Source organism: Mustela erminea, chromosome X (assembly GCF_009829155.1).
Source record: "Mustela erminea isolate mMusErm1 chromosome X, mMusErm1.Pri, whole genome shotgun sequence".
Lineage (NCBI taxonomy): Eukaryota > Metazoa > Chordata > Mammalia > Carnivora > Mustelidae > Mustela > Mustela erminea.
In genome coordinates, this window is record NC_045635.1 from 38369964 (window position 1) to 38511050 (window position 141087).

At 42.4% G+C, this 141087-nt stretch overlaps 1 protein-coding gene and 1 non-coding gene across 2 annotated transcripts; one reads left to right on the forward strand and one right to left on the reverse strand.

Moving 5' to 3' along the window:
- Positions 1 to 2309: 2309 nt before the first annotated feature.
- MAOB (monoamine oxidase B) lies at positions 2310 to 105786 on the reverse strand. Its single transcript, XM_032331026.1, has 15 exons — positions 105587 to 105786; positions 66607 to 66701; positions 65507 to 65644; positions 29946 to 30050; positions 29114 to 29205; positions 23059 to 23200; positions 21676 to 21825; positions 20191 to 20350; positions 16212 to 16308; positions 15197 to 15250; positions 12985 to 13042; positions 9639 to 9736; positions 5405 to 5516; positions 4763 to 4825; positions 2310 to 3289 (listed from the first exon to the last, which is right to left on the reverse strand). Exons 1-15 carry the CDS (start codon positions 105630 to 105632, stop codon positions 3137 to 3139), a joined length of 1563 nt encoding a protein of 520 aa, XP_032186917.1. The 5' UTR covers positions 105633 to 105786; the 3' UTR covers positions 2310 to 3136.
- Positions 76077 to 76182, forward strand: LOC116583784. Its single transcript, XR_004282893.1, has one exon. It is a non-coding gene; the product is annotated as a U6 spliceosomal RNA (small nuclear RNA).
- Positions 105787 to 141087: the final 35301 nt, after the last annotated feature.

Here is a 141087-nt window from a genome sequence, read left to right on the forward strand (position 1 = left end):
GGAAACTGGATCCAAACATTATCAGTGCTATGCCGACTCGCATACAATCGAGAAGATAGTACTTTCACAACGAGTCTGAGAAAAAATAAAAATGAGCTCTCTGCAAAAGAAGGCAAGGGAACATCCTCTTTACAAAGTGTAAGCAGGTGTAACCAGATGGTCAGAATTATAAAAAGCAGAACTACAATGAAAATTACAGGAATCCATTTTGAGACACTATGGTGGCTTAGGCACCATAAGAGATACAAAGGCTGAAAAGATGAATAGAAAAACAGTCTCTGCTCTAAAGAATAGATGTTAAGGACACCAATACATGAAATGGGTTGTGAAGAAATTACAACTTTCTTTCTCTTCCACTGAGCACAGGGAGAGATGTTCCTCCCCTTCTTGCATTCAAACACTCTAGCAGTCTGTGACTCTACCAGTCACTCTTAAATTAGAGGCAGTCCTGAGGCTTAAGTCACAAACCAGTTTCAATTCAATAATTTGAATGTCCAGTATTATAGAAAAACTAAATCTCTGAACTTGGTTTTTTATTTTTTTTTAATTTTACTTTGAGCTTGATTTAGAGTTTGATTTTCTTTTCTCTTCCAGTTAGGACCCATTTCAGGGCCTGTCATGCCAACTCACAGAAGCCTATGGCTAACTTTGCCTTTCCTTCTGTATACCTTGATTAGCTTGCCCAGTGTACATTCTGGGACTTTAGAGGTATGTGTGGAGAAGGATGAGGCAAGGGGGCTCAGTGAACCCTCCTACTTGACTGGCCCTCTTGTATGATGGATTTATACGCTTTGGGGCTGTCATGAGAACCAACTATTGTGGGGACACTTGTGAGGTTTTATTTATTTTTATTTTATTTTATTTTTATTTGACAGAGAGAGACACAGTGAGAGAGGGAACACAAGCAGGGGAAGTGGGGGAGGGAGAAGCAGCCTTCCCATGGAGCAGAGAGCCCGATACAGGGCTCGATCCCAGGACCCTGGGAGCATGACCTGAGCTGAAGGTAGATTCTTAACAACTGAGCCACCCAGGCGACCCACATATGTTACATTTTTCTTTATTCCTAGTAGTGGCAGGGTGGGGGGAGGTAGAGGGAGATAGTCTCAAGCAGATTCCACACTCAGTGCAGAGCCTGATGTGGGGCTCCATTCCAAGCCCTTGAGATCATGATCTGAGCTGGAATCAAGAGCTGGACACTTAACCAATCGAGGCATCCAGGCATGCCATCTCTTGTCTTTTTTATGGTAAGTCATTCTAACAAACATGAGATGGTATCTCACTGTGGTTTTGATTTGCATTCCCCTATTTGACTCTTTCTTAATGGATGTGTTGGGAGTTATTAATGTGACAAATTTGGGGGGAAATTTTTTTTGAAGGGAAACATGCTCAAGAAGACATCTCTAGCCCAAGTACATTACATTTTTAGAGATTCAAAAAATCACACTGTTTACATACAAAGTCTTAGTGGGTTCTTTTTTTTTTTTTTTAAAGATTTTATTTATTTGACAGAGAGACAGTGAGAGAGGGAACACAAGCACGGGGAGTGGGAGAGGGAGAAGTAGGCTTTCCACTGACCAGGGACCCCCATGTGGGGCTTGATCCCAGGACCCTGGGATCATGAACTGAGCTGAAGGCAGACACTTAATGACTGAGCCGCCCAGGTGCCCCATAGTCTCAGTGGGTTCTTTAACTTCCTCATTTAGTCTCTAAAGTTATTATAAATTTATGAATGTAAATGTCACTGTAAAATCAGCAAATCTACGCTATTATTGGTTAATCGTGGAGATTTCTCACACTGCATTTATGCTAAGAATAATAAATTTCATTTTCTAAAGGAGAGTAGGAAAATGGTCATTTATGGATTTAAAATCTATTCTGACAAAAGGTGACCTTGGGAGTTGAGAGGTATGAATACTTTGAAATGATAGCATTTAAAAAGTAGTTTAAATAGGATTTAATGGACTGTGAAACTGTAGTTTTAAATTAATGAGTGTACCTAGTAAAAAGCTTTGCACTGATAAAGAATATGAAAGGGTAACTGAAATATTATAATTATCTTAATAGTTAATGGATCTTATTAATATGTCAATTACTTTGACAGGTCTTTTGAGGGGGGTGAAAGGAAGGAGTGCTGTCTTTTCGCATTCTTATCTTATCATTATAAATCATTTACCAAGTGCTCCCACACACACATCATCATCTGGGCTTCAAGGAAATTTTGGCCAAAGGGTTTAAAGCCACAATTATATGCCTAATACTGGGTCTTGATCTGATCTGTCAAAACCCTGAAAGTCATTACCCAAAAAGAAAAGACAACAGACATCTGGTCAATCAAGTTTATTTCAATTGAACAAATACATACTGACCTTTGTATCTAGACATAATAGGAGGATACAAAAGGAAGAAAAAGCAATATTCCTATCCTCAAAGAAATTTAAATCAGCTGAAGACACACTGCACAAGACAGTAATACTTTAAAGATGTATACTGAGTAGCACTGAGGAGCGCCTAACAACTTAGTATGGCATAAACCCACACAAAGGGACACCATCCATGACCATGGCAGGGAGTGGAAGAGGGTGATTGGGGCATACACCTGGGGGGATGGGAGAAGCAATGGACTTGTGTTCTAGTCTCCCAGATACAAGTGGCTTATTGTGAAACTTGGGCAATTTAAGTTCCACCTCTCCTGGCCTTGGCTTGATCAACACTACAAAGAAAGTGAAGACTAGATATTCTCTAAGGCCAGGCTATAACAATACAGGATTCAAAGGACAAGTGCAGAGAATTCGGACAAAAAGGATGTTACACCTAAGAGAAAGGACCAGCACAAAGCCACAGAGATGGGGAAAAAAGTAGGTTTTTTTGTGCATGGGCAAGGTGCGTCGTGGCACAGTGAGGATTTTAAGAAGGCTGTTTAACTACTAGAAAGATTCTGAGCGCAGTAAACTTGGAAATGGGCAAGAAAGAGCATAAAGCCAGGTAAGGGAGTATATGCAGGGGTCAACTGGAAATGGACATACCGTGTTTCTTATGGTCAGAAGTCTGACTTATCTTCATGCTCCCCACGTCATTCTACAGTCTTTATGTCTTTTTGGAACCTCATTACAACCCCTGCCCCAAACCCACACACTGGTTAGACCCGCAGCAGTAGACCCCTTTTGTGGGCCAGGAAGCCAAGGGCGGTTGCTGAAAAGATGGCGGTCAACCCAATGAGCTTCAGCAGGCCTGGCACGGAGGGCAAATTTCTCTCCAAGAAGGTCGTGGTGATGGGCTGCGCAGGGACATCCTGGGTTCAGAGAACATTCAGTGTCAGCACAGGGCGTATACACTTTGCTTCAGAAATTCTTTGTTTCCTCCAGTTCTTTGAACATGACCCACTCCTGCCCACCTCTACGCCAGGAAATACAATGTTCCTGCTGCTCATGGCACTCGTCCCCATTTCCCACTAGGCCCTTTACTTGGCTAATTCGGACTCATCCTTCAAGTCTTACTTTACAGGCTCCTGGCGGAGCCTTTCCTGGGACTCCAGGCTAAAATGGCCTCCACTTTTTACACCCTTGAGAAGTCTGCTCCATGACATTTATACTTTCTGGTTATCATCTATTTTCCCCACATGTTGTTGCTCCGTGAAAGCACTGCTCTACCCTTAGCATGGTAGCTGATGCCGAGTCGGTACATGATAACTATTTGTTGAGTTGAATGGATCTGTGGTCCACTCAGACCCCAGTCCCATCTTTGACAAAAGCATGGAGGCAATGACTCGGACAGGCATGGCTGTTCTTTTGGACTTCACACTGATCAAGGAGTAACTTTGACCTTTTTGACCCTTGTCCTCTGTAATGCATTTCACTCTATCCTCTGTGTCCTTCCTTCCAGTCAGGAAAACTTCCTGGGGCTTTATTACAAAAATTACAGTGCATATATTGAAAATACTTTTCTAATCTACATCTGCTCTTTTTCATTCCACTCCTTGGTCCCTAGACAGTGGATGCTGACTTATTTTCCTTTTATTTCCTACCCACTGTTAGAGATTTATTCAGGAGGCATTTATTGAGTTCTTAAAATGTTCAAGAACTCTGACCAAAAGAAACTGTATTTTTTCCTAATAATCTGCAATGGATGTGGCAGGCTATAAGTTTATCAATTTCTATTAAATCTCTCATCTACCCTAGCTCATGGTATCTTTTTAAATTCTTCCCTTTTTTGGCGGTGTGGGGGGTATAGAGAGAGGGAGAAAGAGAATCTTAAGCAGACTCCATACCCAGCATGAACTCCACCCAGGGCTCGATCTCACAATCCTGAGATCTTTTTTTTTTTTTTTTATAAAATTGTTAATGAAATTAAGTTAAATTTAAATATAGATTGATTAAAAATAATTTTGGTGGTTTCCATAAATTTTGAGAAGACCCCTTTTACCCCTTTAATACATTTATACAAAAATCTATAAACAATTTGGGGAGTTCGTGGATCCCTTCAGTTTTCTTTTTAATGTACTTTTTATTTTTTAAATTTTTTTAAATGTCTTAATTTTATCTTATTTTTTTCAGGGCTCCAAGATTCATCTTGACCTGAGCCAAAATCAAGAGTCAGAGGCTCAACTGACTGAGCCACCCAAGCACCCCTTTATGGTATCTTTTCAAACATGCATGGGTTAAATCACTTAGGGAAAGGTATATGACCATTGTAAGTGGTTCTTTTGGTAAATAATTGCTTTTAGAGAAAAGGGATTTAAAAATTCATGAAATAAAAAATAACCTACCACCGACTCTGGTTCTGACTGCCAGATTTCATCCTCAGGGATCTTTCCCATGGCATGCAGGATCTGAAAAGAGGATTTTGGTGAGTAACAGAGCTGACACCACCTTTCTGCTGCTAATCTCCTCTTTAAATAAAAGACTAACTGATTGTCTCTCAGGATATCCATCCAAAACACCAGGATAAAAGCCAACATAGTCCATTCAATCTTTGAAAGGCTCTGAAAGGTCTTTCAGCTATGACATAAGAAGCCCCAACCATGGGGCTTACCATAGATTTGAGTAGTTATGAACATTCCTTGATAGGAATGAGACATAGGGATTGTCAGGAAATATATAAATGAATTCTGAGTCATCATAAAAAACATTTTGAGTTCTGTAACATTAGTCCTGGGTGATTTCTCAAGTATAACCATTGGGATCTTTTGTCCCATGGGGTCTTTTCACTTTGGGCGACGTGATCGATATTTTCATTACTTTTGGGTTAAGGTGTTCGTTGCACTTGAGGATACTGTTAAAATGGTGTTTTGTGGGTCTTCAGATGGAGGTCACTGGGGAATTGGCCTCCAGGATCTCAGACATCTTTGACCTGCTTATAAGACCCATGCATTACCCCCTTTCTCACAGTCCATGACCCAAGGCCCTACCTCCCGGGCTGCTCTCTCCCCAGCCTCCACGGCCCCCTCCATGTAACCACTCCAGTGCGTGGCTGTCTCAGTGCCAGCAAAATAAATCTTGCCCACGGGCTGTCGTAGAACCCTTGAAACAAAAGCAAAGAGGTAAAAGTGGTCAGTCTCAGAAAGACAGAGAAGAACCCTCCCACAAAGACCAAATCCGGATGCTTTCCTCTGATACTAAGCATTGGAAGTTCATGGGTAATTCTGGGATGACGTTCACAGGTGCCTCTGGCTGCTGCATGATCCTTGTCATAGACAAGGAGTAAAAGCTGAAGGCTGCTCCTGCACCAAGAGCCTACAGGTATAGGGGATGATGTCAATGGAGTATGTATTTGCTTCACCTACATGAAATGGGGGACTATTAGGGCCCAATGCTTTTATGACTCACCAGGTCCAAGCAAGGTGACACCTGCCTCAGTTCCCTACTGGTTGGGGAGTCCACCAATGGACTTGGCAAATCAATTCCTCTCATTAAGCTCTGGATTCCCCATCACTTAGAGGACACAGAACAATGATCTCCATTAGTGACAGGTAACAAATCTGTGAGCCTGACTATGGCCATAAACTACCACTCACTAGGGTCGTCTGGGTGGTTCAGTCGGTTAAGCATCTGACTCTTGGTTTTGGCTCAGGTCATGATCTCAGGGTCATGAGATCAAGCCCTGTGCTGGGCTCTGCACTCAGCAGGGAACCTTCTTGTTTCCCTCTCCCTCTGCTCCCTCCCCCTGTTCACTCTCTCTCTCTCAATATATCTTGAAAACAAAAACAAACAAACCAACCAACCCTCTCAATGACTCACTGAGAGCTTACTGCTACCTGTGTTAATAACAGTTAAGATTTATTGGGTGCCAAGCCCTCTTCAAAGTGCATTAATCCTCACCACAGCATTAAGATTAAGTGTTAAGATTATCCCCATTTTGCAGATGAGAATACTAAGTTACACGGACTGTGACACTGTGATACACTACCAAGATCACCCCCCGCGCTTCAGGAACGAAGGATTTATTCCCAGCTGCTGGGAGTGCTGCCAGAAGATGTCTTCGGATGTCAATCCTCTCCAGGGATTGGCTCTGCTGAAGAGAACTGCATCACCTCAAGGTCATGCTTCTTCCAGAACCAGGAGCATCCAATGACTAAGCACCATGGGGCGATAAGGACTTCTCTACCCCTTCGCTCCAACTTGAAACAACTCTTAAGGGCCATCCTAGCTCCAGAGCATCCTATGGGCTCAGCTCAGGCCTTCACCACTGTACAACTTCTCCCTCTGCCCACTCTTGCTTCCTTCCTCTCACTTCTGCAAGTACTGACCTCAAGGGCTGTCTCGAGAATATATCCTGGATGTGAATCTGTGTTTCAGAGTCTGCCTCGTGGGGAATCTAATCAGCAACAAAGACAGTCATTCACTCTAGGTCATGGCTAGTAAGGCTCTAGGTTATGGCTAGTTGGTGGCAGAGCTGATATCTGAACCCAGGCCGTTTGACTCCAGCCCCCACGGTCATTTTTTTTTTTTAAGTTTTAATTATTTATCTGAGAGAGAGAGTAGAGGGGCAGAGGGATAGAATCCTCAAGCAGACTTCCAGCTGAGTGCAGAACCCTACATGGGGCTCGACCCCACAACCCATGAAATCAGGACCTGAGCCAAAACCAAGAGTTGGATGCTTAACTGACTGTGCCACCCAGGGACCCTGAGCACCCACAGTCTTAGTCACCTAGTTACATTTTCTCCCTCTATTGAATTATTTAATCTTTTTAAAGAGTTCCGTGACATACCTACTATTATCATTATCCCATTTTACACATGAGAAATAGGCTTGAAGAAATATGCACTAATTTGCCAAGAGTCAAAGTGCTAGAAAATAGCAGACTTAGTATTGGAACTAGGTCTACCAGATGTCAAGGTCTCTGGTGTCAGTTTTTTTTTAATTTTATTTATTCCTTTGACAGAGACAGATCAGAAGTAGGCAGAGAGGAAGGCAGAGAGAGGAGGAAGCAGGCTCCCTGCCGAGCAGAGAGCCCGATGCGGGACTCGATCCCAGGACCCTGAGATCATGACCCGAGCTGAAGGCAGAGGCCCTAACCCACTGAGCCACCCAGGCGCCCTGGTGTCAGTTTTTTTTCCCCCTCTGTGCTTTGCCTTGTGTATCATCAACACCAGTTAGCAAAGAGAGGCCATATGCTATACAAAGGGACAGAAGTGTACCGAACTTGGCTTCTAAGAGGGGTGCTTTGTTGTTACCCTAACAAAAATACCATAAGGGACATGGACACTGTTGCCCCATCATTATTCATCCTATCTCAGGTTTCCTTTATATCAAGGAAGGGATGTGGCTGGCCAGAGTGGACACCCAAGCTCTATCCTGGTCAACACTGTATACCATCAAGCTTTTATCAGAAAACCAAATGGGCTTTCTTGAATTGGTGGGTTTTCCTTCACTGTTCCTCGCTGAAGCCATTAAGAATAAAAAAGGGGAGACTGATTTAGGTGGACAGATGGATCGTCTGTTCACATTCACTCTTACCCTCTTTTTACTGCATACTGCCAACAGGCTTTTCCTCACACTACCCTACATTTCTTATCTTTTTGAGATTGAGCTCTTGACTTTAAATTATTGTTTTGCTTAGTATTACTATAATGGTCATAAAAGTTACTGGTAGATTATCAATCCATACCATGTCATTGTCATCAAACACAATTATCTAAACACCAGTGAGTCCTACTTGGATGCACGCACTGTTAATGCTAAAAGTCACTGAATTGTGTGCTTTGGGTAAATTGTATGGTATGTGCATTATATCTCAGAAGATGTGTTAACAAAAAGTAACTCTTGGGGCACCCAACTGGCTCAATGGTTAAATGTCTGACTCCTGCTTTTGGTTCAGGTCATGATTTCTGGGTGGTGAGATTGAACTCCGTGTCAGGCTCTGAGCTTAGCTGGAGGCCGCTTGGGATTCCCCCTCTCCCTCTGCCCCTTTTGCCAAATCACGCTCTATAAATAAATAAATAAATAAATAAGTAAAATCTGTCTTTAAAAAAAAAATCTCTTATGTTGTCATTAACATACTGATTATTATTCCTTGTATGCTATCTTTCTCATACACCTGCCAAGGGAAGCAAGGTCCAGAGAGAAGTGACCTGTCCAGGATGACAAAGTTAGTTATGGGCAGAGTCAGGACTGTACCCTGCACTTCCAGTCTAGAATTCATATCGAAGAACCCGTATAGGTCAGAAGTAGAGCCTTACTATCCTGATATGTTCAGAGATATGTCTTTGGGCAGGTCAGTGTCCTTCGTGATAAACTTCTAAGAAATTCCGACTTGATGATTGCTTTTATGAATGCTGTACCCATGCAAGTACTTCTACAGTTCCATTTTCTTAAAGACTTATTTATTTATTGGAGAGACAGAGTGAGAGAAAGAGAGAGAGAGCATGCGCACACTCACATGAGTTGGGGGAGGGGCAGAGGGAGAGAGAGAATCTCAAGCTGACTCTGCACTGAGCTTGGAGACGAATGGGGAGCTCGATCCCACCACCCATGAGATCATGACCTGAGCCCAAAACAAGAGTCCAGTGCTTCACAGACTGAACCACCCAAGCTCCCCGACAGTTCCATTTGAAGGAAATTTTACTGAGCTCTAACCTCAGTATAAAGACAATTCTTCTAACAATGTAAGCGAACCTGCTGAATATCTAAACTCCCATTCTTATGTGGCCACCTTCATTGGCCACCTTCATTGTATTGATTGGGACGGCTCTTCCGAAGACTCCAGAAATGCAAGGCACCTCCATGGGGCAGAGTTGTAATGACTTTACCCAGGAGATTCACAAGATGCAAAGGAACCTGGGAATCCCTTCCTTCCTTCCTCCCTCTCTCCCTCCCTTCTTTTTTAGCATCTACAAGATCAAAAGGGTGAAGGGGGGGGCGCCTGGGTGGCTCAGTGGGTTAAGCCGCTGCCTTCGGCTCAGGTCATGATCTCGGGGTCCTGGGATCGAGTCCCGCATCGGGCTCTCTGCTCAGCAGGGAGCCTGCTTCCTCCTCTCTCTCTCTCTCTGCCTGCCTCTCTGCCTACTTGTGATCTCTCTGTCAAATAAATAAATAAAATCTTTTAAAAAAAAGAGGGTGGGGGAAGGGGTCCATAAACCCATTTAGAGTTTGGATTCAGGCTCAGGGAATTTCAGTGAGAGCTTAGCACACTTTTACTCTACCTTCCATATTGAGTCATGATCCCAGGGGGGAAATAGGTGGTGTAGCAGCCCCCGGAGTACTGTTCCTCACACCAGTTCTTCTCTTCATAGTGCACGGGCTGCAAGAGAGAAAGACAAAGGTTCAGAAGAGACTCAGACAAAATTATCTACTCTAGAATAAATCGAACACAGCCTGGTGGGCATCATACTGAAGAACCAATATTCGTCTGAAAGACAGCCTTATTACTAGCCTGATGTTCTCAAGAGATATGTCTTCGGGCAGGTAAATGCCCTTGGTAATAAACTTGGAAGACATTCTGACCGGAGAAAGTTCATTCATGTCTCAGGAAACATTCATGAACTGCTATGGTCTCATTCCACGTTTCAGTTGGTCTTACCTTTCAAAAAGTTGTTAGTGCCTAATGGTTTCAAGACAAGTTTAAATAAGGATTTATGCTGGGCGCCTGGGTGGCTCAGTGGGTTAAGCCGCTGCCTTCGGCTCAGGTCATGGTCTCAGGATCCTGGGATCGAGTCCCGCATCAGGCTCTCTGCTCAGCAGGGGGCCTGCTTCCCTCTCTCTCTCTCTGCCTGCCTCTCTGCCTACTTGTGATCTCTGTCTGTCAAATAAATAAATAAAATCTTAAAAAAAAAAAGGATTTATGCTTACTGGAGTGGTTGGAGCAGAGAGAACAGCAGAAAAACACGTCTGTCGAAGAAAAAGGAGGACCAGACTCATGACTTTGGTGGAAGTGAGCTTTTGCGAGGGGAAGCTAGGTGGACAAAAATGAGTGTTTTTCACAAGCTGGAGACACGTCTATGGATCTGGGCTCTTGCAAACAACTATTGGCCTGAAGAACATGTTTTGCCACAAACAGACAAAACAGTAGCGAAGATTCCGCAAAGCTCGAGCTCTTTATTAAAATAACTAAAATAAGCTTTATCATTAAGTGTTATTTTGACATGAAAATCACCACAGCAAGTTTTAAGAGAAAAATGTCAGCTTGAAAGTAAATTTTGAAAAAATGTTTTGCCTAAGAAATATGCAGTCACCTAGGGCACGTTGGATAGTCGTGTGTAATGTATCTTGTTTACAGAACACAAGGCCGCCGGTGAGGGCTGTCCCTGGGTCCAGGTCACTAGTGGTCTTGCCACATCCCGTGCCCTCTCTACATCTGAGGGCAAGCACCACCTCAGGAGCACTCTTCTCTGCTGTTTCCAGCCACTCAGGAGAGAGTGTGGACTTTCTCTTTCCCCTTTCCCTGCTCCCGGGGCTTGTTTCCTTCCACACAATGAACACCAACGCAAGACAAAAGCAAGTGCTCCTCTTTGTGCCAAGAGCAAACAAGGACAGGACCAGCTCACTTTTATCAGCCACAATGAATCATCCACACTCTTCTTTGAAAAAAGAGACTTCCCCACATTAAACTTGGGAACAACTGCTTTCCCTTCGAACTGGGGTTCCCCAAACAACCATCTCACAGGTCATTAGAGGGATTTCTCAGTGACACACCACCTCCGCCTGAGCACATCTCAGAACGTTAACCTCAAGAAAGCTTGAGGATCTACCCAGGGGAAGTATCTGGAACAGCATTTTAAAACGGAAAAAACAGTCGTTTTTCAACAGACATGAAATGACTTTTTTCTAGTGTGTGTATATTGATGGTTTTGCTATTACATTCGCACTACCCTTGAGCCTAGAGGCTACGGTTATATTTAAACTTTTTAGGGCTGCCTGGGTGGCTCAGTCGGTCAAGTGTCTGCCTTCGGCTCAGGTCATGATCTTGGGGACCAGAGATCGAGCCTCACATTGGACTCCTTGCTCAGTGAGGAGTCTGCTTCTCCCCTCCCTCGTGCTCTCTCTCTCAAATAAATAAAATAAACTTAAGTGGCCTATGGAAGCACACACACAAAAAAAGAAACAGAACACATTCTTCGTTATTATTATGTTTCTCTTCAAATCAATCAATCAATCAGTCTCGTTCAAAGGAACTCCCCAAATCCTCAAGAGCATGAGTTTCACCTACATCATGTGTGTGGGAGCGGGGGGTACGGATGTAAAAAATTGTGCTTTAAAAGAATGAACAAAAATGACAGATTGGAAAGCTACACCAGCCTGAGTGGAGGGAACCAGTCGCCTTGAAGTTGAGCAAGATGAGTGTGGAAGTAATAAGATTAAGCCATGTAGCTACTCAACTGAGTCGCGGTGAGCGCTGCAGAGACTTGGATTTAAGAGGCTTAGCAAGGTAAACATTCTTAGCCTCCTCATTAGATTTTTCTCATGCTTTAACTGCTCATTTGTACATGGGTCTCCATTGTCTTCAAATGCTTCATGGATAACCATATTTAATAATCACTTTTTAAAAAAGATTTTATTTATTTGACAGACAGACATCACAGTAGGCAGAGAGGCAGGCAGAGAGAGAGGGGGGAAGCAGGCTTCCTGCCGAGCAGAGAGCCCATGCGGGGCTCGATCCCAGGACCCTGAGATCATGACCTGAGCTGAAGGCAGAGGCTTTAACCCACTGAGCCACCCAGGCACCCCCTAATAATCACTTTCAAAAGGTGATTTAATCCATGTTCAAACGTTAAAAACCCCCACGGTCTGGTGCATGTCACGAGAACACCAATTCATTGCTTTAAATATGAATGAGGGAGGTGACTGTATCTACTGGTTAGGGGCGCAGTGTGCCCTCTGGAGGTCACCAAATGCCCCTATCACACCGGTGGCCTTGTGATCACACCCTATCCAGCCTGGGCTGGGTAGGGCTAGTCTTTGTGTAACTTGAAGATCGAAAGGTCCTCATTCTCAGACTACTTCCAAAGGGGTCTGTGAAACTTGGCCGGCAGGGTTCACCCTAAGTCAATTGGCATATTTTCTCTGCACCCCTAATATTCAAGGGTAAAGCAAGAGTAAAGGGGATATGCAGGAAAGGGACAGGCCATCCGATTTGTACCTCTGAGACAGAGAAGGGTGGGGGGGGCACGTTAGGGAATGCTTATATGCTAGTTCATGCAAACAAATGAGAACCCCATCTTTTTGTAGGATCGGAGAGAGAGAAAGAAACTGTTTGCATTCCCACCCCAGCTGCTAGGACCCTAGATCTCCCGAGGAGTAGCAGAAGCTCTGATCTTCTAACCTTCTGACAGAGGTGGGAGTGGTGTAGCCCAGTGTTCCACTCCAGGAAGAGCACTGAACTCCGGGACAAGTGTGGCATCGCCCACAACACAACAGTGCTGTGGGATTCTTGAACTATCAGAGAACACAGGAGCCCTCTAGAACCCTACTTGCATGAGCCAATTCCTGGTAGCCCCCTGAGGACAAAATCAGGGATCTCTCTCTGAGGAAAGTGATGAAACATGGTCTTACTTGCAAAGCTTCTTGGGAGTCCAGAACTTCCGCATAGAGCTCACACAGTTTCTTCAACCTATGGGTGGGGGAGAGAAAAAGACAAAAGGGCAAATGAAGAAAGAAAGGAAGGAAAAGAGACACCCATCCCTTCATGCAAAGACCCCAAGAGCTATTCCTTCAGTTTGCCAATTCATTTTAATTTTTCGACAGGATACTTTGTTCTTTTTCAAACGTCTAAAGTCTACGTGGTCACCAACAATATTAAGGAAGAGAAAGTCATATATGGCTCACATCGCCAGGGGCACACAACAATTTGGTCATTCTTTCAAGATGACCTTGTGTACCTCTTAAGTGTCAGTGTGCAAAGTGCCAGAGATTCTGGGAGCGGGTGGGGATCGGGACACGATCCTTGCTTCCCTTCTTCCTCCTACTGCCCCGCCGCCAGGCAATGGGCTGAGTGGAAAGAGGAAGGGGCAGGAATAGCCTTGAATTCTGCTTCTGCCCCTCAAAGACTACGAGATCTTGAACAGGTCACTTAAGCTATCTGAGCTTTAGTTCCCTGAACAAACGGGCATGGTTTTGTTTTTCTTCCGTGGTATAAAACAGTGTGGTCCTCAGACCACCAACAGCAGCAGCATCTCCTGTAGAACTGGTTAGGAATGCAGATTCTCAGGCCCCACCCCAGACCTGCTGACTCAGAAAGCTTCTGAATGATTCTCAGGTTTGAGAACCACTGGTACGTGGCATAGGAAGTTATGCTTTGTAGTAACTGGGACATAACAGAGGCTCAGTGAAGAAGTGGGACATAATAGCTGTTCAATAAATGGTAGCCCTTGAGAAATTTAGTTTTATGGGAGACTGGGGACATTAGCCAATAGTTATTAGTCAGGTAAGGTGTGAGAGTACAGTTATTTCAAGTCTGATGTTTACAGAATGCTAAAGGGAATCTTAGAGATGATCTAGAGTCATGCAATGATTTTCCAAAAGTATTATTAAAACCTACGAAGGAAAGACAGATTATTCAATAAAATAGCACTGGGACAAAGAGCTCCCCATGAAGGAAATAAAGTTCACCTCCTCTGTGACTTCTTACACCAACATGTATTTCTGAGGATCAAAGGTCTTCAATGTAACAGATGAAATCCGAAAAATAATCCGAAAGTGAGCGGTTTTTAACATAATCTTGGAATGGCAAAGTCTTTTCAATGTATGCGAGGCCATTCTGAAGGCATGATTTTAAAAACTGATAAATTGGGGGCGCCTGGGTGGCTCAGTGGGTTAAGCCGCTGCCTTCGGCTCAGGTCATGATCTCAGGGGGTCCTGGGATCGAGTCCCACATCGGGCTCTCAGCTCAGCAGGGAGCCTGCTTCCCCTCTCTCTCTCTCTCTGCCTACCTCTTTGCCTACTTGTGATCTCTGTCAAATAAATAAATAAAAGCTTTAAAAAAATAAAAAAAATAAAAACTGATAAATTTAACTTCATAAAAAGTCAACGTTTTCTTATAAACCATAAATACGGTCAAAGGATAAACTGGGAAAAGATTTGCTGCAGACACTGTTCCAGGCGCTGGAGACCCAGCAGTAGACTAGCCAGACAAAACCTCCTACGTTGATGGATATTAATATTCCAGTGGTGACTTTTTTTTTTTTTTAGGTGAATGGTCCCATCCATACCCCCGGCCAAGAGCAGCGGTGTCCATTGTCACAGAGAAGCAGGATAATGCAGGGAAGGAATGTGCCATAAAGTAATTCAGAGGCTCATAGTTGGTAAATATGCATTAGGGAGGGAATAAATAATTGGGTGAATATTAACTTGTGGAAGAAATTGTCACCTCCAGAGAAACGTGTCCCTCTGCACTTATAATCTAATTGTTACACATCACTCATGCAAGCTATGGAGGGCCGGCCGGCCTTGCGGTTACTTGTCTACCTGGTTATCTCCTTCCCCAGTACGTTCTCAGCCCCTGGGCTATGTCCATTTTTGTATTCCAGCTAGCTCCTTGCATGGTATCTTATGTACAATAAACTCAATAAATATTAATTTGAACACTTAGTTCTTAAGTCATTGGCCCTGTGCCTTCTTACAAGACCTTCGTAATTAATATCACAGACACGTAGCATTAGCACTACACACGGTATGAGGCAGTCTTCAAATTTAAAGTTAGCAAAATGGAAAGGCAGGAGAGTAGGCAGAAAAGAAAGAAAGAGAGAAGAGGCACTTGGTTTCATACCTTTCTTCTTTGGTAAGACGTGCCAGTTTTCTGGCTTTGTGGGCAAGGATAAATCTAAAACATACAAATAGAGAAAAGGGGAAATTAATGGCTGCTTTTACCCTGCACCCCCCCCCCCCACTCCATCTCTAGGACTACACACATGCCTAGAGAACAAATGAAAAGTCAACCAGCGGAAACAAATTATATTCTAGTTTATTCTGTTTTTTCTTGACACCGACAAGCACCTTCAGCTTCAGGGATTTGAGGGACAAAACGCACATGACTGTCTATAATTTCTGCCTAAGATAATACAATGATTGGCTACCTCCGCCCACGTGGGTGATGGCCAACAAGAATGAGCCTTTGGTCTCAAATGTTCACCCAAGTTCATCCAGCCCTTGCTCTAGCATCCAGCCTTCTAAAATCTGCCTCCGTTTCTAGTTCTTTGATTGCCTTCAACTTGACAACTGATTTTTAACTCACCCAGGGGCTCTCTTGGAAATAAGTCTGTATATATCTTAGGGCCCATCTCAATTTTGGCTGCTTTTCGTAACCACCCATCTGGGCCAGGTTCTGATCCCCAAGACATCCCCAGTCTATGCTGGTTTTCCCTGCCTAGCTGAGGACCCGGCTGGCTTTGGCGCCTCTCTAGTGGGACTCAGATAATCTCAGCACCCCACACAATGACTACTGATGTCCACACAGGATCCACAAGAAGCCCTTTTAGTAGAACACCCTAAGTCATCACAAAAGATAGTTACCAAAATAGATCTACCCCAAGCACTAAATATGAAGCAGAAAATGGATATAACAAACTTCAAAATGTTATCGGTATTCTACGTCTTTGCTAAGTAATTATCCATTGGAACACAACACATTTTTAAAGGCATTAAGAATTTTTCTACTGTCAGTTTTGGAGATGTTTATCCATTAGGTAAAAAATGTCTTAACAAACCTTGTGGCACATTTATTAATAGCACGCAATATTTTGTCAACACCAAATAGCGCCCGCATCACTATCAGTGTGCCTTACCCCATTATGGCGGCATAGCTGCCATCGGGTTTGGTATCATCCAACGTGTAGGCAATTGGAGCTTCCTCTCCTTCAATAATCATGGTTCCACAGTAATCTTGGAAAACAGCAAAATGGAAAAAGATATTCATCACTGTATCAAACTACCCATAATAGTTACTGTGAAGCACATGTTTTCAACGTAGGAAGCGCAGAGGCCAAATACAAGATGATACACTCTAAATAACGAAGGCAGACCAAACTGATGTCAAAAGAAAGGCTGAGTAGCCAACATTTTGTGAAAAAATCAAACTGTAGAGGCCTCTTGGTACAGAATAAAGCAACGTGATGTTATGAATTAATCCAGGCCACGATTCAATAAAATCTTGTCTTCTCTGTCATTAAGACTTGTGTCCCAGGACACCTGGGTGGCACAAATGGTTAGGCATCTGCCTTCAGCTCAGGTGATCCCCAGGGTCCTGGGATCGAGCCGAGCCCCGCATCGGGCTCTCTGCTCATCAGGGAGCCTGCTTCCCCTTGTCTCTCCGCCTGCCTCTCTGCCTGCTTGTGATCTCTCTCTGTCAGATAAATACATGAAATCTTTTTTAAAAAATCAGATAAAACCAAAGATGTGTAAAAAAAAAAATACTAGTCCATTATTGTAAAACGGAAGGGACTGAATGTTCACTATTTATGAGGAATCACTTAGACTAAGCCAACTAGTTCTCGGTTTTCAGGAGACAGGGCAGAGAGGACAGGGATGACTAGCCTCCACAGACTCCCAAACCCTCATTTGTTACATGATTTCTAGAGCAACTCTGGAAACAACATCAGCTCATTCTGGTCCCAAGTGCTTCTCTCATTCCCCTCCATCATTTTCAGGCAAATTTGAGGTTGTATGAACAAAGTTATGATGCAGGACTCTGGAACAAATGTTGTCTAGAAAATCCGATGAGAAGGTTTCAAAAGGAGGAAGAAAGAACAGGGAACTTTGAGGGTGTTTCTCCCCCTTCAAACTGTGTGTGAGCAGACACACTTGAAGGGTATTTTGTTTTGTTTTGTTTTACTTGACCTTGCTTCTCTCTCTCTCTCTTCCACATTCCCTCACTGTACACCCATAGGAATCAATGTCCCAGTCAGCCACTGCATTGAGGGGGGTTTGCATGCCCCCCAAGTGTGCAGGGACAGGAGAAATGTTGAGAGAAACTGAAGTATGGGAAGAAGAAAGGTCTTAAGTCCATCAAAGAACTCGAGAACACTTAAGGATATAAGAGAAATAGCCAAGGAATCATCTGTTATAAGAAGACACGAAAGACGAGATGAAAAGAGAGCATGAGCACTGATGGTGTGGGGTCAGCTAGACTGGACAGAGAGCTAGTGGAGGACACCAGGCTGTCCTCAATGGAGGCCTTGCTTTCTGGATGGAGTGGCTCCTTAGACACTTCCTTCCCAGAACAAAGCTGGCCTTGGAGCCATGCAGTCACACTGGGCAGCAGTGAAGGAAAAAGGAGCAGAGAGAGAAGTCACGTTCGTGCTGGGACAAACTATGTGGCATCGGGAACATTTCTATCACTTGTAGTCCGACCACTCAGGAGTCCCGCCCATGCAGACCTGACTTCCGGTTGGCTTGGTCAGGCCTCATTCTTAAAAGAAAGGGACAGTCAAGGACAGCTAGACATTTAACAAAGTCCTTTAACAAGAGACACAGTGACAAAAGCAGAAATAAACTGACAACAGTTAAGGACTGCAACACATACAGAAAATACTTGCAAAACATTTCCAACACATACAGAAAAAAATGAACAAGTGAAGGATAAATAGGTGATTTACAAAATAATTTAATATAGTCTCAAGGCCTCTTAATGGTTAAAATTAGCACATTCCAGATAAGTCAGATATTTTCCTCTGCTGATTGGTAAAGTTTAAAATATTAGTAGTAAAATATTATTAGTTGGCAAGGATGTTGGGAGGATAGGAATGCTAACAAAAATTTCAAACATCTAGGGGCACCTGTGTGGCTCAGTGGGTTAAGCCTCCGCCTTCAGCCCAGGTCATAATCTCAGGGTCCTGGGATCAAGCCCCACATCAGGCTCTCTGCTCAGTAGGGAGCCTGCTTCCCCCTCTCTCTCTCTGCTGCTTCTGCTTACTTGTGATCTTTCTCTCTGTCAAATAAAATTTTAAAATTTCCAAACATCTACCCATGTCAATTGCTTTCAAAACTCCACTTTTGATTTGATTTTTGATTTTGATTTTTGATTACATGGATTTGCCAAGCTATATGAAGAATGCCATTTACTGCAGCATTGTGTGTAATGGCCAAAGCTTGGAAATAATCGAAATGCCTATTAACAGCAGACCTATGTGGTAAATTTTGATGGAGGCACACAGTGAAATATTCTTTATTCTCTTGCTGAAATGAGGAACATTTAAATTCACTGATGTGGAGACATGTCTATCGTGCATGGTTAACCAAAACAAAGTGAATTTCAGTATAGTATGTATCTTTTTTTAAATGTTTTTAGAAAAATACATATTTACTTAAAATTATATTTGCATATAAATGTTACACACATTCTTTAATTTATATTCAAAGTGTATATATATTTCAACATATACATATGTTTAAATATTACCTATGTATATGATAAAATTCTTTTTTTTTTAAGGTTTATTTATTTGAGAAAGAGGGGAGGGCCGGAGGGAGGAAGAGAGAATCTCAAGCAGACTCTCTGTTGAGCGCGGAGCCCAACATGGGCTTGATTCCAGAACCCTGAGATCATGACCTGAACTGAAACCAAGAGTCAGACACTTAATGGACTGAGCCACCCAGGTGCCCTGTATATGATCAATCTCTAAAGAAAAACAACTTAAATTTTTAGTAGTTGTTCCCTAAGGGGAGAACATGCCAGGACACTCTCCAAACGGAGAGGGATAATTTTCACTTTTTTTCTTGTATATTTTACAGGGAATACATTTACTTTTGTAATTTTTTTTAAAGCAGGTATTTCTTTGGTCTTTTTAATTTTTATTTTTTTCCTTATTTAAAAAAACTTTAAAGATTTTATTTATTTGAGAGGGAGAGTACAAGTAAGGGGATTGGCAGGCAGAGGGAGAAGCAGGCTCTCCACCGAGCAGGGAGCCTGATGCGGGGCTCGATCACAGGACCCTGGGACCATGACCTGAGCCAAAGGTAGCCGCTAAACGACTGAGCCACCCAGGTGCCCCTGCTAGCCACGCTGAAGTTTTTCGATACCCACATGTGGCTAGTGGCTGCTGTGTGGACAGAGTATCTCTAGAACACTTTCACTGTTGTGGAATCTAGCACTTTCATGGGCATCCTTATAGCTATCCACCAGGCACAACAGCATGCCTGTTGAATATACATGAATGAAAGAATCAACTTAACTTAATATAGTACAATCTCAACACGAATGAGAGATTGCTGGAAAATTTTCAGAATCCCTACTTTCATGAATGGCTTTATAAACTCATGCTTCAAAAAATGGTTTTAGAGAGTGACGATAACTTTATTTTATTTTTTTAAAAGATTTTATTTATTTATTTGACAGAGATCACGAGTAGGCAGAGAGGCAGGCAGAGAGAAAAGGGGGGGGAAGCAGGCTCCCTGCTGAGCAGAGAGCCCGATGTGGGGCTCGATCCCAGGACCCTGGGATCATGACCTGAGCCAAAGGCAGAGAGGCTTTAACCCACTGAGCCACCCAGGCGCCCCGTGACGATAACTTTAAAAAGAAAGTGACAATGACTATTTTTACAAGATTTTGTGGCACAATAAAACAAGACTCTATAGTAGATTATGAAAAGAGTCATAGTTCAAGGGAAGTTAGTTCCATGAATTTGTGCCAATATATGTAATTGGCTAGAATGGTACTCAGTACCTGGCTGGACTGGGAAGGTTTTATGTCTAGCATTCTAATAAAACCAGTTACACGCAAATACATGTCTTTGCACCAAGTTTCTTGGACCTTCTGATCATACTCACCCTTCTTCCTCCAGAAGGGCTCCTTATAATAAACCATACACTTGATGACTGAACCCAAAGGCACACGAGTGATCAGCTGGTTTCTCATCATTGGCAGGGGGGGATCGAAATGAATCTTCATGCCCAGAATAGGAGGAACAGCGCTAATCACATACTTAGCCTGGAAGAAAAACAACAGGCTTAAACATTGCTCGTGGGCTGTTTTTGTTTCTGTTTCTCCCTAATGTTTCTCCTTCATTTTACCCTTGGCCCTCTAGAATGTCTTTTTTGTTGTTGTTGTTAAAGATTTTATTTTAAGATTTTTTATTTATTTATTTATTTGACAGAGAGAGAAATCACAAGTAGGCGGAGAGTCAGGCGGAGAGAGAGAGAGAAGCAGGCCCCCGCTGAGCAAAGAGCCCGATGCGGGGCTCGATCCCAGGACACTGAGATCATGACCTGAGCCGAAGGCAGCGGCTTAATCCACTGAGCCACCCAGGCGCCCCAAAGATTTTATTTTTAAGTAATCTCTACACCCAACATGGGTCTCGAACCCACAACCCCGAGGTCAAGGGTCACACACTCCACTAACTAAGCCGGCCAGGTGCCCCTCGGGTGTCTTCTTAACAGAAAAACTGAAAGAATCATGTTAAAACCAAAATTAGCCCTTATTGATCCCTGGTTCAAACCCTCCTATGACTTTTCATCACATTGGAGTCAAAGCCAAGTTCCTTACACTTACCTTCAAGGCCACATATAGAAATGGACCCTTGCTACAGCTCTGATCTCATCTTCTGGTACTCTACCCCTCACTCCTTTAATTCTGCCATTTGACCACCTTGCTGTTTCTTCATCGTGCTGGACCTGCTTCTACTACAGGGCCTTTGCATTGGCTATTCTACTCGGAATGTTCTTTCCTGGAAGGACCACATGGCTCAACCCCTCATCTTTTTGGGTTCTGTGCAAAAATCCCCCCTTCTGAGTGAGGCCATCCCCCACGACCTTATTTAAAATCACATGACTGATCCCCTCACCCCCCTCTTCTGGCACACCCTCTCCCCCTTTCCTGATTGATTTTTCCTACAGTACTTATCACCATCTGGGATACTTTATATCTTAACCACATATTTGATTATGGCCTTTCTCCTTCACTAGAATGTAAGCCAAATGAAGGCTAACAATTTTATCTGCTTTGTTCCCTGCTGTGTTCCCAACTCCTAGAATAATGCCAGACACACAGAGAGCACTTGATATTTATCAAATAAATATTTTCTTTGGTATCTAATTACATAGGAGCCCAATACAAAGGGTTGATACCGTATGATTTTATAAATCTGCCCTCTCCCCAAATATTCCGGTTCTCTTTTCCCTTCTTTCAGACAGAGGTAGCTTTTTCTTCTTCGGCAAAGGGATTGTCTATGAAGTCTGGGAAATTTTTGGCTTTATTTAAGCTTTGGTTATCTACGGGATTCAGGCCCCTTCCTCTAGTTTAAGACTCTTGGTTACCTCATACACCTCATGGTTGAGGGTCTCCACAAGGACATTTTCTCCAGTCTGGTCAATGTGCGTCACGGGCCTCTCCAGCTTCACTTGGTCTCCAAGGAGGTCCATTATTCGCTCACTTACTTGTCCAGATCCGCCCACAAATTTCCTCTCCTGGAAGGAAAAGAGGACTCAAGAGATGGGTAGACAATATAGGAATGGGTTTCAAAGATTCAGCTGTGAGTTTTTCTCACATATCTCTCTGTGAGATGTGTAAATTGCATTTTGCTGTTGCGAATCGTGTCTTCAACCCTTGTTCTCTGACTAGTGATTGCTGGCTTTTGACAAAATTAGGGACTTTGTAACCAAATGACTGTTATGCCATGCTCTTATGGATTCCCACACTCCACCCTCGGCTGGATGTCCTCAGCCTGACCCCCATGTCCCAGCTGCCTGGCCACTACACCTGTTCCGTGTCCCATCTAGATTCCTCTGTTGGGCTGCTGGGTCCGGTGAAGTCCCACCCGCCGCTAAACCACCATTTGCCTGAACGCACCTAAGTCTGTTTTTCCATCCCTTGCTACTCAGGCTGAGAACCTCCCTGGCCTACCCACCCCCAGGCGACCCTAGTCTGTTGCAGGCTGACTGTCTAAACCTGGGTCACATGCCTGTTGCTTCTGAATGTTCTGCATGGTTGGGCACATGGTTGTGCTGACTGCCTTCTCTTAAATTTTCAGTCCAGGTAATTTTGTAAAAGATATTTCAATTAGGTCTGAGAAGAAGGAGAAGGAGAGAGAAACAAAGAGGAGAAAGACAAGGAGAAAGAGGGGGACAGGGAAGAGGAGTGGAGAGGGAAATGAGAAAGGCGAAAGGAAAGAAAATGACCAGCAAGCAGATTATTTAAGATCTCAACTTCAATTCCTATTAGGCCTACCACAGAGCTTTATACAATGCTGGGGCTCAGGAAACAGGGAATGAATGAATGAATGAATAAATGAATGAATGAGAGAATTGATTTTGTGTGGTATGTGTGTGTTTGACACTGAAAGTGCGTTTGTTTCTGACTTTCCATTCTGAGCTTCCTAAGAAATGCTCAAGCTATGTTCATCGGATGGTCTCCTACAAATTTTCTGAAAAATAATCAGATGCATATCCAAATGGAAAATTGCAAAAGAGTGTAGCAAGGTAGCGAGGTAATTGTAAAGCCCCATTGGCTGCCTGGTTCTCACGTTGCGTCCCTAACAACTGACTGCCCCTCACACAAGCCCCTTGAAGCTGCCATCATAAAGTTCTGAAGTCCACACGCCTGCCTCTTGCTTCATCTGTTCACGGCTGAAGGAGGATGGCAATCTTTTTATTTAGACATGGTGGTCCTCTGTTGGAACAGTGGGGAGAATGCGAGAGTACCTGCCCTCCGTTGGTTGTGGAGATGATCCTGGTTGTGCCCCCACACTGCTTCACATACCACAGGAACCAGAGTGCAGAGACCTCATGAGTCTCTGCAGTGACACACAGGTTCACAAAGAGAGTGGCCAGCTGCTTGGCAGATCTGCTCAGGAAGAAACGAGAGCACAATGAGCAAATCGGGGAGGACATCTTCTTCATACTCTGGATGTTGTTCTAGAAATACATTTCCTTGGCTAACTTGAGCACAGTTTGTCAGGTGGCAGCAAACTGTCCCTAGAATCCAGTATTAGACTACGTGACATCAGAGCCTGTGAGAAGAAGATTTATGTTCCACTTCACCCAAACAGCTTATTCAGGATCAGCCTGTATTCTGTATTCTGTGGTATCATGATTTCTCTCCACAGACCTGCTCCTCCTCCTGTGATCCCCGCCTCAGTAAAAGGCATCACCATTCTCCCGACTGCTAAGGCCAACACTCTGGAAATCATTTCTCTCTTTCCCTCACTCTCCCCCCAGCCCAATCCACCAGGAAGTCCCACTGTCTCTCACCACATCACGCCAACACTACCATCACCAACATAGCATCATCTTTTGTTAGGAGTATTGCAACTATTTCTTCCAGACTGGTCTCTCTACCTCCACTCTTCATTCCTTGGTGTCCATTCACTGTGCTCAAAGCCAGAAGCTTCTTAAGCCCTCCCCACTGTGGTGCTTTTTCTATAGTATAAATCAAGTCATGCCATTCTCTTGCTTTAAACCCACCAGAGGCATCCTACCGAAACCAGAATGGGATTTGGATCTTACACTTTTGCCTGCAAAGCCCCAAGTGATCTAGCCAAGGCCCACTTTTTCTACCTCATTCTGTACATTCTCTTCTTCTGATGTCTCCTCAGAAAGACAAACTCTTCTATCTCTTGAAAATGAACACCAGCTTCCATTTACCCAGTACCCTGGAATTCGCTATCATCTTACCATAGTATAGTATCTTTAAAACTCTTCTTGTTGTCTTAAATTATCTTTATTGCTGGTTCACTATTTTCTACTCCGGTCTCCCCTACTACAATATTAACCAATGAGAACAGGAATCTTTAACCTTCTTGTTCACCTGTGTCCCCTTTAATAAACTAGTGTCTGGCACATAGTAAGCACTCAATAATTACTTGTTGGATGACTGAACGCATACATGGTTATCAGTTAAACATTATTTTTAAATTATCCACAATGGGGGCACCTGGGTGGCTCTGTCGGTTAAGCGTCTGCCTTTGGCCCAGGTCATGATCCTGGGATCCTGGGTTGGAGTCCCTCATTGGGCTCCCAGCTGTCCTGGGAGCTTCTCCTTCTCCATCTGTCCTTCCTTTCCACTTGTGTTTGTTCTCTCTCTCTCTTTCAAATAAATAAAATCATTTGAAAAATTAAATAAATTATCCATAATGTGCAAAGGATATGCTAGGTGTTGTCCCCAGTACAGAATTAGCCCCAGTTATTTTTTAAAAGATTTTATTTATTTATTTTAGAGAAAGAGAGAGCAGGGGTGGGTAGCAGAGGCAGAGAGGCAAGCAGGATCTGCGCTGAGTGCAAAGTCTGACACAGGGAGAGAGGTCATGATCTAAGCTGAAATCAAGAGCTAGACACTCAAATGACTGAGCCACCCAGGCAACCGCAGTCCCAGTAGCTTATTCTGTTATTTTATTGTCTAAGGTAAGTCAAGCTCAAAGGATGGATAAGGGGGAAAGCAATTAATAGAGCATAGATAGGTCAACTTTTATTTGGGGCTGGCAGATCAACAGCAAAAAGTTATAACCTATCTTGAGGCATATCACAAAGTGAGTGATCTCTTACAATTCCAACAATTCAGTTATATCTAACACCTTTTTGTTTAAGATTTTATTTTTAAGTCATCTCTACACCCAACCTGGGGCTCAAACCCACATCCCTGAGATCAAGATTCCATGTTCTACCAACTGAGCCAGCCAGGCGCCCCTACCTAACATTTCTGAAATTCACCAGTAGGATTGTGTACTCTGGGACATATTTACTAAGAGCCAATCCCCCCCTTTTGACTTCAACATAAATTTTGTTAATTGGCTTATATCTGACACAGAATTTACCGTCTAGTCATGCTGACAGTGGGTGGGAGGGTAGGATAAATGATACTGCCTTCCGTTATTGAATTTCATTCTCTGTGGTTAGTAAACCTACTCTATTGAAATGTCACAACAGCTCTATAAAACAGCAATTTCCCCCCAGCTCACAAGCCTGAAAACTGCATCTCAGGGAAGTTAGTATGTCGTGCACAGTCTACTAAATGGTACAATTTCAAACCAGATCATACCTGATTCAAATCTCATGCCTTTACTACCCAGAAATGTTTTCTTATTAGGCAGCTGAGAAGCTCAAAAGTACAAATAGTCACCAAGGACCACATCTCTATGCTAGAGTACCTTGACTCTGGAAGTTTCCAGAATCAGGCCCAACACACATACCAGGTCCTGTCAATGTTTGCAGCCCTAACAACTTGATAGTGTGTTTGTAACAGTCCCATCATTTAGCCTGAAACTAGTGCAATACATATGTTGAAGAGACTTAGAGTGAGTTTTGTAAGATTCTTCACGGTAACCTAAGGGCGGGAAAGTGCTGACTCACGTTTTCTTCGCAAAGGCCGTTTGCGGCATCACTCTAAAGCAAACACCCAGACATGAATTCAAAACATTACTTCAAAGTGGAAAACATCCTTTGTTGTTTCCCAATGTCCTATTCCTTTTTTCCTTAATTCGTAAGGGAATTTGGGGGTAATAAGGTCAAGTAATCAACGACTAAAATTTAACACTGGCCCAGCTAAGACAGCCAAGATTAAGCACAAAAATACTGCTGTGATTCTAGTTGTTATTGTTGCCAACTGGGTGGGGAAGAAATCACCCTGGCTTGAAATAGAGGGAGATCTCAAAGCAATTCTCTCTGGAGGGCCAGGCCCTTCCTAATCCTTTATTTGACTTGCTCTGGGAGCTTTAGTGAGAAAAGAAATGAGAAGAACAACATTTGATGGATGGAAGGTCAAGGAAGCTAGCGCAATAATATTTTCATGTTCTTTGCCCTGTTGACTTTTTAAAAGATAAATGTTATTATCTTTTTCTACATGAAAAATACATACACATTATATAAAAGTTAGAAAATTCATAAAGTAAAAAGGTGACAGGATGAGTATCTTCCATTTTCCTGCCCCACCCCCACCCCAAAGATAATCACTGGTTTCTTTTTGGGACTTTTCTTTTTTCGTTATAGGTTTTGAAAAGTGTATTTACATAGCCTTGACCACACTGTAAATGTATCCTGTTTCTGAGAAACATGTTTTATTTGTCATTTGTTTTATTTTATTGTATTTTGAAAAACACTTTTTCAATGATGGTAACTGAAAGACTGGTCAACATTGTTCTTTGAATATATGATTGTGCTTCAGTTTCAGTAGGTTGGATATTTTCTTTAAAACCAGAAAATGAGAGCATGTAGATCTTGCATAGGGAAAGTTAAAAATTAACCTTGTGTTCATATAACCTTAATATCTCAGAATGTTTTATTTTGTCAGCCAACAACCTAGAATATTCACTAAGGGCGCGGGGGTGCGGGTGGGCCTAGGCCAAGAACTATGGTAGAAAAATTCAGATCTCTATAAACCCCGAAGTAATATAATTAGTCCTAGCTTCAAGGGGCTTCAAAACTCTCTGAAGAGAAAAGAGTTCCCTGAATTTATGAAAAGCTTTTCATAATGGAAGTTCTAAAACAAATGCCGATAATTAAATACTTACTATGTTTATAAAATCTAATGTATAGAATTTAAAATACTGAAATTGTATTATAATAAAATAAGTTATAATTACAAACTGCACTCTCAAAAAAGGTGGTAAATAGCTAAAGTATTTAAAAAGATATAATTAATAGCATGCATTAATTTTATAATAGTAATATGGTTTTACTCTTCCAGAATAGGTTGCTTTCAAAAGTTGAAGTCCTAGGAAAAGCACAAAGATGTTTATCACAGAGTATTATATAATAATGATAATTACAAAACCAGGAAGTAACCAGAATGTCCACACAGTAGTCACTTCCTATGGAATGTCCTGCAACTATAAAATAATAATATTTGATGATGCATTTTTGATGATATGAATAAATGTTTGCATTGTAATATTAAGTGTTAAAAAACATTGTGATGAATGTCCATTGTTTTTGCACTGCATATACAGTTTCCTTTTTAAAAAGGAGATCGTGTATCATCCTGTATATACTCAATGACAGCCTGCTTTTCTATGTGTTAAACATTATGAATTTTTTAAACTATTAAATATTCCTCTACAACATGATTTTTCAAAAATTTTATTTATTTATTTGAGAGGAAGAGAGAAAGAAAGCATGAATGGGTGAGAGACAGGGGGAGAGGAAGAAGCACACTTCCCGCTGAACAGGGAACCTGATGTGGGGCTCGATCCTAGGACACCAGGATCATGACCTGAGCCAAAGGCAGATGCTTAACCAACTGAGCCACCCAGACACCCTTTATAACATGATTTTATTTTTTTAATTTTAATTTTTATTTTTTAAAAAGATATTTATTTATTTATTTATTTGACAGACAGATCTCAAGTAGGCAGAGAGGCAGGCAGAGAGAGAGGAGGAAGCAGGCTCCCTGCTGAGCAGAGAGCCCGATGTGGAACTCGATCCCAGGACCCCGAGATCATGACCTGAGCCGAAGGCAGAGGCTTTAACCCACTGAGCCACCCAGGCGCCCTATAACATGATTTTAAAAACCTGTAGAGCATTCCATTTTTTGGTGCCTCATTATTTAGTCTATCTTTTAATTTTGGACATTTAGATTTTCCTTTTTAAAAAGAATGCTTTGAATTTCCTTCTTTCTTTTTCTCTCCCTCCCCTCTCCCTGGTTGCCTTTCTTTCTCTTCCTTTCTTTCTCCTTCTTAAGCTAAGTTCTAAAAATTTGAATTTATATATCATGAAGTATGTAAATTTCATGTTTTTAAGATTTATTTATCTTAGAGAGAGAGTGAGCAGGGAGAGAGGCAGTGGGAAATGGAGAGAGAATCTCAAGCAGACTCTCTGCTAAGCATGGAGCCTGACACGGGGCTCCTTCTCAACACCCTGAGATTGTGACTTGAGTCGAAACCTAAGAGTCAGACTCTTAACCGACTGTGCCACCGGGACACCCTGTAAATATTGTGTCTTTTGACTGTTTCCATTATCTCAAATTCAGAGATTCCTAAAAACTTATTCTTATTCTTAGTTCTCAGTGTCCACCTTCCCTCCCTAATGCCTAAAGAATGAATTCATCAATCCCAGAGCTAGACATATTCTCAACTAATGCTATTTAGCATCATAGGACCATCTCCTTGAACTTGGCTTCCATTTCTCTTACTCTGTTTACCACAAATTCCCTATGCGCTGGGACCCTTACAATCCTTTCCTTTTTTCCTGCTGTCCAAGAGCAGTGAAGCCTCTCTATGTCATCTTGTCTCTGTCTCCTCCACAATTTGTAGCCAGTTCCCAGCTCTGCCAACCAGAATTTAATGCATGACTCATGAACACCTGCTCTCAAAGCTACATGTTTTTCGCCAAAGGGGAGCGGTTAGTCCAGCCATGTGTGTTTCCTCTACAACTGTGAATTATCAAGAGAACTTCTCTAGAAGTTCCTGTTCAAGCCCTTGAAGAGTTACCCACCATCCCATAACATGTTTCAAATGCATACACTAATGCACCTTCTCTACACTTGACCACTGGGGAGGCTGGCAATCTTTAAGTTGTTCTACATAAGATGATCGCACGTTCGGGTTTGTTTTGAGGACTTGATGGGGCAATACTACCTTTGTGATGCATCGCTCTTCCACAGATGTATAGACATCATTGGGACAGAATACGGTTTCAATTGTTTTTAGTATTCCACCTGGCCAAATGGTATGGTTTTAGACACAAGCAGTTCTGAACCCACTGAATGGCATCGCTAAATAAACCTGAGAGATCGTCACAGTAAATGCCTGTGCTTAGTGGGTCTTACTCTGTCCAGCAGATCTTGTCCAACAGCTCCTTCATTGTCATGTGGTCCCACTCCTCCGCAAGGGGTGCCTTCCACGGGGCATCACTGGGTATCTACAGTCCGACAGGGATTCAGAGAAGAAAAATGAATGTAATTTTCCATTTCAAATAACTATTTCAAGAGTACCAGAAACTCCAGTTGAAGAAGGAAAATGTAAGCTTTCCAAATTCCCCCATTCATGATTTTCACAACACAATGTTGTCGGTGTAGTTTTCCCATTATAGATGTTTATCACTGCATCCATATTGAATTTACGGTAGTACTTCCTGCACAATAAATGGAGGCTATGATGAAATGGGGCTATTTCCAAATATCGATCACTAAGTTACTCATTTAGAGAGAACATTCATAAATTCAGCTCTTTAACACGGGTCAGACAGCTGCACCAAATGCTGCCTAAATGGGTCTTTCAGGTCAAGTTCTGTGTGTGCTTACTTATGGGTTGCAGGGTTGAGCAAGATGGCGACACAAAGACCTTAGAAGTCTTATTCTGCTCTGTTGTGAGGATTTTCTAAATTAGAAACATCATTCCAGGAAGGCTGAGTGATATGTGATCTTCTCCCCACCCCGCTATCCCACCACCAGTGGTGTAAGACTAGTGGTCTGCTGGACATCTCATTCCTTGAGCAGTTAAAAACCGGTTCATTTGCTCATTTCCTAAATCTTTACTAAGAGATATGATGTACCAGACAACATGCTAGGCATTGCTGATACCCTGTCCCTTCTTTCTCTGAAGGATTAAACTTATTATGAAAAACACAAATGTAGTCAAAGAAGCATTATTAAGCTTTACCTCTCGCCCCATGGCATCCATTGTCCTCCAGAGGTTGTTATGATCCAGGTACACAATTGGGTTCCACACAGGTGGGAAGGGGCCGCTGAAGGGGTATGATTTGCCCTGTGAAATACAAGGTATTTTCATTTGTTTATTTATGTACTTATTAAGATTTTATTTATTTGAGAGAGAGAGAGAGAACTTGAGTGAAGGGGCAGAGGGAAGAAAGAGAGAATCTCAAGGAGACTCGCTGCTGAGGGTAGAGCCTGACCTGGGGCTCAAGCCCATGACCCCAAGACCACGATCCAAGCCAAAACCCAGAGTTGGATGATCAACCAACTGAGCCACGCAGGTGCCCCAACACAAGAGTATTTTTTAAAAGGTGACACTTACTACAATGTAAAAATAGTTAAATGTCTGCAAGCAAAATGATGTTACTCTTTAATATAGGATATACACTTACATGTTTTATTTATTTATCATTTATTAAAGATTTACATTTATTTGTGAGAGAAAATTTATTTATTTGCAAGAGAAATTCTTAATTTCAATCTCTAAGGTGGCAAATACAGATAAAGTCACATGAGCAAAGGCTACTTGAGGTTCTCAATAATTTTTTGAAGAATGTGAAAGCGCTTTTATACATAGCAAACAGGACGTGCTCATTAAATAGACATTGCTAACGGTTTGGTGATCATGATAAATGTCCTTTTATTTACACAACTACTTCTTACCTATAAATCCACATCCACATTTTCAATTAATTATCTTTGGATAAATTCTCAGAATCAAAATTCTTGGCCTGAAGATTTATGTTTGATTTTTTGTTTTCATTTATATTTTTAAAAATTAAAAAAAATTCATGGCTCTAAAAGATATATAATAAAACATCCTATCCAAGAAAAATAAAACACACATTTTCCTCAAATACACACAGAAGAATCCCCTGGTTAAATCACATTAAAAAAGACAAGACAGGTACTACAAATGAAAGAAGTCGGAAATTCAACCAAGTATATTGTCCAACCACAATGATACAAAACTAAAGCCCAACACTGAAACAGAACTGGAAAACCTACAACGTAAATATTAAGTATTTAATATGTAAATATTAAACAGCACACTACTGCCCAAGCAATGGGCCAAATAAGAAATCAAAGAGGTAATCAAAATATGTCTCAGAGCAAAAGATAAAGAACACATGATATTCCCAAAAAACCTATGGGATGCAGCAAAAGCAGATGTTTGAGTGAAATCTATGCTACGTATGCTCTTTTTTAAAGGAAAAGAGTTCAAATAAACACCTTAACATGACACCACAAGGAACTAGAAAAAGAAGAAACTTAGCTGAAATTTCAGAGGAAGGAAATAACAAAGAAAGATCAGAAGTAAATAAAATAGAGAGCAGAATAAACAGTAGCATAACATTGAAAGTCATGACCAGTTTTTCAAAAAATAAATAAATAAGTAAACAAAAAATGGCAATGCTTTAACTACTAAGCAAAAAAAAAAAAATTCGATAATAAGATTACTAGCAACAATTATATGCTCAAAAATCAGATCACTTAGAAAACCAGATCATTCCTAAAACTGCACAAGGTCCTAAGACTGAATCATCATCAATTTTGAATCCAAAAATAGGAAATCTTAGACTGGTAATGAGAATGAAAGTTGAATGAGGATTCAAAATCTTCCAGCCCAGAAAAGCCCAAGACCCCATGGTTTTATTGGTGAATTCCACCAAACATTTAAAAAAAACTTATAATGACAATCTTTACCAGCATCTTACAGATAATGGAATAGAGGGAACACATTCAGAATCATTCTAGGAGGCCCGTATTACCCTGATACCAAAGCCAGATAAAAACAAAGATAAGAAAGTCTAGTTTGTCCCATGTTAAGTATTGCTACTTGGATAGTCTTTTGACCTCCTTCTGCATGATGAATGTTTCTCCACCCCCTCACTTTCAATCTGCAGGAGGCTTTGTGTCCAAAATGAGTCTCTTGTAGGCAGCTTATGTTTGGCTACATAAAGCAGACTTGTTGAACACCAGCGACGGACCCGATGGTCACATGACCTCATTTTGTAGCCCATGAGCCTCGGCGGACTCAGTAAAGACATCGGAAATCTGCCTGCTGGATGCCGCAGTTAGTGAGCAGGTGAGCGGCTCTCAGAAGCCGGCTGGCTGGGGGACGCCCCCTTACTCCCATCACCTCCAATGCTCCAGATGGCCTGCTCTCCTCCTGACTCTGGTTCTCTGGAGGCAGAGACTCCACATCCTGATCTCTGTCCCATCTAGGAAGTCCCTTTGGCATTTTATTCCTGCTGTCTGCCAGGAGACAGGTGGCGTGGCCCTTCTTAGATTCAGCTCCTCGAGAGCGACCTTTCCCTCTCAGGAGGTCTTCTCTGCTGTTCATGGGAATCTTGCCCTTCCTCCCTGTGGGGAGTCAGAGCAGACCACCCAGCCCTCCAGAACTCAGTCATTTTTATGGCTATTGACAAGGACGATGCTTAGGGCATAAACAAATTTGTTTAGGACCAAGCTTTACTTTCAATCTCTATTTTCAGTTTGGAAGAAAACATAAAATCTCGCCCATGGGGGAGAAAGGAAGGAAGTCCTGTCAACTATGAAGCAAAGGGCTTTCTTCCTCTGTTCATGTGTTCACTTTTTTTTGTTTTGTTTTGTTTTGACAGGGAGAGAGCAGTGTAGGGGAAGGCAGAGAGAATCGTAAGCAGGCTCCACGCCCAGCAGAGCCCGATGCTCGGCTCAATGTCATGACCTTGAGATCACGACCTGAGCAGAAATTCATAAGTCAGATGCTTAGCCGACTGAGCCACCCGGAGCGGGGGGCCCATTCACATTTCTAAGCACCATGAGTCGGCATGGACACAGTCTTCTGACTGCATTGCCGCATGGTGAAGCTGGAGGGAGGGGCAGACAGTGGCAAAGGTTTTGGAACCAGCCTCCTGCCCAGGAGCACAGGAAAGGCTTGGAATTGTCCATGTAGGGAGAAATGGGGAAGATGGGGGCGGTGACGGCCAAGATATTAGGCAAAGCCCCACAGGAATAATAATAACAAACAAGGCGACAGCTAACACAGAATGTGTACTCTGTTTAGGATTTGTTTGGTGCACTTTACATGTGTGGATTCCTTGATCTGCACAACGACCCTTTCAGCTGGTGAAACTGAGGCAGATGAAATAACGATCATCTGCTTAAGGTCTCATAACGTAAGACTTAATTAGGTCTCATAATAAGTGGCAGCAGGATTTAAATTCAGGCACACAAAGGCCAGTACTCTGGATCAGGAAGCTTCCCAGCCTCTTTTCCTTTTTTAAGTTTTACTTATTTCACAGAGACCACAAGTAGGCAGAGAGGCAGGCAGAGAGAAAGGGGGAAACAGGCTCCCCACTGAGCAGAGAGCCCGATGTGGGGCCCCATACCAGGACCCTGAGATCATGACCCGAGCCAAAGGCAGAGACTTTAACCTACTGAGCCACCCAGGCGCCCCCAGCCTCTTAACAGTAACTATGAAACATCATGGGGCTAAGAGTTTTCATGAAGTTATTTAATTTAATTCTCACAACAATCCAGTGAGTAAACTGCTAATTATAGGTTTCATTTTACCAATGAGTTCTGAAGCATAGAGAAGTTGAGTAACTTGTTCAACATCACACAGCTTGTATGCAGTGGGAAGAGAATTTAACCTCAGGTTTGTGTATTTGGGGCTCAAGCTCTTACTTAGGTCTCTGCTCTAGGAGCCACAGCCCAGTTGATTTAAAGAAGGTCTCCAGGGGTGCCTGGGCGGGTGAGTCAGTTAAGCATTTGCCTTTGGCTCAGGTCATGATCCCAGGGTCCTGGGATGGAGCTCCGCATCAGGCTCCCTGCTCAGCGGGGAGTCTGCTTCTCCCTCTGCCTGCCTGTCTCCCTGCTTGTGCTCTCTCTCTGTCTCTCTGACAAATAAATAAATGAAATCTATAAAAAAATAAAAAAGGTCTCTGGAAGGCCATTTCGATCTGGAAACTACTTGAGATTCTCAAACCACATAGAAGCTAATGATGCACTCAATGATCAGCCAGATCTTTCCTGTGGCTGTCCCTCCCGTTCCCAGGCAAGGAGCAGGCCAGCCCATCCGCAAATGGCTGCCATGTCAGCCCATTCCCTCATTCATTCAAGTAGTCCCTGAGCACCTCCCATGGGCCTGTCACTCTTTTCCCCCTCCTGGGGCAGATTTGTGAGCCAAGTGAGCCACAACAGACAACATTGTCTGCTCTCCTGGGAACTTACTTTCTAATAGGTGAAAGCAAAGTAAACTAACAAAAAAGCCAGGCATTAAACAAAAGAAAGAAGACAATCACATAGTGTATTAGAAGGTGATAAGAGCTATGAAGAAAGAGAGCTGGAAAGACAAAGAGGAAGTGTTGGTGGTTTGGGGTTGATTTTTTAAAAAGACTTTATTTATTTATTTGAGAGAGAAAGAGACAACATGAGCTGGGGGTGGGAGGAGGCGAGGGAGAGAGAGAAGCACACTCCTGATTAAGCAGGGGGCCCAATGCCGGGCTTGATCCCAGGATCCTGGGATCACGGCCTGAGCCAAAGGCAGATGCTTAACCCACTGAGCAATCCAGGCACTGCTGGGATTGACTGCAATTTTAAATAAGGCAGTCAAAGAAGGCCTCCCTGAGAAGGTGACATTTGAGGGAAAGGATAAGAAAGGACAGAGAGGGAACCATGAGATTGTCTAGGCGGGGGATGGTGCTTCCAGCAGAGGCCCCAGCAAGCATCCTGGGGTGGTGTATGAATGAACTTCACAAGGAACAGGAAGGAGGCCAGCTCCGTCCTCTCCCTTCTACAGGTGTGCACCCTTGCTCACTGGATGAAACTCGGGCTCCTGAGCCCGTTTCTCAAGGTGGCTGCCAAGGAGATGGCCTCTGTGCTCTGGTCAGGGGGACAAGTTACCCTGATCTCAGCGGCCCTTCGGTCACCACTGCATTATTGCTACTGCTTCCCTTGAAGGTCCTTTCCCTTCAGATCTCCATCAGTGCAAAGCTTAATGCCCAGCTCCAGTCACTTGTTTTGAGAAGCCTTCCAAGATTCACCCCACTCCCAATCAGTGCACTAAATATAAAATTCACTCCATTTTGAGCCTCTGCCATATTAGCTTGGACCTGCCCATATTATCTTGATAGCATTCTCTAAGTGTTCCACATGAGTATCTCTTCTCTTTCCAGCCCCTTTGGGGAAGGAATCAATCATTTCCATCCTCCCACAATGTGTAAGAGTATAATCTATTCGATCAGTATTTGACAAGCTTTGAAGGATTGGATGGATGAACAGACCAGACCAGACGAACAGAGCTGTAGACTGAATGTTTGTGTGCCCCCCCATGCCCCCCCAAGATTCATAGGTTGGAACCTACCCTCCCATGTGTGATGGTACGAGGAGATGGGGCCTTTGGGAAGTCATGGGGCCAGGTGGGTTCTGCCCTCATGGGTGAGCACAAGGCCCTTATAAAAGAGACTCTGGAGAGCTTGAGACATATGGAATCTGCTGGCACCTTGATCTTGGACTTTCCAGCCTTTAGAACTGTAAGAAATAAGCTTCTGTTGCTTATAAGCCACACAGTCTCTGGTATTCTGTGATAGCAGCCTGACCTAAGGCAAATCATGTAAAAATAAGAGGACTTCTTTAGGGTCTGAGACAGAAGCCTGTTTTTAAAAAAACTGATGGCTGATGTAACTTCTGAATTCAGGGTGAAGAAGGAGATCTGGAAGGTCTTTTTTTTGTTTGTTTTTTTAAGCTTTGATATAGTTATTTAGCAGAGAGAGAAAGCATAAGCAGGGGGAGCAGCTGAGGGAGAGGGAGAAGCAGGCTCCCCACTGAGCAGAGAACCTGACGTAGGGTTCGATCCCAGGACTGGAAGGCAAACACTTAACTGACTGAGCCACCCAGCCCCGGAAGGTCTTAAGAAACATAAATTCATTGACTACTTGAGTAGAAAGGAACTTCAGGTTTTAATCTCGGCCCAGTCAGCACGGACCTACTATCACAGAGAGAAGCTTCCTGCCCAAGCTGCTGCATGGAGGTGACCTCCAGATCACTATCTAAGGTCCCTTCCTTGGAAAGAAGTGTTCAGTATCTGTACTGATGGTAGCTGACTGACTTCTGCAGGGAGCGAAACAAAAGGAAGTAGTTTCAAAAGCGAGTTCCTTTTCTGGAGTCCAGTTGTGTTGCGTTCAGTGTGGTCGGCATCATCTGTAACCTAGACCTTGCCGACGTCCTGTGTCAGGCGGACAGTTGCTAGTCCTCCCCGAAGATGGGAATTCATGGTGCTCGGAGTGCAGAGTGGCTGAGCCCATGTTCAATGTCTCCCAACGGAAGGTCCATCTTTCTTCAGCACATGGGCTTCCAGAGCCTCCCGTGCTGTCTCCAATGGTCTTCACCAAGAGCCTGAGATCCTCCACAGACAGCACGACTATCCTCTTGTACAATATCGTTGTTTGCTACATTTCTGTGTTTTCACTACTGGCTGAAATAGCCCTTCAGGGAGTCCAGTGAAATTTCCTGATTCATTCCATTGTTTTTCTCTGCCTGCCTCCCCATCATTGCTAGTGGTCAGAGACCAATAATCCATTCATCTGTGAAACCACAGAGTGCCTAAAGTCAGTTGCTTAGAGTAAATATCACCCTCGACTCCTCTTTTTCTCCCAGCCATAGAGAATCAGTCATCAACACTTCCAGTTATACATTAAGATGTATCTAAAATCCGACCATGTCTCACCTCCTTCACTGTTACCTCCCTGGTCCAAGCTGCTATCAGCCCTGGCCCTGATTACTGCATTATCTTACCGAATTCTCTCCCTGCTTTCCACTTTTGGCCCCCAGGGTCTCCTAGCAGCAAGAATGAGCTTTAAAACATATAACTAGAGCATGTCCCTCCTGACCGAATTCTTCCAATGGCTTTCCATCATGCTTACCAGAAAGCCAAGGTCCTTACCGTGGTCAACAAGAATTACATACTTCTATTTCCTCATCTACCACCTTCCTCCCTTTATTCAGATCACACTGGCCTCTTTGCTGGTCTTTAAACACACAAAGCTTTCTGTCAGATACTCACATGTCTCCTCCCTCATTGTGTTCAAATCACAACTCAAATGTTCCTTCCTCAGAGATGTTTTTCTCAGCACCCTTTCTTTATTAGTCTTCCTAGCAAATGAGATTGATAGAATTATTCATATATGTGTTTAATGCCTCTACCTCTGGAATGCAGACCCTGCAAGGTAGAAATTTTGTCTTTTTCACTGGTGTATTCCTGGTACCTATAATGTTACTCATTCAATAAACAGCTGATGAACAAATAAATAAAAATTTGATGCTAGGTTCATCTGAAGCCACTTTTAGAGGCTAGAGGAGAGTCACAGCAAATGGTGATGGTGCTGAGAGGGTAGCTGTGCCTTGATCCTGTGTCTGGAAGTTGTTTGTGATGAGTTCTTCATTGATGAAGTCAGACCAAGGCCCATGGTGATTGCCACCCAGTCTGTCTTGATAGCGATCACCACTGACCACAGGAAGGTTCAGGGTAGTACAGGGAAGGGGCAGGTGTAAACCACTGCTCCTTATTATGTTAGGATGGGGTGAGGTACAGTGGGGAAGCAGAAGTGCTTTGGGAAAGAACAGCTCTCACCCAAGTGTAGGTGTGGGTCATTATTAGAGAAGACTCCTACATCATCTCCAGGCCCAAGAAAGAGCCATACACCCTTCTCCTTAAGCACAGTGCCTTTTACAATCATGCGCTCCTTTGCATGAAGCAACTGCTTGATTTAATTAGACATGCCCAGGAACAACTCCCTTTTGGTGAGCACTCACCACGTGTGTGGTATTTCATGTATCTCATTCTTAATCCTTACAAATATTTTGTGAGATAGGTACTGTTATTAACTTTATTTATTTATTTATTTATTTGTGGGGGGGAGAGAGAGAGAGAGAGAGAGTACATGTGAACTGAGGGGAGGGTCAGAGAGAGAGGGAGAGAGAGAATCTTAAGCAGGCTCCACGCTCAACACGGAGCCTGAGGTGGGGCTGAATTTTGTGACCCTGTGATCATGACCTGTTCCAGAAATCAAGTCGGGTGCTCTACCAACTGAGCCACCCAGGCACCACAGCCCTATTTTTGAATAACAGCTTTCATTCACCTATCCTAAAATTAATCTTTTTTATTGTGGTAAAATATATGTAACACAAAATTATAATTTTAACTTTCTTTCTTTTTTTTTAAAGATTTTATTTATTTGACAGAGAGAGATCACAAGTAGGCAGAGAGGCAGGCAGAGAGAGAGAGAGAGGAGGAAGCAGGCTCCCCACTGAGCAGAGAGCCCGATGCGGGACTCGATCCCAGGACCCCGAGATCATGACCTGAGCCAAAGGCAGCGGCTTAACCCAGTGAGCCACCCAGGTGCCCCTTTAACTTTCTTTAAGCGTACAGTTCAGTGCCGTTAAGGACACTCACAGTGTTATGCAACCAACCCCACTACCCATTTTCAGAACATTTTCTCCATCCCAAACAGAAACTTCATACCCACTGAATACTAACTCTTCATTTTCCCCTCCCATTAGGTTCTAGTAGCCTCTATTCCACTTTCTGTTTTTATGAATGTGCCTATTCTAGATAACTCCATAAGTGGATTTTGTGTCTTAATTTATTTTAGGTAGCACAGTGTCTTCCAGTTTCATCCATGTTGTAGCATGTATCAGAATTTCCTTCCTTTTTAAGGCTCTTTTTAAAGAGCCACTTCTGTGAGTCAGGTGGCAAGGTTCTATACCAGCCCATTGTATGGACAGACCACGTCTTATTTATCCATTCACCTGCTGATGGACATTTGGGTTGTTTTCACTTTTTGGCTATTAGAGGAATGCTCTAGGAACATTTGTGTATTGATCCATTTTAGAGATAAGGAGAGTGAGTCTTAGGATAAATGACCTTCCCAGGATCACAGAGCTAATGAGGTTTGCTTAAAGTCAAGCTAGTTCCCCTGCTCATGCTACCGCTCATGCAACAGGAGATCCAAGGTCCGGATGGTCCCCAGTGCACAGGCAATGGCAGGCACCAACATGGCCCACCTCATCGCCATTCCACTCTGCTAGCTTACACGTAATTTAACTTTAAAAGCCCTAGGAAATGAGACAAAGCAAAGGATAACTACCAAATTAGAACTAACATTATATTTAGCCAAATGATGAAGAGAATCAAAATCGTCTTACTGATAGGCTTGGACGGGTCCAAGAAAAATCTCTAAGCATCATAATTTTAAGGGCTACTGACACTTGGGCAATTTCTTCTTTTATTCGGTAAAAATGTATTCACTACAAGGTATGAAACAGCCACTGCGTAGTGCTCTGAAGAGAAAGAAATGAAATAAGACACAGTCTCAGGGAGTTCCAAAGTCTAGTTGGAGAGGCAGGGTCACGGAAGCAGAGAATTACTGCACGATGATTATAATGTGGCATGTGGCTAGCCTCATGGTGTCACTTGGCTAAATGGCTGCATCTGGCAAAGGCCACTGATGGAACCCTGAGTCTCTGCCCAGGTTCATTCTGTTAGCCAAATGGCAAGGTCTACAGAAGTCCCAATAAGTGAAGCTTGGCCTAGAATTACTGAAGATAAGAGTGCTCTACCCAGTAGCTCATGGGGTGGATGTTGTGATAAGCTTGCCCATATCCTCATTCAGAAGCAAGGGAGTTATTTCTTCAGCTGCTAGCATTATTACTGGCAGGCAGCCCTTGGTTCTTAGCCCCCTTCAGGGACTACCCCAGCTGCGAAAACCCCACTTCATCCAAGGTTACACCACCTTTGCTGGGGAATTCACTTCCAACAACTGAATGATATGAGCGTATCAAGTTCTTGTCCTTCTGCCCCACTCAGGACAGCTCTGGAGGGTTGTTCCATCTTTGGAATTCCTTGCAGGGTTGTCTGAGGCTTCCATTGAGAGAGAGAGAGAGCGAGAGAGAGAGAGAGAGAGAGCAAAGCAAGGACATGCTGAGCTGGGAGCTCAATGGGGCACTCAATCCCAGGACCCTGGGATCATGACCTGAGCCAAAAGCAGATGCTTAACTGACTGAGCCACCCAGGCGTCCCTTGCGGCTTCCACTGAAACTACATTACAGTCTGACTTCTTCAGTGGCTCTTGCCCTCCTATCTAAGCTGTTGATCCCCAAGGCACTCCCTTATATTACTTCCTGCCAGCTAATCTCATGAAAAATGTCTAGAACTGAGCACAGTGGGACCTCATTTGAGAACAGGGGTTTTCTAGAAGTAGGATTAGTAGGGAGGCCTCAATCTTTTCCCCCATGATCCTCACCAGTGACTTGTTGCAGGAAATGGGAAATATAGCAATAGTGGCCACAAATGTACTCAGACAGGTTTACGGACCGAAAGGGAGAAACCGGGAGCAGAAAGTTTGTAACAAAGCAAAGCTCACTTCTACATCGTAGGTCATAGTTTAAAAATCCCATTAATGTTTATGTGAAGTTTTATGCTGGGAGCCAGAGTTAATTTGCCATCTTAAAAATGTTTGTAAGGAATTAAAAAAAGACAAACTAAGAAAGCTCCTATGACATGTTTTGAGTTATTAAGAAAGAACCTTGGAGTTAAAATCCACATGACCTCCAAATTCCAATGAATCTTAAGTCTTGATATTGAGATTTTCTCTATATATTTTTAACATGCTCTGCTAACTGCATTAGCTTACCCGTAATCTTAGACAAAAGATCACTTAGTCTCACTGAAAGACTTCATAGATCCTCCATAAGTCATTTACATAAAAGGTAGTTTTCCCAACCCTAATATTCTAGTTTAACTAAGAAATCTAATGTGTTTTTTTTTTTTCACAGACAAAAACATAAAATGCTTGTAAAAATAGCCAACATTCAAGAGTTGTAAAATTCCATGCCTGGATAGCTATGTTATGGTTTGGAAAATTTTACTACAAAAGTATGGTACTGTGATAATATATATTTGGTCTTTGTCCTTAATGTCTGGCCTATAAGACCTTTGGAATTTCCTGAGTGATACGGGTGAGAAAAGGGTTATTTATAAAAGTCCCTTTTAAAGCATATCTGAGGTTATGCTAAGGAAGTGACTCTTGGTGGGCTCCTAGAGCTTCTGGAAGGGAGCTCATTGCCAGAGGAACCAACCATGTCATTAGATACATGGAACTTTGTGTCCCTGGACCTCTGGGGAGTGGAAAGAGTCTGCAGATTGATCTAGTCACCATTGGTCAACAATTGAGTCTATCGTGCCTATGTAATGAAGCCTCGATAAAAATCCCTAAACAATGGAGTTCAGAGAGCTTCCAGTTTGGTGACCAAAGGCACATCCATGTACTGGGAGGCTGGCCCACCCCAAACTCCATGGGGACGGAAGCTCCAGTACTCGCAAACCTTCCGGACCTTGACTGATGTACCAGAAGGCCTGGGACTTAACCACTGGCCTCTGAAGTGGGGGCGATTTTATGGGGTTGAGCCCTTAATTTGGAGTTCTATGCCACCTCGGGGTAATTAGTGTTAGAATTAAATTGAATTGTAGTACACCCAGTTGGTTTCTGGAGAGTTAAAGAATTGGTAGGTGTGTGAAAAAAGGAAAAATCCCCACATATCTGGTGTCAGAAGCGTCATGAGTAAAAATTAACTCATAGTAGGAGGTAACATGATTTTTCAGTAATTGAATTATAGGGCAGTAAAGAAATAAAACCAAATACAAAAGCCTTAGCAAAAAGGGATAGTGGGGGCATATATTGGGTGGCTCAGTGGGTTAAGCTGCTGTCTTCAGCTCAGGTCATTATCTTAGGGTCCTGGGATCGAGTCCCCCATCGGGCTCTCTGCTCAGCAGGGAGCCTGCTTCTCTCTCTCTCTCTCTCTCTCTCTCTGCCTACTTGTGATCTCTCTCTGTCAAATAAATAAATAAATTCTTTTTTTTTTCAAAAAAGGGGATATTTGGCTTAACCATGATAACTACAAAGCCTTATTTTATAATTTTCAAACACCAGAAATCACTTGAGAAATATCCATTGCTGTCCCTACATACGTGTCCTTAGAGGTAAGAGCACAGCCTGGGATGTTCACCAGGCCACGAGGTAACCACATGAATTCAGACAAGTGACTTCAATCATACTCACCTGGGGGGGCCAAGGGCGGGCCATGCTGAGATGGGCCACTTTGGCATGAACATTATTTTGAGTTAAAAGCAATCCAGGGGCACCTGGGTGGCTCAGTGGGTTAAAGCCTCTGCCTTCAGCTCAGGTCATGATCTCAGGGTCCTGGGATCGAGCCCCACATTGGGCTCTCTGCTCCACGGGGAGCCTGCTTTCTCTTCTCTCTCTCTCTCTGCCTGCCTCTCTGCCTACTTGTGATCTCTGTCTCTCAAATAAATAAATAAAATCTTTAAAAAAAAAAAAGCAATCCAAACCCAGCTGATTCAGGAAAAGCTATTTACCTCCCCCCTCAGCTGCCTGCCTTACCAGAGGCAGGGAACTATTAACAGAGACTAGCTTTTACCTAAGAAACTTAGCTGCATCATAGGGCAACCTTGTTTTTCCAAACATCTCTTTCACCTTCTTCCTAATGGTCTTTCTCCCGTGTGTATGCTCAGACCATTACCCCTCTCTTTAGCTCACAGAAGCTTCATGCTGCCTTGCTGGTTTTGGAATTTCCACGTCTGTGTGCATTCCCCATAAGTACATATGCTATCAACTTTGATTTTCTGCTGTTAATCTGTCTCATGTCAATTTGATTCTTAGTTCAGCTAAAAGGACCGTGAAGGGCAGAGGAAATTCTTCGTTGCCAACACATCTTTAAAAAAAAAAAAAAAACCATTCAATTTATTTATTTGACAGAGATCACAAGTAGGCAGAGACACAGGCAGAGAGAGAGAGAGGATGCAGTCTCCCTGCCGAGCAGAGAGCCCAATGCGGGGCTCGATCCCAGGACCCTGAGTCCATGAACTGAGCCGAAGGCAGAAGCTTTAACCCACTGAGCCACCCACGCACCCTCCAACACATCCTTCTATAATGTGGATGTAAAGAGAGCCAATGTCATGGTGTCATGGTCAGCAATGAGTGAGACGATACGTATGCATCTCTTACCTGAGTGCCCTGCACACAGTAAATGTGGAAATACGAATGAATATCATCACTACTGTCCCTACACTTTCATTCCACAAAAGGTATTGCCAGCTATTGTTATCTTGAACCTCCCATGAAGGGAGGCTCTCCAGACCCTCCACAGGAATCCCACTGTGAGAGTGGCAGATGACCTTGGAGGAGGAAGCACAAAGCTTCCTACCCTTACAGCATCACTCAGCAGAAAAATCAGGCTCTGACTGCTCATCCCAGCACCCTCCTGTCAGGGAAGGTGCTCATCCAGTCACCTTCTCTGTCAAGCCCTCTCTGAACCTCCAGGACTGGCTCCTGAACCCCAGCCTCAGAGAGCAGCTCCGCCAATCCCCAACAACTGCATCGCTTTCCTAGCCCAACTATAGCTTTCCTGGGGTCACAGGTGTTAGACGACGGGTGCACCCCTGGTCTTTCAAAGACATTATCCAAATGCTTTTGATGTCCCTAAACTGTATAGAGTAATGAGAAGATGAAAAAGCTTTTTGTAACCTGGTACAGACACAGTACAATAGAAAAAGAGAGAGAAAGAGGGAGGGAGGGAGGGAGGAAGGGTTGAGGGGGGAGGGAAAGAGAGAGAGAGAAGGAAGGAAGGGAAGGAAGAAGAAAGAGAAATTAGGGCTTTAAAACAAACGCTTTTTCTCAAAATGGGTTGGTTATTTCTCAGAAGTCAAATATCATCTTTGGGTTACTAGACTATCATTTTGTAATCTGAAGATATGTGATGATCTAAGTCTGGAAAAATTGTGTCTAAAAAGCAAATTAGATATAAAAAAAAATCCCCTCCTAAAGAGTTTCTCTGCCACATAAGACACACACACACACACACACACACACACACACACACACACACATGGAGGTAGGAGGTAGGAGGAGTTCCTACCTCCTAATGTGGTCATGAAAAGTGAATATGATAATATATAAAATGACTTCCTATATATATGACTTTCTATACACACATACACGTGTGTGTGTGTGTGTGTGTGTGTGTATAGAAAGTCATATATATAGGAAGTCATTTGTATGTGTGTATAGAAAGTCATATATATAGGAAGTCATTTTATATATTATCATATTCACTTTTCATGACCACATTAGGAGGTAGGAACTAATTGTTCCACATTATACGCTAAGAACTGAGGTTTTTAGGAAGCAGTAAACTACACATGGCGAGGGTCCATGGTGAATTTCCTAAAAGCCCAGAACTCTGACAGAGGCCTGTGACTCCAGACTTAGTCTGTATTTCTCTACGGAGAGGTTCTTACAAGATGGAACTTCAGATCCTTGACTGTCTCTACAATCTGCTCTGTCCTCTCCAATGCGTAACTCACACAGTTACAAAGTCAGCCTCTGATCAATACTGGCACACATACCAGCCTTTCACTCCATACATTATTTGAGGAAAATGTTTACTTTCTCTAATGGTACAAACCAAAATGATGATTCGCTTAGATGAGTCAGAAAATTCCCCCAAAAGAAATTCAACGCTTTGAAGGAAGAACTCCATTTTGAAATACATTGAAAGAGACTCCATGCACAGATAGAAGGGTTTCCTTGGTCCCCAGAGGAGTTTTGCCTCCATGAACATTAATCCCTTGCAGTGAAACTGTGTTGATTTAAGGGAGAATCCCTTATTGAGACAGTGAGGAGGACGCTGGGCAGATCTGTTAGAGGACATTTGAGGTCTAGTAAAGAGAAGATGCGGCAGGAGAAATCTGGAGTGAGATTCAGATAAAGGAAGAGACAAGTCTGGCAAAGGGGCAGCTTGTGAGCTGTATGTGGAAGACACGCTAGAGACCATTGAGGAATTCAAACGTGATGAACTGTACTGAGATGAAAGGATTATCCCAGAAGCATCTGCTTATTTGAGACTATTATTTTCAGGAAGAAAGCATTTTCAAAGAAATTCACTGAAATGGTACTTTTGATTGACTTCCATATTCTTTTTTAAAAAGATTTATTTATTTTATATATTATATTATTTTTTAAAAGATTTTATTTTCTTATTTGACAGAGAGATAAAGACAGCCAGAGAGTGCAGGTGTCGGCGGCAGTGGGGGAGGGCAGAGGGAGAGAGAGAAGAAGGCTCCCTGATGAACAGGGAGCCCAAAGCACGGCTCAGTCCCAGGACCCTGGGATCATGACCCGAGCTTAAGGCAGATGCTTAAGCAACTGAGGCACCCAGGTGCTCCATTATATTTTATATTCTTAAAAAAAGATCATTGCAAAAGATAAGTCATGAGCTAGAAGAAAGTGAGTAAAAAAAATAAGGATTGTGATAGGGAAGCTCTGTAATCACCCCCACTATCCCCATCATCACCATGGCTAACACTTTCTGAATACTTGCAAGGTACTGGGGAATCTTTCAAGATTTTACAAATTTAACTCATTTCTCTCTCTCAATGACTGTACGAAGACGGTGTCACTATTATTATCTTCATTTTTTTTAGATTAAGAAGCAAAAAGGTACAGTTTAAGAAACTTGCCTCCAATCACACAGTTAATAAAGTAGTGAGTCGGAAATTTCAATCCAGGCCTCTGGGTTCTAAGCCTATGATCTCAATCTCTATACTATTACAGATGGACTAGTAGTTTTGCCTTTCGATTGCACCCCAAAATACACTTGATAACATATATATATGTATAAATATATATATGTATAAAATATATATATATATATTTTTTTAAGGCTATGAGAAGCTTTGATGCTTTGATATGATCATTCCAACATATGTTGGCACTGCTGGAAGATATCAGCAAACACTACTGGAACAAAGGCTATCTCTTTCATAGCTGGGAGAAATGCTCTTTAAGATATATTATAATTCAAGGCTTCTGTTAAATTTGTAAGCACTTACCTCTTTCTCCTTCCTGACATTCTTTTCAACTATCTCGCCTTTTCCATATGCAACCCTATGTATTTATGCTCAGGAAGTCTGTCACTGTACCTGTATTTTGTTTTTCTTTGATCTGTATCGTTTAAACTTTCTCAAATTAAGCAATTAACTTAGAAGTTTCCTAATTTTGGCCATTCTAACTGGTGTAAGGTGATATCTCAATGTGGTTTTAATTTGAATCTCCCTGATGGCTAGTGATGATGAACATTTTTTCATGTGTCTGATTTGTATGTCTTCATTGGAGAAGCGTCTGTTCATATCTTCCGCCCATTTTTTGATATGATTGTCTGTTTTGTGTGTGTTGAGTTTGAGGAGTTCTTGATAGATCCTGGATATCAACCTTCTGTCTGTACTGTCATTCGCAAATATCTTCTCCCATTCTGTGGGTTGCCTCTTTGTTTTCTTGCCTGTTTCCTTTGCTGTGCAGAAGCTTTTGATTTTGATGAAGTCCCAAAAGTTCATTTTCGCTTTTGTTTCCTTTGCCTTTGGAGACGTATCTTGAAAGAAGTTACTGTGGCTGATATAGAAGAGATTACTATGTTCTCCTCTAGGATTCTGATGGATTCCTGTCTCACGTTGAGGTCTTTTATCCATTTTGAGTTTATCTTTGTGTATGGTGTAAGAGAATGGTCGAGTTTCATTCTTCTACATATAGCTGCCCAGTTTTCCCAGCACCATTTATTGAATAGACTGTCTTTTTTCCACTGTATATTTTTTCCTGTTTTGTCAAAGATTATTTCACCATAGAGTTGAGGGGTCCATATCTGGGCTCTCTACTCTGTTCCACTGGTCTATGTGTCTGTTTTTATGCCAGTACCATGCTGTCTTGGTGATCACAGCTTTGTAGTAAAGCTTGAAATCAGGTAACGTGATGCCCCCCGTTTTATTTTTGTTTTTCAACATTTCCTTAGCGATTCGGTTGGAGGGGATGTGGAGAAAGGGGAGCTCTCTTACACTGTTGGTGGGAATGCAAGTTGGTGCAGCCTCTTTGGAGAACAGTGTGGAGATTCCTCAAGAAATTAAAAATAGAACTTCCCTATGACCCTGCCATTGCACTACTGGGTATTTACCCCAAAGATACAGATGAAGTGAAAAGAAGGGCCATCTGTACCCCAGTGTTTATAGCAGCAATGGCCACAGTCGCCAAACTGTGGAAAGAACCAAGATGCCCTTCAACGGACGAATGGATAAGGAAGATGTGGTCCATATACACTATGGAGTATTATGCCTCCATCAGAAAGGACAAATACCCAACTTTTGTAGCAACATGGACGGGACTGGAAGATATTATGCTGAGTGAAAGAAGTCAAGCAGAGAGAGTCAATTATCATATGGTTTCACTTATTTGTGGAGCATAACAAATAGCATGGAGGACATGGGGAGATAGAGAGGAGAAGGGAGTTGGGGGAAATTGGAAAGGGTGGTGAACCATGAGAGACTATGGACTCTGAAAAACAGTCTGAGGGTTTCGAAGGGGCGGGGGGTGGGAGGTCAGGGTACCGGTGGTGGGTATTATAGAGTACACGGATTGCATGGAGCACTGGGTGTGGTGCAAAAATAATGAATACTGTTATGCTGAAAATAAAAAATAAACTTAAAAAAAAAAGAAGTTTCCTAAAAGAACCCCAACACCATGCTAATGCACAACTTCAATTTTAAAATTTTGTTCAGGGATACTGTATCATATGATCCTTTCAAATTCCAGGGTAGGCCACAGGGTGCTAGTTACCTTACGGTGACTTACACTTGGTTTAAATGCTGACCATGGCAATGAAAAATACAGCACAGCATAGTTTCAAAATGTTCCTCTTCAAAATTACTATCTGTTGAAAACCCTAAAGTTTCCTAAATGCATACACATCAGTTTGAATAGAATGTTATGAGCTTCAGAGAAGGATCCTAAGAATACTTCTATCACCAGCTAATGAGGTGAAGTATTATATACGAACTGTGATGACAATGTAAGCCTTCCCAACATGTGCTGAACCTCACTTTTATAAAAAGCTCCAAGTTGAATAAGCCACAGAGTCTTAAAAACCATGATTACATATGGCATTTTTATTTTAGTGGGTTCTTAGAGAAAGGCATGAATGAAGAAAGAGGATCAGCTCTTCAAACGGAAGGATGTACATTCTTCTTTGGTGTCTACCCCTCAAAAAGAGCAGAACGGTGGCTGGAGTGAAGTGAAACACTGAAGACGAAATACACACATATTTCCATGTGTGTGCAGGCATGTGCATGTGTGCATGCACGCACACACACCCCCATATTTATTTGCTCCTGAGCAAACTTAATACCTTCCAATGGCTTCTCCTATCACTTAGCGTGTAAGCCAATGTTCTCGTAATTGTCTACACACCCTCTACCATTTAGTGTTGGATGCCAACTACCTGACCGTCCTGTGTTGTGTTGAGGCCTGTGCATTCTGGCTCAGGAGAACCAACTGTGCTTATCCCTCAGCTTTCCGTCCAGTGACAGGAAGTTGGTGTGTACACCAAGCAAACCCCACCGAAGAGAGTTTTTTGTTGAGATGTCACCTCTTCTCTGACTACTCTATTTGAAACAGGATCCCACTTTCTCACACCACTCCCAAAGCCCCCCCATTCGCCAAAGCACACATGACCTTCTGGTTTTATATAATGATGTGGGGGTTACGGTGCCAACCACCACATAACTGAAAATCTGCATATAACTTTTGACTCCAAAAACTTAACTACTAATGGCCTACTGTCTCCTGGAAGTAGATAATGTAAACAGTTGATGAACACATATTTTGTATGTCCTATGTATTATATACTATGTTCTTACAATAAAATAAGCTAGGGAAAAGAAAATGTTATTAAGAAAATCATACATGTGGGTGCCTGGGTGGCTCAGTGGGTTAAAGCCTCTGCCTTCGAATCAGGTCACGATCTCAGGGTCCTGGGATGGAGCCCCACATTGGGTTCTCTGCTCAGCAGGGAGCCTGCTTCCCTCTCTCTCTCTGCCTGCCTCTCTGCCTACTTGTGATCTGTCTCTGTCAAATAAATAAAATCTTAACAACAACAAAAAGAAAATCTTAAATGGCTCAATCAGTTAAGTGTCTGACTCTTTTTTTTAAAAGATTTTGTTAATTATTTATTTATTTGTCAGAGAGAGAGAGAGAGAGCACAAGCAGGCAGAGTGATAGGCAGAGGTGGAGAGAGAAGCAGGCTCCCCGCTGAGCAAGGACCCCGATGGGGGACTCGATCCCAGGACCCTGGGATCATGACCTGACCCGAAGGCAGCGGCTTAACCAACTGAGCCACCAGGGTGTCCCTAAGTGTTCAACTCTTGATTTTGGCTCAGGTCATGATCTCAGGATTGTGAGATCAAGCCCCATGCTGAATATATTTATCTTAAGCCTGCTTAAGATTTTCTACCCCCCAACCTTGTAAACTCTCTCTCTTAAAGGAAGAACAAAAATCATAAGGAAAAGAAATACATTTGCAGTACTGCACTGTAAAAAATCCACATATAAGTGGACCCACGTGGTTCATTCAAGCCTGTGTTATTCAAGGGTCAACTGTATATATTTTTTTTCAAAAGTGGCTGAGTGGATGTTTTACTGCACATTTTTAATGTATATGAGGGATTTAACAGATCTGGCTAAAAAGTTTCAACCCCTTGTAGAAATTATTAAATCCTGACATGGGAAAAGTAACAGACTTTAAGACCCAAAGCTTTTTGCATAATTCTGGTTAACTGAATTTCAACTCTAAAATACATTTGAAAGTCAACTCATATACCTATTAGAGTTGAGAGGGTAAAACAAAAACATTTTAAAAGTTTCAGAGAAAGCATTATGAATTTTTGGTACATCTGAATTAACTTCATTTTAAGCATCCATTTTTTAATTTCGCACTTTACCATCTTTCTTCATTGTATCTGTTAGTGGAAGTGAAAAGCAATATAAAATCAAACATGGTTAATTCTAATTCTATCTTAGGTATAAAAATTGTTTTTTCTGTGTATTTCATTTGTTTGTTTATTGCCTGTCCTCTCCAGCTAACATGTAAGTTACATGAGGACGAGGATTTTTCTGTGTTGTTTGCCTCTGTATTTGTAAGTTTGTCATTTAACCTTGTGGACAAAGAAAGTAATCGTCAGCTGTGGAATTTTGGCGGGAGCTGGTGGTGGGTGTATTGAGATGGGAGGTACTCCAGGTTTCTTGACATCGTAGGCATTTATTTTTCCTTTTTCTTTTCTTTTCCTTTCTTTTCTTTTCTTCCTTCCTTTCCTCTCCTCTCCTTTCCTCCCTCCCTTTCTTTTCCCTTCCTTCCTGCCTTCCCCCCCTCCTTCCTTCGTTTCTTTCTTTCTTTCCTTCTTTCTTTCTCAGAGAGAGAGAGAGCACAAGCAGGGGAAGCAGCAGACAGAGGGAGAAGCAGGCTCCCTGCCAAGCAAGGAAACCTACATAGGACTCAATCCCAGGACCTGAGGATCACAACCGGAGCCATAGGCAGGCCCCAAACAACTGAGGCACCCAGGCATCCCAGGCACTTATTTTTCTATAGGACTAGTACAGTCCTTACTTTTGCCTTAAAAGCAACACCAGATCTAGGTCTGCTCAATTGTGCTCTAAAAGGGACAGGCTCACATAGGGGCAAAGACCCATTCTTTCAATACTGTATGCTGGGTCCCAATCCAAGTGCCAGAGATACAGCAGTGGACAAAATAGAAAAAAAAATTTCTGCCCATATGGAGCTTGCAACCTACCAGGAGAAAGCAGGTAAAACAAAATAAAACAAAACAAAACAAAAAAAACATACACATGTATGATGTGACGTCAAGCATTTGTAAGTGCTGTGAGAGAACAATGAAGCACGGAGGGGACAAATTCATGATAGAGAACACAAGTTCGAGGGGTGGGGGGGCGGGAGGGGAGAGGTTACTCCTTAAGATAGAGTAATCAGGGAAGGCGTCCCTGAGGAGGAAGTGTCTGAGTTGAGACCAGAGAAAGAGCATCCCAAATGGAGGAAATAGCACGTGTGTTTTGGTTATTTTTAGCTGCAGAAAGACATAACCCCACAATTTCACGGCTTAAAACATTAATCTCATCTCATCTCTCATAGTTCTGTGGGTTGACCGGGCTCAGCTGGGCAGTGCTTGCTGGAGGTCACTCGTGCAGCAGCTGGGGCTGGAGTCATTTGAAGGCTGGACTATGCTGAATTAGAGAGAGCTCTGCTCCCTAGTTTAGAGCCTTGGGAGGGATGGCCTGAAGGCTGGAATCAGCTGGGCCAGGTAACAAGTGGGCTTCTCTGTGTCCTCTCCAGCAGGGTGCTCTCAGGGTCTCTGAACTTACTCCACAGTGTCACTCAAGTTTCCAATGGTGAGTTTTCCAGGAAAGAAGTGGAGCATGAGAGCTTCTTAAGGCCTGACCTCCCAGGCTGGAAGAGCATCACTTCAATCATGCTCTGCTGGTCAAAGCAATGATAGGGCCCTCCTAGATTCAAAGGGAAGCACAGAACCCACTTCTGCCTCTTCATGGAAGGAACATCAGAGAATTTGTGGCCATCTTTAATCTGTCTCCATGTGCAAAAGCCCTGGGGTAGAAATGTACTGGACATACTAGAATCCTGAATGGCGGAACTAAAGTGTTGCTTGATGAGGGTGGTAGGGGTAGATCATATAGGTGCTTGGAGGCTGTGATAAAACATTAGTTATTCCTTCTCTCAATTACTTTTTGTTGCCTTTTTAAAAATTTTTGGTCCTATGATTCTACAGTCAAGAAACCTTGGCTCCAGCCTGGATACGTAGACAAGAGGTCATCAGTGATCTGGGAGAAATGCCTGGAACCAGGAAGGGAAGATACAAGTCCCCTAAAATAGCAGTGGCACAACAGCAGTGGCACAACCAGCCCAGCCTCAGAAAGAGCAGTAGTAGCTTAAAACAACCTGTTGACTTTAGAGAGACTCCATCCTTTTTAATCCAAAGGATCAACGTCATCAAGTATCATAAGAATATCACTCGACCGCCAGACAACTACTCTACGTAGGTCACCCTTAAATATAGAGTTTTCTCTTTCCTGCCTAAGGTTGAAGCTGTATAGAAAGCAATGCTTCTTAAAACCTTACTATGATTACACTTTGCAATGGAAAAATGAAATGAACCCGAGACATATGTATGGCTGTCTACTCTCATATTTATTTCGTATGGCACAGAGTTCTAGCAGTTTCCCCAGAATGAGCACCTTTAATACACTTTAAGATGTTTGGATTAAGAATGAACTAGGATGACTCAATGTCTCCCAATAGCTCTTGATTTAACCAAAAGGACAGTTCACGTCAGTGGCCTCCATGAGCTCCTAATACCACTAGGATATCAGGTAGGTCCCAGGAGGTCAAAAGAGGATTAAATGAACATCAGCAGTGGGGCACAAGACTGAAGAGGGCAGCAGGAGGGAGCAAGAACCTGAACACAAAGGAGAGGAGAGTTCAGTTCTTGGCACCCTTACCCTCTTCTTTTCTTTGGCCGTTCCCCACCCTTCTGTAGGATTTCTGCCCATGTCAGCACCTTGGCTATGACTCTGGAGTGAGATGGATCAGGGTTGCAGACCCCACACTCCATCACCTGCCACCTGGGGGACCTTGAGCAAATCACCCAGAGGCTTTGTGCTTCCATGACTTCATTTGTAAATAAGGGAGAATCATAACCATCAGGCTTCTCTGAGTTATCAGTGAGATAACCCATAGCAGATGCTTAGGGTAGTGCTTGGTACATCGAGAAATCTCAAAAGATGTTGGCTATTGTCATTATTAAATTCATTCTTTAACTGAACCACCAAAGGCCACAAGGCCCATGTGTGTCTGGTTCAACGTGAGAGCCTAAACTATCGGGGACTATGAATTACGATTTTTTCTTGGTTTGCACATGACCAGACACTGTCTGGCAGCAGCCCTTAATATATGCCAACTTAAAAACAGAGGAAACAGGGGCGCCTGGGTGGCTCAGTGAGTTAAGCCTCTGCCTTTGGCTCAGGTCATGATCTCAGGGTCCTGGGATGGAGCCCTGCATCAGGCTCTCTGCTCAGCGGGGAGCCTGCTTCCACCCCTCTCTCTGCCTGCCTCTCTGCGTACTTGTGATCTCTGTCAAATAAATAAAATATTTAAAAAAAACACACACACACACAAAAAAGAGGAAACAGTAAATGTCAGCAGTAAAAAGCGCCAGGCCACTTGGCAGCGTCTCTGCTCCGAGTTTTGCGAGGAGCCTTTGTACTCAAAGCTGAAACACGTAGATAAGTAAGTTGTCCCACCAAACTGCAGGATTACCTTCTCCAGAGCTCCGAGCTTGTGGGAATCTTCTCTAAATGTGTTTGAAGACAATAATCACTTCTAGGACTATGGGCCAGTTCCATGGTTGCTCCAGAATTAGTCAGAGTTAGGGATCATCTGACAATTTTACTGTAATAATGACGCTCTACAAAAAGGCTTTACACGCTCCATGAAGTTATTCCCTTGAATTTATTCAGCGATGTCCTTCAAGGTTTTGAGAAGCGTTCAAAAAGTTTTCTGTGGCAGCATCTCTGACCACCTTGACCTCACTGAGTTCCAATTTGCTTACTGCCTCACACATAAAAACATCAGACACGCGGCACCTCCCTGTGCTCCTAAGAGAATTTTTATTTTTATTTTTTAAAGATTTCATTGATTTATTTGAAAGCAAGTGAGAGAGAAAGAAAGAGAACACAAGAGATGGGGAGGCAAAGGGAGAGAAAAGAGAGGGAGAAGGAGACTTCCTGCTGAGCAGGGAGCCCGATGCGGGACTCAATCCCAGGACCCTGGGATCATGACCTGAGCCAAAGGCAGACGCTTAACGGACTGGTCCACCCAGGCATCCCCAGTAGAAGTTTTTCCAACATGATTCATAGCTGGTTTGCCATGAGGAAGCAGAATGCATAGAGGGAATATCATTCTGTTTTACTTCCGAGTTTTTTGTGATGCCAGATATTTGAAGTTGCATAAGGGAAGGTAACCTGTTGCATGATAAAGGATTGACACTGTAGGATCCAGGCGTACGTTTGGTACAGGTTTTTTTTTTTTTTAATTGAAGATGTCTGAGAAATGGCAGCACATATACATGGACCCTGTTAACCTATGAGGTCTGTGCTGCCCAGTACGGTAGCCACGAGCTGTACGTGGCTATTGAGCATTTCGTATGTGGCGAGCCTGAGTTGAGATGAGCTACAAGTACAAGATACACACCAGATGTCAGAGCCTCGGTACAAAGAACATAAAACACCACATTTATCATGTTTTATACTGACTACATGCTGAGAGGACACTATTTTGAATATATTGGGTTAAGTAAAATATATTATTAAAATTGATTTCAGCTCTTTCTTGTTACTTTTTGATATGGTTACTAGAAAATTTATTTTCTTAAATTTTTTTTTAAAGATTTTATCTATTTATTTGTCAGAGAGAGAGAGAGCACAAGCGGGGGGCGGGCAGCAGGCAGAGGGAGAAGCAGGGTCTCCGCAGAGCATGAAGCCCGATGCAGGACTGGATCCCAGGACCCTGGGATCATAACCTGAGCCGAAGGCACATGCTTAACCAAACAACTGAGGCGCCAAGGTGTCCCTAGTTACTAGAAAGTTTAAATGACATATGTGGCACATCTATTTCTATTGTGCAGTGCTGTTTTAAGCTATTTTGGTGAGTATTCCCAGATTTCACATACATGTCAAAAAAAAGACAAAAAAAATTAATGTATTTTGGTTCTCTGACCTTGGGTTATTTAAAGGTTAGTAAACTCTGACATGCCTACTATCTCCTGACAATTCTAGAAGAATACTAGCATTGTCACTCGGTAACCTGAAGCAAGGGCCTCGCTGCGTCTAGCAATAACATTGTCGCGTATGGACATTGTCGCAGAAGAGAGCTGAAGGAAACGTAGAAGGTAAACAGAACCAGGAAAGAAGATTTTATTTTCTCTCTTCTATTATCTATTTTCTCTTGTTGGTCTGGGCATGTAAGTTTAGCTGTAGCCAAATGCTGATGGCCTAGCCTATTAATAATATGGGACACAAATAAAGAAGGGGAGGGAGACAAACCATCAGAGACTCTAAATCTCAGGAAACAAACTGAGGGCTGCTGGGGGGGGTTGGGGGGAGGGATGGGGTGACTGGGTTATGGACATTAGGGAGGATATGTGCTATGGTGAGTGCTGTGAATTGTGTAAGCATGATGATTCACAGACCTGTACCCCTGAAACAAATAATATATTATATGTTAATGTTAATAAAAATAAAATAAAATATTAAAAATTAAAATAAATTTTTAAAAAGAGAAAAGCCTGGGTTTAAAAGAAAGAGTTACAGTTCAATGTATAAGGAGCCTGTAAAAATATTTTCAGGATGAGTATACTGGCCTGGTTCTCTTTAGGTAAGAATCTGTACAGCTTCAGGGTGCCTGGGTGGCTCAGTGGGTTAAGCCTCTGCCTTCGGCTCAGGTCACGATCCCAGGGTACTGGGATCGAGCAACCACACATCAGGCTCTCTGCTCAGCAGGGAGCCTACTTCCCCTTTCCCCTCTGTCTGCCTCTCTGCCTACTTGTGATCTCTGTCTGTCAAATAAATAAATTAAAATCTTTAAAAAAAGAAGACGAAGAAGCTTCACCCTCCCTGGTGCCCTTGCCATTCAAAAGCTTACTTAGTATTACGAATCCACACAATCGATCGAGAAGTTTTTCAAAAGCAAAGTCAATGGACTCTCGCCTTCCTATCAAAACATTTCTTAGTAACTTCAGTTTATCAGAGCAGCCTCAATGGCAAAGATAAGGTTAACCAGTATCTTCTGTTAGCCTCTTTTCTCTTTCAAAGCTCAAAGCACTAAGCAAGACAAATACCTTTCTTTTGCAAATGGAGACATCAGGGCACAAAAGCATAAAGACCACGGCCAAGGTGGCACAAAGGGTCAACAATGAAGTGTGTGTGTGTGTGTGTGTGTGTGTGTGTGTGTGTGTGTATCAGACACTGGGAAAACTCTACAACCCACTGATAATAGGATAAGAGGCTTTGACATTCTGCATTCTCTGACAGTTGCTTTGGATCTAGACTGTCTAAACTCAAATGGCTGAAGCTCAGTCACTAAGCCCAACTGTTAGCAGTTTGGTCTTTGTTAACGGATATATAACCCAGGAGATCGCTGCTGGGCAGGTGTGAGTTACAGAGTCGAACCTCTTCTCATGGCCCATGAGTTCCCAAAAGGTAGAGTTTGAGTCTAATTATATTTTTAAAAATAAAAATAAGAGGAGCTCTTTACAAAAAAGTTCTGGCAGTATTAAAAAATTCAAAGAAGCAGGAAGCAAATTATCTCAAATTACACCATTCAGGTTAAAAAACAGCTATAGCATTTGGTGCCTGACATTCCAGACCCCTTTATAAGCATCTGCAAGATAGAAAGATGGATGGATGGGTGGGTGGGTGGGCAGGTGGATGGATGGATGGATGGATGAATGGACAGATGCACAATAGAGGACTGACAGAGGGAGAAAGGAAAGAAAAAAGAAAGTAAGGAGGAGGGAAGGAAAGGGGAAGGCAGGGAGGAAAGAAGGGGCAAAGAAAAGAAATGCAAGTATCTGAGACTCAAATCACACTATATTTGCTATTTTTAATGACCTAAATTTACTTGAATTTAATGGAAGAAACACACACTCAAGTGAACTGGAGGTTTAAATTACAAATGAATGTTGCATGACCCCAAGAAATATTGGTTCCTGAAAGACCCCTGTAGCAAAAATAGTGAAAAAATTCATAAAACCATTAAGTAATCTGAGTCTGTGGTTTTTTTTATTGGCTACAAGTCTAATCTTGGTATAGAATGCTTCCATGCTATGAAAGAAGATGTCACTAGCACTCAATTTGCTTACCTCTCTTACTCTTCTCACCTTCCTCCCACTCTGATTTTATAGATTACATTCTTTCTTTTCTTCTCTTTTTCTTTTTGTTTTTTAACCCTATAAAGGTTGTTTTAAAAATATAGTCCGGGGACGCCTGAGGGGCAAAGTCGGTTAAACGTCTGACTCCTGTTTTCAGCTCAGGTCGTGATCTTGGGGTCATAAGACTGCCTCCCGCATGGGGTTCTGTGTTCTGCACAGATGCTGCTTATGATTCTCTGCCTCTGGGGTGCCTGGGTGGTTCAGTGGGTTAAAGCCTCTGCCTTCGGCTCGGGTCATGATCCCGGGGTCTTGGGATCGAGCCCCACATCGGGCTCTCTGCTCAGCGGGGAGCCTGCTTCCTCCTCTCTCTCAGCCTGCCTTTCTGCCTCCCTGTGATCTGTCTGTCAAATAAATAAATAAAATCTTTAAAAAAAAAAAAAAAAGATTCTCTGCCTCTACCCCTTCCCCACTCGCACTCGCGAGCTCTCTCTTCCAAATAAGTAAGTAAAAATTTAAAAAAAAATACATTCTGTAGTTGATTCTGTAGTACCAAACATAATTCTTCCTATTCTTTACATTTAAATCTTTATTTAAATGTGTTTACTGTTTAAAAACAGTTTTACCAAGGCTTCTCGATTCCTGAGTTCTTGGGAGTCCCCATATGACGACACTCTGAAGTGGAGTGCTGTTATGACCAAATTTTACACTGGGTGCCATTGGGTGAAACAGGGGATGGGGATTAAAGAAGGCCCTTGTGATGAGCACTGGGTGATAAACGGAAGTGTTGAATCACTCTGTTGTACACCTGAAGCTAATATAACACTGCATGTTAACTAACCAGAATGAAAATAAAAACTTAAATAAATAGGGTGCCACTGGCTTAGTGGACAGTGTGCAGGTAGCCAGGAAGGAGATGTCACAGGATTAAGAGGCAGAGAAAGTAGGAATGTATTGGCCAGACTGCTGTCTGGATAATCTGAAAGGCACACCGAGTGCTTACCAGCCTTGGCACGCTGAGGGAAATTGAAGAGTTCGTGATCACTGGCTTTCATGTGTAATACGTCTGCTTTCAGCAACAGTTGAGCTCTGGGTTTGAGCAGCCGGTATTAGAAATCTAAAAGGTTTTGCTTGCCATCAATTCTCAAATTTTATGATCGGAGGCTGCTATCTTTTCTGGTTTGATTGGGGCGTGGAAATCTTTGTTTTGCTTTTTTGTTTGCTGGATTTTACTTAGACATTTTTTCTTTTTTGGGTGGGGGGGTTAATCTCCTTTTATACTGACAAGGGAAACTTTGATCTCACAAATCTGACCCTGGCTAGAGCCCAAACTGTCTCAAATTCAATTATGTAGCCCACCACCTTGTATGCTAGTAACATATGTTAGATGCTTAATAAATGTCAGACTGTTTGAACAGAGTATAGATACCTTATTGAAAGTAACTGATTGGCAAAATGTCCTCTATATTATGGAGTGTTCTCACAACAGAATATTATATACCTGTTTAAAATGGGATCTATAAAGAACTTTTCTTTTAAAACAAAGTACTTTTAACGACACTGGAGAGTATCTATGAAATATTCATGCATGAAAAAGCAGACCTAAAAAACCTTTTTAAATTGTGAAAGTATAAAAATAGGAATCCAAGAATGTTAACTATAAACAAAATATGCTGTGCGCGCGCGTGTGTGTGTGATCTTGAAGTACACATAATGGAACACCATTCATCCTACTTTCAAACGGGGTTTGACAAGGTATCATCAGGAAAGTGGGGAGGATACAGGGCTTGGGAAGGAGCCAGGATGATAACTGTAGTCAACTGCAGAACATTTTTTTAAAGATTTTATGTATTTATTTGACAGAGACACAGTGAAAGGGAACACACGCAGGGGGAGTGGGAGAAGGAGAAGCAGGCTCCCTGCTAAGCAAGGAGCCTGAAGTGAGGCTCGATCCCAGGACCCTGGGATCAAGACCTGAGCTGAAGACAGAGCTTAACAACTGAGCCACCCAGGCACCCCAACTGCAGAACATTTTAACAAAAAGGAGAATCTTGGGCTGGAGTTTTCCAAGACACAACCTTATAAGTTTGGAAGGAAGGAGAGTAGTCAAGCCAAGTGCTGGGGCTCAGAGTAACGCAAAGCCTCTCATCTAGGGGACGCAAGGTGTCCATGTATTCTTGACACCCCAAGACCTTGGATCATGCTCTGACCCCATCGCTTCCTGCCCTCTGCAATCAATCTCTCCATACCCTTTATGTTCTCACCTGTGAAATGAGGCTAAAACTTCTAGCTCACAACCAAGTAACTCACAAGTAAGATGTTATGTGGAAAAGCGCTTGCTTGGTAGGATCCTGATGTCCATGCCACAGGAGTGTCACTCTTGCTATCATTTGCTGGATGTTGCAAGGGCTCCGTGAGCAACAGACTCGGAATCCACATGTCGGCCTTTCCGGGGGCTGCTGCCGAGAGGGTGGCAAGGTGGGCCGACACATTCCAGGCCCTCTTGTACTTCCTGACAATGCCCTGGTAACTGCAGGCTGCTAACATTCTCTGACCAACTGTTACCTGGTTGCCCTTATTAGCCTCTGGTGAGCTGGGAGCCTGTCACTGCCTCTTCTTTTTTTAAGGATTTTATTTATTTATGTGTGTGTGAGAGAGAGAGCGCACGAGCACGGGGGAGGAGCGGAAGGAGAGGGAAAAGCAGACTTCACTCTGGGTGGGGAGCCCCAGTCGGGGTTCGATCCCAGGACCCTGAGATCAGGATAGGAGCCGAAGGCAAACACTTACCCGACTGAGCCACCCAAGTGCCCCCTTTCACTGCATCTTCTTTGGACTACTTGGCCGAACCCCACGATGACATGTTATAGGACCTGTCAAATCTGGCACAAGACTGAAGCTGAAGGTCTATTTCTTAGTGAACATCACCATTGTAACTGAATTCTATACATTCTCTGCTCTCCGCCTTCAGTGTGATTTAAAATTGACACTGTGCTGCCCACAGTTCTAGTGATTGTCAAGTTTATCCAGATGTGTGTAAGTGTTCGCACATAGAAGAGAGGCTTCCTAATTTTTTCATAAATTAAGTTCCAAATGGAAAACTCAAAGGCCGAGAATAAATTCATCTCCTAGCTCAAAACATTGCTCCAAATCCAGCCGTTGAAGGCATAATTTTTGGCAAATTATTACATGCCCGAAAGCTGCCTGTGTTTTCTAAAGAACACAAATGAGCACTTCGGTTTCTAGAATGATCCCTAGACAAATGGGTTTCACTTCTGAAGAAGGAATTACTATTCCCCACACTTAAAAAAAAAAAACCCAACTGTAATGATAAGAGATATTTGTTTCCAACAAATACAAAATGTCGTGGAAGGCGGGTGGGAGGGGAAGAGAAGGTTCCCGAAGCTCATCTAGGCTAGGGCAGACTCCTGGAGCCAGTGAGCTCTGTGTGGCCCGTGTGACATTCATGTGAAACTGGCAGCTGCTCCTGGGCCCAATGCAAGAGTCTGCCTAACCTGTTCCCGGGGACTTCTGTCATCACGAGAGAAGCAAGACCAACCTGGACTTCGACGGCAGTTTCCCTGGATTAACAGGACTGGAGGCAGAGGTGTGGGGAAGAGGATATTAGAGGATATTAAGAGCCTGAAGAAGACCGGACATCACTGATTTGTTCATTTCTGGGAGACGCTGAGGTCCTGCGTGACAAATGCAATTGTAATTTGAATATTTTATGTCTTGATATCTGGGCTCTCATTCTGTTGCTGTTCCCTAATCCAGAGAGTGAATTAAGCACCTGTGATCTCTTTCTCAAAATTCACCAACAGCTCTTGTTGCAAGAGACCTAGTTTCCGCTCCCTTTTACGGGCTGTCGGTATACTGGATTTTCAGCTGATTTTGGAGTTCTCAACGAACGGAGGTGGTCAGCCAAATGGTACCTCCTTCAGGAGGTTGTGTGAGCAAAGGACGTTGTAGCAGCAACGGGCAGCCAATCTATTTGAGACAGGTCTCCTCATTCATAGTCCTCTTCAAGCACTGACCACATCGAGACACACGAGGGGCTTTAACAATGAGCTTGGCTTCTAACCGCCAGGAAGCCGACTAAGACCAGAGGAACTCTTTTTTTCCCCCCTCAGTTTCTCCAGATAGCTGAAGTTGGTAAATGATTATCAGTGTGAAGTTGGGCTAAAGCCGTTTCATGTTTGACAAAGACTCTAGTTCCATACTTCAGACTCATAAAAGCTTCCGAAACAGAGAAACTCTATTTGCCAACAGCCTAAATTGTACCAGACTTCAAAAATGTTCTCCACTTTCTTCAAGAGAATAAAAAACAAATGAGAACACACACACACACACACACACACACACACTCACACACACACACATTAGATGGAAGAGAAAGAGGTGTAAATCAAAATATAGTGCAAAATATAGTGAAGTTCCTTAGGAAGTTTTGACTTTCCGTCTGTAATTATGAGACAGTCCTTAAAAGAGAACACTGCTTCTAAGTCACTTTCAAGGTACCTAAACAGCTGCCTTCTGTACTCTACTAGCAGAAATTAGCATAATTATTTGCAAGACAGATGAAAAATTTCAGGACTGTGAAGCTCTAAGGGAGGCATCACGGACTTCAGAAGTGAGGAATACACCTTCTGAACTAAAAAAGATTTGAGCTGAAGTGATCACTTTCCCCACCAACAATGAAACCCCAATGTAGCTTGGTATCGCATCTTTTTTTTTTTTAAGATTTTATTTATTTACTTGAGAGAGAGCATGAACGAGGAGAAGGTCAGAGAGAGAAGCAGACTCCCCGTGGAGCTGGGAGTCCGATGCGGGACTCGATCCCGGGACTCCAGGATCATGACCTGAGCCGAAGGCAGTCGTCCAACCAACTGAGCCACCCAAGCGTCCCGGTATCACATCTTTTATTCTGGAATGAGGCTTTGGAAAACCACACTGTAGCAACCTAAGACAGATCAACCTTAGCACTAAAAATGAATGTCACTCAGTAGTGATAACCATTTCTGACACACTACAGGCAAACAGGAAAGAGGCTCCATGTACCACAGCACACAGCAGGGATTTCTGGATGCTTGTTACAGGGCCTGCATGAACACACCCCATCTATCAGCCAACTGTTCCTTCTACAACTGCCAGGACACTGGTGATACTGGGAGTCATCATTTCTTAAGAAACACAGCCTTCGGGGTGCTCAGTAAGCTTCTGCCTTCGGTTCAGGTCATGATCCCAGGGTCCTGGGATCGAGCCCTGCAGTGGGGGATCTGCTTCTCCCTCTGTGCTCTCTGTCTCTTCCAAACAGAGAAATAAAACCTTAAAATCTTAAAAAAAAAATACACGTTGGAAAAAAAAATACACGTTGGGCTCCTGTTGAAACAAGGCATGAATATATCATAGATTTGCATGAACTACATTTTGTGCTTAGCAATAGTTATTGAAATAGGCAGTAGCGGATGCCTGAGTGGTTCAGTGGGTTAAGTCTCTGCCTTTGGCTCAGGTCATGATCCCAGGGTCCTGGGATGGAGCCCAGCATCGGGCTGTCTGCTCAGCGGGGAGCCTGCTTCCTCCTCTCTCTCTGCCTGCCTCTCTGCCTACTTGTGATCTCTCTCTCTGTCAAATAAATACATACAATCTAAAAAAAAAGAAAAGAAAAGAAAAGGAAAGAAACAGGCAATACAGAGTAATGACCAAATGCCTACAAGACTGCCTACCACGACAGAGGAAAAAACTTATGAACTGCATTCTTTGGCATGTAGAAGGAGACAGAAAGCTAGAGCTGTTATCGTTAATTCCAGAAACTGATGCAGCCATCCCAAATGCTTTTCACAGGTTAAAACCAAAGAAAATATGAGCAGAACACATGCAGGGGGTGAGAGTGGAGGAGAAGTGTTTGGTTAGGGGAGGACTTCTTAGGCATCGGGTCTTTATTGCTATTTATTATCTAGATCTGACCATGGGAGGTCAAATTAACCCCTCTGTCTAGACTGAAACAGGCATTTATTTCATAGACTCATTAGTGTTTCAGTTGTCTTCGTAGTAGGAATTAATTACAGAGTAAGTCAATATATCAAATATATATCTGTATATATGTATGTACCTGTTATTTTTAACTGCACTGATAGTTCTCATTTCCTCCAGTAGAGGTCAGAGAATAGCAACAGAGAAATAGGAAAATCTACAAACCCAAAGTATTTTCCAGTGATTTTCTCTAGCTAGGGTTATGGAAGGGTCTTTAAATTGTTTTTCTTTAACCACATTTTCTAATTCTATTTTTCCTTTTGTAGTCCTTAAAAAGCAATGACATTTATCTGATATTTTATAAGGAGCACTGTCGGCATAATGTATTTACCCGGTATCAAGTCAGAGACACTTTAATTATCTGTATTTTTTTTCTTAGCTGCACATAGATTATTTGAAATTGTCTAAGAAAGCGGCAGAGGTAGCCAGTATAACATCATTTCCACAACTGATGACTGCAAATAGTCGCTTTCACAAGGAAGTTAATGTCAGCCATAAGATTACCAGAGGAACAAAGCATCCTGGGCATAGCTTCTGACGGCCAAGAAACCCGGCACACACAAAGACAGAGACATGAATATAATCTCTAGTCATCTCCTTTGTCTGGAAGAACCTACAAGAGAGCCCAGTGTTCTGGATCATTCTCTGCAAGTCTTCCATACTAGGACAGGGAAGACAAAGAAATAGGTCAACGTGACCTACATTTAAAAGCAAGGAATCCAATGAAGGATGTTTACTAAGCCTGATGATTGATGTGCAAGACATTGCACTATCGCCATGCGACACTTTCATTTCTAATTCGTTTGTCTCTTTTTCTGCTAGACACAGATGGAAGCAAGGTAGAAAGGCTTAGAAAGCAAAATATGACGGTCAACCAAAACATTTATGTATAAATTAAGGAAATCTATTAACCTCATTGTATCAAATTAGATAGATGTTTATTTCCTGTTTTATTAAATGACTCATAATGTACAGTTTGTTATATGTCCTTCTGGATATTATCACTCACAAATAACATAAATCAAAACAGACTACTGCTACTTTCTTCTGTCTTCCTTAAAGGGATGATTTCAAAGGCGCAAGTGACTGCCTTCAGCTCAGGTCATGACCTTGGAATCCCAGGATCGGGTTCCCCATCAGGATCCCTGCTCATTCGGGAGTCTGCTTCTCCCTCTGACCTTCCCCCTCTTATGCTCTCTCTCTGTCTCAAATAAATAAATAAATTTTTTAAAAAGGGATGCTTTCTACCAGTGAGGAGTATGTCTTTGTACTGCTCACTTCCACTTGCAAAAAAGGCAAGTATGGAAGAGAGGAGAAGCTCAAGTTCAAAACCTCTGCCAGTTCTCTCTGGGACTCCAGGGTTGGACCCAGAGTAGGTGACTCTTTGCTTCTCAGAGCACAACAGTAACTTTTTGGACCAAGACAATGCTGCTCGGAAAACAAGGATCAGGGAGATATGAGAGGAGCCTGAAGACAGCAACATGGTGGGTGACTTGGATCCACGGAGAAGTGTGGCCAGTGAGAAATCCCCAGGGGGCTCATTGATCTAACTGCTTATTAGAGGGGCGCCTGGGTGGCTCAGTGGGTTAAAGCCTCTGCCTTCAGCTCAGGTCATGATTCCAGGGTCCTGGGATCGAGCCCCACATCGGGCTCTCTGCTCAGCGGGAAGCCTGCTTCCTCCTCTCTCTGCCTGCCTCTCTGCCTAGTTGTGATTTCTTTCTGTCAAATAAACAAAATATTAAAAATAAATAAATAAATAAATAAATAAATAAATGCTTATTAGAGTAAGAATGTCAGTATTCAGTTCTAAGCTATTTGTGTTTCTGCAATTAAACCCCCCCACATCCCTATTGCTCAAAACTTCAGTCAAGTCTATGGCTCACAAATGCTTGGGATGGTCTGAAGATAATCAAGATAAAGAGATGAATGTGAACACAGGTTGGCATGGATCAAAGGGAAGACAAGGGTCACAGACTATAAGATGTGAATGGGCACAGGTGTCATGTAAGCAGGAACCATGAGCCACAAATGATCATGGGAATGGCAGACCCAGTAAACTCAAAGAAATTTTGGGGAGATCAATGGAGCTTCCCCACAAAAAATGGAATGTAGGGCTTGAGCCACTTTCATGTTACTCTCCAAAGAACAGTAACCTTAGATGATATATAGGATACAATAACAAAATTTCAAAATACTGTTAGGCATATTACAAATACCTTCATAATATGAAGTCTAGGGCAGTATTTATAAAACTGTACACCCGCTTTTGTGTCACATAAAAGTGCCCAGCTATTCAAATAGAGGCATTTAATAAATCAATCACAAACATCTTTTTCTCTTTGGTTTTGTTCAACTTTTTGCCAAATGGGCAATACCACTTCGTCAAAACCCTTCCCAAATAGGTTAGAATTCTCACTTAGCTCTCCTGTAATGACAGTGAAAACATTCTGAGAATGGTTGAAATGCACATATGAAATGCATATGTGACATTCAGTAATGCAATAAATTCTCTGAGGGCAGGAGGTGGACTTCATGTATGGAAAGACGGAGAAAGAAGTCTTCAAATACTCCAAAGGCTGGCCCAGGCTTACCTTTACATGGTGGATGAGACGCTCTACCTCATTCACTTTGTAGGTCTCCAATCCTAGCTCCTTGGCTAATCTTAAAATACGATTCTGAGTTGGCCCAACGTAAGATCCTCCAAGGTCCACGTACTTAACCTTTTGGTTCTGTTTTCCCACAGAAAAAAAATAAAAATATTTGTGAAAATGTTCTTCCTAAGATAAATATAAAGAGCTCTGAAATAAGATAGTAATAACAATAGTAACAATAAGCAAATTGGCATTTCACGGGTTATAGACACACCTTACGGTATATCCATGGAAAATGGGATTCTGTTTTCAATGGTACTTCCTTCATGTGACTTAGTTATTAAACCATTCTTTAAAGCAAATTGGACTGCACTTTAAATAGGCAACAGACTTCTGAACCCTATCGCTTACAACATCTTTCATATCATGGGTTTTTTTTTTTTTTGTAAGCTCTGAATTGTTGATGAATTTCTCTTTACTTGGTACTTCAGGCTAATTGTAAAATGCTTAATGCTAGAGAAAACCAAGAAAGGAAATGATCACTTCTATGTGGTTAATCCAGACATTTGAAAGATAGCATTAGGGAACATTGGGCCATAATCTGAACCTTTGAAATTGTTCTTATATGTTCATGAGCAAGTTTTCTATATGGTTACAAATAGGCTTCACTTCCAGTAACTAAGGACCGATCTTTGAAGAAGGGACTAGAAAAGCTCCTTATGCCTGAAGGTGTCCAAGCATAACCAGATACCTATTAGTCAGGGGTCCGTCATTTTCTGCTGTTTTTTGTTTGTCATCTAGCTCCCCTGTCCCCCAAAGATAACCAAAGTTTTGCATAGGTGGGAATCTTTATTCTATTCACTTATGTATTCTAAACACCTCTTAATTGGTGCAATAATTCATCAGGCAAGTGCCAAGCACCATTAGGTAAACAAAGAGACAGAAGAAAATGTTGGAAAGGGTAGCAAATTGAGAGAGAGCCTATTTCAAAGTAATTTCTACTCTCTTAAGAGTCAAACAAAATTCAAGACTTTTAGAAAAGAAAAAAAACCACTCCGCTTCAGCCTCCCATTTCTTCATCCCCATCCTTCATGTCTTACCCTGATGGTGTAAGTCCTGCCTCCCACCCGGTCCCGGGCTTCCAGAACAACCACATTCAGGCCAGAGTCATGCAGAAGCTTGGCCGCCGCCATGCCTGGGGGGAAAATACAATAAGAGACCACAATCAGACACTGCACAGGGACTCCAGGTAAGCCCCTCACGTTAACCCCAATGAGAAAAGTCCACGTTGGCTCACTCCCATGGCCTACTGCTACCTTCACCCTACACATACCTAGGGTTTCTCAGTAGAGGCCCAGATTCCAAGTCTGGGAAACCAGCTGCTATTTCTAGCAAGAACAAGAAGGATTTCATTTCTTTTTTTAAAATACCTTATTTATTTATTAGAGAGATGGAGAGAGACCACAACTAGGCAAAGCAGTAGGCAGAGGGAGAGGGAGAAGCAGGCTCCCCCACTGAGCAGGGAGCCCGATCCCAGGAGCCAGTGATCATGACCTGAGCTGAAGGCGCCGCTCAACCGACTGAGCCACGCAGGCGCCCCAAAGGATTTCATTTCTGATAAATGTTCCAAACCTTTAAAATATCTTTGGTTACTATATCAGCATGTCTATCTTTAAGGACTAAGTTGCATGACTATGTGTCTGACAACACAAATGAAAACAAAAGGCCACACTTCAGAGAAATGTATAAGCCCCACTAGGCACCAGACCAAACATAGCCAACTGACTTTATTCTCCAGTAAATCTGAAAAAAAAAAAATCTCAGTAAGTCAGAGGGAGAGTAGGCCTTCAAAGCAATTGAAAGGACCTAGAATTAATTGTTAAATTCTGTGTCAACATGAACTTTTGGAAGTTGGTATAAAGTTTCAAAACCAAGGACATGAAATTCAACCCCACCCTGTGTCCTAGTTCTCCATGTGACCCATCACCGAAGAATGAAATGACCCTGTGCATTCATTTACTTAATTATGAATGTAGTCAAAAATACTTAACGAATGCCTGAACATTCTCACCACCCTGAATGTAGTTTAAAAAGTTTTATTGAGGAAAATTTACATATGGTAAATTTACATATGGTAAATTTTACTCAATGAGTTCAATGAGTTTTGACAAGGTATAAAGCTTACTATAGAATCTGTATGTGTCGTTTTTGGTATAAACACATCCTAGGTGATGTTTTTGATCTCAGAGATCTTAAAATCCTATATCTTCAAAACCACTCTTACAGAGTTCCGTAAGATGATTCTCAGACAGGAAATCTCTGGAACTCTCACCATGATAACCGAATTTCCTCCATTCTAATTACCTTCATCATTTGCCTGATGGGATCAAATAAAATCAAGGAATGCCAAGACCCTGGGCCTTACAGACAAATGAAACAGCTTCTAGCTTAGTCTTTAAAAAAATAATAGTTCTGGGATTTTTAGACGCTCTCCCTCAAGTCCCCCCCCCCCAAAAAAAGAAGTAAAAGAAAAGAGAGATTCCTATAAAAAGAGCTAATACTCATTCATTGCTCACTGCATTTGAGATGCTCTTCTGTTTTAATATACTAATGCAGTGAGATCTTGCCACAACCCATTGAGAAAAGGTACTATTGATCCTGCCATTTTATGGTCGAGGAGAATGAAACACAGAAGCTCTCACAAGAGCCAGGCAGCCTCAGTCCAGGTTCAGAGTTCATAAACCACACATATTGCTTTCCACAGGGACTCGGAACCATCATCTTCATAGATCACATCTCTCATGTTCTGCTACAGGGGGAAATTACACTTCAGAAGATCATCTGCACTTTATTTGGTTCAGCGTGTTTTGAAAATACACTTGTATCTTGCAGTTTGATAAGCACCCGTCTAACAGAAAACAGGAGCCCACCGCAAAAGATACAGCGAAAAGCCCAGGCTTCGTTCACTGTTCTATCAGCGATCCTAACCGAGGAAACCCATTTTTTAAAAGAGCCGGATCTGACATTTCATTATTTAAGTTCATCTGTCTCTCCGAGCCCTGTCCTTGGAGGCTGGGCAGGGGACGTTCAGCTGGTGGCAGGGTAAGGGTCCCAGAGCCCCCGGCCATCCACACACGGTGTACACAGCATTGCACAACCGATCATTTGGAAAGATAAGGTTTGGATTTTTAACTCCAGTGCTAATTTTACCTCCATGAGGAAAAAAAAAAAAAGAAAGAAAAATTTTACGTTCATCTATTTTTTAAACATTTCTATTTAGATTCAAAATTATAGACAATTCAATGCCATTCTCTTATCAAGCATCAGTTCGACAAATGAAATATGAAATAACATGCAGCCGTAGTAACCGCTGTTATCGTGGAACTCAGACAGACCTGCTAAGCACGCTGAGGCTTAAACAAAGGGGGTTCAGAATGAAATACGACATCGCTCACGCACACTAGCATTTTGTAGTCCACAAAAGGCACTGTCTTTTTGTCTGCACAGTTACCCAACAGTATCTGATGCCAAACATGAACAGTTATTAAAACAAGCCAGGATCTTATTAAACCATTCAATAGAGACTTCCCCATGCCCAGGTGCCTTAAAAGATCATACACAGAAAATTACAAAAATAGCCTTAAATGGGGCAAAATGAGACCGTGTGGTTGGACATACCCTACAATTGGTCTAATGTTCACAGGGTGGGGGGGTGGGGAGCAGTGTTCAATGGCTTGTTGGACATCAAGGGGCAAAAACTGATTTGAAAGATAACCGGTCCATATATGGGGGCTTAAGAAAGTCACTGCAGTTTTAGGAGGAAGGAATTTCAGAGAACCTAAGAAACTGAGGACTTGGAGTCTGGTCAGGACGTGATTAAAATTAAGGGGCGCCTGGGTGGCTCAGTGGGTCAAGCATCTGACTTTGGCTCAGGTCATAAGACCCTAGGATCCTGGGATCAAGCACCACGTGGGGGGGGGGGTTGTCCCTGCTCAATGGGGAGTCCACTTCTCCTTCTCCCTATGCCTCCCCCACCACTCGTGCTCTCTCTCTCTTTCGCTCTCTCTCTCTCAAAATAAATAAATAAAATCTTTTTTTTTTAAGATTTTATTCATTTATTTGACAGACAGAGATCACAAGTAGGCAGAGAGGCAGGCAGAGAGAGAGGGGGAAGCAGGCTCCCCTCGGAGCAGAGAGCCCGATGCGGGGCTCGATCCCAGGACCCTGGGATCATGACCCGAGCCGAAAGCAGAGGCTTTAACCCACTGAGCCACCCAGGCGCCCCAATAAATAAAATCTTAAAAACAAAAAAAGATTGAGAAGTAGCTCACCAGAGGTTCGTCACTGATGACTGGGGGAAGGTTGATGGTTTAACCAATGGAAGAATAAGCAAATGCTGGACTCCACAGAGCCGCCCCAGCTTACAACAGGGTTAATTTCTCAAGAGTCCATTCCTCTGCCAGTTATTGGGAACTTTTACCGCATTTTGTCACAGAACAAAAATAGGAAGGATGATGCCTTCTTTGGGAAGTCTGGGAATTTTAAAATGCCATAGTAGAGTGAAAAAAAAAAAAGAAAGAAAAAGAAAAAGAAAGAAACCAACCCCCAAATCGGAAAGTAGCAGACATACGTTTGCCTGAAAAACACTAGGTAACGTGACTGGTACTGTTTAAACACTTAGGCAATCATTTCCAGACACAAGTGAAAAAACAATAGCCGTTTTTTAAAAAGAAAACATTCACAGTAGTAATAGCCGCTGTCATAAAGCAATGAGCACTTGTTTTGTTCTCGGACCAAGAAGCACTTTACAAGCAAAGCTCCTCCGGTCTTCAACATGCAGAGAGGTATTATTATCCTCATCTTAAAAAGAAAAAAAAAAAAAAAACGGAGGTTTGGAGACATTCACTGACTTGCCATTGATTACACACTCAGTAAATGGCAGGTCACAGCTTAACCCCAAACCTGAACTCTTCGCCACTACCCTTGGACCAAAGAGGAAAAATTAAAAATACGGCAACCCTATTACCCTGATTGATGCAAAGTATCTTATAACATTCTGCTCTCCATCTAAACACAGGACCCTTCGAGTGCCAGGTGTTCTCTTCGATGGATATTTAACTTCGGTAAGCAATTGAGGAATGAGCTTCTAATCACTTTGTACTTTAGAAAAGTTAATTAAACTGGAGCCGATCATGCAGGATCAATTAATATTTCACAACCGAATTATCTTGGCACATTCAGGGACAGCCCTTCTCTGGCCCTGACAGGTCCCTGATAAGATCATCTCATTTGTTGACTCCAGATGGTGCAGTGGCTATGGTCTTTTGGCTCAGAGAGCCTTCCTTGGATGAATGACAAAGAGCCTAGCACATGTGAATAATGATGGGCTAATGCCTAATGCCATGAAATCATAAAAATATTGCATCTGTCTTCTTAGGCAGCTTATCTGGAAAAAGATGTCATCAAAGTGATGAGTATCCTGATGATTTGGAACCCACACAGCAGAAGACATCCAGATTATTTTAAATATCCAAAAATCAGTGGTGTGTCGAATTATTAGCATTCAAAACTTCCAAGTTGTCGTGTCATGGAAAACAACCCAAGAGTTAGATGAGACAGGAAGACTGTAAAGTACTGAAAACAAAACAAAACCTTTTCTTTTCTTTTTTCAAGGCGTCTTAGGACTGATGGAGGGATTAGGACAGGGAGGGAAGAGAAAAATCATTATCACCACGGGTCTCACCTCGTGCTTTGCTTTGTCAATTGTGGCTCATGTCCTTCCTATTGAAACCTGAGATTTAACAATTTTTTTCAGAGTTTTAAAATGCAAAGTTAATTGTTTTGACAACATTATGAAACATCAGTACTTCAATACCACGTAAGGACTTTTTTTCTCAGTCTAAAGCTACCCACATCCCCAGAAAAGTATCATGTTAACCAAGGCTGACAAAGAAATTCACTGTACCTCAAAGCATCTCTAACCTTATAATCCTGGTAAAAGATATAAGCCTTCCCCCAGGAAGGATGAAAGCCAAAAATCTGCAAATAGCCCTTGACTCCTCTGTCACTTCTGACAAAGCAATGGTTTTATGAGAAATTTCTAGAAACAACCAAGTGACCTTCTGATCAAAGAACTGGGATTCTTTGATGTCTCCAAAGAGAATGCCTTTTAGTTATTTAACACAAATACACACACACACACACACACACAGGACCTGAGTAAGATGAAAATATTCCCTGTGTGAAATAAATTCATTAAAGGAAAGTGGTATTTGTAGATGGAATTCGATGGTTAATTGCTGAACTTTTCAACAGAGAGTAGAGAGGCAGGTAAAAACGTTGCAAAACAGCTAACATTTTGAGCACTGACTATATGGCAGCTTCTCTTTTTTAGTCTTTTACATATAAGAATTTATCCTTGCAACAACACTGTGAAGAGGGTAGATGTAAAAAGTAAAGTGCAGAGAGGCCAAGTCACATGTCCAAGGTCACACAGCTAAAAAGTGGCAGAGACGGTATTCAAATCCAGGCACTCTGACCCCAGGTAACAAACATGCCCAGCAGCTTTCCTCATACTAAAGGGTGAAGCATTAGGGGCCTTGCAGTAAACCTCATGGACCATGCAAGCAACAGGGTCACTGTCGGCACATTCTCTGCCCTTGTGTAAATTACAAAAACGATGCACACACACACACCCCTTAGCTAAATTTCAAAATGGCGCCCTTCCTTTTGGGGGAATGCAGCACACAACCATGCAAATGGATTGGCTGGTGGAATGTGGGCTGGACCTCACCCTCTCTGTCACTGCTATCAGCCAGGCAACCTTATGTAGGACACCTGCCTGAACAGATCATGCTGTGCCCTGAAACTCAAAAAACTTATTTCCTGGATGATAAAATTTTAATTATCCGTTCTTTGTCTCCTCAGTGCTAGGACACAGTGGTGCTTAGGTGATTATGGAATGAATTCATTTAATATCCTTCAACAAAGATGACATTTAATTACTTTAGTCAATAAATAAATAAACGGCCATAAGGGTGTCTATGTAAATATAGTATATTTGATTTAGCATAAGAAACTAAAATATTTGCACACACTGAAACTGATTTCCTCTAGTAGCCCCAGAAATGGTAAAGGGGGACATCTGGGTGGCGCAGTCCGCTGAGTGTCTGACTCTTGGTTTTGGCTCAGGTGGTGATCTCAGGTTCATGGGATCGAGCCCCGTGTCAAGCTCCACTGGCAGCACGGAGCCTGCTTTTCTTTTTCTCTCCTCCTGCTTGCACACAACTCTCTCTGTCTCTCAAATCAATAAATAAGTCTTTAAAAAAAGAAACGATAAAGGATACTTCTGACTTTTTCATTCTTTTTTTTAAAGATTTTATTTATTCATTTGACAGAGATCACAAGTAGGCAGAGAGGCAGGAAGAGAGAGAGGAAGGGAAGCAGCTCCCTGCTGAGCAGTGAGCCAGACGCGGGGCTCCATCCCAGGACCCTGAGATCATGTGCCGAGCCAAATGCAGAGGCTTTAACTCACTGAGCCACCCAGGCGCCGCCCCACTTCGACATTTTCAAAGGGAAAGAGTTGGAAAGAAAGAGCCTACTGATACTAACCACCTTCTAGTTTATAGCATTGTAGTTTCCTAGATTCATACACATTCAGTCCTTAACATGACCTGTGAGTCTGGCATTATTATTCCCATTCTTTAGATTAAGAACTGGAGGCTCAGAGTTGGGGGCTTGCTCAGCTTTACACAACCAGCTACATCAGAGCCAGATCTCAAATCCGGTTCTGTTTCTAGGTCCTGTGTGTTTTTCATTAGTAGCATGACTTCCTGTAATACACAATGGCCGTGTTAAAAAAAAAAAAAATTCCAAAGCATGTCAAATTTTAAAATTAAAATATATCTTCATTCATTCTCTTGGAAAGAATACAGGGATAAAAACACCTGCAGCCTGTCCGTGCCCAAAGCCCTGAGCCCGTATTACAGGATGATCTGAAAGCTTCTGGAACACATGCAGTGTCCTTGAGGTCAGCTCCCCTGAACTACTGCTTAAGTGCTTTGGCCAAATGGTTCTTCCTCCTTAAGTACGGACTGACTTCTTCCGGAGAACACATCAACCCAACTCTTGGGAAAAGAGAGACAACATCACATAAACCAAACATTTCAATCACTGAGAAACAACATCCAGGCCCATACTATTCACGTCTTGCTGCCAAATATGAGAAAGATAGATTCCAAGCCTTTTTGGTAGCTCTTTGCTCTGCTTTCCCCAAGACAAACAAAATATATAACAGAAAACCAAGAGACAATCGCTTCTCAAATGAGGGGGACCTTTACTGAAGCCTCAGGCCGTGGGATGATTAATGCTCTTGAAAAGAATAAAAAACATCAAGCGTTTGTGGGTTGCCATAGAAACCTTTCTCCAGATGATACCAGAAGGAGATTGCTTCCAAGGCCTTTCAGAATATGTCTAAAGCCATAAAAACTGTTTCCTCGTCATGGCTTTATATGTAAATGATTACATTCTCCTAAAATGTCAGCAATCAGAATAAATCTTATTTCATAAGCAAGCTTTTGTCTTTACTCTTTGTTGCTAGAAAGGAGCGGGACAGCTTTTGTGTATTGTAATCGGGGTAGACAAACTTTGTTTTCACTTCACTTCAGTATGGAGGCCCATTAAAAAAAAAAAAAAAAGCAAAGCCAGAAATTAAAGCTTTGTCTATCACAGCTTTTAAAATGAAGAATATAATACACAGACTTGTTATAGAAAACTAAACTTTTAAATCACCTGCCTTGAATCCTTTTAGAAATTCCATGAAATATGTATAAATAAAAAGATCAAGAGTACACTTATCGTGATGAGCACTGCGTAATGTATACAAGTGTTGAATCACTATATTGTACAACTGAAACTAACAGAACACCATACATTAATTATACTGGAATTAAAATCAATCAATCAATAGTAACCACTCAATAATTATGGGTTCTTTAATAAGTTATGATCATTGAGATCCCAACAGTCATGATTATCAAGAACAGAATTTTCAGACGAAATTAAAGAAGAATTTCTAAGTAATCTCTCTGCCCAACATGGGGTTTGAACTCACAACCCTGAGATCAAGAGTCATGTGCTCTGCTGACTGAGCCAGCCAGATGCCCCAGAAATGTTTTAATACTATTTGTATCAGAAAACAGTAGCAGAAAACAAGGAGTTAAATGTACTTATCCTCAAAAATTTAGGAGATTAGTACTATGGAACCAATAGTTACCACTAGAAATCTTAGACTGATAAGAGCAATTTTCTTGAGATATATCTAATCAGTATGCTAGAAATTAAATACTAAAAAAAAAACCCAACCCTGTTTTTTAAGTTTAGAGGGTAATCACAGAATACCATGATAGTTTCCTTAAATGTAACTTGAGGAGGACATATCTCATTGCTGTGATAGTAGCCCTCCTATGGAGTTTTAGAATCACAAACATTTTTTCAGGTGGAATATAAAATCAGAGAGCTATCATTCAGAACCCTTTGGCTCACCCACTCCCTAGAGCCTAGTCTCTGAAAGAAATAGGTGTTACAAATGCCCTGAAGAGGGTGAGAGGCTTACTATAGATTACCTTGGTATATTTCATATACTATATGCTAGCTAACTGAACATAATAAAAAAAATAAAATACGATAAATTAAAAAAAAACCTTTTTTCATGAAAAACGAGATGATGAACTTTAGGAATTTGGGAAGGAGAGGATAAAATGTGGGCATGGCCAGGGAAAAGAAATCAGGGTGAGAGGTAAGAAGTAATTGGAAGAAATGAAGTTACAAAGGACTCCTTCATCTATGCCAAAGTCTGGTCCTCCCCTCCATCTTCTGGGAGCCTAGTGTGGAGCCCGGCCCAGAAGCTTTACTTTGTCTGCCCCTGAAATGCTCCAGTGACCCAAAGATGAATGAAGTCAACTACAGCAGTCTACAATGACCAAAGTGGAATGCTGCCAGGTTCAAGGACAAGGCAGAACACCACCATTCTGTAGAAAAAGCTCTAAGGTTAATAGGTCTCAGCCTGGCTGTATGACTGACCTTAGACAAGAGTCCTCACCTTCTGGGCCTCGTTTTCCTCATCTGGGATTAAATTTGGTCCTTCCCATTCTGTGATTAATCGAACTGAGACATGACAATGATTTTAAATAAGCTGAGATTTCATAACCCCAAAGCATTGCGTCCAAAGGCTCTCCTGCGGAAATTTGGGTGACATCAGCAGGTGTCAAGAGGTGATGAGATTAATCATATTAGTGTGCCAACAAACACATGGCTTTTAGGGACGCCTGGGTGGCTCAGTCGGTTAAACGTCTGTTTTGGGCTTAGGTCATGATCTCAGAGTCCTGGGATTGAGCCTTGCATCTCACTTCCTGCTCAGTGGGGAATCTGCTTCTCTCTCTGCCCTCTGTCCCTCCCCCTGCTTGTGCTCTCTCTCTAATAAATAAATAAAATCTTAAAAAAAAAAAACCAACCACATGTGACTTTTGTGTTCATGGAGGACAAGGAAATGCTGATTTAAACAAGCTGATTAGTGCTTGCTTTGGCAGCACCTATACTAAAACTGGAACGATACAGAGGAGGTTAGTATGGCCCCTGCACAGGGATGACACACAAATTCATAAACAAAGCTGGTTAAGGATAGGTGTGCTAAGGTAGTTTTGGGGAAAAGGTCCTGATACCTGTGACCTACTCGGAAATGCATCAAAATATAAGACGGATTGATAGAGAGAGAGAGAGAGAGAGAGAGAGATGGATAGATGGTTACAATGGAAAAAAGCAAAAATAGAAAAATTTTAACTATAGAATCCAGTTGGTTGGTATGTGAGTGTTGACTGTATAATTCTCTGAAAATTTTCATAATAAGAAAACTCTGGAAAAGAAATTTAAGCCAAGTGGTCAGGAGGTACAAATTCCAGTTATAAAATAAATAAGTTTCAGGGATGTAACATACAACATGGCAACTATAGTTAATAATACAAGACTGATATTGAAACTTACTAAGAGAGTAGATCTTAAAAGTTCTCATCACAAGAGAAAAGCTTTTCTAACTACGTGGTGGCTGTTAACTAGACTTGTGATGCATTTTGTAATATATACAAATATTGAATCATTGGGTTGTACACCTGAAACGAATATGTGTTCATTACATCTCAATGTTTTAAAAAACATTGTCCATTATGAAGTTGGTTATTTGAAATTGGAAATGTGTGGATTTTCCTAGATTATATATATTTTTAATTGCAAAATACTAAGGTTTACCCAGCTTAAAGATGGATGAAACACTGTTCAAGTACAAATGTTTGCTGACCTTTCCTGTATCAACAGTGGTTGTCAGTAATAAGCAATGATGGTTGTTAGCAATGTGCTATGAAGCTGCTGTAAAATAAAATAAAAATAAACACACATACACAAAGTTAAACCAGTTTCTGTTCACCTGGACTTGTCAGAGACTTTAATTAATGTACTGCATGTCTCCATCAGGAGATACTATTTCTGTCAATTCTTCATCTCTATAACTTATTGGGGGACTGTGGATGGAAGTGATTTTCTAGAAGGGCAGAAACATGTCCTTACATATTTTTGGAGACACTACCTAAAGCCACTAGTCCACTTGGTTCAGTGTGGCTACAATTGGTGGTAGGTCTGTCAGAAAATCCTCCTCTCAAAAACAACAAAATAAAAAAATAAATAAACCTCCTCCCCTCTTCCCTCAAAAAATCAAATATTCTCAACTATACCATTGTCCTTGGGCTGCATGTTTTCAAGGAGCTGATGTCTAAGTAGGACTTGCTTCTAGAAGAGGGCAAAGTTTAGCAGGAGAGACACCACGGTGGGGTGGGAAGATGGTGACTACAATGTATTTGGAAAGGGAGCTTCTTGGGGAGGGTGGGCATGTACTTGGTTCAACCAAGTTATAGAAAATGGAAAATGGTGGAATACAGAAGGAAAAAGACAGTATCCTACCAAGATAGGAAAGAGAAGTTTCCCTCCTCCTCCTTCTCTTAGGACATGCAGTGCAGAAGGATCATCCAGGGGAATGCAGGCCAAAAAGAGAAGGGAAATCCAGGAATCTGGAAGGCCTGGGGGCAGGGCTGCAGCTAGAGTCTTGGAGAAGAGGGAAAGTGGGCTGCTACCTTTCAGGTCTTGTAAGTTAGACAAAGGACAATGAGATGAGGGAATCTGGGGGCAGTGTGGTGTTAGGGGTTGAACTGCGCCCTCTTGAAATCCATATGTTGAAGTTCTAACACCCAGAACCTCTCAGAATGGGAACTCATTTGGAGATGGGGTTGTTACAGAGATCTTTGAGTTATAATGAGGTCATTTGGGTAAGACCTAATCCAGTATGACTGGCGTCCTTATAAAAAGGGAAAATTGGTGACAGGCAAGCACATACAGTGAAGACCATGAGAGGATGAAGCTAGAGGTCAAGGTGAAACTTCTGAAGGTCAGCAAACTGTCACAGATCACAATAAACAATCAGAAGCTAGGAGAAAGACACAGAGCAGATTATCCCTCCTAGGGCTCAGAAGGAACAACCCTGCTGACACTTTTTGATTTTTGAGTTTTCACTTGCAGGCAATACCCTTCTGTTATCTTAAGCCACCCAGTGTATGGTTCTTTGTTACAGCAGCGTTAACAAACTAATACACACAGGAAATTTTCTTTTCCATATTAGGGTAACAGCACTGCTCATTGAACTTACTTTGGGATACCATGGCGATAAAAGCTCTAGATGGCCATGCCAGGCTGGCATTTCTTACGTGCTGAGGAGCCCTGGGGTTTTGGCAGGGGTTAGGTGGAGAGGGAGGGAAGCTGGCCAGCTGCGCTATTTTAGGACCTGGGAAATGGGGCACCAGCCCCTGGGTGAGTCTCCTGGTAACAGAGCTTAAGGATCTGAGTTTCAGCCTTTAAGCTGTAAGCAGCAAAATAAAAAAACAGGCCTTGCCGCATTCAACACAGAGCAGTAAATAATAATCCGGGTGTGTCAATCACCTAGAACCAAGGCGAGGAATGGAACTTTCTGATATAAGAGTTAAGAAATTCGCTTTGCCAAGGTTAAACAATTTCTGCGCTTCATACAAATTCTGTAGTATTTTTAGAATGCCAAATGTTAAATCTGTCATTAAACTCTACTCAAAAATTAAATGATGGTCGACGCCATTTATGAAACGATTCAACTTCCTGAGAAAAATTCTGCCTTCAGAATCTCATTGCTTTTCTCTGAGCCAAGGAAGAGCCGTGACCCACGGCTCAGATACGAGAAGTTTCGCCTGCCAGATCATGTGCTCCTGGTCTCTGGGCCCTCAGACCAGGAGGGATGGAAACATGGCGGCAAGCCAAGAGTGTGAACTTAACCAGAAATGGGCCATTCAGAAATGAGTGTGGGGGAAACTGTGTCCTTTTAGGTCTTTACAACCCCTTTCAAACAGAAGTCAGAGGGGTGGAGAAAGCAGTTCTAGCATTAAAACATTGACCTCAATGTCACAGGCCAAGTAAGTTCTGGGTTGTTGGTTTGTTTGTTTTAGATTTCATTTATTTATTCGACAGTGAGCACAAGCCAGGGGAGTGGCAGGCAGAGGGAGAAGCCGGCTCCCCGCTGAGCAGGGAGCCAGAGGTGGGGCTCAATCCCAGGACCCTGAGATCATGACCTGAGCCGAAGACAGAGGCCTAACCCACTGAGCCACCAGGCACCTGTTCTTGGTTTTGTTTTGTTTTGTTTTAACTTCAACCTGGAAAACTCATGTTAAGACTGTAAGTCGCATCCTGAGAGTGTGTAAACCTAGACCCACACCGGAGCACACAGATGTGTGCTCGGCATCCGGCATTTTCGCACGTGACCATGCGTACTGGAACTGCACAGCACACATGACCAGGAGTGCGAGGCTGGGGTTCCAGGCAGACACAGAGCTAAGAGGTGCACAAGCTGCCCGTCACTGGGAATTGCATGTCACTCTTCTTGCCAAAATAGGGAGACAACACGCAGCTACTGTCCTCATTCTTTGTTTTGTGTTTTAATGGACTCAACTCAAATGGTCCTTGTATCTGGAATTCCAAACTGGTAAGCAGGGAGTAATAGAGAAAAAGGAAAAGGTATGGCTCTCCTGGCATATACCTTTAAGGTCGGTGTCCTGCGGGGAGTGTGAGCTGCTCGGTGCTGGTGGGAAGGAATAGGGCAAAGGGCAAAGGCGTGTTTTCTTAGAAGCTGTTTTCACATGTTAGCCTTGAAGCTAACCCTTCCTGCTTTATCACCTCCAGCCCAAGGTCAGCTTCTCCGGCAGCAGCCTACAACTGCGGAGACAAAATACATCCTCCAGCACCAGGAAGAGTAGGTAATCTCACCTAGGGTTCAGGAATTTGCCCTCCAAAAAAAAAAAAAAAAAAGGAAGAGGAGAGGAAAGGGGAGGGGAAGGGAGAAGAGGGGAGAGGAGGGGACAAAAAGAAAAGAAGAGGAAAGAAAAACCCCTACAGGATATTTTTAATATCCTTTAAATCCTTTAAAATATTCAACTATTTTAATTTTGATAAAAGACCCTGTTGAAATCCTGGTGTTTCAAAAATTCAATGATAGCAGCTTTTCCATCAAGCTTTTATGTCCTTTCACTCTATTTTCTCTTATTTGTCTCATTTTACTAAAATTTTAATTATGTGGAGGGTTTTTTCCTTTAAAATAGAAAGCATTGGATCCAGAGCCTTTCCCCTACCACCAGCATCCCCCCCCCCATCAGAAAGTTCCTGCCAGCATCTTAAAACAGGCTGCCCATTCTCTGACTATCTCAACAGAAAACTGAATTCCAGGCAAAGCTAACCGCCCAAAAGCACTTTCCCAAAACGTGTCTTGTATCACTCTGGCCTCTGCCTTCCTGAGTAAAAAAAAGTACTTGCTGATGTGGCTACAGAGAATTTTCTTTCACATTCCCAGATGCTCTGGTAAACTACTTCTACCTCACACCTCCCAAGTGCTAGCCCCTGGAAGTTACATTGCCTGGGCTTCTCAGTTATGGATACTGAGGTTCTGGCAAGATCCTGCCTTTCCTTTTCATTCCCAGTCAAGGATTGAAAATATAAAAGCAGTGGGGGAGGAGGGCAGAGTAGGCAAAGTGTGAGTGGGAAGATGTAACATAAGAGACAGGGCCAAGGGTTGTGGAGAGATCAAGACTGTGTGTGTTGAACCAAAGTACTTAAATCAAATTTTAAGGGAACCTGGGTGGCTCAGTCAGTTAAACATCTGCCTTCGGCTCAAGTCCTGATCCCGGGGTCCTGGGATGGAGCCCCTCATGGGGCTTCCTGCTCAGGGGAGAGCTTGCTTCTGTTTCTACCTCTCCCTCTGCTCCCCCCACTCGTTCTCTCTTTCTTTCTCTCTCTGACATACATATGCTCTCTCTGGCTCTCTCTCTCTCTCTCAAATAAATAAAAATCTGTAAATAAAAAAAATCTATAATTTTTTTTTTAAAAATCTCAAATAAAAATGTATAAAAATTTAAAAATCTGGCTCTCCCTCAAATAAATAAATAAAAATCTATGTGAAAAAAAAATCTATGTGAAAATCTGCAAAAAACTCAAATTTTAAAACACTGGAAAGCCATCCCAAATTGTGGAAGACTCGGCTTGAGGGCTACCAGCTCAGGACCTCGCTATAAGCTACTTTCTGGGCCTCACCTCATTAACAAGGATGTGCTTTCAGCAGACGGCACCATTTTCCTGGGTCCTCACTGGTACCTCAGCTCTTTGCATGGCTTCAAAGATGGTGGCCCTCCCTGTTCCAATGCAGGGCTCTTCAACAAGCCACTAAGAAGATTCCGAGCTTTCCTCATATTTACAACCTAAGGATAATTGACAAGCCTGAAACTAATGAATGATCAAAATCTACCCATTTTCCCAGGGGTTTTTTTCTGGCTTATAACTTGGGCCCAGTCATCTACCTAGGAGTCAGCTCTAAAACCAGGGCTTCATCCTTGAGTTTTCCTGGTCCCTCATCCCATCAATGCCATTCCAGAGGCTTTTCCTGTTACAGCAAACCAACAGATCAGAGATAGGTTGAAAGCTCTTCAGGTCCAGCCAAAACCCAGCTTGTGGCCTGATGAAAGTCTTAACAGAAAGCCAAAATAAGCTGGCAGTGTTTGTGAAGATAAGGCCTCAGAAGGAGCGCAGATGAAATTACTTACATGTCGATTAGATTCAATCCTTTTCAGGGAAAATTACTGTCTAAATCTCGGTGAGAAATCCTGCATTCAATTGTCAGAGTCACTATGAGAAGAGCACCGGCCACATAAAAATTAACACTGGTGCAAAGATTTACAGAAAAACAAAATATCTGTTGCTTTTTGGGAGAATTATTTCAGGGGTGTCTGTAACTGGGATCCAGTTTCCCATTCATTTTAGGACATCTGCTCAGCTACCCCAAATCAAAAACAAATTCAGGCACTTTTAGCCAGATTCCATGTTGAGGGGTGCGCCCCAACACCTGCTAATCCAATTGCCTTAATTCCTTATGTTAAATTGCTTCATATTACCCTCAAAAAAGGAAATGTTACTCTTTCTGCAAAAATAACATCTCTCATATTCTGCATCTGCTATTAGTAAGATGATCAAATTTATCCCCTTCTTCAAACCTCAACTTCCTCTGTAAAAAGGTATAAAAATATTTATCCCCTACCTCACTGAGTAGTTGTGAAAAGAAATTAAGGCAAAATATGTAAGGTATTCAGCCCATCGCCTGTTGCATGGTAAATACCCAACAATGTCTGTTCAGGAAATCAATGAGTCCAGCATCTTTGGGAAGTACTTGGCTTTGAAATTGGAAGAATTAAGCCCCAGCCCTTGGTCTCTGAGACATTGTAGTCTTGGGCAAGGAACTTCTGAATTCCTCCTAATTTCAGGTTCTAAAACAGGATGATACCTTGCAGGAGGAGTTGATGCAAAAACAGTGTGGGCAAAATTACTTGCATATCCTTGGCCTGCTATTGCTATGGGGTGATACGCAGGCTGGGCTTGGAAACTGGTTATGCCTCTACTTCTCCTTCCCTTCCATCGCCCTACAAACACTGACTGACCCTGAAGGCTTTTTATAACATCTCATCAACTTCTGATTCAGTAAAGATGATTTATCTATAAACCATGTCTTACAATATTAGCATAACTTCCTAGGTTTTAATATTTCTTCAAACTGTGCAGCACACACACACAAAATGACCCGGTCTTAAACTACCTTCTTTTCAACCTGTAACAAAGCAACTGGATAAATTATATCAGGAGCTGGATGAACGTGCACGGACCACAGCAGAGAGGAGGGAAAGCGATTTTTCTTTCTCTGTTGATAACATTTTTATCGCGCACCTAGTGCAATCTAAGCAGTATCTTTTGATTAATCATCACCAGAAATAATATTTGAACATCTCTTGGCTAATATTAAGACCGCTGTATTTGACAGATCCCTTCTTGCAATTCAGTGAATGATTTGACAGATCCCTTCATGTAACTCAATGAACGATGCCTTTGAACTTCAGGGTATACATTCCCACTGTCCAAAATGGCTATTTCATACCTTTTCTTTAACTCCCTACATGGCACCACCCACTCCAGCCCTCTGTAGCTGATGACTCGGTTTCATTTTTTATTGAACTCGTTCATCTTTTCACAATAAATGCATGCAGACACTTTCGCCTCTGTCTCTCTGCGCTACTTTACCTCTTATGCCTTAAATGAGCAGCTTCTTTAAGGGAGCCTACCCTCCCCCACTCTGGATCCTGTCCCCTCCTGGGTTTGGTCCGCTGCTCCTGTACTTCTCCCACTCCCTCTAGCCTGGATCACAGTCATTAGGGCACAAGCCTGCTCTGGCATCTCCCATCTTCAAAATACCTGTGACCCAACATCTCCTTTTGCCAATAGCCCCTCCCCTCTGCACTTCTGCAAAGAGTTCTTTGCATTGTCTCTATTTCCGCACCTGACTCTGGTCAGGCCCTCACCCCTAAAATTCCTCCTAGACTGCTCTTGTCAAGGCCACCACTGATTTTCATATTTCCAAATCCAATCGGTCAAGTCTCCGTCCTCAAATCACCGGTTCTCTTTATAGCTTCTGATCTCGTCCTTCTTGACCCACTGTCTTCACTTTGCATCTGGGCCACGCACTTCCTTGAGTTTCTTTCTCTCTGACTCATTACTCCTGCTCAGATCTTTTTGCTGGATCCTTTTCTTTTCAGCCTCTAAATGCTGGAAGAGCACCAGAACTCAGTTCTTGGATATCTTTTTTTTTTTTTTAAACATAGCTAGGTAGGGAAACCTAGGGGGCTCAGTGGGTTAAGCGTCTGCCTTTGGCTCAGGTCTTGAGCCCAGGATCCTTGGATCGAGTCCCGCATCAGGCTTCTTGCTCAGCAGGGAGTCTGCTTCTCCCTCTCCTCCCTTTTCATGCTCTCTCGCTCTTTCTTATTATCTCTGTCTCTCTCAAATAAATAAATAACATCTTTAAAAAAAAAAAAAAAGCATTCCCGGGTGATCTCACTTAATCCCATAGCCTTGAACCATCAAGCTTGATATATAAATTTCCTACTTCATAGTGCCTTCAGCTATTTTGTAATCATCTCAAACTTAACATAGCCCAAACAGAGCTCAAGTCCCCTCCCCCAAACTGGTTCTTTTCCAGTCTTTTCCATTTCAGTAATGGTACCACAATGCCCTCAGTTGTTCAGGCCCAAAATTCAAGAACCGGGCTCGTATCTTTCTTTACCTGACCATCGCACCCTCTGATCCCCCACTGGTCAATTCTACCCGAATACAACTGTTTCTTAGCACCTCTCCTACTACCGCCTTGGTGTAAGAGGACGTCATTTCTCCTCTGGACTACTGTGATAACCTTGCAACTGCTTCCACTTCTACTTCTCAGATTTCCCAATTTACAATGCACAGAATATCTTTTAAAACAACATCAAATTCATGACACCTTCCTGTTTCAAATCTGCCAGTGACTTATATTGCAAAGAGGTGATCCTGGCATTACTTCACTTACAAGACCCTGGAGGACCTCATCCCCGCCAACCTATCGTGTCGTACTACCCTTTGCTCATGCCACTCCAGCCATATTAATTTTCTTTCCACTTTTTGAACATGTCAGACTTGTTCCTAACATAGGGGTTTTGCCCCGACTGTTCCCATCTCCTGTAATATTCTTCCCCCAGATATTCACATGTTCAACATCTCGTGTCTCGGCTTCTACCTGACCTCTAAGGCAGAGGCATTCCTTGACTCCGCTCCATCACTCCCTCTATCTTATGTTTCATGGACTACTTACCCCTGCTGGTACTTTGTATGTATGTATGTGGGTAGGTATGTATTATGTATGTATTATGTATGTAAGTAGGTAGTATTTATTTGATTGATTCATTGCTATTTATTGTGTGACCTTCTTCATTGGATTATAACCTCTGTGAGGATGGGGGTCTTACTTCTATTGTTTCCTGTTTTATCCCCAGCATCTGAGAGAACCCCTTGCATGTAGGTCTCCTCAAGAAATAACGGTTACTGGTGGGAAAGAACTCAGACAAGTCAATGAGCTCATTTGCGAAGGATGAAGACGGGCTCATTTCACAAAGGACTTACTCCAGTGGCTTCATCAGAACGCATTTCTACACAAAAACTGATGTGGCATAGGGATGCTTAGGTGGCTCAGTTGGCTAAGCCTCTGCCTCCAGCTCAGGTCACAATCCCAGCGTCTTGGGATTGAGCCCTGAGTTGGGCTCCCTGCTCAGTAGAGAGTCTGCTTCTCCCTCTCCTCCCTGCTCGTGCTCTCTCACTCTCTCTGTCTCTCTCTCTCTCTTTCAAATAAATAAAAGCCTTTAGTAGCAGATTTTAAATCTGGAAAGCTATGCTGTCATGTCATGCTTTTCTGTACCTTTTCTTTCCTCTGAATTTCTGTTTGATTCCATGAGTCCTAACTTCCGGGGCTCCTTTCCTCTGTATTGGATCTTTGTGACAGTGTCTCCACATTCATTCTTAGCTCTGCGTCTTACAAGGCCCACGATCCCCCCACACACACACCAATTCCTTCTGTCTCTCCTAATGAACCCAAACACAATGCCAGTGTTTATTTATCTTCCTGTATGTTGATGTGGCCATAAGTGTACAGAGATTTGCATGTGACCTTAAGTACGGGTGAGTTTTGAAACCACCGACCTCCCCCAGAGTTTTTTAAAAGTTGTTGAATCACCAAACAAACTCTACATAGAATAATACCACAAGGAAAGCATGTTCAAGAAAGTTTACTTATTGGATTAGGCCATTTTAATTACAGTATCAGAATCACCATGTGGCTAATGGCCGTAGCCCTGGGTGTGAGATCTCTGCACTAAAAGGGGTTGAGGGGCTCACAGAGGACTACATGCATTACAAGGGCATCATGAGCATTTCAACCTCTTGGCTAAAATGTCTCTAGTATTAGTTGCCTATCCGTTCAGATACAGAAACACCAGCTCATTCAAAAAGAAGAATGGATCCACCCCATATTGTAACCACAAGTCAAGAAAAAAAGTGAACTGGGGATGGTTGGGTGACTCAGTGAGTTAAGCATCTGTCTTCGAGGGGCACCTGGGTTGCTCAGTGGGTTAAGGCCTCTGCCTTCAGCTCAGGTCATGATCTCGGGGTCTTGAGATCGAGCCCCACATCGGGCTCTCTGCTCAGCGGGGAGCCTGCTTCCCGCTCTCTCTTTGCCTGCTTCTCTGCCTACTTGTGATCTCTATCTGTCAAATAAATAAATAAAATCTTGGGAAAAAAATGTCTTTGGCTCAGCTCATGATCCCAGGATCCTGGGATCACCCCCACCTTGGGCTCCCTGCTCACTGGGAAGCCTGCTTTTGCCTCCGCCTCTGCTGCTCCCCCTGCTTGTGCGCTCATTCTCTCTCTCTCTCTCTCTCTCTCTGTCAAATAAATAAATAAATAAATAAAATCTTTAAAAAATTTTGAACTAAAGATAGCCCTCCCAGAAAATATAATTGAATAATAGACCTAGGAAGAATTTTCAACTTGAATAGTTATTAAAAAAGAAAAACAACCATTTTCAGCTCTCAGTTTAAAACACTGAGAAATACCATTTTTGCTCTCAGTTTGCAAGACTGAAAAAAAAGAAGGCTATGATATTAAATGCCACCAATAATATGATGGGAAAATTCTGGCTGAAATAATCATTAGTAAAACAGTTGAGAAAAACAATTTGGCAAAAGCCTGAAACTGTCCATTTCTTTAAATCAGAAACTGTTACTCCATGATTCAATTCTAAGAAATAATATCACACATAGAAAAATTATTATTCCACAGATCTTTAGTGCCATGTCATTTATAATAACTCACATGTAATATGTAATGTCCACTAATCTCACATTGGTTAAGCTATGACACACCTATTCAATATTAATTAAATTATGTTCAGAAAGACTGCAATATTGTGAAAAATGCTTGTGTTTTTATATCAGGTGAGATATAAAATTGTGTCTGGAATATGACTATCAAGATAAATGTGTGGCACAGGTGTGCACACACACACACACACACATAAAGAAAACAAATGCACAAAAAAAGGCTGGAAGAAAATACACCAAACTACTAAGAGCAGTTGTTTTGTTTTGTTTTGTTTTAAGTAGGTTCCATGCCCAGTGTGGAGCCCAGTGTGGGGCTTGAATGCCTGACCATGAGATCAAGATCTGAGCTGGAATCAAGAGTTGGACACTTAACCGACTGAGCCACCCAGGTGCCCCGAGAGAGGTTGCTTTGGGTGCTAGGACTTAAAAAATGAAATTACTCATCCAGACAATTCACCTAGAAGTAGTATAAAAAATATCTTATTTAGTCATGAGCTCATGCAAGTAGTTTTATTTACAAGACTATTTCCAGAATTCGCTGTATAAATGGTTTACTTTTGTTATAAATTTATACTTCTTAGAGACCTAAAATAAAGCAGAGTCACACAATTGCCTAAACTGTCTATAAATCACACCTATCTTCCTTCATATTGCCTCTAACACTCTGGATTTCAGAAAAAAAAATTCTATGCAGGCCCATTGATAGAATTGTTTTCGCAAGGTCAACTATATATCAAACCAAATAAAAATAAAATGAACTACATGCTATTTATATAATTTACTTCAATTACAAACGAGTGATCAGATTGGGGAAGGGAGAGCAGGATGTACATTACTTTTTCAAGACTTGGGAGCTGTTTCCCTTAATTGCTTTTTCTTTCAACACCACCAATACATCTTTATTAAATTGTTCCGTGAAATTTGGAACTTAATAACATTATTTATATTGTGCTTTCTAAACTGATGAATGCAATGTAATTATTGTTCAACAATTAAGGGATTGAATTTGGCATCCTGATCCGTAACTCCAGGCTCACGGGCCACCTCACACTTCCCTTCTCAACTAATATTCATACCTTGCCCTACTAGAGAGCTTTGAAAAGATAATTGGTCAAGTCATTAAAAGAAGATTTCTGCAGTTATGTTTAGCCAACACAGAGAGATGGCTTTAGAATTTAGATCTTGTTGACTAAAAGTGTTCACAAATAATGCCAATTTCTCCCTAAATTGCCATAATAACTGTGGCCCATCTTAAACAGGGAGTTTTCCCTCTGTGATTCAGTTTATTTCTTTTAAGATTTTATTTATTTATTTGAGAGAGAAAGAGTGAGTGAGCATGAGCAGGGGGGTAGAGGGAGAGGGAGAAGCAGACTCCCTTCTAAGCAAGGAGCCAGATGCAGGACTTGATCTCAGGACCCTGAGATCGTGACCTGAGCCGAATACAGATGCTTAACCGACTGAAACATCCAGGCATCCCTGGGGTTCAGTTTACATGATGGCCCTACTCAGAAGGGCAGAAAAGCAGACACCATGGAAACGCTGCCATAAAAGTACAAAAAGCTTAAAACTGGGAAAATTTATTGGCACTCCCAGGCATTAACTTTTTGCTGAAAGTTCAGTGAGAATCGTCAGAGAACAGTCTCTTTTCCGAGAACAATAAGGCACATGCATTAGCAACAACCTGCCAACCAGCAAATATGACTATCAATATAATATGTGAACAGAGCAGTATACGGCCGCCTCATTTTCGGTATTCCAGTTTTGACTGCATGCCACCCTTCTGCTTTCTATTTTAAAAAGGCTTCCCTGATCTGAAACCCTTGGAAACAAAGACATTTCAGAACTTCAACTATTTTCTGATTTTAGACAGACAACCCGGTACAGAGACATATATTATGGGACAGTCCTAGTGACAGCTGGGACAACCGCTTTGAAATCACCCGATTATGTCCACAGTCAAACATATGACTAAAAGCAAACACAACACATCAGTTCTGGCCAGGTTTTGCTGAAAGCTCGAGAGAACAGTTTCAGTTTTCAGTGTTCTGGGCATGTGGGCAGCGCAGATAAGGAACTGTGTGCTAAAGCATGGTAGATTCGAGAACTAGCTGCTTTCAGATAAGTGCTGAGGACCCGGATGTCGAAAACGAGACACGAAAACTCAGGGCAAGTAAGGACACCCCCTTCATGAAAAAGATAATTTCCTACAACGAGGTGGTTTAATACTTGCATGACGGGTTGAGTAGACAGCCATCATAAAAATCGTTAATGAAGTAATTCCGAAGAGGTGGGTAACACAGAAAGATACAAATGCAGTTTAAAACCAAGGTTGTTCATGTAGTTCTTAAGGAAAGAGTCAATAAACAAATCAATACTGACTGTGAATCCATGAGGTAGAAGCACCGTCCAGCGTGGTGTGGGAGACAGAGTGCCTGCCCTCCTGGGCCTTACAGTTGTGAGGACAGGAAAGGTGTAAAACCAGATGCCATGGGAGAGTAGAACTGGGGAGCACAGTGTAGTTTGCACAAGGCTGTCAGATATGGAGATCTTAAAAAAATGAGGTTTTTTTTTTAAGATTTTATTTATTTGAGAAAGAGAGTGAGAGAGAGTGTAGGAGTTGTGCGGGGAAGGGGAGAGGGCAGACGGAGAAGCAGACACCTCACTGAGCAGGGACACGGATGTGGGGGCTCCATCTCGGGACCCCAGGATCTTGACCTGAGTCAAAGGCAGACGCTTAACCGATGGAGCCACCCAGGCGTCCCCAAAAATGAGTTTTAAAGTTCTGAAAGATGGTCAAGAGTCACCAAAGTGGCCGGTGGGGGGAGCCTGAGGTGGATTATTCGAGGACTTGCCACACGTGGGCTAGTGTGGTTGCAGAGCCAAGACAAGACACTGGTGGCCGAAGATGTTTCTGAGGTAGGCAGGGGTCAGGCCTCCGGTGTCTGCGCCACAGCCATTATTCTGGACTTAATCCTGGAAGCCACTAAAGGGTCTGAATCAGAGGAGGAACGCATGAGATTTATATTTTAGAAAGATTGCCCTGCCAGGAGAACAGTCTGGAAGGATATATGCCAAAATATTAGTAAGAGTCACCTCAGGAGGGTTAGGATGGGGTGAAGGCCAATGGATAATTAGCTTTGTCTTTGAACAACTTCATTTGCCTCACTTCTGGCCATAAACACTTTTTGTGGCTTAAAAATATTAAAAGTTGAAATTTTTTTTTCCTCATTAAAACCGAATTATTCTTCCTTTAGTGTAAGAATGGATTGGGTAGATACACCCTGAAGACATTTTGCTAGGTGAAATGAGCGAGATGTAAAAGGACAAATACTGTATGATTCCATTCATGTAAGTTCCTCAAGTAGTCCAATTCAGGGGGCCGGGGGGCAGAAAGCAGAATGAGGGCTGCCAGGGGTTAAGGAGAGCAAGGAATGGGGAATCTATGTTTAATGGGGACAGGACATCAGTTTAGGGTGATGACAAAAATTCTGGGAAGGGATGGCAGTGATGGCTGTACAACAGTGTGGCTGTCCTTAATGTGGCTGAACAGCCTGGGTGGCTCAGTGGGTTAGGCCACTGCCTTCGGCTCAGGTCCTGATCCCAGAGTCCTGGAATCGATCCCCAAGTCGGGCTCTCTGCTAGGCGGGGAGCCTGCTTCCTCCTCTCTCTCTGCCTCTCTCTTCTGCCTGCCTTTCTGCCTGCTTGTGATCTCCGTCTGTCAAATAAATAAATAAAGTAAAATAAAATAACCTTAAGATACAGGATCAAGCCCCGTATCAGGCTCCTTGCTCAGCAGGGAACCTGCTTCTCCCTCTCCTTCTGCCTCTCCCCCTGCTTGTGTGCTCTGTCTCTCTCCCTCTCTCTCTCTCAAATAAATAAATAAATTCTTAAAAAAGAAAATAAATGATATCTTCAAATGTCCAGTTAATACAGAGCATGAGAAGCTGAAAAATCTTGCCTTAGACTGTGGGCACTACTCTGGAAAACACTATTAGTTGAATAAGTGTTTATAGGGGCCAAATACCCTGAATTATTCTATACCACAAAGCTCAGATACCAAAGATGTAGCAAACGATATCCAACCAGACAAATAACAGTGTGAGAGAAATAGAAGCTCTCAACCTGTGTTTCCTTTCCTCATCTCTTTCCGACCTTTCACTTAATGTAAAATTACACAGATCGAAGGACTGCACATATCACCTTATAAGAAGCATGGATTTGTTGAGAATAAAAAATCTAATATTGATTTCCTCATGTGCACAAGAATTACACGCAACCAAGGACCTTGAGAAATACCGGTCAAATATTATTACTACACTTTGCATCTGCGTTTTTTGTTTGTTCTTCGCCCATACCTGCAATTATTTTAGCAGCAATTGAATAAGATCCCACTTTTGCAAGTTATTTGCAGATGTCCCTTCTCATCATCACTATAGCTTTCCTTATATTTGAAAAATATTAAAACTGATGCCAAGAGTTTGTATATAAAACACATGATTTGAGGACAGGCTTAAATTCTAAGTGCTCACATTTTTTTTTCAAGCCCTATTTTCAAAGAAAAAGGATACATACATCTTAGCTTGCACATATATATCTTCACTGGAAAACTTAAATTCGCTAATGCTTTTAATTTTAAAGATTGGTTTTAAACTTATTCTCCAACGATCTTGAAACCCGCAAATTCCTTCCAAAGGAGTTCATCCAGAAGGAAGGGAACCAGATTTAAAAGACAGGATTCCTGAAACACACCTTTAAAAGAACACAGGAGGAGAAAAAAAAATGGTCATTTTCACCAGGTTTTCGGAGTTTTTGTTGGCCAACTAAAACCCAGGAATAAAGCAATCCCAAGTCCCAGACGATTTTTCTTCTGCACACAAACTGTTTTTGCTTCCCCTGCCACACCTTAGAGTCATCTTAACCTCTTTGTACTTTTTCCCATTTCTCAGACGTGTCTGCTGGAAGCTCAATATTGTGGACCGGCAGACTGATTTATCTACAGAAAACTCATTTTCCCCTTGGACACATTCTCCACGATAACAGAGAGAAAGGAACAAGAGGAGAAAAGCAGATCACAGGCAATGTACTTTGGATGTTCTGCGTTTTATCAACTAGGACCATGTGATTTCCTTTCAGACTCTGACCACAGCTGCGTGCAGCCCGATTTCCGATGAAATAAAAGGCATGTATGATATTTTACCCCTCAGGAGGCCAAAAAGATCATGCCACCTATGAGTAAGCCTGAAAAAAATTAGCAGATGACACAGCACCTGGAAACCAAGACCAGAGTCATCTCAGCATCCATTCTGACTTTGACCCAAAGGTGAGCTCTGTAAAGGTACACAGGAGGCATCCTTTATCTAAAAAGGACTTTTTTTGGGGGGGGGGGTATGTACAAGCCGACAATGAAAAGGCACAGGAAATGTAATTTCACCTCATTTCTTGTGTATGTGCATGTGTGTAAGCTGGAACTCTTTCTTGATGTTCATTCCTGGCATCTAGCACGTAGAAGGCACTCGTTCATGTTTTCTAGATGAAAGGCTAACAGAAAGAGGCGCACAGAAAGAGCTTGGCCTGCTACCAGCCAGGATGTGAGGTAAACAGCAATATATAAGGGGCTACCTCACAGGATTAGAAACTAGCCTACGATTTCCTTTTACAGATATCTCCATAAGTAAGGTGTTTGTCTTTTTCAATCAGAGAACAGAATCCTCAAAGTGTTAATATCATCGTAATACTAACGGTCTAGCTCTGTAAAGTTTAGCTTGGTGGGGCATGGGAAGAACAGGATCTTTATCTCTCTCTCTCTCTCTCTCTCTCTACTCTTAAATTATCTGTTCAAGTGCACAGAGGATAGAACTTTGGACATGCCAACTCAAAACATTATAACTCATTTAAATGCTATCAGCAGTTATTTCCAAGAAGTATAGTCAAAAGGTTACCTGTCAAAATCCTTCAACACACACCTTCACGATCACGATCTTTCTAGTTCATTTGTTTTTCTAGTTCATTTGTCAGATCCCTCTATTAACGAATGTCCTTTGACCAAAGCCCACCAACCTGTTTACCTCGCCATTCAAATGCTACCGACCAGCTCCCTCACTTTCTCTCTCAACCATCTTGGATTCTGTTGCCCATGTTTACAACCACTTTTAGTATCTTCAGTTCCCTGTGAGAAATCCTGTGGGAAGCTGCATAAAACAGTAGCAGGATTATGGAAAGAAGAGGGGTACGCACCAACAGTACTATTTTGCTAAGAACCCAGAATCTAGGGGCACCTGGTGGGGGGACTTAGTCGTTAGGCGTCTGCCTTCAGCTCAGGTCACGATCCCAGGGTCCTGGGATCGAGCCCCGCATTGGGCTGCCTGTTCAGTAGGGCACCTGCTTCTCCCTCTCCCACTCCCCCTGCTTGTGTTCCCTCTCTCTCTCTCTCTGCCAAATAAATAAATAAAATCTTAAAAAAAAAAAAAAAGAACCCAGAATCTGTGCTGGACCCAAAATGGTAGCCTGGGATAGATGGACAGTCCATGACCTTGTATGTCTAGTCCTCACAGATTATGGTTGTTTGTTCCTTATTTATCCCTTGGCTACACTGCCACAGATGTTTTCAGTAAGGGAAGAGAACTATGTTTGTAACAATTCCAGATAAGAGGTTATGAATCTCAGCTCTAAATCAGCCCAGAGTGTTAAGAGAATTAGATCCCCTAGAGTTTGTTGCGGCCAACATAAAGGTCACCCTCCACCCTCCACCCTGATCTGGGGGCACAGGGCACCTAAAAGATCCAGAACGGATGGGGCTCAGCACTCTCCCTGGGCCTCTGCTCCAACTGACACAAACTTCATGGTTAGAAAGCCTTGTGATGGACAGAACGAAAATCCGTCCAGCTCTTGTCTGTCTAGGTTAGGGTCCACAGCCGCAGCCTCTGAGGCAGATCTACACGTAGGAGCTTTATCAGGGTTCAACAGATGTCAAGAAGCAAGAGGAGCAGGACAGAGGGCTGAACTGAGATGCAGTCACAATGGAGGCCTCAGTCAATCCCATAGGGAGCTCCAGAGCTGAGAGGGCCCATCAGAGTTGTCCTGAAGTGAGGCAAGGGGGCCAGGCCTCTGTATCCCCACATCTGTTGCAGGGTGCCCCCAAAGGAAGGGGTATGCTCTTGGGTGAGTCAGCTCCCCTCAGTCAAGGGCAATTTCCACAGAGGGACTCCACAGTGAACCAGCAGGCGGCCAGCCTCCTCAGCAGGTGGGGGAATAACTGCCCTAAAGGGGGCTTAGGCAGCCAAACGGCCTCCACCATGCTGCCATTTTAGGGCCAACAACAAGAAGAGCGAAACTGAAATTTCAATGGCCTGTGTATATTAGAGCGCAGATTTAAATTTCAACCACTTAGAGCTATATTTTAAGGAAAAATATTTGAATTGGCCAATTAACTCTCCAATAAATCCTCTCACTAAATATTTGTTCAGGTTCTTTGAGGCCCTGAGGTGACGCTTTCATCCTCCTCTACTCTCTGGAGATGAACCTATCTTTCTCAGCACCCACCACCCCCACCCCGAGCATTCACCTGTGTGGGGCTGTATGTGTCTCCCTCTGCTCGGCGTACCCCTCAAAGATGGAAACCTGTATTACCCATCTGTCTATTCCCACGCCAGCCCAATGCTTGGTAAATACGGCATTCGATAAGCATGTATTGAATAAATGAATTCATCAAGGAATGAGCAAATTTGACTTCTTTCTCTCCCTGGCAGAAATAATAGGATGGGAAAACACATTTGATGAAATGAGGAGCTCGTGTGTGTGTACACCTTTGTACTTCTCATCAGTGCTTAACAAGGGCTGCTTGATTTTGACTAACTGGCATAGCCTGAAAGGGCTATTCTGAAACAGTCGAATGTATCTTACAGGACCTCCAAATAAACTGAAATCTGGCACAGATTGGAAGGCAAACTAGAAAGGACATTAAAATGTAAAACACGAAACAGTTGTGTGATCTTCTTATAAAAAACTGGACAGGGGCGCCTGGGTGGCTCAGTGGGTTAGGCTGCTGCCTTTGGCTCAGGTCATGATCTTGGGGTCCTGGGATCGAGCCCCACATCGGGCTCTCTGCTCAGCGGGGAGCCTGCTTCTCTCTCTCTCTCTCTGCCTGCCTCTCTGCCTACTTGCGATCTCTACCTGTCAAATAAATAAATAAATAAAATCTTAAAAAAAAAAAAGCTGGACAAAGGCTATACCCATGTCTTATCTAGATGGGTAAAAATAATCATAGAAAATGATTTGTTACAGGGCTGTTTCCTTTTCTGCACCGAAGCACAAACTTCTAGATGCATGGGATAAATAGTGTCCAAAAAACTTGGAAGTACTATAAAAAACATAATAATGATGAGCATAAAGTACTCATTGCAAAAAACAGTTGCAGAGAGTAAAATTTACTTGCCACTACTGAAATTTTACAAATCCGAAGACATTTGTATTTTCTAGTCCCTACATCTTCATTAAGTGACAACTACGAACTGGGGAAGGATTTGTCTGTATTGTGCCGGAATGGGGAGAATTGTTGGTTGCCTGTTGAAGTAACTAAGAAGTCCATTATGACAATTCCACCCTAAAGTAAACTGGTAAAATTTTCTTGTGAATGACAATTTTGCAATAATAATTGAAGGCCCTCAAAGGATCCCCCTCATTTATTTCTAGAATCTTCCTAAAGAAATCATCAGAATTACGCACAATGGTTTAGGTATAAAGATGTCCATAACAGCAGTGTTTGAAATGAAGTTTCAAAAATGATGTTTCCAAAAGAAGTTTGGAAATGTAAATCTTCAGCAATAGGACAGTTGCGTAAATAAATACAATCCTATGAAGATATATAATAAAGTAACCAGGATCTTATGGGAAAAGAGCAGTTAAGACATGATTAAGCAGTGGTGTTATTATTTACTAAAAAACAAACAGATCCAATAGGTGACATGAAAAAAATATATATATAGGTGGCGTTAGTTAACAGTGGTGTTTCTGGTGGGGATCAATTATGGGTGATTTTCATTTTCTTTTTGTCCTTTTCTGCAATTTACAGATGTTCATAGTAAATATGTACTATTTCTATAATCTGTGTTATTAAAAAATGTTCCCATGTCGCCAAAAAAAATTCCTTAATCTATAAATCACCAAGAAAAAAATGTGATTTCATCTTTCCTTTTTTTCCTTTTTTTGTGATTTCATTTTTTTTTTTTTTTTTTTAAGAATAGGGAATGTGCCCTCATGCTTGAGTGGAGGGGAGGAGAAGAAGAAGGGAGAGAGATAGAATCTTCTTTTTTTAAGATTTATTTATTTAAGAGAGAGAGACTGTGCGCGTGTGCAAGCAGGGGAGGGGCAGAGGGAGAGGGAGACAAGCAGACTCCCTGCTGAGTGGGGCTCAACCTCAGGACCCTGGCATTATGACCCGAGCCGGAATCAAGAGTCATGCTCAACTCACTGAGCTACCACCGAGGCATCCATGTGATTTCATCTTTCATTTACATCAATAGCCTTTCTTCTTAAAATTTTTGAGGGAGGCGTTCCTGGATGGCTCAGTTGGTTAAGCGTCTGCCTTCGACTCAGGTCATGATCCCAGAGTCCCGGGATCGAGCCCTGCACCATGCTCCCTGCTCAGCGGGGAGTTTGCTTCTCCCTCTGCCCCTTACCCCACTCTCATACTCTCTCTGTCTCTCAAATAAATCAATGAAATCTTTAAAAAAAATTCAAAAACATTTTTGAGGATATTCTGGCTATTAAATTATTTGCTTATTAATTCTTTACTTTATCTTAAATCACACAAAAAAAGGGCCCTGTTGAACAACAAAAGCTTTTCCCAAGAGCTCACTGTTTTAATGTAGAAAACCGAAAAACAACCCAAAGCAGTGAGATGGAATTAAAGACAAAATTATAAAGACACAGTTAAAGACAGAAACACAACTGGAATCACAGGAATAAAAAAGTAGCTCCATGGGACGCCTGGGTGGCTCTGTCAGTTAAGCCACTGCCTTCAGCTCAGGTCATGATCCCAGGGTCCTCGGATCGAGTCCCACATCAGGCTCCTTGCTTAGCAGGGAGCCTGCTCTCTCTCCGCCTCTGCCTGCCACTCTGCCTGCTTATGCACTCTCTCGCTCTCTCTCGCTCTCTCTCTCTCTGACAAATAAATAAATAAAATCTTAAAAAAAAAAAAAAAAGTAGCTCCAACTCCAAAGCATGAGGTCAAGATTCCAAATTCAGCATCAAAGAATCATTGGAAATGTTAGAGCTGTAAACCAAAAGGGGAGTGGTTATTTACACTGGCAGGACAGCAAATCAAATTAAGGACCTAGCAGGACTCCTTCCTCATTGTGCAATTCTGATAAATGTTGAGGAGGATGTGGCCAGAGTAAGAAACGTCCTACGGAAGAGAAGACGAACACCAGGTCAAGAGCTTAACCTTCTGACACAATGTGAAAATTAACTAGAACATGCCACTTACGATACCATTAAACAGGGACCATGGTAACATCACTAACATTTGAAAGGTCATTCCTACCTGAAGGTACATTCTGATTTTGTCCTTTCTCTCACAAAACAGTAGGTTTCGGTGACTACTTTGACATAACAAATAGGATGAACTATTCACTTTGAGACTGCCTGAGACGTGTGTTTGTTACTGAGTAAGCGGGGTCACAGCCCTTGGGCAGAAAACTCTTTAATTTTTTTTTTTTGAAAAAGAGGGAAATTTTTAATACAGTCCTGTCCTTCAATTCCAGTTATAAAACCTCCGAGGGAAAACATGAATTACTATTTTTGTAATACTTCCTGGGATCAAGCCCAGCAACCAGCTCGGTGCTCAGCACAAACTCTGAGGTGGAGTCTTCTAGACGGTTTCCCTCTCCCTCTGTTTCTCCCCTGCTCGTGTTCTCTCTCTCTCTCTCCCTAAAATAAATAAAATCTCTTCAAAAAAAAAAAAAAAACCCACCACCCATTGACTTGTAAAAATGGAGTTAACACTTACTGACCCTTCCAGGAGTTAGTCCCAGGGCCCTCACTCCACTTTATAAACAAGGATCTGGAGCCTCTGGGGAAATAGGTAATAACCCAAGCTACACAGTTAGGGACAAGGGGTGGGGATTTGAACCTAAGCCCTAGGCCCCCAGAGTCCTTGGGTTTAACTTCTGGGTTACCCCGCTTCCTCGAGAAGGTGAAAGTTTTACTCCATTTTTTTTCTGTAGGTTTCTAGCTGTGGGGTGTACCTTCTCTGGGTCCAAAGCCTGGGAGGACCCATGAGCCTGATGGAGGGATTCTACCAATGTGATTCCATTTCGGGGAGCTAGAACAGGCATACTTCTTTTCTAAATACCAGAGATGGGAACATAAACCACACAAAGTACTGGATTTTGAGCAGCCTATGGTCAGATGAGGGGTCACAGATACTTAAACAGGTCAGTGAAATTAAAACTGATAAGACTCTAAGTAAAATAGTCATTAAATCCAAAGATGAACCTGGTTAGTGGTAGTTCTGATTCAGGGTCACCGGCAACTGTACACATTTCATTTGTCCCAGGGGCTGAATGACATCTGCCATGGTATCGTAAGACTATCGTCTTGTCACCTGTAATAATTTAATGGTCACTAATCTTTTTTTATTTTTTTTAGAGAGAGAGAGAAAGCATGGCGAGGGGTTGGGCAGAGGGAGAGGAAGAGAGAGAATCTTAAGCAGGCTCCACACCAAGCACAGAGCCGGACACGGGACTCGACCTCACCAGCCTGAGATCATGACCCAAGCCAAAACTGAGCAAGACGCATAACCAACTGAACCACCCAGGTGCCCCAAGAGTCACTAATTTTAAATGTTATTCAAACTGTAGAAGTACAAATTCCATATTAATCAGTCAAGCACATATGCATATAAAGTGTGAGTCTTGACGGGAATAAAGAAAGGTACTAGCATATACAAACTTGGCGATGACATACTAGTTTATCATTACGGGTATCTGGAGAAGTAAGCAGTTGGCCAGAAAATATTTTCTGAGCTTTACTGTGTCAAAGGAACATGGGAAATGGGAGTCGGGTCCAAATGTTAGAGGAATAACTTAAAACTAAATGAGCTCTTCATGCTCATAGGATAAATTTGACCAGAGGGACCATCCCAGTGTCCTGGGATGGAGCCCAGCGTCGGGCTCCCTGCTTGCGGGAAAACTGCTTCTCCCTCTCCTCCCTTCTCATGCTCTCTTTCTACTTCTTTCTCTCTCTCTCTCTCTCTCAAATAAATAAATAAATAAGTAAAATCTTTTTTAAAAATGCAGGAGGGGCACCTGGGTGGCTCGGTTAAGGTGCTGCCTTCAGCTCAGGTCATGATCCCAGGGTCCTGGGATTGAGCCCCACATTGGGCTCCCTGCTTGGCGGGCAGCCCGCTTCTCCCTCTCCCTCTGCTTGCCGCTCCCCTTGCTTGTGCGCGCTCTCTCTCTTTCACTCGCCAAATAAATGAAATCTTTTTTTAAAAATGCAGGAATCGCCGAAGCAGCTGATTTTCAGTTACAAGCTGTCGTGTTTTAAAAACCAATTTGGATGACCTTCGTTATCGGCCGCATTGCTAAAATCCTCTCGATGTGTATGTCTCTGCAGCCACAGGAGCATGAACAAATGATGTGGAAACACATCCCAAGTTCATGTTACACAGGAAGTGGACTGCTCTGATGATGGGCGAAGGTTAACAGACCAGAACTAGCTGCTTCTGCAAGGACATTTTCACCCGGCAGCAGAAGAAATCAAACAAGGAAACAAATGTCGAAATGAACAACAGGGGGCTGATCTTAACATCAACATCCGCCGGGCACCAAATGCATGAGAAGTGTTCATAAAACAGACATGCGTTCTGCAGTCAGAATTTCTCATGCTTTTCCCTCTTCAATATATTTTCAAAGTAGTTAGAGTTTAAGCTTTTTCTTCAAATTTTGCTGCCGGCTTTCTTATATCATCTGTGTGAGTAAATCATATACAAGCCAAGAAAGTAGGGCGGGGAGGCAGCATCCCTAGACGGGATGATAATCCATGAATCTGTGCGTGTGTGTGTGTGACTGCACGCCCAGCCACTAACTGTTTCCTCAACCCGAAGTTTGACAGTGGAGTCAGTTGGCACGGTGCCATTTCAGACCCATCTGTGGTCAGTGACCATTTGTCAGCCTGATGAACAATAGTAGCCAGTGTCCACTGTGTGCTTGCCAGATGCCAAGCCCTGTGCCTGCATTTTCTCAATTAATCCTTTCCACCGCTTTGCGAAGGGAATACCATTCTTACCCCTCTCTTCTGGATGAGAAAACTGAGACCTGGGAAAGTTACCGATGTCTCTCAAGGTGGCACAGCTAATTCATGGTGGAACCAAGGCAGACGCCATGCTCTTAACCTTAGGCTCTAGCACTGCCCTGTAGAACAAGGGCGGCTTGGGGGGGGGGGTGGGATGGGCTAGACCTCAGAGTCCTGCCAGATGCAAAGGAAATTGCTGCCACGAATAATGGCCAAGCCAAGCCTGAAACCTGGAGGATACAGAAGGATTTAGAAATCACGCTTCTCGTGGCACTTGGCTCTGCCCACGTGGCCCACCCGGCAGGCCCCTCCCAGCGATGTGCCCTATGTACTAGAACCAAGCAGGAGGTACAAGGCTTTGGTGTTCTTAACCCTCACAGAGCTGCCTGAAAAAGTCAAGCTCCTAAAGCCTTGCCCAGCATGAGGATGGCACTCGGAATGCCAGCTCTTTGTTATTATTTATTTTTTTAAAGATTTTATTTATTTATTTGTCAGAGAGAGTGAGCACAGGCAGACAGAGTGGCAGGCAGAGGCAGAGGGAGAAGCAGGCTCCCCGCTGAGCAAGGAGCCTGATGCCGGACTCGATCCCAGGACGCTGGGATCATGACCTGAGCCGAAGGCAGAGGCTTTAACCCACTAAGCCACCTAGATGCCCCTTATTATATTAATAAGCAATTAATCCTTTCGTGAATCAATAGTATTTGCATGTATTATTCATACACTTGTGATTATAAGGAAGACAGGAGTCAGGTGGCTGAAAATGAGGCCCGGGTCAGAATCTGAATAAGAGCCAGGCTAGGCAGAGGCTAGTACCCAGATCTGGGGCTGCCGAAGTTTCTCCTGATGACGAATACGGAGAGTCCCAGAGCCAGACATGAGCCTGAGCTCTGGAGGCCCCTCACTGGAGGGTGTAAAGGGATGGGGTGGGGCAGGAGGGGACTGAAATCAGGCAGGTCCCTCCTGATGCCCGCCCCTGCTGCCATCTTATAAAAGCCGCACGGCAGGAGAAATTATTAGTGTGTGAACAGGAGGAAGTGATCACACCGAAATGCCTGCTTCTCCTCCCCCAGACTGAAAAATCCTAGCGGCTCATCAAGGGTCTATTTTCCAAAAAGCATAAACTGAAGCTGTAATGGCCAGCAGGTACATTCTTTTGAATCCTAGCAACAACCTCCTCTTACCGATAAAGGCATTAAGAGTCTGATGTAGAAGATGAGGCCGCGGGAGAGCAGGGGGAGTGATGGGACTTTTATGGTGACGCAGTAGGGAAGGATAGGAAATAGGATCCGTAATGGGTCTGTTTGACCCTAAAGTGTCTATTGTTATCACACTGCCATACTGGCTTTCTCTCTGGAGCCTCTCTTTGACAGGGATCGACAGTTTGCCAAGTACTTCTAGATCATTACTACTTTTCAGAACATTCAGAGGGGTTCTAGGAGCCCAGCGATGTCCTCCACCTTTCTTCATCAAAGGCAAAGATGAAGTTTTACCATGAACACACATGCCGCATCTGCCTACTGCGTCCCTCAACTTATGATCCCCCGTGGGCCATCTCTGATAGGCCCTGCCCAGACCGGGCCCACCAGCCCATAGCAGGCTTGCTCTCCTGGCCCACAAAAGATCACCAGCCAGGCTGCTCCGACCATCGCAGGATCTCAGCCGAGTACCAACCAACCTCAGAAGGCTGACTCTCCTCTCTCAAGCCTGGCAAAGACATCCTCCTTTCTACTTAGAACTTCCTTTTTTTTTCCCCCGGCTTTTATTTTGAGGACTGAGCAAGAGCCATTCCAGAATGGCAAAAGATAAGTTTCCATGGTTTCACCAACCCAAACACTGAAACTGAGACTCAGAACAAGAAACAGTATGCTGCCCTCCAGCTCCATGTGGGAAAAGCTGTTATTCTGTCAAAACTCCAGAGATCACGTGCCCCTTGGTCAAAGGAGATCCGAGGAGGTGTGCCTTTCTAGGCCACGCACGTTTCTCAAGAAGCTAGTCCACAACTGCCCCAGAATTTTTCACACATCAAAAAAGAAAGTTGCATATTAACCAGCTGCCTCTCCCATACATCTGTGTTTATCCTAAAGGGAGCAATTAAAACTTGCTGATGGCTTAAAAAACTATCAGAGAGCTAGCAAAAAGTCCCAAGTTTAATAATTAACACAATTTAAAACCCAGAGTCAAATTCAGGCATTTCTAAACATACATCACTGTGGCAGTCACCTACTAATTCTGAAATTCTGATTTGATCCCTTCTCCCGCCCTCCCATGAGATTTGGCGGGAAATGCAAAAAGGCTTGGTAGTCAGTAAATGTGAGTTTCCCGTGAGTTTTGGGGCCAATCAATTGAGGCTTTGTCCTGTAAAGGTCCCCTCCCTGGGCTCAAGTGAGCCATTACAAACTCCTGGAAAGGAACAAGGGGGAAAGGGAGAGTAAAACAGAGGCATCTAATCCAATCTGGGGAGATTCGGGAGGGCAGTCCTGGGAGATGATATCTCAGCCAGGATGTGAGGTTAACTGTCTTACAGCATCTGTCTCCTCCTCAAACTACAAAGAACGACTGAAACTTTCCTCCCTTCCACCCCACCCCACTTCCAGCCTGTCCTGGACTTCCTCCCTTTTCTCTCTTGGTTCCATTCATTTCATTTGCTTCAGTGGTTTCAGTTAAAACTTCACCGCCGTGCTCATCAGTGAGCCCAACTTCTTCCCTGCATCCCACCTGCTAGACATCTCTCCCCGGTGTCCTCCGGGCCCCTCTGAAACCTGCTCTTCCCCTTCACACCCCTCTTCTTGCTAAGACCGTCACCATATCCCTCTCACTTGACACACATCACTCTGTGAATGAAAAACCCTCAGTGGCCGTTCATTGACCATACAAAGAACTAAACTTGCTTGGTTTGAGGTACCAGCCTCCCCACAATTCATCCCACCAGACCCCACCCCCGCAATTCTCCACACTGAAGTTCTCAAGGCTTCCTAAGCACGCTACCATATTCTTTCACATATTTGTGTTTTTGTATCAGCTGTTCCTTAGCTCAAACTGCTTTCTGCCGCTAGTCTCCAGCTGAACCCTTATTCATCCTTTAAGGCCTGCTTCAAATGTCACCTCCTCTGTCAAGTCTGCCCAGATTTTTCTCAGGCAGAGTTTGACATTCTCTCCAATCACCTTCCCTGGGACTTTGTGCCTGCAGCACTGAAGAACCTTATCAGAGGTCATGAGTATCCACTGATCAGGACACGTTTCTCACGTGTCTCCCACGTTAGCTACTGAATGCCCCTGGGGCAACACCCCTGTCTAATTCGTCTTTTATTCCTTTCAGGATAGGATGTGGAACAGGAAGTAAGAAGTCACTGCATGAATGAATAATGAGTTAATGAACGGATTCCTCTTGTGGCATATACCATTTTCGACCCTGTATAGTCTTTATTTGGGTATCTCATCTCCCTTCCTAGATGGACAAGTCTTCCAGGGCAAAAGCAATGTGATCCATTCTTGCGATAACCCTGTAATCTAGCTATGACTAATTGGTGTTGCCCTCGTGTAGCAGATAAAGCAACTGAGTGAAGTCCTTGGAGCCCTGCTTTCTTGGTTTCCAGAACAATGCCTATTCCATGCACTGTTCTTGAGAAAATGCAGATCTATTCACTTGTCCCCTCTTTTGAGAGTTTGAGGGTGAAGGCAGAGGTTCACCACTGCTTGCAAAAAAAGCCAAACCCTTGTCTACTCTTCCCGAATGAGTCCAACATGATTAATCTGAGTGATCTTGAAGGTCTGGAGTATGAATCAGAAAGGGCAAAATAAGGGGGGGAGGCGCAGAATAGAAAATCTGAATCTATTAGACTTGGGGCAAAAACAGGACTTTGGGGGCCTCGCAAGAAAACCTTCAGCTTCTGTAAAATGGGATGTTATGCAAGGCAGCAACTAAAAGCACTGAATAATATTTTCTAAAGCACCTAGGTAGATATGCTTTTAAAGTCCATGTTCCTAGAGGCGAAAAGATGCCAAAAATACTGAAGGGAAACAGAATCGATATAGCCTTGACCCACCTTAGCATGCCACTGTGCCTAGGCATCTGTGGGCCTGCGGCACCCGACACAATGCCTGGCATGAGTGAGCTCAGGAGGGCCCCACAAACAGAAGTGGTAGTCTGACATCTGACCCAGAGGTGAGGAGGGGTAGAGTGGAGGGAGCAGCACAGGACCAGAATCAGCACCGGGCATCCAAGGCCTTGGTTTATTCACCAGGTACCTCTATCCTGCCCACCCCCGGTGGGGCAAGGGCCAAGCCTGCTCCTGAGACCTGGCAAGGGCGAATGTTGCCCAACACATCCATGGTTTGGGGAAGTGTCCTAATTACTTCTCAGCCACCAGGAGACCCTGGGGTTGGGGCCGAATTATCTGTAGGGGTCTGTTAGACTGTTCTAGGAGTACTGCTCATTCCCACTAACCCCACCCCATATAGTCTACTCTCCTCAGAAGGTGAGTTTCCCCACTGACCCCATCCCTCCCTCTAGCTTTTGTGCACTGTCGCATCCCCGTGTCTGAGAGGGTGGTATCTGTCCCCAACCTTCCATATAGGCTAGGCCAGAGTCAAATTTCTCCATTCCAGCCCTGTTGGACTTGTTCACCCAGCTTCTTAATCCTGCTCTACGGGGGTGGCGGGGAAGAGTTGGTGAGGGGAGAAGAGCTCTTTGCCCAAAAGTCCCCGCTGCCCCAGGGAGACCCATGAAAATCACAGAAACACAAAGAAGCAGGCTCGGGATCATTTTGTTATGTTTTGTTGTTTGGGGGTTTTTTTTGTTTGTTTTTTGGGGGGATTTTTTGTTTTGTTTTTTTGTTTGTTTGTTTGTTTTTGACAATCGCTCGCCCCAGGGTCCAACCCCTGCTTTCAAACCCAGGAGATGTTCAAGCGCGTTTGCCCGCGACCGAGAACTATACAACACGTTGTGGCGCACGCCTGCTTCCAGAGAAGGTGCAGAGCGCCCAGGTCAGGTTGGAGCGAAGGATTGACCTTTGCTTGGAAAAAGTGACGGCCCTTGGCGTCGCCCCCAGTAGAAATCTCTCATCTGCCGGCCCCCTTTCTCCTCGCCTCTAAAATTCCCCCAAGCGCAGGCCTGGCAGCCTTCGCAGGGAGAAGTTCAAAGCCTGGCCCCAGCCTTTCCACAGACTTTCAGCCCCCGCTTCTGTCTGGGACCGCACCATATCCCGCCGGCGAGGGAGGATCGTGCGCGGAGCTCGGGAGCCGCGAAATGCCCGCCAGGGCATGGAGAGTCTTGGGGTGAGGGTCCGGGACCAGCCTCGGCCCCAAGGCCCTAGGCCCTCGGCCGTCAGCCGCCCGCGCGCCACCCCCCGCCCCCCAGGCGGCCACCTGTCCGGGCGCGGGAGGAAGGAGGGCCGCCGCCGCGACTGACCTGAGATGCCGCCCCCAACCACGACCACGTCGCATTTGCGGCTCATGGCGCTCGCTTCGCTCCGGGCCTCCCGGGTGCCCGCTGCTCGGCAGTCTGGGTCTCGGCCCCCGCCCGCCACGCCGCTACCCCAGCACAGTAGCGCCGCCGCCCAGCGGCTATATCGCCCGCCCCGGGCCCCGCCGCCGAGCCCCGCCCCCGCCCGCAGCTCCGCCGCCTGGACCTGAGGAGGGCGGGCGCCGGGGGCGGAGAGATCACCTTGTGCCTGCACGTGGGATGGGGGAGGGGGGTGCGGGGGGACCTCCCGGGGGGCCCTCAGCCCCCAGCCTCCTGCACAGTCTGTATTTCCGCATCAGCCTCCCTAGTGTGCTTGGGAACTCCAGGGGTGGGGTGGGGTGGGGTGGGGTGGGATGGGGTGGGGGGCGCTGGGAGGGTGGCTCGTGGGGATGGCTTTCTCCAGCCCCCTACCTGGTCCCCTAATAGAACAATGCAAATAATAGCGGGTATTCACCTGGCGCTTTCCAGATCCCAGGCACCACATTAAGCGCTTTACGTGCAGGATTCCGGTTAACCCTTCCAAGAACCCATTTTACAGATGAGGACAGCGAGATAAAAGCAGTGAGGAGTCAAGGCAAGGTTTAAAAAAAAAAAAAAAAAGCCAGAAGGAAAAAAAGTAAAAGGCGTGGTGGTTCTGAGACCCACTTTGATCCACCACGTGGTGCTATCACTATCCTGGGAAGGATCCCCAGCCCCTCTCATCGTGCTTCCAGTTACCCACCTTCCCCTACCCCTCACCCCTGCCCTCATGCCCACAATGAACTCAGCAAGAGTGAAGCAGCGAGCAGAGTTATTTGTGGCCCTGGGATGTGGATCTGGGGACCTTGGCTTTGCCAAACATAGGGATGTTTCAACAATATTATAGGTGTTTAAGCTGAGATGGCCCAAGAAAACGGAGGTGTATCTCTTCAGGAGACTTGGAAAGTCACCTTTCAAAAAGTGGGAAAGAGCAATGTAGGGTGGCTTTTCAGGAAATAATTGTGTGAAGTGCTTCTGTTCAGGGTAGGGGAGCTGTGGGACCAGAGGCGGGAAGGTGAAAGGGTTGCTGGCTCCAGGTCTGGTGAACTCTGAGGCAAACCTCCACCTCATCCCACCCAATCTGTGTATCCACCTGCTACCAAAGCATTCTGAGATTCTGCGGTCATCAGACTAGAAGATGGGTTGGGCATGTCTGTGACTAAGTCACCTGTGGCAGAAGTCTTGATCCTGCTCTGACCTGATTTCTAGAAACCCTCATCTGTCCTGCTTTGGTATAAAGCAACTCCTCGCCTGAACATGGGTTCCCCACTGCCCCACCCTGACAACAACCAGTAATGAACGCCAGTGCTGTTGGGCCATGAACCACCCACCTTGGGCACGTTGTCCTCTACTCCAGGCCTCTACTCTCCGATGGTTCCAGAACCAGCTCCACACTCCAGAGCACCTGACCTATCTCAAGTGGGTCCTAAGGGGAAGAGGTTCGGTCATTAGACAAGAATTTATAGGATACCGACCTGCTCTGCTGAGGCCTGGGGCAGGGATAAACAAGAGAAGATCTGCCCCTGCCTTCTGCCCTCTCAGGGTTCACACGCCATCAGAGAAGACATCCAGGAAGAGTAATCACAGGTGTGATTTTGAATATTGCTCTGGAACACATAGCAGGGCTAGGTAACCTAGCCCAGGCAATCAAGGAGGACTTCCAGGAGGAAATGGCTTTCCCACTGGGACTTGAAGGACTAACAGGGGTGAATCAGCTATTGAGGCTGACCACACCAGGGAGAGTGGAGACCAGAGCAGTGGGAGGACTGGACACAGCCCAGTGTCCAAAGCCCATCTTTAACCACCTTTCGGACTTGTTACACACACCACGAAATTAATGGTGAAAAATAAGAAAGGAATGGTTAAAAATAAACCAATGAAATGATAGGAAGCGCCATCTAATTTTGTGCCTGTTTGAGTCTTCTCTTCCTAAATTGATAATAAATTCCTGCAGAAAGAGAGATTTTACGTTCTCCTTTATTCATCCGTCCAAGAATGATTTATTGAGCACCAAGTCTGTGTCAGGCGCTAGGCTCATCACCGGGAAGGACGCCGTTAGAAATAAGAAATGATGCTAATCATGGAAAAGACAACCATGAAACTAGACAATTTTAATGAACCCAAGTCGTGCTACAATGGAGTCGAGTTCAACACCTCAACCCAAGAAGCACACAGGAGTGTCGCTGGCTCCAAGCAGTGTTTATTTGCCTTTCCAACTTGATGCTATCCATGTTTAGTCCATTAAAAGGAACTTACTTTCCTTTCATTTTTTTTTATTAGAAGACTGCCAAAGAGATAAAATGTCCTTATTACTTCTTTCTTGCTGTCCAGCTTTTCATTAACGGATATTTCGGTGAGCTTCTTATGATGCCACAGGAGGTTTCAATAAAGAAGCAGGCTGTGCAGAACAGAGTCACCAGATATTATCTGAGTTGTACATTTCACTGGTTTTGAACACTGGGAGTTTGACAAGGGTCAGAAAATTTGTTTTAAAATGAGATCTAGAGCTTACGGGTTTCTTTTTCCCAACTTCTTTGTTACTCTTTTTAAAAACATACACCCAGGGATCAAATGATGGTAGCCAGGACAGCTCTATGACCATGTTAAATTGCAATTTTAACAATTTAACAATTGTTCAATGTTACAGGGCCTCTGGGTCTGCCCAGTGAAGTAACAGACATCAGCTTGGATCTTAATCAGAGAGCACCCAAATCCCCTCTTTGGGGACAATGAGAAGGTAAGACGCGCCCTTTCAGCAGGCCAAGACCTTGCTTTTGACCTCAACGACTTGTTTGGTGGGGAGTGGCAGCCTCAAGCAGCCCAAGACTTCAACAACTGAAGTCAGAGCCTTTTACTAGACATTGAGATTGAAGCTAGAGATCCACCTCAAGGTACGGAGGCTGGTTTAAGATGCCAAAGGAAAGACCTGTCCCAGGGCCAGGGGATCGGTCAGGAACCGGCTCGAGTAGAGTTCATGGGGAACAAGCCAGGTGACACCTGCCTTGACAGGCCAACAGCTTTGAGGATGTGCTAAGCTGGCTTATTGAGTCAAGGTTGAGATGGAAGGGAAATGAATCTTCACGCCCAAAGAACCAGAGTAAGGCTCTTTCCCCAGTGACCTAATTTCCATAGCACAGGCAAGACAGGGACAAAGGGGGGCAGACATCTTGACAGAGACACCAAACTCCAAGACTTCAGGAAAATAGAGGCCATAGCTCTAGACGCATTGCAAAACACGTTGAAAAAACAAACAAACAAACAAAACTTATTTGCAACAGAAGTGCTAAGCCGGGTGTACCCAAAGCGATTTTTTTACAATGACTGCTGCTGAGGCTAAGAATATCTCTACAAAACGTAATAGGGCTCCTAAACCCTTCGTTATACAAGGTTTGACATATCAGAACAGATGATGGCCAGGACCATGTAGGACACACAGAGGAAGAGTGAACAGCAAAATATTCAGTTCAGGAAGAAAAGACAATCAGAAGAGACATTTCCTAAGAACACCGGGGTGGAGGTTTTCACAAATTCTTTTGGGAAGAGGAAATTAGAAACTATTATTAGAGTCCCACTGGATACTAATTATGGATTGTTGAACAGCATTATTTTCAATTAATTACTCTTATGTATATGATTCTAATTTCATAGGGTGTCACTGATGCAGAATCAATCTTTTGATTATCTTTATGTAGTCCTGAGTGAAATCATCTCTCCATGTTTTCTTATAAATAAATATTTGTGTCCCACATATTAGAGATGACGATCGCAATCAAGAATCTGGGGACTCTGAGAAATCAGATGAGAAGAAGGATCCCCTTACTAACGACTGCCACAGCAGGCACATTCCCAGTGAGGATTCCCAGTGGTTTACACATTACAAAATGATGCTAACAACTGGGGCTTGAGTTGACTTGAAGTCTTCCGAATAACAGAAATTCAGTTTATAGACATGATTGAAATGAAGGTGTTTAAGAACAAAATTTATTCTTCACTATGGATGTTGAGACCTTTTAAGGCTTTCATCTATGGACAACTATAAAAATAAGTGAAGTAGGGGCACCTGGCTGGCTCAGTCAGTGGAACATGTGACCTTTGATCTCAAGGTCGTGAGTTTGAGCCCCATGTTGGGTGTAGAGATGACTTAAATAAATAAAAAATGCCAAAAAAAATAAGTGAAGTAAAAAACAGGCAATGTACCACACAAACGTGATGTGTATTATAAAAGGTAGAAAACTTGAGCAGATCTCTGACCAAAATATTGACTATAGTAATTCAAATATTTATTACACATGCATAGGAAACCCCTTCCTTCTGCAACCAACAGCACCCACTTTTTTTTTTTTTTTTTTTTACAGCCGAGGTTAGAACACAGGGCTCCTGGTTATAAAACGCAAGTATGAAAAAGCTCAAACGTTTTGAAGTTGCCATGGCATCCTGTGCGACTACAATTCCTGTTTGTGGAATATTCTGCTATGTGTGTTAGTTTACTGATGAAGTCCACATAGCTGGGCATTTTCAGACTCCAAAAAAGCAATACTTGGAGCCGATGTTGCAAATAGAAAACTTTGACCCAGTGGGATCAGGATGAATGCCATCTGGCTACAGCTGTGTATGTTGTCTAGGCATTAAAGTCAGATCGTTTCAGCAGGGCTGGTCCAGAGCAGCTCCTGGTATATTCACTCACACTGTTTGCTGCAGAGATAGCGAGTAAGGGACAAGCGAGTCTAGGTAGGGACAGACAGGGAGGGGGCTTCATAACCAGGCTTACAGAGATCCCAGATGTGGAGAAATGTTATAGACAACATAATAACCAGAGAGAAGGGAGCATAACAAGTCCACCTTGCTTGTTCTAAATACAGACCAGCTCGTTGCATAACCTTTACAAATGCACCTTGCTTGTCTTAAATATTATACATGGTTACCAAGCTCCCTGGTCAGTTTTCTCAAAAAGTCCGACCATAAAAGCCCTTGATGGCTACATATTTGGGACCCCCTCACTCTAGAGAGCTTTCCTTACTGTCCTCACCTTCCCATAATAAACTTGCACTTTACTTCACCCTATTATCCTCGAGATTCATTCTTCGACTCTGTGACACAAGAACCCTGCAACCTTGCTACAATAGTGTTAAGGTTCATCGATAACAAAATGCTAGATGATAAAGCAATACTATTAAGGGTTAAATTTCCATGGTTAATTATCCAAATAATTGAGATGGAAACAAGTCATTCCCTGGCATTATCAATCGACCAATGCCCAATGTGAAATTCAGGCTTGGGATGTTAAGGACTAAAAGACAAACTCACCCACCTGATCCTCCTGGGGGGAAAAAAATTTCCCTAGGGCCTGGATTCTTTCCTGTCCTGATTTGGTATTTTAAAGGTTGAATCCTAAACTCCACCATTTCTTGGAAGCCAGCTCCTGCTTCAGATCACAAATGATTTAACTATGCTGTGAGTTCCAGCTAGAAGATATCATTCACGGTCCCTACCTTTGCAGGATGAATATTTTACCTTTCTGTCTGCCTCAAAGTGATGAACAGCTGCTCAGAAGGGTGTTTATTTGAGAACTGACTGCACATCCAGGCTTCTCTCATATGTCCTCAGAGATATAAGGAAAATTTAAGCAAACCTTCGCCCTAAACAAGGTCGCCATATTTGGCGATTAAAAATACAGGCCGCCCAATTAACATTTGAATTTCAGCAAGTAATCTTTTTTCACATATCTGTGTTGCATACAACATGTGCAACATACTCATACTAAAAAAAAAATATTAGTTGTTTATCTGAAATTCAAATTTAACTGCATGTTCTGTACTTTCTCTGACAACCCTAGCCAGAAAGGATACTGTGTTCTGATTCAGGAGGAGAAATCAACACAAAGAAGTCAATTTCAGAGTAATGCATAGTAGAATATGAACAAGTATTCAATTGTGGGGTACAAGGAAAGGGCAAAGTTAACAGAGGTCAGAATTCCTCTAACAATGAGCTACTTAAGGGACTCGTTCTTTGCGGGGTTCTCCTATGTTCTCAGCCTTTAGCACAGTGGCAGTGATGTTTGCTTAATGTATGTAATGAATGAACAAAGAAATGAATGCATTCAACCAGTGGGAGGGGAATTTCAGGTGGGTCTTGAAGGAAGGCCCAGGTCTGTGGGTAAGGAGTAGCTATGAGAAAGAATGCAACATTTCCAACTTGACCAGGGGCTGCCCAGGGGGGGCTATTACAAAGAAGAGCTCCAAGAATAGTAGTTCTCCAACTTTTTGTGACTGAGAACAACTTAAGCAAAGCATAAGATTTCACAGTCCCTGATGCTAGTCGTTGTACTTGCCCGCAGAAAAAGAACTAGGGAAACAAAATTAAAGTCTACAGAATTCCATGCAATGTTTCTAGAAATACGTTTGGAGGTCTATTTACAATTCTCCAGGGGAACCCTTCTCAACCATTAGTGACCCAAGGACTGTGTTTTGAGAAATGTTCAACTAGGATATAAGTAAAGTTTCTTGAGCTGGGAAAATGAAAAGTAAGAAACTGAATCTTTGATTTTTAATATTTTGATATGAAAGCGTTAGTATCAAAAGGATATTCTCTGGCCTGGCAGACTTCAAGTGCACTTTATAAAAAAAAAAAAAAAAAAGATTTTATTTATTTGTCACAGAGAGCTATCACAAGTAGGCAGAGAGGCAGGCAGAGAGAGAGGGGGAAACAGGCTTCCCGCTGAGCAGAGAGCCCGATGTGGGGCTCGATCCCAGAACCCTGAGATCATGACCTGAACCTAAAGCAGAGGCTTAACCTGAGCCACCCAGGCGCCCCTTCAAATGCACTTTCAAAAGTCATTTAAGGGTACCTGGGTGGCTCAGTGGTTTAAGCCTCTGCCTTCAGCTCAGGTCATGATCCCAGGGTCCTGGGATCGAATCCTGCATCAGGATCCTTGCTTAGCCGGGAGTCTGCTTCTCCCTCTGCCCCTTCCCCTTCCTTGTGTTCACTCTCTCTCTCTCTCTCTTACTCTCTCTCTCTTTCGTGCATGCGCATGTGCGCAAAAATAAATAAATAAAATCTTTTTTAAAGTCAGTTAAAATCATCTGAGACCAAGAAGGAACAAGATTTAAACTCTTAAATTGGGACGCCTGGGTGGCTTAGTTGGTTAAGCCGCTGCCTTCGGCTCAGGTCATGATCCCGGGGTCCTAGGATCGAGTCCCGCCTCGGGCTCCTTGCTCGGCAACGGGCTCCTTGCTTGGCAGGGAGCCTGCTTCTCTCACTGCCTCTGCCTGCCTCTCTGCCAGCTTGTGTGTACTCTCTCCTGGCAAATAAATAAAATCTTTAAAAAAATAAAAAATAAACTCTTAAATTGCTTCAGGCTAGATCAGAGTTTCTCAAGTTCTACACAGTTGACTTTTCGGACAGAAAAATTCTTTGTTATGGGGGCTGTCCTGTGCACTGTAGGGTACTTAGCAGCACTCCTGATGTGATGGTCAGTTTTGTGTGTCAACTTGATGGGCCACAGAATGCCCAGATTAAACATTTCTGAGTGTATCTGTGAGAGGGTTGCCCGAGGAGATGAGCATTTGAGATGGTGGATTTACTAAAGCAGATTGCCCTCTCCAACATGGGTGGGCTTCATCCAATCCACTGAGAGCTTAAATAGAGCAAAAGACAGAGAAGGGGGATTTTGCTCCTCTTGCCTCCTGCCTGCCTGCTTGGCTTGGGACACCTCATCTCATCTCTGACCCCTCAGACTAGAATTTCAATCATGGGCTCCCCTGGCTCTTGGGCTTTTGGATTTGGACAGAATTCACCACTGGCTTCCCTGGGTCTCTAGCTTGCAGATAGCAGATGGTGGAACTCCTCAGCCTTCACAGGTGTGTGAGCCAACCCCTCATTATATATCTCTCTATCTCTATCTCTGTCCCTGTCTCTATCTCTCCATCCTACTGGTTCTGTTTCTTTGGAGAACCCTCACTAATACACCAGCCTTCCACACACTGAATACAAGTAGGACCACCACTGCCCCCCTCCATTTGCTTGTGACAAACAAAAAATGTCTCTAGACCTTGCCGAATGTCCCCTGAGAGGGAAAAATTACCCCCCTGTTGAGTACCATTAGTCTCGATGAAAGTACACTGTACCAGTTGAATTGGATGTCTAAGAAGTCACTTATGTAATTTTTTTCCTACCCGACTGAGGCAAATAAGGGGTAATTTGAACAAATAAAGCCTACGCATTTGAGAAGCTTGTCTCTAAGATGAATAAAACTGCTTTCAGACAGGAGTACTGGATGATGAAAAGGCAAATGATGAACTATCCCCATAGAGATCACACATGTTCACTTCAAAGATCCTGACTTCAGTGGTCCAGGGTCAACCTCAGCCAGGCTCGCTTGTTGAAGTAAGTACATCCGACAATGAAAGGCAACTCATTACTGGGTAATCACAGGGATGATTATCTTTAATAAATGCTTCTACAGCTACAATTTGGGGCAGAAAAAAAATTACCCGTGATAAATGGAAAGGAAAAAGACCCTTGACAATCTGGAGTCCCTCCTAAGAAGTAACTGTCCTCAGTTGACAAAGGCTGTGTTCTATCAGTTCAAAAGCCCCTGGGAAATTTGTGCACTCAAGATCATCTTAACCAAAATGGGATAGGTCCCATACGGTTTGCTTCTGGCTGTCCTATCCTGGAGACGTTATTTTATCACTTTGAGAAACATTTGATACTTCCAACTACCACTCAGAAACTCATTAAGAATTGGTCCTTACGGAAAAGAAAAGAATTGATCCCTATGGGAAAGTAAAGCAATGAGATATATGTACAATGTATTTTTCCTGATTCAAAAAATTGTTTTTTCCTACGGTGAGGTTAGAAAAAAAATCATCTTTCTGGTAATTTATTAAGTAAAATTTAGCACAGGATTCAAAATAAAGATAAAATGAATGTATATATATGTGTGTGTATGTATATATATATATATATATATATATATATATATATCTTTAAAGATTTTATTTATTTGACAGAGAGAGAGTGAACACAAGCAGGGGGAGCAGCAGACAGAGGGAGAGGGAGAAGTAAGCTCTCTGCTGAGCAGAGAGCCAGACATGGGGCTAGATTTTAGAACAGGTGCCCTGAAATGAATTTATATTTTGAATGTCTATTGTTTTGGGGAATTATTGACTAAATATTAGAGAAATTTTTCTTATCCTTAAAAAAAAGATTTTATTCATTTATTTGAGAGAAAGTATATGCAAGAGAGAGCACAGGAGCAGGGGCAGAGGAAGAGGGAGAAGCAGGCTCTCCACTGAGCAGAGAGCCTCATGTGGGACTCGATCCTATGACCCTGGGATCACGACCTGAGCCAAAGCCAGACGCTTAAGCTACCCAGGCATCCCTCCTTGCTTTTTTTAATTTTTTTAATGTAAAGCATTGAGTGAAAATTTTGAAACTTTGAAAAATAAACACCAGTCAAAACGGATTTTCAGTAAGGCCTCTTAATTTCCTAGTCATAGTAACATTAAGTAATAATCAGATATGGGACTTCTATTTCCAGCAAAATGACATATATACTAGACGTCCTGAAAATTCTCCCAATACAAAACAGCTAAAAACTCTAGATAAAATATAATAAACATCACATTACATTAAATAAAAGAAGCCAGTCACAAAAGCTTGCATATTGTATGATACTATTTACATGAAGTACCCAGGATGGGTAAATTCATAAAGACATAAAGCAGAATGGTGGTTGCCAGGGGCTGGACAGAGCGGAAAATAGGGGCATGAACTTCTCATTGGGTACCGGGTTTCCCTTTGGGATGATGAAAATGTTTTGGTGGTAGATAGAGGGGGTGAGGGGTTACAAAACATTGTGTATGTGCTAAATGTCACTGAATTGTACACTTCATTTTTTTTTTTTTGAGTGAGAAGGAGAGAGAGAGAGAGCGAAAGAGCGGGCATGTACGTGTGCAGGGGGAGGACTTCCCAGCATGCAAACAGACACATCAAACTGGTTAATTTCATGTTGTGTGAATATCACCTCAATAAAAAATGTAGTGAGGCATAACATAACATTGTTTTCACTGTACAGCCAAGTTAATAAGAAAGTGATAAAAATCAGGAGGGACCAAAACTTAGGAGGTCGATGGAAATACAAGCAATCATCCCAAAGTACAGCTATCACGGGAACTTGGATGATTTTTCTACCCCAAAGAACTGGTCTTTAAAGGCAGCACAGGACAGGAGGTAGTGCTTTTGACTTATGCTCCATGAGATGTCGTCAGAACTGAGACCTCTGAATGAAGCCCAAACAGCAAAAGGAATGAGTCAGTAAAAAGGCTCATTGGATACAAGCCACCTTCCTGAAAGAAAGAAGAAGAAAGAGCTTAGCTTGGCTTGGGATCTGGCTGTGAAGAAAAAATAAAATATAATAGCAGTTTCTTCCTGCAAAACAGCGGGTTATAATAAATGGTAGAAATGACAGGGAAAAGTAACAGCCAAAAACATAAAATCTTTAAAAAAGGGTATTTATCCTATTACACTCTTAAGTTAAATTAAACTAAATGATAAAATGTAAGGAGTTGAAATCAAAAGAGTTTTTAGTGCATTGGAAGTAAAAGGGAAAAGAAGGAAAACATATAAAGGTGATTTAAAAAATAACTGGTCATATAAAATTTAGAGATAACCAAAAGGAAGAGTTTATAAAGACACAAATCTTAAATAACCAAAGAATAGAAAAGAAGAAAGAGTACCAATTCATAGAGGAGTCATTGAAAACAGGCTAAACAGAAGAAGAACGTACAAAACCAACACATAAATGCCAAGCTATGAGTAATTTACAAGTAAAGTAAATGTGGGTGAAAAGAAAACAGTCCCACGACTGGTAACAGAGTTGGCAACAATTTCTAATAGGAGTGGCCGCACCCAAGGGTGGGACCTAGGCAGAGACTTCCAATGTCAGAGAGGCAAGAGTGGCAGAGTCCAAATTCTAGAGGTTCTAGCTGTACCTTTTGGCTATTCACAAGACGACTTAAAACCCCGGTTACCCTTTCAGTAAAAACACACGTGTTAGGACATTTGGCCCTGTAAGGACACCATGACTACTAGGGATGGGGGTTTCTTCACACCAGAGAACTGATGAACACCAGAGGTGTTACTTCATGTTGGGTCTTCTAACCAAGAACATGGATTTTTACCATTTTCCTGAATTTCCTGAATTCTCATCTTAAAAAAAAAAAAAAGGCAAAACAAAAACTGAAGGAAAACAAAAAGCAGTGACACAATTAAGCACAAAATGCCTTTGTTGTTGTTCTGTTTCTGTTCCTAACTCCTTTTTCTTGGCTTTGGAATCTCAGAAATGTTGTCTAGTTATAAGAAAGAATTGAATAAGACAGATACAAATCCTTCTGCACATAGTGCAGGAAACAGAGCCAGGAGGGGGACACAGAGACCAAAGCAAAAGGGGATGTATGGGCCAAACAAAGAGTTTGAGAGGGGAGCAGCAGAGTACACATGGGAGCCCAGAGGGAACAGGTGATGTCTGTGTTCGTGTGTCGTCTACCCTCCCCCAAATGGGAAAACCAAGATCACTGCGGTGAAATATTCAGAAACCTAACATTATGCTAATTTGGAGGCCATCACCTAATGGGAGACTATAGCCTACCTGCTTTTCTTTTTTTTGCTGTTACTGTGTCCTTTCTTATAAAATGATGACAGAAGTAGATAGTCTCTAGAATAACTTTAGTTGGCACAATTAAAAGGTAACGACCTTATGCCAGCCAACTGACTTGTTATTGCTGTTATAATTAAGGGACTTCATCAGTCCGTGGAATGGCCAAGTTTGGGTGTTTTGCATTTTTGAGACAAAAATGGCAGATCTTAATAAAAGAGCGCCAGGACCTGTGGTGTGTATGTGTGAGTGTGCATGAAAAAAAAGAGAGAAAGACATGCAAAGAAAAAGAGAGGGACAGGGAAGCCCAGTGTGTCATATGCAAGTTTTAGAGAGGAATTCTGGAAATGAGGAGGCAAAAGACTGGGACCCACGAGCCTGGAGAACATTAACGTCTTGTTTCAGCTCTGCATAAATGCAGTGTTTTCCTCAGCCTGGGTTGCCATGGAAAGCAGAGCTTGGGACAAGAGTGTTCATGCGGCTAGCTTATTTGGGGGCGTGACTTCAAAGAACAGTACTGTGGGCTGGGAAAAGGGGAATAAGTAAGGAGGGACACGGTGTGGACACCTGGGAGTTAATCTCACTGGGATCTTCAGGGGAACTGGCTAGAAGGGGTCTCACCATTGTCTGCTGGTGATACAGAAGAGATGGCATTTATCCACAGACTTACAGCCTCCATTGGTCAAGGGCAGTTCATAGGCTAACTCTCCCACAATGCAGTCTTTTTGTTAAGGATTTTATTTATTTATTTGACAGAGAGTGAGAGAGACAGTGAGAGAGGGAACACAAGCAGGGGAAGTGAGAGAGGGAGAAGCAGGCTTCCTGCTGAGCAGGGAGCCCAATACAGGGCTCAATCCTAGGACCCTGGGATCATGACCTGAGCTGAAGGCAGACGCTTAACTACTAAGCCACACAGGCACCCCTCCCACAATGCAGTTTAATGCATCTATGGGCACCAACAGGGTTCCTGCAGGTGTCCCCTACAGTGATATCACAGGGACCCCGGGACAGAAAGGGAGAAGTTCAAGTTGCCATTGGGATGAGGTGCTGTGAGCCTTTATTTGGGCAGAACAGGTTGCCACTTCAATGACGGGGGCACAAATATGTGCTGGGAGACCATGAGGTAATGAACCGGAAGGAACTGATGCGATAGCTTTTTGTCAAGCAGAAGAATCCAGAAGCAGTTGCCTCCTTGTAAGAAAAAAGTTTGCAGGTGGAGCTTTAATCAGATGGGATGCCCTTCCCATTAGCCTGTAGCCATTCTAGGTTCATTCCAATGACAGCTTGGGTGGGAAAGCAGGTGTTATAACATGCCGTGCACCTAAGTCCAGCTGAAGCCACAGATGATGTCTTTTTTTTTTCAGCGTTCCAAGAGTCATGGTTTATGCACCACACTCAGTGCTCCATGCAATACGTGCTCTTCTTAATACCCACCACCAGGCTCACCCAACCCCCCACCCCTTTCCCCTCCAAAACCCTCAGTTTGCTTTTCAGAGTCCACAGTCTCTCATGCTTCATCTCTTCCTCTGATTTCCCCCAATTCACTTTTCCTTTCCTCCTCCTAATGTCCTCCATGTTATTCCTTATGCTCCACAAGTAAGTGAAACCATACGATAATTGACTCTCTCTGCTTGACTTATTTCCCTCAGCATAATCTCCTCCAGTCCCGTCCATGTTGATACAAAAGTTGGGTATGGCTTAGGATCCCTCCCTTCTCTGGGTCCTTAATCCCCTCTCATATTTACGCAGTGACTGCAGTGATCAACTCTTTACATAATTGCTTAGTAATTCAGTCTCAAGTGTTACTATGGTGGGACTCCTTAAATTCTCCATGAGTTAGATGGGCTCAGTCCCACCCTGGGTTGGAGAAAAGCTGCCACATTTGCACAGCCCTACTTAAAGTTACAGGACATTTGCACATGACGTTTCCTATCTGGCCTTCACACCCATCTTGGAAGAAGTTTCAAATGGCAGAGTGGCAGCAACATCGCAGAGGTAGCGTAGAACATTAGGATTTCCAGCAATGTTCTTTCCTCCCAGATATCCGACCTTTTGTACACAATAACTTGAAAACAGTTCTTAGACACAAAAGACTCTCTTCTGACAAATTAAAGCTGGGACATTGCAAGGAGCAGCTTCTGACGTAGTTATCCATGTATCCGTAATGGGCCACTTGGTATTCTTGGTAATAAACAATGGCAATCAGTTCCATCTATATTAAGAAGGAAAGAACTTGTTGGGGAGGTACAGGTTGGCTCACAGAATCAGTGGGATTACTAGAGAAGAGGCTAATGACTAAATAAAAACCAAAGTTACAAGACTAGCTGGACGGGATAAGCCACTTAAACCAATAAGGCTTATTTCTTGCTCAGTCCACAGACCCATCTTGGGTTGATAGAGTGTCTCTGCTCCACATAGTCACTTGGGTCCCCAAGCTGATAAGGCCAGCCACTATCTCAAACCTTGTCAGCAGTGATGCCAGAAAGGAAAGGGAACCCACCGGGGTCCCACTCGACCAATGAAATTCTCATTCCGGAGCTAACTCTCACCACTTCCAGCCCAAACCATAGCCATCACAGGCCATAGGGCTGCACTCAACCAAAAGGCAGCCAGAAAATGAAATTGTATCATGTGCCCCAAAGAAGGAAAGAACTGAAAATACTTGACAAGCAGTGCTCAGGACTGTCACAGTCATGCAGAGGGAAAACTCTCTGGTTAGAGTATCACCCTTGGGCACTGCTGACCACCACGAGCACTGCCAGAATGAAGTGGAAACTGCCCTGATCATCCATTCTGGTTCCAAAGCCCTGAACGCATTCTGAATGCAAAGTCCAGGGCTGCCTGGGTGGCTCAGTGGATTAATGCCTCTGCCTTCAGCTCAGGTCATGAACCCAGGGTCCTGGTATGGAACCCCACATCGGGCTCTCTGCTCAGCGGGGAGCCTGCTCCCCCCGCCCCCGCCTGCCTCTCTGCCTATTTGTGATCTCTCTCTCTCACTCTGTGTCAAATAAGTTTTTTTTTTTTTAAAGTCCACGTTCATTAACTGTGGGTCACATGACCGTGCTGCAGCTGCCACTCCCTTATCTCTCGCCTCATCATTGTGTGAATTCAGTGGTGGATTCCCCAAATGGAAGAAGGAAGTTTAGATCCTGGGTGGTCAAATGGAAGAAGATTGTGGACTACATGATAAACATCCAATACACGTCACTTGCAAAGGAAAACAGAAGAAGTATATAAACAGTCCTGTTCAAAGCGTCCTTCCTATTTGTCCTCTGATTAGCATGGAAATCAGAGATACCTGGATCATTCACTCATATCTGTACCCATATATTCACCTAGGCAACAAAGGTTCACAGAGCTCTATCTGCTTCCAGGTACTCTGAACAAACCAAGATGAATAAGGCATGATTTTCCAAATGCTCACTTTAAAAAAAAAAGATTTTATTTATTTATTCGTCAGAGAGAGATAGAGAGAGTGTGCAAGCAGGTGGAGCAGCAGGCAGAGGAAGAAACAGGCTGCCCACTGAGCAAAGAGTTTGACTCAAGACTCGATCTCAGGACTCTGAGATCATGACCGGCCCCAAAGGCAGACACTTAACTGACTGAGCCACCCAGGCTTCCCCATCAGATGCTTTAGTTCTAACAGTAAGATGGACACTCCATATATAATGACAATACCATATGATTAGTCTTTATGAAAAATTAATGTTAAAGGGATGGTTTTAGCACAAAGGCCAGCGCTAGTCAGCAATGGCCATAGAAGGTAGAGACGCTATCAAAGGGAAAGGTGAAGGTGCCCACTACCTGCCCTGGGGAGAGATAAGTGCTGTCATGTCAGGGGCATAAAAAAGCAGATAGACTTGAGGCTGGAACTAGAGTTGCCAGATTTAAAAAATCAAAAGGCAGCGCGCCCATTTCCTTTGGAACTTCAGATGAATGTTGAATACTTATTTTTAAGATTTTGTTTATTTTTTTTTTTTTTGAGAGAGAGATAGAGAGAGAGAAGGAGAGGGGGAGAGGGGCAGCGAGAGAGGGAGAGGCAGACTCCTCACTGAGCAGGGAGCCAGATGCGGGACTCTATCCCAAGACCCCAGGATCCTGACTTGAACCAAAGGCAGACACTTAACTGACTGAGCCAACCAGGCATCCCCAGTGAATACCTTTTCTAACTTTAATTCTGTCCCATACATTATTTGAGACATATTTATCTTAAAAACAATGCTAAAAATAGTTTGTTATGTGAAATTCAAATTTAACCCTGTGTCCTGTGTTCTATCTGGTTACCCTATTGCAGTGCTTTCCTACTCATTCTTTGGGACACATTTCAAGCCCTCTCTCTTCCAGGAAGCCCTCCCAGAAATGCTGGGTTGGCCTGAAAACCTTCTTCTGGGACCTCAGGGGCCCACGTATGTGCCTCTGTCATAGAATATGGTGCATTTTTGCCAAGTTATCTTTAGAGACGCTGTTGTCTTCTGTTACTTTCTAAGTTTTCCTAGGGCCTGCTAGAAATTTGTATTCCCAGCATGAAGCAAGAGATGTTGGTTGACATTAATTAAGATCTGTATCAGGAGCCTGGGTGACTCAATTGGTTAAGTCACTGCGTTTGGCTCAGGTCATGATCCTGGGGTCGTGGGATCTAGCCCTGTGTGGGACTCTCTGCTCAGCGGGGGAGTCTGCTTCTCCCTCTCCCTCTGTCCCTCTTCCCATTCATGCTCTCTCTCTAGCTCTCTATCTCTCTCTCTCAAATAAATAAATAAAAGCTTTAAAAATATGTAAGATCTGTAGTTGACCCATAGCCTTGGAAATAAATATTCCAAACGTACCTGCCCAAAGGGGCTGAAAAGAAAAGATTGTCATTACTCCATCTGTTTCTCAGGTAATATAAGAAATTCAAGACTCTGAGTCCTGAACCCACATCTCATCCCTTCTACTGGGTGAATGGAAAGGGCAGTTGTAAAGGGCTTCAAGAAAGCATATAGTACTCTTTGCAAAGCACCAAAGTCCAAACAACGTAGAAGTTTGACCTTTCAGTGCAAATATATGTTTGATAAGAAAGGTTAGAAAGAAGGTATTTTGCATTTTTCTATCTCAGAGTACTGCTCGAACGCTGAGAAAATGCGAAAAAATTGGTGCTCTAAGAGGAAAGCATTACTGTAATCCACGAAATAGCCTTGCAGGCAAATCTAGCCCATTCCCTTGGCTTGAGATAGCAATCATCTCAGCAGGATGAAAATATAGCTAAGAATCCAGAATGTCTTCTATCAGTCCAAAGCTGTCATTTTACAGATAAAGAAATTAGGACCCAGAGAAGCTAAGTAAATTGTCCAAGGTCATGGAACTAATCAGTAACTAAGCTTAAAGGTCTTCTGATCCCCAGCTCAGAACTCTTTTAACAGATTTCCAAGATCAAGTAATCCATTTGAGTGCTCATTAGAAGATCTTTATCATCAAAAATTCCTTCCATCTTATCTAAGGTCTTCATTGTGTCAAAGTCTTCCCTTTGGTTCTCCCTTAAGAAAAATAAGCCTTACTTTCATCAACTTGTACTTTGTATATTTTTTGGCCTTTTTTTCAAAAATTTTTGCTTTGTATATTTAAAGCACTATTAAATGACCCTTTGCTCACGTCATTCTCAGATTAAAAAACAACAACAACAACACTTTTTTAATGTAGTTTGTCCTCCTGGGCAAAGTAACCCTCATTTGACCTATTACCCTAGGGCCTTTAGACCCTACACTGGAGAGTGGAGAATGGATATGCCATTTTAGTATGGACCCGCCTGGTTTGAGAATAGAAGAAAAACAACTTCTATCTGTGCATTTTCATGCAAGCCTGTACATTTTATGGTTACATTACTTTCAAAGGAAAAAAAAAGTGCAGAAAGTGGCTTTTAATTCCCTACTCATGATAATGCCATCCACTTCAAATCAGGACATGGTTTCACTGCTATCACTAGAAAGCTGGCTGAGATCCCAAGACCTCTGCCCTGTAACTAGGGATCAATGACACATGTGTCCTACACTTTGAAGGCCTTCCTTGTCCAAAAACTTTGCTTACACTCATTCTCCTTGCTGTCCTTATGCTCTGCCTTAGATGTATTTTATTAAGAATCCAAAACCACAAGCAAGCAGGCCATAAATCTTACCCAGCGCAAAGTATATTACGTTTCAAGGAAGTTAAAGTCTAGAGTTCCTTCTTGGCCAATTCTCACTAAATTTTCAATATCCATTTTACTTAATCTCCTTCTCAGCTCTGTACTGTGTATTGTTTTTATTTTTAATCTATAAAATCTCTAATTACCCTGTAATAACACAAGCTTATCTTCTTAGAGACATTTCCTTATAAGTTTACTTAATACTCTTTAAAGGTACATGATGCCTGTAGTTTAACTTCAAGAGGGTAAGGATGAATATTTATTCATAAGCTGTAATATTGGGGAACAGAATAAATGTTGGGAACAGAATAAATGTTGAACACATCTTGTTTATAGTCTGGCACAAGGACTTTTTCTTCTGATACTTTTTTTTTTTTTTCTTCTGATACTTTTGTCTGAACCTTCACCTCTTGCCTAAGAATGCCTGTTTCCTCCTATGCAAATCCTCCCTGTTCTTAAAGGTTTAGCTTAAAATCTCTCTCCTATGACAACTTGCTGACCAAAACATGGTTCCCAAACTTGTATAATTCAAATCATGTTCCACCTGCTTTTCTTTCTCACAGTGCCTGTACTTTTGCCTTACTGTAAGGAATGCAGTTTGCAATTGATATTTTTTGTTTACTTGCTATCATATATCGCCCTTCCTCCACCTTAGATGTTTATCTCCACCCCCCACCCACCATAGTGTATCCCCATTTCACCAATGAAGAAATTGATTTTCATAGCAGTCGTGTAATTTACAGAAGATTGCAGAGTATTGTCTGATAGGGCTGGATTTCTCCAGGAAAGTCTTCTGATTTACTAGCTGGAAGCTTTGCACAAGTTTCTTGCCTTGCTATGCTTCTATTCCTCATAAAAATACTATCTACTTTACAGGGTTGTTGTAGGGGTTAAATGAATAAAGCCAGGCTAAGTACAGAGCTCGTGCCCTCTCTCCTGGACACACATCCTTTGGATAAAACTGTTCAAATAGCTACTAATCCAATAATTTCATCACAAATACATAATGAAATGTCTTGTCAAATACCCTGTTGAATTTAAGATTCACAAGGCCTACAAAACGTCTTACCTACCAGTTTCATTAACACTATTAAAAAAAATAAAATAAAATTTGGCTTGTTTGTTGGTGAACTCATTCCAACCTAGGGGCTGTGACTTCTATGTCTGTGCCCCAAACCATCTATCTGATATCTGTATGAGAATTTTACTGAGCAGTTCCACCAAGCACAATTTTCCCTGGATTCCAGAACCCACTTGTCTTCCCTTTTGGAAAATAGAGATATCATTCTGGCTCCAATAGATTCATTTACCTTTATATTTTGTTCCTAAAGTATGTGACTTTAAAAAAATTGCCCATTTTACTTCCGTGGGTTAGTGAATTCAGTACTGAATTCTTTTTTTTTAAATTTTTTCAATTTATTTATTTTCAGAAAAACAGTATTCATTATTTTTTCACCACACCCAGTGCTCCATGCAATCTGTGCCCTCTATAATACCCACCACCTGGTACCCCAACCTCCCACACCCCCGCCACTTCAAACCCCTCAGATTGTTTTTCAGAGTCCATAGTCTCTTATAATTCACCTCCCCTTCCAATTTACCCCAACTCCTTTCTCCTCTCTAACACCCCTTGTCCTCCATGATATTTGTTATGCTCCACAAATAAGTGAAACCATATGATAATTGACTCTCTCTGCTTGACTTCTTTCACTCAGCATAATCTCTTCCAGTCCTGTCCATGTTGCTAAAAGAGTTGGGTATTCATCCTTTCTGATAGAGGCATAATACTCCATAGTGTATATGGACCACATCTTCCTTATCCATTCGTCCATTGAAGGGCATCTTGGTTCTTTCCATAGTTTGGCGACCGTGGCCATTGCTGCTATAAACATTGGGGTACAGATGGCCCTTCTTTTCACGACATCTGTATCTTTGGGGTAAATACCCAGGAGTGCAATGGCAGGGTCATAGGGAAGTTCTATTTTTAATTTCTTGAGGAATCTCCACACTGTTCTCCAAAGAGGCTGCACCAACTTGCATTCCCACCAACAGTGGAAGAGGGTTCCCCTTTCTCCACATCCTCTCCAACACATGTTGTTTCCTGTTTTGTTAATTTTGGCCATTCTAACTGGTGTAAGGTGATATCTCAATGTGGTTTTAATTTGAATCTCCCTGAGGGCTAATGATGATGAACATTTTTTCATGTGTCTGATAGCCATTTGTAAGTCTTGATTGGAGAAGTGTCTGTTCATATCTTCTTCCCATTTTTTGATATGTTTGCCTGTTTCATGTTTGTTGAGTTTGAGGAGTTCATTATAGATCCTGGATATCAATCTTTTGTCTGTACTGTCATTTGCAAATTCTTATACTGTCTTTGGAATTGAGTGGAATGTATCCAGGACCTTAATATTCTAATGATCCATTTGTCTAATAAGATAATACCTAATATCTATTGCATGCTAATGAATGAACTAAGCCCTTTACAAACATCATTTCTTTTAAGTTGTGCATCATTGATTTGAGTTAACTACTATTACTACCCATTTTACAGCTGAGAAACTGAGTCTTACAGATTAAAGTTCATGCTTCCTGGTGACTAAAAAAACGGAAAGAGTAATTGGCAAAGAAGAAGTAGGATAGACACACAATGGAAAGTGAGAAGATGCCAGGACTTCTGAGGTTTTAATGGTTTCTTAGTTCCTGTTTCTGGTCCCTTTCTGGACCCTCCTAACCTGCTCCCCAGCTCCTTAACCAAGTTCGAAGTGACACCTTGAAAATTACTTGAAAATTAAGTCCCAGCTAGGAAGGCTTTCTGGAGGATGTTGCAGACAAAAATTCATTTTGTAGAAGTAGATGTTTATAAGATGAATAAGAAGTGTTTTTGGAAAACTCAGTTTTGTGTTGGAAGGGTATAGTAGTTTGGTGAATGCAGCGCAACATTCAGGTGTCTCAATGTTCTCAAAAGGAAAAGAACCTTAGGGTCTGATAGAGGATAAGGTGGAGAGGCAGATGGGAACACAATCATGTTGTACCTTGCATACGAAGGATAAGGAATTTGAAATGTATCCTAAAAATTAAGGGAAACCACTGAATAATTTTAAGCTGGAAAGAGAATTCATATTTCAGACTGATTGAGGTGATTTCAGCAACCTAAGGGGATCTCAGGTACTCTAGATTGTCAAGAGACTGGATTTCTGAGAGGAACTAAGGAAGATGGCTAGAGAATTGGAGGATCTTAGGCTCACTTCATCCCAAGAAAGTAACTAGATAACTGTCAAATCATCCTAAATACCCTAGAAATTGACCTGAAGACCCAAAGAAAAAACTCCACAGTTTAAGGGAGAGAAGAGGTCACAATGAAGAAGGGTAGAAATGTGGAGTTGTGGCTTAGAGGGGAAGCAGATCTCAGCTGCTGTGGAAGGGAGGGAGCCATGATCACAGGGAAGGGAAAGGGGATGAGACTACCACACAGGGGAATGTACAAGGAGAATGTTTACCCAGAGCCATTGGCTTGGAAAGTGAGAGCAGCTGAATATCATGAGTTCTTGCAACCAGTGGAGCATAAAACCTGGAGTTTTAAAAGTCAGCAGGCTTGGTTGGGATAGAGCCCAGAGGGTACTGCCCTGCTTCTAGAAAGAAGGCAGGCAACAACGTGGGGGCAGATAGTGTGGAAACAATGATCAGAAGAGCAAAGAGTAGGGGGATTATTCACTCTTCTCAGAGCTTATCTCTGAGAGGCAGCATTCATGGAGACACCTCTCTGGGAACAAAGGAGCTGGCCAGCACCATGTCCCTCTCCCACACCTCAGCAAAACACAGAGCCATCTACAGGAAGCACTGCAGTGCTGACACTGGGTGCCTAAGTTGCTTACACCAAGTCCCAATCCTCTGCACTCTGGTGGAACTGCCCTTCTCAGTCAAGCTTGTGTCGGTGCCAGGATGGCAGGCCCCTCCGCCAGAAGACCAGTACAAAACCTTGCCCAGACCACATCTTCAGACCAGAGATTTTTGCAAGGCCTCCGTTCCAGTGGCAGTGGTGACAGAACTCATTTCACAAGTGGACCAGAGCACATCTAGTTAAAATCCCTCATTCAGGCCACAGACCAAAAAGTGTCCACTGCAGGCAAAGATAGGCTTTACAGATGACTGGCCTGAAGGATAGAGCAACCAAAACACAACAGTAGAGCACATGCAGCACACACTAGAGACATTCCCCGAAGCACCAGGCCCTGGGCATTACACGACCTTTTCTTCATAAGGCCATTAATTTCAGGCGCAGGAGACATAAATACTTTTTCTAACACAGAGAAGAAGTAGAAATGTAGTCAAACCTGAAGGCAGAGGCATTTATCCCAAATGAAAGAACAAGCTACAGCTAGAGATCTAAGTGAAACAAATATAAGTAATGTGCCTGATGGAGAATTTAAAACAATGATCATAAGGATACTCACTGGGCTTTAGAAAAGAGCAGAAGATATCAGTGAGACCCTTACCACAGAGATAAAGGAGTTTAAAAAGAATCAATCAGAGATTAAGAGTGCAACAAATGAGATTAGAAATAGGCTTGATGCAATGAACAGCAGGCTGGAAGAAGCATAGGAACAAATTAGTGAGCTCGAAGACAAAATTGTGGAAAATAATGAAGCTGAACAAAGAGAGAAAGAAGAATTATGCAACCCAAGAATAGATTTAGACAACTCAGTCCCCCATCAAACATAATAGCATTCATATTACAGGAGTTCCAGAAGAAGAGAGAGAAAAGGGGGCCGAAAATTTATTTGAAGAAATAAGAGCTGAAAACCTCTCTAATCTGGGGAAATAAAGAGACATCTAGATCCAGGAGTCACAGAGAACTCCCATGAAAATCAACAAAAGCAGGCCAACCCTGAGATATATTGTACTTAAGTTAGGAAAATGTAATACTAAAGAAAAATCTTAAAATCAGCAAGACAAAAGTAGTCCTTAACATACAGGGAAAGACCCATAAGGCTAGCTGGAGGTTTCTCGATAGACTTGGCAAGCCAGAAGGGAGAGGCATGATATAGTCAATGTGCTGAATGAGAAATTCTGCAGCCAAGAATCCTCATCCAGCAAGGCAATTATTCAGAACAGGAGAGATAAAGAGTTTTCCAGACAAATAAAAACAAAAGGAGTTTATGACCACTAAACCAGCCCTGCAAGAAATATCAAAGGGGACACTTTGAGTGGAAAGGAGAGCCCAAAAGTGACAGTATAAAGGCAAAAAACACATAAGCAGTAAAAATGAATATTTCTGTAAAAATCAGTCAAGGAATTCAGACATACACAAAAAGGATACAAAATGTAATAACATATACCTAAACCTGTGGGGAACGAGAGGAGAAAAGAATGGGTTCAGACTTGAATGAGCATCAACTTAATACAGAGTGCTATTTGCAGAAAAGGTTATATACAAACCTAATGGTAACCATGTATCAAAACCCACTAATAAACATGCAAAGAATAAAGACAAAGAAATCCAAATATATCACTAAGGAAAATCAGGAAAGTATGGAAGAGAGAAAAAGTAAGGATCACAGAAAATCTCCAGAAACAACCATGAAACAAACACGTAATAAAATGACAATAAGTATTGTTATATACTTTCCTCTTAGAGCACATTTTACTGTATCCCAAAGTTCTTAGATGGTTATGTTAGATATGACATATCTGTCAAGAATTGCTTTGAGGGGCGCCTGGGTGGCTCAGTGGACTGAGCCTCTGTCTTTGGCTCAGGTCATGATCCCAGGGTCCTGGGATCGAGACCTGCATCAGGCTCTCTGCTTGGTAGGAGCCTGCTTCTGCCTCTCTCTCTGCCTGCCTCTTTGCCTATTTGTAATCTCTCTCACTCTGTCAAATAAATAAATAAAATCTTAAAAAAAAACTGCTTTGAACATATTTGGACTAAATACTTCAATCACAAGTCATAGTGTGTCAGAGTGGATTAAAAAAAAAAAAAACAAGACCCATCTACATGCTGCCTACAAGAGACTCATTTTAGACCTAAAGACAGCTGCGGATTGCAAGTGAGGGGATGGAGAAACATCTTTCATGAAAATGGATGTCAAAAGAAAGCTTGAGTAGTAAAACTTAGACGAACTGTACTTTAACAAGAGACAAAGAAGGACACTGTATAATAATAAAGGAGACAACCCAAGAAGAAAATACAACAATTGTAGATAGTTATGTACCTAACATGGGAGCACCCAAATATATAAAATAATAAGAAACACAGAGGAACTAATTGATAATAATACAATAGTAGTAGGGGACTTTAACACCACACTTAGATCAATGCACACATCATCTAAACAGAAAATCAACAAGGAATCAATGGCTTTGAAAGACATATTGGATCAGATAGTTTTAACAGATATATTCAGAACATTCCATCCTAAGATAGCAGAATACACATTTTTTTTCAGGTACACATGGGACATTCTCCAGAATACATCATATATTAAGTCACAGATCAGGCCTCAACAGATACAAAAAGATTGAAGTCATCCCATGCACCTTCTCTGACCCAACGTTACGAAAAACTAGAAGTCAACCGCAAGAAAAAGTCTAGAAAGACCACGAACACATGGAAGTTAAACAACATGCTACTAAACCATGAATGGGTCAACTAGGAAATCAAAGGAGAAATTTAAAAATGCATGGAAACAAATGAAAATGAAACTGTAACAGTCTAAGACCTTTGGGATGCAGCGAAATGTGTTCTAAGATGGAAGTATAACAATACGGGCCCACCTCAAGAAGCAAGAAAAATCTACAGTAAATAACTTAACCTTACATCTCAAGGAGCTAGAAAAAGAATAATAAATGAAGCCTAAAGCCAGCAGAAGGACAGAAATAATAAAGATTGGAGCAGAAATAAATGATATAGAAACTTAACAAAACAATAGAATAGATCAATGAAACCAGGAGCTGGTTCTTTGAAAAAAACTAATAAAATTGATAAACCTCTAGCAAGACTTATCAAAAAGAAAAGAGGAAGGACCCAAACAAGTAAAATTACAAATGAGAGAGTAGAGATCACAATCAACACCATAGTAATGCAAACAACTTTAAGAGAATATTTTTTAAAAAGCCAATATGGCAACAAGTTGGGCAACCTAGAAGATATGGTTAAATTCCTGGAAACATATAAATTACCAAAACCAAAACAGGAATAAATAGCAAACCTGAACAGACTGATAACTAGCAAGAAAATTAAATCAATAACCAAAAGACTCTCAACAAACAAAAGTCCAGGCTTCACAGGTGAATTCTATCGAACATTTAAAAAAGAGTTAATACCTATTCTTCTCAAACTATTCTAAAAAATAGAAAAGTAAGGAAAATTTTCAAATTCATTCCATGGGGCCAGCATTACCCTGATACTAAAACCAGAAAAAGATACCACTAAAAAAGAGAACTACAGGCCAATATCCCTGATGAACACAGATGCGCAAAGTCTCAATAAAACACTAGCAAACCAAATCCAACAATATTTTTTTTAATTCACCACAATCAAGTGGGATTTATTTCTGGATTGCAAGGGTGATTCAATACTTGCAAATCAAGCAATGTGATACATCACATTAATAAAAGAAAGGCTAAGAACCATATAATCCTTTCAAAAGATGCAGAAAAAACATTTGACAAAGTACAACATCCATTCATGATAAAAACCCCTAACAAAGTAGGTGTAGAGGGAACATACCTCAACATAATTGAGGCCGTCTGTGAAAAACGCACAGCTAATACCATCCTCAATGTGGAAAGACTGAAAGCTTTTCCCCTGCAGTCAAGAACAAGACAGGGATATCCACTCTCACTACTATTATTTAACATAATACTGGAAGTCCTAGTCACAGCAGTTAGACAACAGAATGAAGTAAAAGGCATCCAAATCAATGAGAAAGAAGTAAAACTTTCACTACTTGCAGATGACAGGATACCCTACGTAGAAATCCCCAAAGACTCCACCAAAACCTGCTGGAAAGGATAACACGAATTCAATAAAGTTGCAGGATACAAAATCAATCACAGAAATCTGTTGCATTTCTATACAACAATAGTGAAGGAGCAGAAAGAGAAATTAAGGAATCAATCCTATTTACAATTGTACCAAATACAATAAGATACCTGGGAATAAACTAACCGAAGAGTTGAAAGACCTGTACTTGGGAAAGTACGAATCACTGATGAAAGAAATTCAAGATCACAAAGAAATGGATGGACATTCCATGCTCATGGATTTGTAGAACAAATATTGTTAACATATCATATATATTATTATTAATAAATATATATTATTATTAATATGTATTACTATATATTATATATCATATACTACTATATAATATAATTATAATATAATAGATAATCCAAAGCTATCTACACATTTAATGCAATCCCTATTAAAATACCAACAGCATTTTTCAGAATTAGAAGAAAAAAATCCTAAAATTTGTATGGAATCACAGAAGATCCCGAATAGCCAAAACGATGTTGCAAAAAGAAAAGCAAAGCTGGAGGCATCATGATTCCAGACTTCAAGCTGTATTACCAACCTGAAGTAATCAAAATAGTATGGTACTGGCACAAAAACAGATACATAGGGATGCCTGGCTCAGTTGGTTGGACGACTGCCTTCGGCTCAGGTCATGATCCCGGAGTCCCGGGATCGAGTCCCGCATCGGGCTCCCAGCTCCATGGGGAGTCTGCTTCTCCCTCTGACCTTCTCCTCGCTCATGCTCTCTCTCACTGTCTCTCTCTCTCAAATAAATAAATAAAATCTTAAAAAAAAAAAGACACATAGAACAATAAAACATAATGGAAAACCCAGAAACAAACCCACAATTGTATGGTCAATTAATCTTTGGCAAAACAGGAAAGAATATCCATTGGGAAGAAGACAGTCTCTTCAACAAATGATGTTGGGAAAAGTGGACAGCAGCATGCAGAAGAATGAAACAGGATAAATTTCTTACATCTTATGCAAAAATGAATTCAAAATGGATTAAAGACCTAATTGTAAGACCTGACACCATACAAATCCTAGAAGTGAACATAGGCAGTAACTTCTTTGACACCACCTGTAGCAACTTCTTTCTAGATCTGTCTCCTGATGCAAAGGAAATAAAAACAAAATAAACTATTGGGGCCACATCAAAGTAAAAAACTTTTGCACAGTGAAGGAAGCAATCAACAAAACTAAAAGGCAACCTACACAATGGGAGAAGGTATTTGCAAAGGACATAACTGATAAAGGATTAGTATCCAAAATCTATAAAGAACTTCCCAAACTCAACACCCCAAAAATGAAAAGTCCAGTTAAAAAATGCACAGAAGACATGAGCAGACATTTTTTCAAAAGAAGATATCCAGATGGCCAACAGATAGATACATGAAAAGGTGCTCAACATCACCCATCATCAGGGAAATGCAAATCTTTAAAACTGTAATGGGATACCACCTCACAACTGTCAGAATGTCTAAAATCAACAACACAGAAAACCACAGGTGTTGATGAAGATGCAGAGAAAGGGGAGCCCTCTTGCACTGTCGGTGGGCATGGAAATTGGTGCAGCCACTGTGGAAAACAGTATGGAGGTTCCTCAAAAATTTGAAAATAGAAGTATACTATGATCTAGTAATTGCACTACTGGATATTTACTTCCCAAACAAAAAAACACTAATTCAAAGGGGTACATGCTCCCCCATGTTTACTGTAGCATCGTTTACAGAGGCCGAATTATGGCAGCAGCCCAAGTGTCCGTAGATAGATAAATGGATAAAGAAGACGTGGTAGGTAGATAGATAGATAGATAGATAGATAGATAGATAGATAGATAGATAATGGAATATCAGTCAGCCATAAAAAATAATGAAATATTGCCATTTGCAATGACATGGATGGAGCTAGAAAGTATTATGCTAAGTGAAATAAGGCAGTCAGAGAAAAACAAATACCATATGATCTCACTCATATATGGAATTTAAGAAACAAAGCAAATGAGCAAAGAGAGGGAAAAGTGGGACGCCTGGGTGGCTCAGTTGGTTAAGCTGCTGCCTTCGGCTCAGGTCATGATCCCAGTGTCCTCAGATCGAGTCCCACATCGGGATCCTTGCTCAGCGGGGAGGCTGCTTCTCCCTCTGCCTCTGCCTGCCACTCTGTCTGCCTATGCTCACGCTCTCTCCGACAAATAAATAAATATATAAAATCTTTTTTTAAAAAAAGGTGAAAAAGAGAGGGAGGCAAACCATGAAACAGACTCTTAACTATAGAGAACAAACTGATAGTAACCACAGCGGGGCTAGAGGGAAGATGTATGAAAGAAATGATGGGGATGAAAGGGCACACTTGTGATGAGCATGGGGTGATGTATGGAAGTGTTGAATTACTATATTGTACCTCTGGAAGTAATATTATACTGCATGTTAACTAACTGGAATTTAAATAAAAACTCATAAGAAACTGGGTTTCCTTCATCCAGGAAAGGAGTGGAAGGGTCTGAACAAAGCAAACACAATCAAACCGTTAGCTGCCTCAAAGGGGAGTTTTATTTTTATTTTATTATTTTTAAAGCTTTTATTCATTTATTTGACAGAGAGAGAGAGAGAGAGAGAGCGCACAAGCAGGCAGAGAAGTAGGCAGAGGGAGAGGGCAAAGCAGGCTCTCAGCTGAGCAGGGAGCCCAATGCAGGACTTGATCCCAGACCCTGGGATAATGATCTGAGCTGAATGCAGACACTTAAACATCTGAGAGATCCAGGCGCTCCAAAGGGGAGTTTTAAATAAAAATTTGTCATCCTACTAAACTATATGGATTCTTTTTTTCATTTATGTAGTCTCCAAGTCCAATATGAGGCTTGAACTCATGACCCTGAGATCAAGGGTTGCATGCTCTACCAACTGAGCCAGCCAGACACCCCCCAACTAAAATATCCCTAATACATACTATTTAAGATGGTCCAGAAAAAATCAAAAACAAAAGCAATCTACAGAAGTACAAACAAAAGGAATATAAGTTACTTGAAATACCCAGAATTTGGGGGTATTTTGAATACTGGCGCAAATCACTCAAGAGTTACTTTTAACTGTATGTTTCTGGCAAAAAGTACCATTTGGGGTCAATTGCATGCATCTTCTTTCTGACCCTAAGTGCACAGACAAATATAAGTGTCCCACAGGGAAGCAAGTAAATGTAGTTACATAGTTCATTTGTGCATACAATCAAGAAGTATTGAAGTTTTACCTTAGAGACAAACAAATTCACAAAACTAATATTTTGTGTTGTAAGGTCTCACGTAGTTAGATTCTGCAGACAAGCTAACCTCTGCAGTATGGTCAGAATTCAGCAAAAAGAGACATAATGCTTCTTTATTTTATTTTTTAAAATATTTTATTTATTTATTTGACACAGAGAGAGAAAGAGAGACAGCGAGAGAGGGAACAAAAGCAGGGGGAATGAGAGAGGGAGAAGCAGGATTGCTGGAGCCTGATGCTGGGCTGGATCCCAGGACTCTGAGATCATGAACTGAGCTGAAGGCAGATGCTTAACTGACTGAGCCATCTAGGTACCCCATAAATGATTTTTTTAAAAAGATTTTATTTATTTATCTGAGAGAGAAAGAGAGAATGAGCAGTGGGGAGGGGCAGAGGGAGAAGCAGACTCCCCACTGAGCATGGAGCTCAATATGGTTTTCGATTCCAGGACCTCAGGATCATGACCTCAACCAAAGGCAGACACTTAACTGACTGAGCCACCCAGGCGCCCCAAGACATAAGTGATTAAGCTTGAGGTTAACTTTCTAGAAAATTACTGATTGCTGAGATTCAAAAATTCTATGCTAGTTTGAAATAGCAACAGGTTGGGGCACCTGGGTGGCTCAGTTGTTTGAGCCTCTGACTCTTGGTTTTGGCTCAGGTCATGATCTCATGGGTCATGAGATGGATGCATCCCACTGCTCACTCAGGGGGAGTTGGCTTGAGACTATCTCTCTCTCCCTCTGCCCCTCCCTGCCTCCCAAATAAATAAATAAAGCTAAAAAAATTACAACAGGTTTTCAAGGATTGTTAGATTAAAAACAGTTGTGCCTGAATTATATTTTTCTCTTTCTTGATCATATTCTCCTCTCATTTCCATATAAAAGCAATGGGAACTAGTCCCTCCATTTCTTTGAACACTTCAGAGACTCTCACTTAGAAGAAAGAAGCCTTCTGGTTTTGTTTTTTCACCTGATTGTGGGGGGTAAGGAGCAGGTGCTAGATCTTCTCCCATGTGCTTCAAACTTAAATATTTCTTGTATTTTTCCTATGCTACTGAGCCAGTCTGTAGATTCAAGGCATCACCTTTCATTTAGCATGTGCACTTTAAGTCATTCTGAATTACATAGGGGCACAAGGTGCTCCCTATCTAGGCTCTTTGTACAGTAAATAGCATATGACAGGACTTGATCTGACTGTTCTGAGAAAAAGCAGGCATTATTTAAATTCTAGGATGAGAATAGACCTTGCTTATTTGATTTTTCAAGGTAATTGCTCAGAACCAAGCCATCCAAAGCAATGAAAACAAATTTTTTTAAAGATTTATTGGGTGCCTGGGTGGCTGAGTTGGTTAAGCTACTGCCTTTGGCTCAGGTCATGATCCTGGAGTCTGGGGATCGAGTCCCACATCAGGCTCCCAGCTCCACAGAGAATCTGCTTCTCCCTCTGACTTTCTCCCCTCTCATGCTCTCTCTCACTGTCTCTCTCTCAAATCAATAAATAAAATCTTTTAAAAAAAGATTTAATGATTTGAGAGAGAGAGGGAGAGAGACTCTCAAGCAGACTCCCAGCCGAGTGTGGAGCCTGATGCAGGGATCCATCCGAGACCTGAGATCATGACCTCAGCCAAAACAAAGAGTCCCGCACTTAGCCGATTGTGCCATCCAGGCACCCTGAAAAATTTTATCTGGGACAAATTTCATTATATTATCTTCTAATTGCTTCAATAACAATCATAGAATATTTAATTCATTTCATAACAACAACAGACATTTTTAAAAATAAGTTGACCAGATGTTTATGCCTGAAACAAGGCAATGGGGTGGGGGGCGATGGTGGATGTGGATATAGAACAAAGGATGGATTTCATAGATTGAGTTTCTGATATTTTCTTGGCAGTAAGATCATAAGTTATGAACGACATAGTCCTGCAGTCCTTCCTAGAAGGAAGGACTTTATTTAGCTCAAGTCTCTCAAAACAAAAGACATCTATCTATAGGAGTCAACTTCAAATTCCAAAGATGTTTTAAGTAGGGATAGGAAGCATGCAAAACTTTGTAACATTCTTTTAAAAATATATTTTAAAATTTTATGTGAATTCATATATGTTTTCATACGCATGTATTTTTTATTAATGCCAACTTTTTTTCCTTTTCTCATTTTTTGCTTGGCACCTCTATCAATCTCCTTTGTCCACCCTCACCCACAACCATCCCTTCTATGTACACAAACACATATAAACACACACACGCATCATGTTGACCACTTAGTATGTACCTATCCATATTTCTTACCAAGCTAACTTAACCATATATATACATACACACAATTGTGTGTTTGTCATCATTTATTTACTAAAACTGGATCATATTACACTCTTATTTTTGCATCTTTCCTCTTACATTCCTATAAAAGTCCCTTCAAATCAACTGGTACCTTCTTCTTAATGGTGAGATAATGGTCTGTAGTTGACAGGCGTAATGTCCTTAACCATTCCCCTTTTGATTTGTTTCCAGTGTTTTCTATCCATGAACCATACAGCAATAAGCTTACTTGTACAAATATCATTATATACTGGTAATTTATTTTATTTTATTTAAAGATTTATTTATTTATTTGACAGATCACAAGTAGGCAGAGAGGCAGGCAGAGAGAGAGAGGAAGGGAAGCAGGCTCCCCGCTGAGCAGAGAGCCTGATGCAGGGCTCGATCCCAGGAACATGGGATCACGACCTGAGCCAAAGGTAGAGGCTTTAACCCACTGAGCCACCCAAGTGCCCCTGGTAATTTATTTTTGAGGAAGATATTTTCAAGACTAAGGCATTCCATCAAATGGCACATGCATTTTTTAATTTGAGAGACATTGCCAGATTGCTTTCTAAAATGACTTTAAACTTACATTTTGAACAGAGTGTATGAATCTTTCCCCTTGAATTCTTGCCAGCAGTAGCTGTTATTAATCCTTTTCACTTTTGCTAATTTGATAGAATAAAGTGAAATCTCATTGTTAATTCAATTTGCATCTTTTCATGTATTTGTTGGGTCTTCGTATTTGCTCTTCTGTCAATTCTCTATTCATATACCTTGACTACTCCTCTTGTCCAATCATAAGAGCCCTTTGTAACAGATATTGACCCTCTGTCTGCCCTCTGTATCACACATATTTGTTCCAATTTCATTTTTAACTATTTATGGTAACATTTGTCCCAAGATGTAGTCGAACTATCTATCATGTGCTCAGTTGTTTCTGAGTTTCAAGTCTTGAGTAAGAATGTCTTTATTCCTTAGATCTGCACTGTCAAATATGGTTGTCACCAGCCACGTGTGGCTATTGGGCACTTGAAATGTGGATAGCCCCAATAGAGACATGCTGTAAAGGGGAAATACACATTAAATTTTGAATACTTTATACAAAAAGGGTGTGAAATTTCTCATTAATGACTTTTATATTGATTATAGGTTGAAATGATAGTATTTTGGATACATAGAATTAAATCAAATATATTACATTTCCTGGGAGTTTTAAAAATGTATTCTGAATATAGGTCTTAATCATATATATGTATTATGTATATATTCTCCCAACGAATTACCTCTTCACTCCTTTAATGGTGTGTTTTGATTAGCCAAAGTTGTAAAATTTTGATAAAATCCAATTTATTAATTTTGTCTCTAATGGCTAGTGGTTTTTGTGTCCTCATTAAGAAATATTGCTTAGCCTAAGGTTGGGAAGATATGCTCTTATGTGTTAGAGACTACATGGCCTGAGATTTTATGTTTCAGTTTATTACTATCTCAAATTAATTTTTAGGCATGGGATGAGGTAGAATATGTGGTTCATTTGACTCCATACAGATATGCAATTGTTTAAGAACAAATTATTTAAAATACTTTATTTCTCCATTAAATAAACTTAGTGCTTTTACTGAAAAATCACTTGATTATGTAGGTATGAGCCTATTGTTGAACTCTAATATATTCCATTGATGTATTTATCTATCCTTATGCTAAACCACACTGTATGAACTTTATTGTAAGCCTTGAAATAAATCAGTATTAAGTTCTCCATTTTTCTTTTATTTTTAAAACTTGTTTTAGCTAATGAATATGTAATGAATGGGTAATGAAGATGTGGCCTATATACACAATGGAATATTACTCAACCATCAAAAAGAATGAAATCTTGCCACTTGCAATGACATGGATGGAACTAGAGGGTATTATGCTAAGCACAATAAGTCAGTCAGAGAAAAGCAAATACCATATGATCTCAGTCACATGTTGAATTTAAGAAACAAAACAGATGAGCATAGAGGAAGGGAAGGAAAAATAAAATAAGATGAAAACAAAGAGGGAGACAAAATAAGAGACTCTTAACTCTAGGAAACAAACAGGGTTGCTGGAGGGAAGGTGGATGGGGAGATGGGGTAACTGGGGGATGGGCATTAAGAAGGGCACTTGATGGTGTTGTATGAAACTGATGAATCACTAAACTCTACCCCTGAAACTAACAATATGCTATATGTTAACTAAATTGAATTTTCATAAAAAAATTTTTAAAAAAAACTTTGTTTTGGCTCTTCTATGTCCTTTGCTCTTCTATGTAAATTTTAGAGTCAGCTGGTCCATTTTTACTCAAAACAGGAAACCTGTCATGTTATGATTGAGATTGCATTCAATCTATAAATCAATTTGGAAGAAATTGACCTCTTAAAAATATCCAATTTTCTCTTCAGTGAACATATTGTTTTCCATTTCTTTAGATTGTTCAGTCAGCAGTGTTTTATAGTTTGTAGTGTAGATGGCTTCCATATTTTTGTTGAATTTATTTCTATGCATATTATGTTTTTGACATTGCTCCAACTGTTCTTTTTAAATTTTGTGTTTCAGTGTTTGTTATAAATACATGAAATACAACTGATGATTTTATATTAACCTTCTATCCTTGGCTTGCTAAAGTCACATTGGTTATAATCATATTTTTGTAGAATCCTTAAGATTTGCTATATACAAACTATTATAAATAAAAAAATACCAACAAAATTAAAAATAATTTTTTTAAAAATTTGCTGCATACACAGCTGAGCAATTATGTCATCTGCAAATAAAAGCAGCTTTAATACTTTCTTTTATATTTTTATATATTGTTTTCTTGTTCCCTTCTTTGGGCACTAGCCAGAGCTTCCAGTTAAATGTTGAATCAAAGTGGCAAGAGCATTTTTATCTCAATGCCAATCTTAAGGGTAAAATATGCAATATTTTTAATGGATTATGATGTTGTCTGTAGGCTTTTTACCATTGCCTTGAAGAGGCAGTTTGTGGAAACATGGAAGTTGCAGACAGTTCTGGTGAGAACTCTGAAAGAAGAGAGGGCAGCAGCAAAGAAAGCATCTTATCTCTATCACCTTAGAGAATACATCTATTATTGTACACAGAATGTTACTGGAAATAGCAACGTTAAAGGTCCTTCTGGTGGGGTAAGGAGCTTGTTATTAGACTCTGGAAGAAAGTGCTAAAAGCTTTGAACAGTTAATAAAGTGGCAAAAAAATTTGCTTGAAATGTGTTCTTCTGTTGGGTGGAGGGTGAATTTGTTAGCAATGAGGGCACCTGGGTGGCTCAGCCACTTAGGTGACTGACTCCTGGTTTCAATACAGCCCATGATCTCAGGGTTGAGGGCTCAAGCCCCACATCAGGCTCCACACTCAGCATGGAGCCACCCTGAGATGCTCTCTCTCCTTCTGCCTGCCCCACTTGCACACACACACTCTCTCTCTCATATAAAATAAATAAATCAAATCTTAAGAAAAAGAATTTGTAAGCAATGAACTTAGATATTTAGCTGAGGCGACTGCCAAAGTGTGGAAGGTATAGCCTGGTTTGGCTTGCTGCTTATAATAAACAGATATAAGCCGAGGAATGAACCGTTAAGCAAATAGGAACCAATATGTACTTGATGATTTGGAAGCTTCTCGGGCTATTCAGAGAGCATCCTCCGAAAACAAGGCCAAGCAGCTAGCTGGCAACTGGTCTTGCTAAAGAGATTTGCTGCGTAACTCACAAATCCAATCAACCCTTTCACTACAAATCAGGATGAAAGATGCAGCTGTCCCAGAAAGATTTGTGGAGGACACTCTTTCTAGAAGAAAGTCTAGACAATTTTAAACCAGCACAAACTCTACCAGCCTGGAATGGAAGATAAAGTGATGGGCTAAAATGAAAGAATAAGGGCAAAGCCAGACACAGAGGCTTGGATCAATGGGACTTCCTCATTTTCAGAGCACGGGACCACCACTCAGGGTCAATGGGTAGGACTGTCACCCAGGGCCAAGGGGTCAGGGCTGT

Coding starts and splice junctions, on each gene's coding strand:
- MAOB (XM_032331026.1), bottom strand. CDS start 105,632: ATGAGCCGCAAATGCGACGTGGTCGTGGTTGGGGGCGGCATCTCAG. Junction 65,645..66,606: donor GCAGGACTTACACCATCAGG/GTAAGACATGAA, acceptor GTGGGAAAACAG/AACCAAAAGGTTAAGTACGT. Junction 30,051..65,506: donor GTCTCATCCACCATGTAAAG/GTAAGCCTGGGC, acceptor TGTATTTCACAG/GGCAAATCATACCCCTTCAG.